This window comes from Manis pentadactyla, chromosome 4, assembly GCF_030020395.1.
Source record: "Manis pentadactyla isolate mManPen7 chromosome 4, mManPen7.hap1, whole genome shotgun sequence".
NCBI classification, from domain to species: domain Eukaryota; kingdom Metazoa; phylum Chordata; class Mammalia; order Pholidota; family Manidae; genus Manis; species Manis pentadactyla.
The window spans coordinates 37,070,165-37,205,474 of record NC_080022.1 but is presented as its reverse complement, the minus strand read 5'-3'; the positions used below and the strand labels follow the sequence as shown (position 1 = coordinate 37,205,474).

General features: G+C 46.0%; 4 protein-coding genes across 9 annotated transcripts in view; all 4 read left to right on the top strand.

Moving 5' to 3' along the window:
• Nucleotides 1-18,608: 18,608 nt before the first annotated feature.
• On the top strand, nucleotides 18,609-34,021 carry TAL1 (TAL bHLH transcription factor 1, erythroid differentiation factor). Of its 4 annotated transcripts, none has more exons than XM_057500185.1 (5): nucleotides 18,609-18,989; nucleotides 21,601-21,762; nucleotides 25,066-25,500; nucleotides 26,793-26,887; nucleotides 30,410-34,021. In XM_057500185.1, exons 3-5 carry the CDS (start codon nucleotides 25,067-25,069, stop codon nucleotides 30,862-30,864), a joined length of 984 nt encoding a protein of 327 aa, XP_057356168.1. In that variant the 5' UTR covers nucleotides 18,609-18,989; nucleotides 21,601-21,762; nucleotide 25,066; the 3' UTR covers nucleotides 30,865-34,021. The 4 variants fall into 4 exon arrangements, with proteins under 4 accessions (XP_057356168.1, XP_036748928.2, XP_057356167.1 ...); XM_036893033.2 differs by lacking the exon at nucleotides 18,609-18,989 and adding an exon at nucleotides 19,785-19,924; XM_057500184.1 differs by lacking the exon at nucleotides 18,609-18,989 and adding an exon at nucleotides 19,798-19,937.
• A 16,971-nt stretch (nucleotides 34,022-50,992) lies between these two features.
• PDZK1IP1 (PDZK1 interacting protein 1) lies at nucleotides 50,993-56,276 on the top strand. 2 transcript variants are annotated; one of them, XM_036893127.2, is made up of 5 exons: nucleotides 50,993-51,313; nucleotides 53,442-53,550; nucleotides 55,324-55,419; nucleotides 55,943-55,988; nucleotides 56,104-56,276. In XM_036893127.2, exons 1-5 carry the CDS (start codon nucleotides 50,995-50,997, stop codon nucleotides 56,158-56,160), a joined length of 627 nt encoding a protein of 208 aa, XP_036749022.1. In that variant the 5' UTR covers nucleotides 50,993-50,994; the 3' UTR covers nucleotides 56,161-56,276. The 2 variants fall into 2 exon arrangements, with proteins under 2 accessions (XP_036749022.1, XP_036749023.1); XM_036893128.2 differs by having other exon boundaries at nucleotides 51,029-51,313; nucleotides 55,943-56,276.
• A 14,990-nt stretch (nucleotides 56,277-71,266) lies between these two features.
• Nucleotides 71,267-117,358, top strand: LOC118916294 (cytochrome P450 4X1-like). 2 transcript variants are annotated; one of them, XM_036893161.2, is made up of 12 exons: nucleotides 71,296-71,691; nucleotides 87,911-88,052; nucleotides 89,212-89,256; nucleotides 90,660-90,787; nucleotides 92,743-92,870; nucleotides 92,955-93,109; nucleotides 109,008-109,117; nucleotides 109,680-109,870; nucleotides 112,860-112,993; nucleotides 114,272-114,336; nucleotides 115,733-115,815; nucleotides 116,605-117,358. In XM_036893161.2, the coding sequence occupies exons 1-12, from the start codon at nucleotides 71,518-71,520 to the stop codon at nucleotides 116,771-116,773; spliced, it is 1,524 nt and encodes a 507-aa protein (XP_036749056.2). In that variant the 5' UTR covers nucleotides 71,296-71,517; the 3' UTR covers nucleotides 116,774-117,358. The 2 variants fall into 2 exon arrangements, with proteins under 2 accessions (XP_036749057.2, XP_036749056.2); XM_036893162.2 differs by lacking the exon at nucleotides 115,733-115,815 and having other exon boundaries at nucleotides 71,267-71,691; nucleotides 116,605-116,780.
• A 14,352-nt stretch (nucleotides 117,359-131,710) lies between these two features.
• LOC118916219 (cytochrome P450 4A6-like) overlaps nucleotides 131,711-135,310 on the top strand; it is a 12,418-nt gene continuing 8,818 nt past the window's right edge. Inside the window, exon 1 of the mRNA XM_036892978.2 lies at nucleotides 131,711-131,960. Within this exon, the coding sequence (XP_036748873.2) occupies nucleotides 131,763-131,960 (198 nt within the window). The 5' untranslated portion in view covers nucleotides 131,711-131,762. The remainder of the gene's footprint in view (nucleotides 131,961-135,310) is intronic.

The window sequence follows — 135,310 nt, the reverse complement described above, 5'->3', positions numbered from 1 at the left end:
GTTTGCTTTTGTGTATATATCTATGAGACATTATCACTCACTACAGATTTGCATAAAAACGACCACCACAATCAACATGTGGAACTTCCATCACTACAGTGCCTTGCTTTTAAAATACCCCCTTCCTCCAGGCCTAACCTCTGTCAACCAATGGTCTGTTCTCCATCACGGAATTTGGTCATTTTGAGAATGTTAATGTAAATGAAATCATAGTATGAACTTTTTGGAATTGGTCATAATGAACTCAGCATAATGTCCTTGAGATCCACCGAAGCTGTTGATTGTATCAATAGTTGCTTCCTTTTCCCCCTCACCGTCTTAAAAATTAAGTTTTAAATCGTTATTCCTGAATATAAGTGAAAAAAGCCCTCATTCACTTGAGAGAGAAAACGCTTCTGCTGAGGCTAGACTAAGATAACATTTGCCTTATATCAAAGTTTGATATGTAAACTGGAAAGAAACTGACTTTGAATCTCTAAATGCTTTCCTTCCCAGTGGGGCCTCCTGAGGTAATAACCTGATAAAACCATTTATAGTAAGCAAGCCAAAGTGGCATGCTGGCTCTCTGGAGCCAGGACCGGTCTCTCACAGTGTTTCCTGTGCTGGTGTTTCCGGGGACCAGGGTTTCCCTGTGCTGGTGCTCTTTCAGGTTAAAGTTAAGATGCAGGAATGCAATGACAATGATTGTGCTTCCCTTTGTTCCCATAGACATCCTTTGGAGCTTTAGTTATTTTAATAAATAGCATAAAAATCCACTCATACATTTCACTGGAGTAAAATTTTTAGTAATGAAATTGTCAGTGCCACTTCAAGTGTGTTCTGTTGAACTTTAGCCCTTGGTGTTTCACCCAAAAAGCAACTGTGGGTACAATTTATATTGCACAGGATTGAAAAAACAGAATGCTTAGTGAATTAACTGACAGCCTCATTAACTATACTGTTATCACTGGGAACCCTGTAATTTTCACACCAAACGAGAAGCTCTCAATCTGAACAAAAGCAACAAAAAAAACCAAGCTGAGGCTTTTTAGGCAAAATCTAATTTCATCACTTCTAGCACATCTAATTTAAGGCCTCTGAGAAGACACACAGGCACAAGTTTTGGAGCCTGAATTTAAACTGCAGATTAATTCAGCAAAACATGTCTCTTTCTACTAAATAAGTGTCCAGAGGTGAGACCATTATTGAAGCCTCCTTTAGAAAGTTCTTGAAGAAGAGTGTTTTACTATGGGAAGTTCTTTGGCAAATTAATTGCTGTGATAGCTTTCAGGCATCTTTGGAAAAAGCATTAGTACTGGGAAGATTGGATTAAAAGACTTCAGAGATGAACACCTCTCAAGTGACATTTGTCTTAATTTTTTTCTTTCATCCAGTCCCACAACACACTGTTTATAGATATATGGGTATGACTTCAAATGGGATAAAGATACGATGGGGCTTCTATTATCCAGTTTCTGGGAAACAAACCCATTAGTCTGGATTCCAGCCAGTTGGCACCCCTCACCCCTTCACCAAACGTCTCCTCCCTCAACCTCTGAGCCCCATGCTGGGTAATTACCCTGCTCACTTGTCCTTTGCCTTCTCTGCCTGTGCTAAGCTCCATAGACGGGGATGCAGACATCTTAGACAAGCCTTGCTCTTTGCCAGCCAGCTTCAAAGACTTGGGAAAACAGACACACCCAGGACTATCATGCAACAGTATGAGACAGTGTACGATGAAAAGCCATAATGAGTGATCCAGGCTGTAGGGAGCCACATCAGTATAATCATGAGAGTTTCCCTCTTTCTAGGACTGACCACAGGGCACTGTGCAGAGCATTTTGCATGCACTAGTTCATTTAAGCCTGGCTGACCCCAGCTGGTGATTGTCATCCTCATAGTTGAGGGAACAGCCTTGGAGAAGTTAGTTACCCAAGTAAGTTGCTATCAGAGATTCAAGCTCAAGTATAACTCCAGAGTTCAAGCTCTTTTTAAGCCACTGAAAAATACTTCTCTGAGGCTGGAGGAATTCCAGGAGAGCCTCCTACAAGAAACATCTTGAGCTAAATAAATTACCTCAAATACTACAGTCATTGCTGTTTCAAATACATGTGCTCCAAGTTGCCCTGCCTAATTTTCCCACAAGGAGTCTGCTTGCCCTTAGGCCAAGGCCAGAAACTACTGTTTTTTACTCAAAAGTCCTAGAGTAGACACCCTCCGTTTCTGTTAATGTTAAAGAGTACAGTGGTTTTACCATGAAAACCTCCTACTGAGTGTAAGGGCTCCAGGAAAACAGTACAACAGATTTTTCTGTGCCCTTGTTTTCTAGACATTACTCATAAGGGCAGAACCTTTCCTAGCCCCCAAGATTGATGGAGAGGCCTTCATGAGTGCAAAATAAATTGGGTGATAATGCTTAGGTTTGCAGACTTCTTCACACTTTGATGTGCTTTCCTATGTGATTTCCTTCCTAAGTGTTTTCCTATCACCCTCACCACCAAAACCCCAGTGAGGTTCTGTATGGCAGCCATCATTAACCCCCTTTCACAGATGAGACAGACACTGGGCAAAACTGGGCCAAGGTCGCACATTTGTAGTTAACCACGACATCACCTTGTGTCCTTCCCTTATATCTAGCCCAGCGAAGCTTCTCACCTCATTCTTCCTCTCCCCTCCAGCACCTTCAGTTGTCATTCACTGTTGATCTGCTGGGCACTGAGCTACTTGCTGAGCATAAGGTGATGAACAAGACAAACTTGCCCCGAGAAATCTCAGTCTAATGGGGGAGAGACATGCAAACATGAGCAATACAGTGAGATCAGTGTTTATAATAAAACTATATAACATGTGAGAATATATTAAGAGAAGCTGAGAGGAGGGTTATTCTGAGAACATTTCTAGATTGTTTCCAGAATCTTGCAGGAACAATGGGGAAGAGGTGATACTTCTGATAGAGGGAGCAGTTTGTTGGAAAGCATGGAGATATGAACAGATACAGCTCTAGAGGACAGGATTGGGGGCAGGAAACCAAAGATAAGAAGGGGAGAAAATATATAGGGAGAGAGAACACCAAATTAGGAGCCAGCAACAATTGGGTTCCTCTGATTTCTCTGCCCCAGATTCTGTGACATTGGGCAAGTCACCTCATATAACTAGGCTTTAGTTTCCCAATTTTTGAGATGAAGGGGTTAGCCTGTGTATCTCTGACATTATGAAATGGTGATGCGGAGCTAGGGTATGAGAAGTGACTTACAAGTCTAGAATTCGGAAAGGCTTCTGCAAGAAATAGCACTGGAGTTGGGCCTTGAATGATTTAGAAGGAATTGCAGTCATAGATGAGGAAAAGGCTATTTCCCAACCTTTAAAAATGCTTAATATATTTCACATTTTAAAAAGAGAATTCCGTTTTCCCCACGAAAATGTTGAGTAATAATATCTGTTCAAAGGGATACCAACAGGTCTCTCTCCAGCTCTGAATTATACATTCCCTGTTTCTAAGGAGTTCAAAGTCCATTTTGGGAGAAAACATCAAACCCACAAAAAGGAGCTGTTGAGTTTTACACCTGGGTGATGTTCTCTATCTCCTCTCTGCTCCCCAAACCATAAACTCTGGGTCACAGAGAACATCCTCAGAGGAAATCCTGCTTCCCCACTTCCTGATCAGAAGCAGAACTCCAGGAAAAGGATGGATTTAGGGAAAGCCCTGTGTCCTGCCTCTTCACAGGAGGTCTGGGGCCAGGAGGACAGAGGGACTCATTAAAACTACAATGGGAGCGATGACATCAGGTATCCAGGGACTTCTGAGCTATAGAGCCCTCAGAAATCATCTGGTCCTCATTGTGCAAATGAGGACATGGGGGCCCGAAGAAGAGACTGGACCTGCTCAAGTTCACACAGTTTATTAAGCACAGAGCTGGGACTAGCACACACTTAGGACTCTAGCCTCCCAGACCACACCATCATTTGCCATGGTATTTGAGTTGGTAAATTAGGTATCAAGCAATCAAACTTAGGCCCTCTCTGTTCTCCTTTGTACCATAAAAGAAAGAAAAGGCAGTGCGCCCCTCCCCATCCTGCAGGAAACATTTCCAGAACTCTCTTGTGAAAGTGATATTTTTCTCCTTTGACTTTCCATAATCCTCTTTATGGTCCTCTTTTGTCCTTACAGATTTAATACAATCAACTTGTATGTTGGTTATATATGCCCATGACTGGGAGCTCTTCAAGAGCAGGGACCACATGTGATCCCTTTGTCCAGTGAAGAGTCACAGGCACAAGGTTTGCTAAATGTCCCTGCTATGTCTGGAGCCTTGTGCTAGTCTCTGGGGAGCATAACAAAGAAAGGAAAGGCACTCTTAGACCCTGCTGCTGTAAAAATTCATTTATACATGCATAGACACACATGCACTGAATCATTCACCTACATAGAACTGCTGACATTTACCAGTCTCATTCAGAATCTCTCCTAGACCTCCCAGTCACCCTGCGAAGTAATAGACGCAAACTTGCAGTTTCTCATGCAAACACTCAGACTTACTCACGGCCACAGAGAACTGAGACTAAAGCAGATGAAAAGACTGGCAACAACTGACAGGATCCTGGTTCAGCATGGTGGAATGAGGATGAGGTGGAAGATGGGCTTATTCTTAGCGGTCTTTTTTTGAGGATCAGAAACTACCTGTTATGGAGACAGTACTGCTTGCTTGTGTGTGAATCATTAGGGTCACTGGGAAAGCACCATTACATCTATTTTCCCCTCTAATCACCGTAACAACACAGTAGTAACAATAGCTAACATTTCCTAAACATACCGGCTATGATCTCAGCCTTTATGTTTGTTAACTTATTCATCACAACAACTGTACGAGGTAGATGCTTTTATTGTCCCACCATTTTATGGAGAAGATAGGAACAGAGTGGCTAAGTAATTTTCTCCCAGGTCACACAACCAATATGAAGAACCAGTATTCAAACCCTAGCAGTCTCGCTCCAGACTTACTATAACCTGAGCATCATGTCAGGATTATCCCTGCAAGGAGATGGAGACTCAGTGGTAAAGTGATGTGCCAAGCACACACAGACGAAGTCAGGATTTGAACTCAAGTCTGTCTGGTTCCAGAGCCCATGTTCCCTTCTCTTTTTCTCCTCCTTTCCTTAGGGGCAGAGTTTGAGGCAAGCATGGGTTTCAGTTCCCTAAAGCTCATGTTCCTACTTTGATAAGGTGATACGAGATCATAGACACTGGTTGGAAGCAGAGCAGAAACATGGACCATAGCTGAGCACTCCTGATGAGTGACTTGCTCCAAACCCCAGAATCACCCTAGAAGGGCCCTGGGCAGTGACCCTCCGAGCCCCCTGCCTGCAGTGCCCCCATCCCCATCATGGCCTGCATTTTCCGCTAGTGTAATCATGGAAGCATCTCTCTGCTATGCTACAAGGTCGTACAGGATGTACTTGCACTGTCTGTGTGGCTGGTTTCTAGGACCAGGAGGGCCGGTCAGTTCTACTTCTTTTAAGTTCATGGCCCAGGTCCCTGCTAGGTGGTGTCCCTTTCCCTCCATTTATTTCTGAAGCTCTGTCCTGTCCCTCTTAGTTCTTCAACATCATTTGCAGTGTTCTTACTCTGTCTCTGTGATATGCAGCAGCCCAGACAAACCAGACACGGTCTCTGTCTCCGAGGGGCTCAGTAGGGCACACAGACCCTCAGGTATATGTAGTTGGCACCATGTTGAAAGGACATTTAAGGGACACAGATGTTTAAGGGACACAGAAGAAGGAGCCAGAGGCAGGAACATCTGCTCTGCTGGAAGCCCCAGAGCAACCAAAGTCCCTAGCTTTCTCTGTCTGCCCTGAGGAGATTTACTTGGTGTTCACCATGCCCCCAGTACAGCAGGGCCCCTGTGCACAGTCCTGGGGGACAAGCCAGTGGTGGGACTAACCCAGGAGAAGCAAAGTCCCCAACTGCCGAAGGCCTGAGATCATGAACGTGAATGATTTCATTCAACACCTTTCCATTCTCCTAAGGTCATCCTAGCAGACAGGAGCCTGGGCTCCTTGAGAGCACCCTGGATAGGCTCTCAGTCCTCTCACATCCGCAGCAGCCAGCACAGAGCCCAGGAGTACTGCTCAAAGTGTTTGTTTAAAAGGAACAATTGAGCAGGGGCTATACCCACTGTACAAACGAGAAAACTGAGTTCCAGAGAGGGTGGATGATTTCTCTCCCACCACAGCCTTTAGTAATAGAATGAGAAAGAACCCAGATTTCTTCACCAAGTGCAAAGCATGCTATCCAAGAAACGGGAGCATGTCTTATTGGTCTCTGTCGCCCAGGTACCTCGGATATTGTCTGGCACAAGCTAGATGTTCAGCAAATGAATAAAATGAATGAAAAATGTTGGCTGGCTGGTGTTTCGAACAGCCCTGGCCCACCAGTCTCACTTCACTTACCACAAAGCCCTTCGTATAACTTGAGCCACAGTCACACTGAGCTTCTCACTGTCTCCACATGTGCCCTTCCTCAGTTCTCACTCAGGTCTTTGCACTTGCCACTTGCCATTACACTTCCCTGCCATCTGACCCTGTTACTCACAGTCCGAGATGGGTGGCACCAGTTTTGTAAAGTCTACTCTGATCCTTCCCAGCCATAACCGCAACCACATGTGCGCACACGCACGCGCGCGCGCACACACACACACACACACACACACACACACGTGCACTCTCTCCTGGGTTCCCAAAGCCTTTGCCTGCCCCTTTCTGGTAGACCATGTATGCAGCTTCACTGTACTTCTTGGCTCATGTTTATGTCCAAGAGATTTTTACCTATGTTTTTTTTCTAATATGGCTTCATGACTTACATTCAGGTCTTTGATTCATTTCAAATTTACTTTTGTGTATGGGGTTAGACAGTGATCCAGTTTCATTCTCTTACATATAGCTGTCCAGTTTTGCCAACACCGCCTGTTGAGGAGGCTGTCATTTCCCCATTGTATATCCATGGCTCCTTTATCGTATATTAATTGACCATATGTGTTTGGGTTAATATCTGGACTCTCTATTCTGTTCCACTGGTCTGTGGGTCTGTTCTTGTACCAGTACCAAATTATCTTGATTACTGTGGCTTTGTAGTAGAGCTTGAAGTTGGGAAGTGAGAACCCCCCTGCTTTATTCTTCCTTTTCAGGATTGCTTTGGCTATTCGGTGTCTTTTGTGGTTCCATAGGAATTTTAGAAGTATTTGTTCCAGTTCCTTGAAGAATGCTGTTGGTAATTTGATAGGGATTGCATTGAATCTGTAGATTGCTTTGGGCAGGATGGCCATTTTGACAATATTAATTCTTCCTAGCCAAGAGCATGGGATGAGTTTCCATTTGTTAGTGTCCTCTTTAATTTCTCTTAAGAGTATCTTGTAGTTTTCAGGGTATAGGTCTTTCACTTCCTTAGTTAGGTTTATTCCTAGGTATTTTATTCTTTTTGATGCAATTGTGAATGGAATTGTTTTCCTGATTGCTCTTTCTGCCAGTTCATCATTAGTGTATAAGAAAGCAATAGATTTCTGTGTATTAATTTTGTATCCTGCAACTTTTCTGAATGCAGATATTAGTTCTAGAAGTTTTAGAGTGGAGTCATCAGGGTTTTTTATGTACAATAACATGTCATCTGCAAATAGTGACAGTTTGACTTCCTCTTTACCAATCTGGATGCCTTTTATTTCTTTGTGTTGTCTGATTGCCGTGGCTAGGACCTCCAGTACTATGTTGAATAACAGTGGGGAGAGTGGGCATCCCTGTCTTGTTCCCAACCTTAGGTGAAAAGCTTTCAGCTTCTCACTGTTAAGTATGATGTTGGCTGTGGGTTTGTCATATATGGCCTTTATTATGTTGAGGTACTTGCCCTCTATACCCATTTTGTTAAGATTTTTTATCATGAATGGATGTTGAATATTGTTGAATGCTTTTTCAGCATCTATGGGGATGCTCATGTGGTTTTGTCCTTTTTGTTGATGTAGTGGATGATGTTGATGGATTTTCTAATGTACCATCCCAGCATCCCTGAGATGAATCCCACTTGATCATGGTGTATGATCCTCATTGATGTATTTCTGAATTCAGTTTGCTAATATTTTGTTGAGTATTTTTGCATCTATGTTCATCAAGGATATTGGTCTGTAATTTTCTTTTTTGGTGGGGTCTTTGCCTGATTTTGGTATTAGAGTGATGCTGGCTTCATAGAATGAGTTTGCAAGTATTCCATCCTCTTCAATTTTTTGGAAAACTTTAAGGAGAATGGGTATTATGTCTTCTCTGTATATCTGATAAAATTCCGAGGTAAATCCATCTGGCCCGGGTGTTTTGTTCTTGGGTAGTTGTTTGACTACCACTTCAATTTTTGTGCTGGTAATTGGTCTGTTTAGATTTTCTGTTTCTTTCTGGGTCAGTCTTGGAAGGTTTTATTTTTCTAGGAAGTTGTCCATTTCTTCTAGGTTTTCCTGCTTGTTAGCATAAAGGTTTTCATAGTGTTCTCTAATAATTTTTTGTATTTCTGTGGGGTCCATCATGATTTTTCCTTTCGCATTTCTGATTCTGTTGCTGTGTGTAGATTCTCTTTTTCTCCTAAGTCTGGCTAGGGGTTTATCTATTTTGTTTGTTTTCTCAAAGAACCAGATCTTGGTTTCATTGATTTTTTTCTATTGTTTTATTCTTCTCAATTTTATTTATTTCTTCTCTGATCTTTATTATGTCCCTCATTCTGCCGACTTTGGGCCTCATTTGTTCTCCTTTTTCCAGTTTCAATAACTGTGACTTTAGACTATTCATTTGGGATTGTTCTTCCTTCTTTAAATAGGCCTAGATTTCTATATACTTTCCTCTTAGAATTGCCTTTGCTGAATCCCACAGAAGTTGGGGCTTTGTGCTGTTGTTGTCATTTGTCTCCATATATTGCTTGATCTCTGTTTTAATTTGGTCATTGATCCATTGATTATTTAGGAGCATGTTGTTAAGCCTTCGTGTGTTTGTGAGCCTTTTTGTACCATTTATTTCTAGTTTTATACCTTTGTGATCTGAGAAGTTGGTTGGTAGAATTTCAATCTTTTTGAATTTACCGAGGCTCTTTTTGTGGCCTAGTATATGATCTATTCTTGAAAATGTTCCATGTGCACTTGAGAAGAATGTGTATCCTGCTGCTTTTGGGTATAGAGTTCTGTAGATGTCTGTTAGATCCATCTTTTCTAGTGTGTTGTTCAGTGCCTCTGTGTCCTTACTTATTTTCTGTTTGGTGAATCTGTCCTTTGGAGTGAGTGGTGTGTTAAAGTCTCCTAGAAAGAATGCATTGCATTCTATTTCCTCCTTTAATTCTGTTAGTATTAGTTTCACATATGTTGGTGCTCCTGTGTTGGGTGCATAGATATTTATAATGATTATATCCTTTTGTTGGACTGCCCCCTTTATCATTATGTAATGTCCTTCTTTATCTCTTACTTTCTTTGTTTTGAAGTCTATTTTGTCTGATACGAGTACTGTAACACCTGCTTTTTTCTCCCTATAGTTTGCATGAAATATCTTTTTCCATCCCTTCACTTTTAGTCTGTGTATCTTTGGGTTTGAGGTGAGTCTCTTGTAAGCAGCATATAGATGGGTCTTGCTTTTTTATCTGTTCTATTGCTCTATGTCTTTTGATTGGTGCATTCAGTCCATTTACATTTAGGGTGATTATTGATAGATATGTCCTTATTACCATTGCAGGCTTTGGATTCGTAGTTACCAAAGGTTCAAGGGTAGCTTCTTTACTATCTAACTGTCTAACTTTAATTCACTTACTACACTATTATAAACACAGTCTGATGATTCTTTATTTCTCTCCCTTCTTATTCTTCCTCCTCCATTCTTTATATTTTAGGTGTTTTATTCTTTACTTTTTTGTGTTTCCTTTGACTGCTTTTGTGTATAGTTGATTTTATTTTTTTGCCCTTAGTTAGTATTTGGTTGGTCTGCTTTCTTTGCTGTGATTTTATTTTCTCTGATAACATCTATTTAGCCATAGGAGTGCTTCCATCTAGAGCAGTCCCTTTAAAATATCCTGTAGAGGTGGTTTGTGGGAGGCAAATTCCCTCAACTTTTGCTTGTCTGGAAATTGTTTAATCCCTCCTTCAAATTTAAATGATAACCATGCTGGATACAGTATTCTTGGTTCAAGACCCTTCTGTTTCATTGCATTAAATATATCATGCCATTCTCTTCTGGCCTGTAAGGTTTCTGTTGAGAAGTCTGACGATGGCCTGAAGAGTTTTCCTTTGTAGGTGATATTTTTTTCTCTCTCTGGCTGCCTTTAATACTCTGTCCTTGTCTTTGATCTTTGCCATTTTAATTATTATATGTCTTGGTGTTGTCCTCCTTGGGTCCCTTGTGTTGGGAGATCTGTGGGCTTCCATGGTCTGAGAGACTATTTCCTTCCCCAGCTTGGGGAAGTTTTCAGCAATTATTTCTTCAAAGACACTTTCTGTCCCTTTTTCTTTCTTCTTCTGGTACTCCTATAATGCGAGTATTTTTCCATTTGGATTGGTCACACAGTTCTCTTAATATTCTTTCATTCCTAGAGATCCTTTTATCTCTCTCTGCTTCAGCTTCTCTGTATTCCTGTTCGCTGATTTCTATTCCATTAACAGTCTCTTGCACCTTGTCCAGTCTGCTCTTAAGACCTTCTATTGATTGTTTCATTTCTGTTATCTCTCTCCAGACTTCATCCCTCAGCTCTTGCATATTTCTCTGCAGGTCCATCAGCATGGTTATGACTTTTATTTTGAATTCTTTTTCAGGAAGATTGGTTATATCTATCTCACCAGGCCCTCCCTCTGGGGTTGTTTGAGTGATTTTTGACTGGGCCAGATTCTTCTGTCTCTTCATGGCAATAGAAGTGGTTGCAGGCAAGTGGTGTGTGTGTCAGCTGGGGGAACAAAGTCCCTTCCTGCTTGTTGGTCACCTTGCCCTTCTCTGCTGCCTGTGCCATCTACCTGTACACTGGGAGCAGTCTCTGGGATAATCCCCTGAGCTGCCATGGGTGGGGCAGCCCTCAGGATAGCCTAGCATACTGCGGGGGGTTGCAGCCACGTGGTGTGTTTTCCTACAAGAATGGCGCCCCTTCTTGATTTCTGGACCTTGCTCCAGCTTCCACTGCCTGTGCCGATTACCTGCACACCGGGGGCAGTCTCTGGGATAATATCCTGAGCTGCCATTGGTGGGGCAGCCCTCTGGATAGCCTGGTGCACTGCGGGGGGTGGCAGATGTGCCGGGAGTGTTCTCCTGTGAGAATGGCACCCCTTTGTGCCTTCCGGACCTTGCTCTGGCTTCCATTGTCTGTCCCGGTTAGCTGTGCACTGGGAGGAGACTCTGTGTGGTTGCTGTGGGTGAGGCTGTTCTCTGGCTGCTCCACAGCTGTGGTGGGTCAGCTGGTTTGCTTGCAGTGCCAGTGGGGACAGGGGGAAGAATGGCAGGCTGCTTATCACCACGAGGGGCTTCAGGGCTGCGTTACCCCCCATGGGGTTAGGGGGCCTGAAGTTCCTCAAGATTCCTAGCCTGTTGGGCTGAGTGTGCTGGGACAATTTTGTCCAGCTGGTGAGCCCTTGTCCTTTTAAGATTTTTTAAAAGTGCCCACTTTTCTTTTGTCCCAGGGGAGCTGGCTGTGGGGACCCACTCGCAGTCCCTGTCTCGGATTTTACTTTTCAATTTCTCTAATATCCAGTACACCATGCAATGTGTGTCTGTGCTCCCAATGCAGATTACTAGGGCTGGTTATTTAGTAGTCCTGTGCGTCCACTCCCTCCACACTTGGATTCTTTTCTGCCTGCTGGTGAGCTGGGGTGAGGGGAGTTCTTGGGTCCTGCTGGGTTGTGGCTTTGTAGCTTACCCTTTTCATGAGATGTTGAGTTCTCCCAGCAGTAGATGTAGCCTAGCTGTTGTACTGTATCTTCTGGTCTCTCTTTTAGTTGTATCTGTAGTATTTTCAAAAATATGTATGGTTTTGGGAGGAGATTTCCGCCACCCTACTCACACTGCCATCTTGAGCCAGTCTCTGTGAACCATGTTTTCTTTTACCCTATTGTAGAAATGAGGAAACTGAGGCACAGAAAAGTGATGACTTGCTTAGAGCCATCAGCTACTAGGTAGTTCAGGAGGAACTCTAGCCCAGCATGGCCTGACAATCAGTCATGTATTCTTAACCACACCGTTAAGACTCTGTCCCATGGAAGCTATTGTGGGCTAGACACACAGGACCTAGGCCATCCAGACAAGAGGGCCTCCTGCCATAGCAGGTGACTCAGAGCTACTGACAGAGCCAAGTAGGCCTGGGTACCTTGTTAATGGTGCCTTTAAGACTCTCTCCCTTCCCTTTCCACCCATTATCCCATCACCTCCTCGCCCCTGCCCCCTACAGCCAACAGACCAGCTTACAACTCCCTGTGAGGTATGACTTGTTAGAAATTTAACAAGAAAACTGGGATGCCTTGTTTCTGCAGGGGCCCTGGCTCTGCAGTGAGAACCAGGGTTCTCATTGAGGCCTGAGCAAGACCACAAAGAGGAAGGAGGCAAAAATGAGAGCCAGATTAAAGATACAGACTGAGAGACAGGGCCGGAGGCAGGAAAGAAGAGCAGACCGGAGAGAGTGCTAGAGAGTTAGAGATGGCAGAGATGAGAGGCAAAGTGAAAGAGATGATAAGAGATAAAAGGGAAAGAGAGATCCTGTGGTTCCCTCACCCCATCCCCATTACAGATGGGGAAACTGAGGGTCAGAGGAAGTCACCCTACTTCCTGGCAGATGTCTCTGTCACTTTTCCAAACACCATCAATTCAGCTCCTCTCGTGTCCCCAGATATCTGCTGATGCCCGTGGGCCTGGCCCCGAGCAGCATGAGTTAGACTGGGAGGTTCTGGGACGTTTTAATGAAGACAGCAATAGATGAGAGGAAATATCTATGCAGATTTATCAGGGAAGGGCTCCTGGACAAGATGAGATTAAAGCCAGGCCACAGAAAATCTTTGTGATCAACTTTATTGAGGCATGGCTTATATGTAATAAAATGTACCCATTTTAAGTGTACAGTTCATTGGCTTTTGACATGCAAACACTCGTATAACCACCACCACAATCAAGCTACAGAATTACCAAGTAGGTCCCCTGGTGCCTCTCTGCTCTCCTCTCTCCTCTGCCATTACCGCTGATCTGAACTCTGTCATCACAGATAAGCTTTGTCTTTTCTAGAGTTCCCTGTGAATGGAATCATACCCTAACATACTCCTTTGTGTCTGGCCTCTTTCGTTGAGCATAATGTTTTTGATTTATTTATAAAATTTTATTCCTTATTTCTTCATGTTCATGAGTAGTTTGGTTCTTTTGTATTGATGAGTAGTATTTTATTACATAAATGTACCACAACTTGTTTATCCATTCACATGTTAGTGGCATTTGGGTTGTTTCTGGAGTTTATGTGAATAAACCTATGAATATCAGTGTAAAGAGTTCTTGAGGATATGTATTTTTCAATTCTCTCAAGCAAGTGTATGTTTAGAAACTGTAGGTTTATAAGGAACTGCCAAAGAGTTCTTCAAAGTGGTTGAGTCATTTTTGCATCCCAATATACAATGTACGAGAATCACTCCACATCCTCACCAATACTTGGTATTGTCAGTTTTTAAAATTTAACCCATTTTAGAGCAGGTGTCATGGTATCTTGTTGCAGAGTTTTGATTTGTATTTCCCTAATGCAAGTCTGCACATTTTTTCATGAGATTTTTGGCTATTTGTTTATCTTCTTTAGGGTCACAAGGGATTTTAACTAGGACATATCACAGAGTCATCCAAGTGTCCAGAGATTTTGAAGTAGTTCTCCCAGTGTGGCAAATATTTCATGATTGCAAGCAGGAATGGAGAGGACATTGGGTCCAAGCCAATGTGGGTGCCAACCCGTGGAGTGACCTTGAGGGAATGACCTTTCATCATCTCTAAAGTTGGGTCGCACAAGCAGCCTAGCAGAGTTATTGTGGAGGATGAAATGACAACACAGAGGCAGAAGCGGGGCGGAAGCAGAGAGTGGTGCAGGCACACACCGCAGGTACTCAGTACACTTGGTCCCCGTCCACAATCCAGGGGTCCTGTCCACAGTATTTCCATGCTTACAAGGGCCAGGGCCCTGTCTGAATAACCATCATCAACTTTCTACTTGCCAGAAGGCTGATGGCCCCAAACATCTTCTATCCTTTTCTGCCAGTTCTGGGAGCAAAACCATCAATGACTGAGCTATCTGGAGTTCTCCGCTGAGGACGGAGCAGTTTACGCACTATTCATTCCATAAGCCTGGAGAGCAGGCTTTGGTCTTCTGTATGAAGACCTCTAAGAGGCATGGGTTAGGAAAAAGGAAATGGCTTTAAAACATTGGGAAGCACAGTGCTTTCTTAATATACTCAATTCATTCACATTGACCTTTGCTACAAATGAGGGTTCTAAACTAGAGCAGTGGTTCTCAGATTCTTGTGTGCATCAGAAATCACTTGGACATCCTGTGGAAACTCAGATTTCTGAGCCTCACTCCCAGAGTCAGATTTATCAGGCCTGGGGTGGGGCCTGAGCACGTGCTTTTCTAACAAGTTCCCCAGGTGATTTTGGCCCACTTTGAGAACTGTGATGGCAGTGCTGGACTTTGGAAGCACAGAGCACCCCCCACATTTCAAGTTTGGGATTTGGGGCTCAGGCCTGCTTACTGATGGGACAAGGGTTCTTCCAGGGCAAGGAAGGGGGACAAACATGGAGACGATGTTCTACGGCAGTGGAACGGGGAAATAATAACATCTCCTTGAGTTGGAGGAGTTTTACCATAAAAAATAATCCTAAAAACACTATGATACATGGGCAATTATCATGTCCCTTCTACAGACTGGGTAAGTGAAACTCAGAGATTAAGTAACTTTCCTAGAAACATACAGCTGGCAAGTAGGGAAGCAGGGAGGGGAACTCAGGGGACTGCCTGCTTATTGTACTCCTTGGGCTGCCCCTGGAAGCAGCATGGCCTGAAGCCAGACTGCCCTAGGCGTTAATTCTGGCTCCATCACTTACCAGCTGGGTATTCTCTGCAAATTGCTCAACTTCTCTGTGCCTCAGTAGGCTACCTACAAAATGGAGGTACTGGTAGTCCCTACCTCAGGGGGTTGTTATAAGGATTAACTTAATGAATATTTATGAAGTGCTTAGGACAGCTCCTGGCACATAGTACTGCCATATAAATATTTTTTTTGGAAGTGAATCTGACTACCCAGACCAGAGTGCACACACCTAGCGCCTCTCCAAGGAACGAGCTCAGGGGAGAAAAATCATCTAGTTCCCAGGGACAGGGTAGGCAGAAACACTTGAATAAAATTTTAAAGCCTCGATTTTGGGGTTTAGGGAGAACCCAGCCATGCAAGTGGCGATAAGAGTGGAGGGACAGGTGCCAGTGGTGAAGACAGCCTCAGGCCCAAAGCCTGACTAGACTGTTCTCTCCAGGCTGCTCGTCTCCAGAGCACACTGCAGACTGACGAGTCAGGGTCCCAACCTCCCCTCCCCCTCGACCCCCGCCCGGGCGCTCTGGGTTTCCTGCCGGCCCAAGGCCCCAGCTTGGGGCGGGCGGAGGAGGGGTGGCATTTCCTGGCGGGCCGCGGGCAGCGTCACTCGCTCCCGGACGCTGGACAGCGCGCTGACCGACAGGCACCAGATGCTATTTCGGGCGGCGCCCCGCTTGGTGCCGGCAGTTTCCGTTTTTCCACCGACAGTCGGAAACAGGGAAAGGGGGAGGGTGCATACGTCACGGAGCCCCCAGCCCCAGGCGCGGGCGGTGGGGGCTGGGGGACAGGTCAGGGACGGCTGACAGACTCTAGCAGAACCTGGAGCTGCGCGAATAGTGGGGGTGGTGAACGTCCCCTCCCCGCCCTGGCACAGATGCCTGGGTGCACTCTCTGTGGCAGGGCTGACAAAGCCTTGCGTTCTGCCTGCCCCTGCTCCTTTCCGACAGCCTTCGGGGTGCCGGCAGGGTCGTTTAATGCTCTGTAAAATAATCCAACATCCTGTAGGGACCTCCAAGGCACCTAAACCCGAGGAATTCAAAACCAAATGCAGAATCCCTCCGCATGCCCTTTGGCTTCCAGGACACCCCCTCCACCCTCACCCCCATCCAGGAATAAGGCCGTCATCCAGAAACCAAGAGGGTGTCTGCTCCTTCCACTCACTCCCCAAACCCGGTTCTTACAAATCCAGTTTTGTATCCTAAATACATGTCCTCTTCATCTGCCTCTTGCCATTTCTTCTGCCAGCACCCTAGTCCAGCTCCAACCCACTTCCCTGGACTACTGCACTGACCTCAGACCTGGTCTCCCCACATCCTTCCCACCTCCTTACACTCCTTCTGCACCTTGCAGCCAAAGAGCTTTCCAGAAAGGCAGTCCTAATCCTGTATAGGACACTGTACCCACCCTCAACCAAGTAAACAAAATGGTTCCACCCCAAATCCTTTAAATTGTCCGCAGGCTTGCTCCAGCCATACTGGACTCTTTTCTGTTCCATTCATGAGCCTAAAAGCCCTCTGTGTTAACCCTTGGCCCACCCAGCAGGCTCTCTATGGTCACTCTACCCATCCCTCAGATCCCACTCTTAGATCTCAGTCAGAATCATTTTCTCAGGGAGGCATTCCTGCCCGGGCTCTCTGATAGGAGAAGGGCCCAGCTCCTTTACGCAGGGGCTTGGAGACATGACAGGACTTGTCCAGGAGGGCCTCTGCCCTAAGGTGACAGAGATGCACTTTAAACTCAGAATTGTATGACTCCCACTCTTTCTATAAGAGATGCAGCCAAGCAATGGCAGTGGGGACCAAAGGAGGGAGAGATGGAGCCAACCCCCACAGCAGGGAGGCTTCAGGGAGGAAGTGGCAGAAAGGTTGAATCTTGAAGGATGGGTCTGAGAGGAGGGCAATATGGCAGAAGGACCAGCAGAACTCAGGCACAATGCAAGGAATTTGTTTTGGTAACAGTAGGTGAGGCAGGGCCACGGGGAGAGGATGAGAGATGAGGCTGAACAGACCACAGAGGCCCCTTCTCAGGCTCCCTGCCTAGCAATCAGCATGGCTGTTCTTGGCAAGTGCAGAAATTAGACTCTTTTTCTCAGGATATTGGTGGCCCTTCTCCCATGGAAGTCTATAAAAGTTACTATATCCATATGGCACCCTGACTTCCACCAGAGAGTAACAGGAGGAACAGAGGGGACAGACAGGTTGCTCTGAATTAACCATACCTTCACAAACAGTTGTCCTGAAGGCAAAGATTGGCCAGGACTCAGATGGAGGCCATACTCATAGGCTCAGTCCATGACTGGGACTCAGTCTGTGACCAGACAAGGGGCTTTTCCCTAGTTCTCACATTCCAAGAGGAGCTCAAAACCAGAGTTGCTGGAAGGACAAAGTAGTCTGGCATGGTGGGTAGACTTGTCTGCCTTAATTTCCTTCTCTATAACAATAACTAGAATTCCCATGAAAGTGCATATGATGTCCTGGGCTTTGGGCTGGGTGAGTTTCCATAGATTATCATCCTCACCACCTTTTACAGATCATTTAATTTACAGATCATTTAATTTAATTCACACTACAACTCTGTACGGTAGGTATTACTGCCCCATTTTACAGGTAAGGAAACTGAGATTAGAGCTAAGTGACTTGTAAGATTTGAATCTGTGCTATTTCCACTCCACAATGAAAGAATGAGCCTAGATTCCCTCCCTGGGATAAGCCTCAGTCTCCCACCCGTTGCAGAACCCGTATTTCTATCCCGCAGTATGTTCTTGTTCCCTGCAATGAGTTGAGCCCAGATCCTTCCTCCAACTAAACTCTAGTTGCCCTTCCTCATGAGCTGGGTTCCACAGTGGACTCTGATGCCAAATTTGCTTCAAACTCGGGCTCCACCACTCATTAGATATGCAACATTGGGGAAGTTACTTTTACTGTCTGTACCTCAGTTTTCTCATCTGTAAATTGAGGATAATAATAGCACCAACCTCTTAGGATTGTTTATGAGAACTAAATGAATTAATATTTGTAGAGGGCTAAATTTAAATGTCTAAAATATTATTGGGGGGAGGAATATTCCAGGCTCAGTTTGGAACTCAATAGAGCAGGCACTTTAATCTCTACGTTGACATCCTTTCTGCTTCCAGAGAGTCCCTAGGTGTGAGCTCTCTCCCTGACATTCTAGGCAAGCAACCTCCATTTTAACGCAGTAAAGAGCCAGGGGAGGCGGCTGGGGTTCAGGAGGAGCTTTCTGGGATAAGAGGAGTTGCCCATTGAAACCTGGGTGTCTAGGAAAGGGAATGCCGGGAAGGGTTCGGAGGGATGGTGTTGGCTGGCCTGGTGGTCTTCCGAGACAGGGACCGGGTGCTGGGATGAAAGTCACTGAAAAAAGGTGTCTGGAAGGCCGAGGGACTGAGGATGTGGGGAGCCCGGGTTCCCTCGAGGCCTCGGGATCAGAAATGCGTTTGGGCCCCCGGGTCCTAGACAGCGCACCCCGCTCTCTCGCCGCGCATTCCGGAGCCGGCCCAGTGCCGCGCAACCAGTCCCGCTCCCTCCGGTGAAACTGCCAAATTAAAATGAATCATTTGGCCCATAATGGCCGAGGCGCTTATCGGGGGCGAGCGGACCAGCAGCAGCGCCTTATCTCCGCGGCGCACGCGGCCCCGGCGCGCCTCGGCCCATGCTAACGAGGCCTGGGACGTGAGCGGGATTAGAGCCGCGGCGGAGCGGGCGCGCGGGCGGGGCCCGGCGGGGCGGGCTCGGCGCCGGGCCGGGCCTCAAAATGGCCACGCGCGTCCCCCCGAAGCGGCAGAACGTGAGCATCCCGGCCCTTTTCTAGGGGAAAGCAACCTGCGGCAGCCCTCCGGGGTCCCGACCACCACCTCCTCCTGGTCCGCACTCGCCGCGGAGGCCTTCGCTCCTCTTCCCACGGTTCCTTTCGGTGGGGCATCTTCCACGACGTCCTGGCGCTCGCCGCCGCCCCTCCCGCCTCCGAGTCTCTCTTCCTTCCTTCCCCTTTTTCCTTACGCAATATACAGAAATACGCGAGGCGGTGGTTGGTTTTCATTTCTTCTTCGTGGTTGTGTGCATGCGGTGGGATTGTGAGGGCGCGTGTGTGAGCTGTGGACAATGTTGGCTTCTCACGAGCGTGCCTCGGCGATAGGTTGTGTGTGCGAGTGTGATGGTGTCTGCGCTGCTTGGCTCTATAGATTTGGATTCCTCAAGGACCTTCTGCGTTTTCGTCGTTGTGCATAATTATGCTTGTTCGCCTTCTCGACCCGGGTCCGGTTCCGTGTGTTAGGTTGTGCGGACTTTGGGACTGTGTTTGGATTGTTATGTTGTTGTGTTGGACGTGTGTGACCCTCACGACGTTAGGTTGTGTGTCCATGAGCGATTGCGTTTGACTGATTTCGTTGTATCGTGTGGACCCAGGTCGGCTCGTGGGGCAGTGCTGGGTTGTGTTTACTTTGCTTCCCTTCTCTGGGGCTGGACCTTGTGTGGTCCTCCCTACAAGGCGTGTGGCGGTGCGCTTGTGTCCTTTAGAAGTGCATTTGCCCTCGTTGGGGGGTGGAGGGGAAGGCGAGCGGGAGATGGAGCAGCAAGTTGAGGAGGTAGCAAGGGGGCGGGGAGAGGGATTTCACATTTTATTCCAAATTATGATGTATTCAGAAGCCTGTGCTGGCCCGGTTGGGCGGACGGAGCCCGATCGGCGGCCACTCTGTCTGGAGGTCCGTCCGTGTCGCGGTGTTTGAGGGGTTTGTTAGTGAGCGGGAGGCCTTCCAGCTCGAAGCCGAGCGGCGCTCGCCGAGGCCCGCGCCTTCAAGCCGGTAGCCGCAGGCTTCAGCTCCCGCCGCACCCAGGCTTCGTCTATTTCTGGTCAGTTTCGCGGGTACGGCTGACGGGGTCTGCGGGAGAGCCAGGAAAAGACAATGGGCGCATTCTCCAGGCCTCGCGCCTCGGGTGGGGACCCTCGGGATCATTTCCAAGGAAGGGACATTTTCCCACTCCCTCCCCGTGGAAGAGACATTCCCGGAGGGGTCGAGTACCCGTCGCATCGGTGACCAGGGCCGGGCTCCGCTGAGGGACTAGGTCGGTGCTGCCCTACCTCCGGAAGAAAGGGTTTTGTTTTGGCAGTTATTGTGGTTGCTGATGTCGTCATCATCATTATCATTACTGTCCTATTTTAATTTAAAATAATCGTTCCAGAGTGAAGCGGCGTGTCCCTTTTAGCTTCATTGGAGTGATAACAAAGCAGCGCGGTTTCCCTCCAACAGCTCTGTTTTTTAAGTCGCTGGATCGGGGGTAGGGATAAAAAATGGAGAGAAGGACCCGCAAAGAGACTCAATCATAAAGCAAAATTAACCCCAACCTAAGACATTGGGAACCAGGGGATTCCCCCTTTTCCCACCCATCCCCCCATTTAGATTAGAAGAGGAGAAAGAAAATCTGCCGCATTGGATTGAAACTGCAGGGAAGAATTATTCCGATTATTTCCACCAAATCTGGGGTAAAAGAAGGAAGCCTTTGGAATTAATCCAAGACTTCGATGTGTGATCATAAACTGGCCGATTTAGGCAAAAGAAATTAAGCAAAACGCTCCAGGAAGGTGGGGGGGGGGGAAGCTACCTAAATCTCGCTACCTCTATACCCAGGGAAGCAGTATTAGATTTATTTTCGTTTTTACCCTCCTTCCCTTTGCTTTGTTTATTCTTGCAAGAAATTATTAGAATTCTTCCCTATCTCTGCTGATCTGAACACCGAATAATCGAAAATCGTTGTGTAGGGATGGTTAAGGGGAAGGGTTAGGATAGTTGAATTTTTCTTTTTCTGTCTGTCTTTCATTCATCTTTCCATCTTTTCCTCTTTTTTCCTTCTTAATCAGTAGGAAGAAAAGAAGGGAGGTAGACGTGTCAGCTATCCCGCCCCTTCCCCTATCCTCTCAGATCCGTACAGCTGTGACTCCATTCCTGCGGGAAAATAACCTTTGGAATTGGGTTCTGATTTTGCTTTGGAATGGAGGTGGGCAGGTGGAGGTCGTGGAGAGAATGGGAGCCTCGGAGGTTCCATACCACTGACCAGGGGCTGAAGACTGGATTCTCTTTTTCTGACACAACTCCCCACCCACCCTTGCGAGGCTGCTGCGGACCGCTCTGCTTTGCGGCCGCGGCTGCGGCTGCAGCTCGCGGGTTCCCGAGCAGACCGGGTAGACACTTCAGTACTTAGAAAACAAACTCGTCCACACTGAACCAGACATGCGGGTTGGAGGGTCCGAAAATGTTCCGGGCAGTCTGCGTGGGTGGTGGTTGTTTTTGGACTAAATAGTTATTCCTGATTGGTCAGGTGTACGGTTCTTTTTTAATGGGGTTAGGGAAGACTTCAAACACCTCCAGGTTGGGGGCGGAAAGCTGTTCTCAAGTCACTGGGCTGGTTGGCGAGGACATGAGGTAATTCCCAACCATTGACCCCCATTTCTCTCTCTCCCTCCCTCCCTCTCGCCCTCCCTCTTTCTCTCCACCCCCATCTTTCCTGGAAACTGGCTTTGGGCGCGGCAGACCGCCCCGGACCACACCGCGGCCTAACTGCTGGTCTCTCAGCGAGAAAGGGGGAAAGCAAAGACCCTCGGCCGCAACCTGGACCTCGGCTCCCGCCCTTCCTGGGCTGCAGAGGAGTGGAGATCCTATTCGGAGGGGCCGGTGTCTCTAAATATGCCCCAGGTGAGTTTTGGGGGGACAATATCGGTATCGGTGGAAAAGTGTCCAGGAAAGCCTTGGGTTTGGGTCCGGGGTGGGGGAGGCTCAGGACTGAGGACAGTCCAGTCTCACACTGGGGAGGAACAGAGGACTGGGAATCCAGGGTCTGACTCTGCCGCTGGCCGCCTGGTCTCTGTGGCTTCCAGCAGGGCCCTTTCCTTTTCTCACACTGGGTAAAAACAGCTAGTTGGACTGAGTCCCCCAGGCCTCCCCCATCCGGTGCTGTTTCTGTGGATGTTTCACAAGGTTAGTAACTTTGGGGCGGCTGTATCCTGGTGGTGCAGGCTGCGTGTGCCCCGGGCTCCGGCAGGAAGAAGGCCGCAGCCATCCTGGCTAGCGCAGCCCCAACTCGGGTGGGCCCTGACCAGGGCCTAAGGCCTAGGGCGGGGCCTCGCTGGAACACCCCTCCATTCCCTGAGCTGCAGGGGAAATGGTCCTGTTCACTCGGGATTTTGGTTCTTGTGCAGGGCGTGGAGCTCCCCAGGGAATCGTATGGGTGTGTGGGTGCAGTGTGAGGGACTGGAGGTGAAGTCTAAGGTGGTGGCTCTAGCCCAGGGGAACAGTGGAGGTTGTTTTCATATAAGAAATTCTCCCTACCAGGAATTGGGAGCCTCCTGAGATCCAGTTGGTGCCTACTCCCCAGGAGCTCCAGGGATCCCGTTTTGTTTGAGGCACTTCCGGAAATGTTCCTGTGGTCTGGGAATAGGAGATGGGGATACAGTGTTGGGGGCTACAAGTTGGGTCTTGGCCACACACTCTAGTGCGATTCAATTGGAAACCTCTCCCCCTTCTTCATCTTCCCCAAATAAATACAAACAGATAAATAGCACTCAGGCTTCCCTTTCAGTGATCTTAACCAAAGCCAAGTAATGGGGTTTAGACACTTACAACCAACAATCCATGTACTCGTGAATCCTCTGGTGGCTTCTCTGGTGTGTGGACCCTGGCTGGGTGATCCTGGTTGCAGAAGAGGCCTGCCGGGTTTTCCTGAGGTCCCGGAGGGGTGGAGTGAGGTCGGCCGCAGGCCCTGGGAACCAATCATAGGTTTTTCACGGGGAGCCTTGGAAATATAGATATTTATAGTCGTCTGGTGAGGGCACTTGAGGCCAGGGTCAACTCATCATAAATGTATACTCTTCTTGCTCCTCGGGCATCGGCTCCTACATGGAGCTGTGGAATTAATCAGAAGGTATAAATGTGTCATCATGAGAGCTTGAGCTCAGTCTGGTGATTGCAGTGCCTACCGTTTATCACTCGGTTAGAAGCTGGGGCTGAAGCACGTGTCACTGGGAGCACAGCTGTGCGTGGGGACAGTAAGGTAGGGAGCCAGCACCTTGGGACTTGTCTATTTCACCGAAGGATGGTACATTTCTCTGCTTTAAGGGAGGCCGGAGGACCCATTGGTATAACTCTGGTGCATTTCTTGTGGCTGCAGTGTCTTGGCGGTCCCACTCTGGCGATACAGCTCTATTGTTTCCGCCATAATTGTAAACTCGCTTCCAGTGAAGCATTGCGGACCCACTGCCTTTGCAGCTTATGCATCTTGGGTCTTGGGGAATTTTGTTGTTCTCAGGCTGAGCCGGTGGTGCTGGCAAACCCAGGGCAGGAGTGCATTCTGAATGGCAAGCCTCCATCCACTTATGTACCTGACAGCAACGGAGCTGAGCTCCTTTGGAGGTTTCAGAAAGTCCAGTCTCTGTTCTGCGGTGAGATGACGGTTCCCAGGCCAACTCTGGTGCAGTGGCAGAAGGGGAGCTCAATGGCCGCCACGAGTGATTAGATGGATTCTGCTTCGGGCTGACTTGGATATTTGTGTATTTATTTTCTGCTATAAAAGATCCCAATTATGTAATTTGGAGAGCAGAAACCTTACTTTGAACATCTTCTGAAGCCTGTTGAGTTTACTATATTTTTATTTTAAATTTAAACAATTCACAAGCATCCCTAAACCCTGGACCAGTCTCATAGTTTTTCTGTTTTCGTTCTTGGGGGGGCCTGGCTCCATCGGCATCAAAGTAGGGTGATGGAAGAACCCGAGTGAGCGCTAGTAGGAACAGGAGCCTCTGCGGAGAGGAGTGTCCTGGCTCAGGCGTATATATGCGAGGATAGTGCAGACAGAGCGATACCAGGGTTCTGGTCCCCTCTCTGTGGCACACAGGTGGGTGTGACCTTGGGGAAGGCGGTTCCCAGCCTCCGCATCACTAATAATGTTTATTTGAGCATTTGCACAGTGCTTCTAAATGCATAAATGAGGTATTCCTCCCATTGCCCAACGGAGAACGTGGAGGCGGGAGGGGGCGTGGGGGATTGCTGGAAGAGTTCAAGGGCCTTCATGATACCCCTTCCCACCGTCTATGGGAGCCCAGCCTTCAGTGGACTCATCTATTGAATGCTAGAGCTCTATATTGCCTCAGCCAGGCCTCCCTTCGGGATGCACCTCACTTCCAAGTCCACCTAGGCAGAAGGAATATTATCTTCTTCCCTTCTGGAGGTCTCCTGTCCAGTCTCAGTGGGAGTAAAGGGCCGCTGGGGTTTCCAGCGGCTGCACAGAATACTTGCTGGGTTTGCTTAGTGTAGACAGACACGCGGGCATGCGGGGTGAATATGTGTTGAAAGGGGAGCTGGTTCCTCCTGATAATTCTCTCCCAACTCTGGCGGAGTGGACCCCAGGCCCTGCGGCCACCATTCCCTAAATTCCCTACGCACACCCCAACCAGGTTTCTGGGTGTGTGTGGCGGTAGGCTGGGGGTGCGGATTGCTGAGAGGCAAGGGAGGTTGGAAAAGCAGCCCACCTCCTCTTTACAGATTCCCCGCCAAAACCAAAAGAGGGGCGGGAAGAACACGGTCAGGGATTTGTTCCCTCCTCTTCCCTTGCGGCCTGAGAAGGGAGACGGGTGATATTTCTTTTTCGCCTCTTTCTACATTTCCTTCCTCCTTTTCTCCCTTCTGTTTTTCTTTCGCAGCCTGTATTCCTTTTCCTCCAGTATCTCTGTCGTTTTTCTCTATTTCTGCTCTCTTGGCCCTCGGTCTCTGTGTCTCCCAGGTATCCTCCCCTCTTCCCCCAAGCCAGGGACCCCTTTGCATCCCACCCCAGCACCACCCCCGTCTTCAGGCCCGGAGGGCAGGCGTGTGCCCACGTGGCGCTAAGTTTGTCCGCTTTTTCTCACATCCTGTGCGTGAGTTTTTCTCTCTGTAGCCTACTCCGCGTCGCTGGGCTGCGGGCGGTTGTCAGAGCGGGCATCCGCTTGTCTGTCTGTCTGCCCGCAGGATGACGGAGCGGCCGCCAAGCGAGGGGGCACGCAGTGACCCCCCGCTAGAGGGACGGGACGCGGCCGAGGCCCGCATGGCCCCCCCGCACCTGGTCCTGCTGAACGGCGTCGCCAAGGAGACGAGCCGCGCGGCCCCGCCGGAGCCCCCAGTCATCGAGCTGGGCGCGCGCGGCGGCCCGGGGGGCGGCCCCGCCGGTGGGGGCGGTGCCGCGCGAGACTTAAAGGGCCGTGACGCGGCGGCGGCCGAAGTGCGCCATCGGGTGCCCACCACCGAGCTGTGCAGACCTCCGGGGCCAGCCCCCGCGCCGGCCCCCGCGGAGCTGCCCGGCGACGGCCGCATGGTGCAGCTGAGCCCGCCCGCGCTGGTCGCCCCCGCCGCCCAGGGCCGCGCGCTGCTCTACAGCCTCAGCCAGCCGCTGGCCTCGCTCGGCAGGTCAGGGGTGGGGCGGGGGGCAGGTGTGGGCAGGCGGCCGCGGGCACCCGGGGCTCCCCTTATGCACTTCGGGGGAACTGCCCTCCCGGGGGGGAGGGGGTCTAGGCTGCTGCAGCGCCGGAAGAGAGGCTAGTTTTAAACCCATGGGAGTCAAAGCCTAGCCCTGGGAGCCCCGTGCGCAAGTGAGAATGGAGTCCTGTGTGAGTGTGTGTGTGTGTGTGCGCTCGCGCGGGCGCGCTCGGGCAGATGTGGGGGTACCTTGTGACTGCAGCGTGCACCGGTGTGTATAAGCTTGGAGGGGCAGCGCCCGCCTTCGGGAGTGCAGGCATGAGGCTGGGTGCGCGCAGAAGCGGTTGTGCTGGTGCTGTGTGTGGCGTGGGCGGCGGGAGGAAGTCATGTGTGAGTACCAGGCAGGAGTGTGTCTGAATGCACTCCTCTTTGAAATGCTGGAAGCTACAGCCCTCAGTGGACAGGTAAGAGATTGGACTCAGGTGGTTCAGGTTTCCTCCTCTGAATCTCTGCGCCACCTGGGGAATGGATCCCTCCCTCTGCCCCTGAGTCCCTCTGCCCGAGTCCCTCTGGCCCTAAATGTGTTATCTGGAAGGGTCCTGTACTCCCCTTCATGTGATGTGTCCATTTCCCTGCTGGGGTTACTGAGATGGTGGAAAGATGGAGGCAGGACTGGGGTGGGGACAGGAAGATGGGGCAGGGATAGACATTATTGGGCAGTCAGTGAGTCTTCAGGAGACCAGGAGAAAGAAGCTATAGACATCCCAGAGTGGGTGATGGGGAGGCCTGTCAGTGGTGGTGAGTCAGGGTTTCCTGTCTGTTGTCTGTCCATGGGCTTGGGGTGAAGGTGGGTGAAGTTGTGGGGGAGGGGACCACATGCCCTTTTGTGGTGCTGGAGTTCCGCACCACCAGGTGTGAAGGCCATTCTGCCCATGGGAATACCTGTTTGGGAATGGAAGTCTCTGGATTGTGTGTTTATATTGGCGGGGGAAGTATGTCTGCCTGTGGTGTGTGTGTGTGTTTACATGGAGAGGTGCATGGGTATATGCCCTTCCTCCCCTTGCTTGTCTCACCACAGAGAGAGGGTGGGGGCATTCTGTGTGTGTGCGTTTGTGTGTGCATGTGTGTATGTTTCAGTTCTTTCTATCCCCGGTTGAGGTGTGAAGGCACCAGGGTTGCCCTTATTTTTCCAGGGTGGGGGCTGAAGAACATGTGGGAATGATTGCTAAGGAGCCTCTCTCTCCCCTCCACCCTGCATATGATCTGCCTGCTCCCTCCCACAGTGGTTTCTTTGGGGAGCCAGATGCTTTCCCTATGTTCACCACCAACAACCGAGTGAAGAGGAGACCTTCCCCTTATGAGATGGAGATTACTGAGGGTGAGTCTACCTGTATCTTCCTTTGTATTCACCCTTCACTCTGGTTAGAGCCCCAGAAGGAGGGGTCATCCGGGAGTACTCCAAAGGTGTCTCACATAGATGAGCTGGCTACCTTGGAGCCCCAAACTGGTAGAGTTCTCACCTTGCACCTGACCTGGCCCCAGGGCAAGTCATGGGTGGGGCTGGGGGAACCACATTCACAGTCCTAGGAAGAGGGGTCAAGGGGTGAGGACACATTGTGGAGTGGGGATTCCTTGCATCTCTTCCCAAGTTCTCCTTCACGTTTGGAGTCTGGTTCCTTTCTGGAATTGTACATTTAAGGGTCTCACCCCAGGCGCGTACAGTGTGGGGCCCTCTCGTCCCATTCCACACTTGGGGCTAAGACCGGGAGTTCCCTTTCTGACATCATAGATTTTACCCTGCCCACCCCTATGCCCAAGCCGCTTCCCCCAGGAGGGCCTCAGCGCTGCTATTGTAAATTACCTGAGTAGTCTCTGGCCCTGAACCTGGGGAGTGGCAAATTTGGAGTACCCTTTCCTTTTCCCAAGGCTGACCTGATGCAGTAGATGGGGCCCAGCACAAGGGGGCAGGAGAGCAGGCTCTTCATAGCTGAGGGACTTGGAGCAAATCTAGTACTTCAGCCTTGCTGAGGCCTGGGGTTTCTGTAGGAAGGGCATCCTCAGGACCTTGGAGCCAGACTGGAATTTATGCATGGGGCCAGTGGGAGGGATGTGTTCTGAGCTGGAGCTTATGGAAGGGATCCCTGTGTGGTGGTCTGGAGAGGAGGGGTCTAGAGCTTGACATGGAGCAGACCTCAAAGGGCCTGACCATGCTGGGTGTAGGGCCAAGAGGAGGAGTGATGGGGTGTCAGTGCTGCCAGGCCGGAGAGGGGAGGTGGGTGCACCCAACAGCAAACAGGCAGGACCAGCCCAGAAGTTCCCAGGGAGGAGACATTTTCTACAAAGGACAGAGGCAAGGAAGTTCAGGCACAGAGGAGAGGACGGAGGAGAGGGGACAAGGGGGAAATGGTTTGGCACGAGTACAGGAGTGGAGGGAAGCCATCAGCCATGAAAGTTACCAATATTCACTGGGCACCTGACTCAGTGCCTGGCCAGAAAGAGGCAGAGGATGTAGAGGGATGGACTGACTCAGGAAAGAGGAAGGTTGTAGAGAGGTGGCTAGTTCTGCAGGGAGGAGCCAGAGGAGAATAGGCAAAGAGGGAGGTCAGGGGGAGAGTGTGTGTGGTAGGGTGCAGGGAAGTCCTGGGGACTTTGAAATCAGAGATTTAACCAAAAAGAGTCCGTAGAAGTGAAACTAATGCAAGGCCTAAAGTCAGGATTTGGTGTGGATTCCTGTTGCCGAACTTTTCCGGTCCTCAGTTTCCTCATTTGTAAAGTAGAGAGGATAATAGCTTCCTCAAATATGGTTGAAAGAGCACAGTGGGGTAAAGCCTGTTAGAACCTGGCTCAGCATAGGAGCTCCTTTGGAGTCTGTCTAGCTCTAGCTATGGTAGCAGTTGTAATGCCTCCTCCCCACCTAGGAGTTCCTTCCAGATCATCAGCATTACCCATGAACAGGGATGATCCTCCCCAGGTCACAGCTGAGGGCCTCCCCGTTGTCTGGCCCAGAGGCCGAAGAGGAGCTTGTCACTTATTCTGAGGCGGCCCAGGGCAGGGCTGCACAGCAGGTGTGCTGTTTTTCCCAGCCTTGGTCCAGGTTTTGGCAGAGTCAGCTGGGCTGGGGCCTGTGGGGTTTGGAAAGACGGCCTCAGAGGCACTGTGTGCAGGGATGAGTGTTCTTCCCTGGGGAAATGTGGTGCGTGTGCACGCATGTATAGAAGAGGGAAGAGAGCCGATCAAGCAGAAAGTGTCAGCATGAATGAACCGGAGCACAGACTGAATTCAAGGGTAAGGTGTGCCCCTGTCTGGGTCTTAGGCTCCTTAACTGTGAAATGAGTGGTGGGACTTAGGTGATGCCTTGAGCCCCCTGCCCAAGTTTCCACTTTCTAAGGTCTGGTACCAAGGGTCTTCAGAAGAGGGCAAACAGATATCCCAGAGCTGGCAGTTCCTGCAGTGTGTAGAGCTTTCTGAGGCTGCCAGGAGCCCGGCTCTGCGCCTGCATTAGGGAGGGAAGTAGCCTCAGCTCAGGACCTCAGGAGACCAGCAGGGCCCTCCTGTCTTACCTGGCTTTGGAAATCTCAGGTCAGGCTTGGACATTTAGTGCCATGCTTTGCACACAATAAGTGCTCATACATGCATGCCCTGTCTGCCACTGCTCTGCAAGTTAGTACATGCACACTAGTGAATATTGGTCAAGTCTTGCATTGTAGACATGGAGAGACCGAGGCAGCCCTTGGACACCCACCAAGAGCCTAGGACTGTGCCTGGCTATAGCGTCTCTCTACTACCCTGCTGGGGGTGTGAGCCCCCAAAGTGGGTCCTTTTCCCTCTGGTTTCTGCTCTTTCCTCCATTCCCCCACATGCCAGCATAATCAGTCCCTACTCTGCTTTCCTTTACCCTTTAAATAAAATCTACACACCTTAGTGCAGGGCCTAAGGGATCTGGACTCATCCTATGCTGATCTCACTCACACTAATCTAGCCAGTACTGGCCACCTTTGCACATGCTGTACCTCTTCCCTTCCTGTGCTTGGCTGGCTCTGCTTCAGCCTTAGATTCTTACCTTATAGATGTCACTCCCTCCAAAAGGAGATCCCTGCATACCTCAGCTAAACACAGTAGCTCCTCTCCATCTTTTATTTACATTCGGCCTCCCATTTGTTTGTTTGCTACTTGTTCATCGTCTATCATCCCCTTTAAAATGTGGACTCCATGAGAGCAGCGACCCTGTCTGCTTTGTTCACCATTATTTCTTAGTGCCTAGCTCAGCACCTGGTTGTTGGATGTGTCTGATGAATGGATAATAATAGCTAACAGTTATTGAATGTTTTATCTGAATCAAGTATTGTCTTAAATACTGTACCAATGTTAGTTGATAAATCCATGTGACAAGAACTTATGACTTGAGTTACTCATATTATCTTCAATTTACAGATGATGAAGCAAAGGCACAGAGAGTTTAAGCAATGTTTAAGCAGTGTGCCCAGAGTCACTATCTAGTGAGTGATGGGAATTGAACCCTGAACTTCTGGCTTTTGCATTTGTCTTTCTGACTAATGTTCTCTGGCCTCTTGGCACAAGTGAATGAATGAATGAATGAATGATATATGGTCCTTATCCTTAAATGTCTCACAGCCCAGAGACAGAGACAAGTATAGAAACATACAGTAATGACCAAGAGCGATGAAACTCAAGGGCTTGTAGGGCATGGAAGTTGGTGAAATCTGTCTGGAGAGGCTGAGGGAGTCCTCTGAGAGGGGAAGCAGATGAACTAGGTTTTGATGGATGAGTAAGGGTTTTCTAAGTAAAAGAAATAAAGGATGGTTTCTCTCCTCACCCACAGGACAAGATGCCTTGGGGCACCCCCACCCATTTTTCTAACCCTCGTTCTCCTGCTTTCCAGGTCCCCACACCAAAGTTGTGCGGCGCATCTTCACCAACAGCCGGGAGCGATGGCGGCAGCAGAATGTGAATGGAGCCTTCGCTGAGCTCCGTAAGCTGATCCCCACGCATCCTCCTGACAAGAAGCTCAGCAAGAATGAGATCCTCCGCCTGGCCATGAAGTACATCAACTTCCTGGCCAAGCTGCTCAATGACCAGGAGGAGGAGGGCACCCAGCGGGTCAAGCCTGGCAAGGACCCTGTGGTGGGGTCTGGTGCAGTGGGTGGGGGGGGCGGGGGCGGCGCACCTCCAGACGACCTCCTGCAGGATGTACTCTCCCCCAACTCCAGTTGCGGCAGCTCCCTGGATGGGGCAGCCAGTCCAGACAGCTACACAGAAGAGCCAGTGCCCAAGCACACGGCCCGCAGCCTCCACCCTGCCATGCTGCCCACCACTGATGGAGCCGGCCCTCGGTGATGGGCCCAGGGCCACTCAGGACCAGCCAGGAGGGTGCCCTGCAGCCTCTGGGACCATGGGCTTCAGGGCAGGTGGGGTGGGAACTGGGCAGCTCTGCAGCAGGGCAATGGACTTGACGAGCTTTCCTTGATGTCTGAACTTTGGGAGGCCCCCACTGGCCCAGGGCTGACTTTCCTGCTTCCTGCCTCAGTAGGAGAACAGAAAATGGAGCAAAGTGGTAGGTACTTTTTATGAAGATGGCACGGTCTTCCTCCTCCCCCAACTCCCTAAGACTTTTCAAGAGGCCTGAGAGGCGCTGCTTTTGGCCCAGAGCTTGGAAGCCTAGTCCTTGCTGAGGCCTGGGATTGTCAGCTCTCACCTGAGGCATCCGGCAGCCTCTGCCTTGCCTTTAGCCCCTCCCAAGCTGGCTGGGGTGGCTCTTGTGGCCACTCTGTCCAAATGTGTAGGTACCCAAAAGCTTCCCATCTGTGGGTGAGCCCCATCTTCACCCAGGCCTGTGTTGGTCCACCCAGCTTGCCAGCTGCTGCAGAGAGTCACAAGCCTTGAGGTGCCTTCTTCAGGGCCTGGTTGAAGAAGATGGCCAGTGGACAGCCTGCTCTCGACTAGCTGGGCCAGAAGGTCAAAAAGCCCAGTAGCCCTTATTTCTTGCCCTGGGGATAAAAGCTCTGCTTTCTCCCCAACAAGTCTTGCCTCCCTAATCCTTGTGGCTTTGGGGACCAAGTCTGCAGCTGTGAGTGTCCCCTGTTGGGCCTTGTGTGAAGGCAGAGAACAGGAAAATGATTAGGGTAAAATTGAGCAAGAGCTGTTTGGGGCATGTGGGCTTCAAATGCTGGTGGTGTCTCAGAACTACCTGTGTGTATTCTCAGCTACACATGACTGTTCATGTGGTGAGCAAATGCCAGGATGCTGGTGGGCATATGTTGGTGCTCAGAGTATATGTGCAGCCCCATCTGTGCTTCTCATAGATGCTCAGAAACACTCCCTGCTGCAGGATGCCTGTTTGCTAATGGTCAGGTCTTTGTTCTGAACCAAACTGAGCACAAACACTGTCCTGTGAATTCCTGGCATTTGGGAGTTTTGCTTGACATCTGTTATTGGTGGGATCTTCAGGTCTTGATATGACCCAGGATCAGCCCCACTTGTAGGGCATGGGAAATCCAATTCAGAGACCAGGCCCTGGCTGAGACTGAAACACATGCCCATTCCCTTAGCAGAATCTTAAACACCCCTTGGTTGTGCAGCTTTCAGTAATCAAGAGTGTGTATGGGAGGCTGGCTTAAAGCAACAGGAGCACCTCCTCCAAAAGTTGTACATGAAGTTTTTGTAAATCAAATCCTTTCCCTTCATCTTTTAAAGGGATACTACTGCAAATCCTTTTGTAAAGCAAAGATCCTTTCGTAGAATGGACTGCTGCCCCCTGTTATGGTAGGATGTGGTTTTCTTAAGGCTAGGCTTGCCTGTAACTGCATCCCAAGTCCATGGAACAGACTGCACACAAGTCCAGCTCACCTGTCAGTTTACCCTCAAGTCGACCAGCCATCCCCCACTAGGCTGTGCTTCTGAGGCCAGAGGAAAAGCAATTCTAAATGGCCCTGCTCCTTTCAGAGTGATGCAGAAAAACCATTGCTGTGACTTTTGCTAAAGGCCCTCACGCATTTTGGGTTTCAGCCTGATGGCTTGCCCTCACGGTGGTGGAGCCTCAAGTACAGCCATCAGCAGGGAGGGAACAATCCCCCCGCCATCTTCCTTTTAAGTTGTGAGGTTCAGTCTATGACACTGGGGGCAACATGGTTAACATTTGTAGCCCTCTGACTCTCTGTCTCATTCTAGCCTCTCAACATTATATTTTTATAACACTGGGATTGATTCTGTTCCAATACTTGGAAGCTCCTGGGAAAAATCCCATCTCTCTAAAGATGGAGCATTTGTCCAAGGTCCTGTACCGCTCTGTTTGCTTCCAGTGGATTAATCTGACTTGGGAGTGTAAAGTGGTCCCTATGCGGATGGGTAGATAAGTTATAGGAGATGATCACACATTCTATCAGGAACGCAAGCTTCTGGCTCTCTTTCCTCAGACTTGCAGAGAGACCTGGATGAGTTCTCTCTCTGAATGTCCATTTCTCATAAACACCCTGGCTTGGCCTGTCTCCTAGGGCTGTGGTGTGAACTGAGAGGCATCATGAAAGTAGAAGCGTTTGAGATCAGAAAGAACTCTGTTGCCCTCAATAAAATATAATTCCCAGTGTGGTTTCCCACCCGAGTCCAGGTCCTGGACAGTGGGCCCATCTGCCTGACTGTACAGCCTTTGGGTAATTTAGGTTCTAAGCCACTTTCACCTAAGTTATCTAGATAGTACTCAATTCTCTAGATGGACTTCATTTTCATCTCATTCCAGGGCAAGGCATAGGAGTGAGACTAGCAAAGAGATACGGGACATGGGCAGAATATGTAAAATGTAATAAAGCTGCCCCAAGTGGGCCTGGGTAGGCATGGGCCATGCTTCATGTCTTAAGAACTAGAGTAGCTCCATAATTTTTATTTTCATTTCCGACACCTCCCCTCCTACCACACCCTTCTTTCTCTGCTTTTTCCCACTCATGAAGAAATGGCAGCATTCCAAGAATAGTACGTGTACAAAAGAGAAAACATAAAGGTAAAAAACATGAGAATAAAGATGACCATAATGACTGGAGGGAATCACATCTTTTAAGAAAAATTCACATCCTTTTATTTGTAGTGGCAAATGATGAGATGGTACAACCTTTATCCTTTTCCGAGAGCCAAGGGCACAGCATCTGTTGTCAGTCAGCAACTATCTCGGCCTTTGGGGGAGGCCTAGTCGTACTTGTGATTTCAATGGTACGTCGCCCCCTGCCGAAGGCTTGCCCCCTGCCCGTGTACATAGCGCATTGTTCCTGTGGGCGGGCCCAGCACTTTCCGTCAATGTTGTACTGTACGTGATAAATTGCGTTGGTCTCTGCATTTTTCTGCAGAAGAGGAGTAGCCGCTCCAGGTACCTTGACCTTTGTACAGCCCAGAGGCCAACACTGTGGGCGTGTGACTCTTTAGCAACAAAACTCCATGTGGTGATGATGTGTGTGTGTATATATATAAGGATCTATTGGGAAGATTTCTAAATAAAAGTTTTACAAAGGGGCCTGGACTCTACTATACTTGCATGCTGCACCCCTGGGCCTGAGAGTTGGAACACAAAAAGGAAAGTCATGGCAAGAACCTGTCCCTCCTGAAATGGGGGACCCTCCAAGGCTCAGCGGGTCTTTCAGGGTGGGATCCCACCCTCTACCCTGAGGCTTCCCCCTTAGGCTTTCCATTCTTTCCCTTCTGCCAGGCCTCACTGCAGGGGACCTCTTTCTTCTAAGCATTATGCACCCACACTTTTGGCTTGGGGCCACCCGTAGAGAGTCCTTTCTGTGTATTAGGTTCAGGTCCCATGGCTGGGGCAGTTTCTCTTATCATAGGTTCCAGACAGATAAAGTTCTCAGCTGAGGAGGGTCTCAGGTTCCCTGATGACTCAGTGGAGGCTGCAGCTCTGAGGCCTGGCACTTGAAGATTATGGGTGCAGGTCTCATGTGGGCCCAGGGACAGAGGCTGAGACTCTGGGAGTAGTGAGGGGAGGCTCAGGAATGGGGCTGCTGTTCAGAGGTAGGGACTCTGGGTTCTGGGGAGGCCTCTGCACATGGACTATTGAATCATCGGGGGCCTCAGTAGATCAGGTAGCCTTTCCAATGGAGTACTACTCCTTTGATTCATTTAACAAATATTTATTGAGCTGTACAATGGGTCAGGTATTATCCTAGGTACTAGGGATCCAGCAGTGAAGAAAAGGTCCCTGTTCTTGTGTTGCTTAAATTCTAGCAGGGAGACAGTAAACATAGAGACACATACAACCATCTTGATTGTAGTGTTGATACAGTTAATTAGAAGGTGATTAATATTAAGGAAAACAGATGTGCCAAGAAGGGAACTCAAGGGGCACACAGGTAAGTAGCTTCCTTGGGGTGAGCCTTGCTCATCCCAGCACACTCTGATCTTGGCTGCCTCCATCCTACAAAGCTTCCAACTGCAGCTGGGAGGGCAAAGGCATGACCACGCGTGGGGACCACACTCTGGCCTGGAGGGAAGCTCTTCAGCTCTTGGAAGACTCTACATGCGCCTCTCCCAGGCCCAGGACAAGGAGGTCCCTGGGCAGTGAGGGTGGCAAGACTGAGTCCTGAGGCAGGGTAGCAATTGTGGGGAGGCTGTGGTCCTGGGGGTCGTGGTGGACAGGCCCTAGGCCCCCTGCCTGGCCTGTGCTCGCAGGCCTGAGGAGCAGCATGATGAAGAGACCCAAGAGAGAGAGAGGCGAGGGAGGCTAAGCGCACTCAGAGGTAGGAGAGCAATTGGGAGAGGGGGATGTTTTAGAGACTAAGGCCAAGGGCTATTTGGAGTAGAGGAAATGGTTAGCCAAGCCTGACTCAGCTGAACCGGTAAGCAAGAGAAGGCCTGGAAGGGTTGCCTGGATTTGGCAACATGGAGGTCACGCTGACTTTGGTGAGGAAAACATGGGGGGGCGGAGGGGGGGAGTAGAGGCTGCAGCCTAACTGCCATGATGGAAGAATGGGAAGGGAGGAGCAGCCACCTCCAGAGGACTTTTGCCTGAAGAGGGCCAGGCAGTTCACATCCAGAGAGGTCACCAAGAGCCTGTCAGCAATGTGGCCACCGGGCAGAGGCTGTGAGGCTACTGACTGCCCAGGCGGACCACATGCTTGGAGATAGTCTACACTAGTGTCCCCATTTCCAAAAGTGGAGATTGAGGCCTAGGGAGGAAGAAGGCTTCCCAGGGCCACAAGCAGTGGACGCCTTGGCAGGGCAGGATCAGACCTGGCACAGGGCCCTTTCAACGTTTGCTGAACGAAGAGTGTCCCCTGTATGGAATCTTCTGGCTCGGAGTTGAGGCCAGCATGGAACAGAAGGGTGGAGGGGGTGGAGGGGTGGGAGTTTGGCTCATTCCTACAAAGGTGCCCTCTCCAATGCCCCCCACCTAAAATCACAGTCCTGGTTGGTCAGGGGCAGTGGGCTGGCAGAGGGCTGTGAGCTGCTCTTGTTAGCATGAGCTCTCTTGTGCTGAGCCCCAGCAACCTGGTAATCATACTGGACTTGGGTGTGGTAGGTGGGGGTGATGCAGATCAAGAGACTGTTTATCTGGTCTGCTCATAGCAGCCTTGACTCCTCGTGCTGCCCACACCCCCTGTCCTACTTGCAAAACAAGTAATGGTTCTCCAGGAGCTGGCATTCCCCACCAGCCCTGAGGCCCATGTGAGCCAGGCAAGCACCTCTGACCAGCCTATGGGGACAGGCCATGGTCCTGGATGCCGTGTCCAGCAATAGACGTTTGGCCATCATAAGTCATAGTAAAGAAAGGAATACTTCAAGCTCATAAAGGGCATCTCTCTGTTGTCCAGGAGAGGAAATGAGGCCTAGAGAGGGAATGGGACTTCACCAAGGTTACTCAGGATTTGAATTCAGGCCTGAGTCCAGAGCCAGTGCTCAATGCCTCTCAGGAGAGGAAGAAGAAATAGCCAATACGTAGTTGGTGTTCTTAGAACAAAGAGGCCTGTGCCAGGCCTGGAGCAGTAGCACTCTGCTTGTCCAGCAATCTGCCCAGGGCCTTGAGCAATCAGGGTGGGCACTGGAGAGCTTGCCAACAGCTACAGGCTTGGCTTAAGGACAGGCTTGTGGGCAGTGAGAGCAGTCACTGTGGTGTAAGCTCAGGAGGGAGTCACCAGGACATGGGTGGAAATGAGCAGGAAAGGTGGCTGGGCCACAGAAAGAGCTTGGCCTTTGGTGTCAGACTTAGGGTCTAAGTTCCAGGGCTGCCCCTTATTGTACCTGCTTTGTGACTTTGGGTAAATCACTTGACCTCTCTGAGCTTCAGTTTCCTCATCTGTTAAATGAAAATGTTAACATCCATCTCAGTGCTGTCATGGGATTTCAAAATAATATATGTAAAGTGCTTGTGTTTTATAGAAGAAGCCATTATTATTGCTAGAAATGGGGTTGGCATAGGGCTGTACTTGGGAATGGCAGAAGGTAAAGGGCAGAGAGGAAGTGGGGACAGTAATCTTTCATAGCAGCAGGAATTCCTCTGGACCTGTGCCATGCTGGGCAATACTGGGGAGCCAGCAAGGGACCTTCTCTGTCCCTGTACACAGGGGGCTCACAGGCTGGGTGGAACTGGGGTAAAGGGGAACAGACACAGCATTAAAATCCTGGAGGCAAGAGCTGAGAGAGAGAGGCCCAGTGGCTGTAGGAGACCTGGCTCTGGCAGTGAAGGCCCAGAGTAAATGTTTGCTAAATAGAAGGAGTTTGAGGAGGAGGTAGGGGAAGGCTTCCTGGGGGAGGAGCCATTTTCTTTTTTTCCAGGTGTCTTTGCAGGGAGGCACAGCCTGTCTGTCCTGAGCATTTTCTTTCAATGGCAATTCAAGCTGCTCCAAGGATGCCGGTCCTCCCTCCTGGGTGCCCTCCACCTGCCCAGGTCACCTGGGGTCTGGCAGGGCTGGGCTGCTGGAGCTACCGGCGCCCGACGCCCGCCAGGACATTCCCTCTGGTTCCGCCTTTCCCTCCCCACTGGCTTGGTCCAAGCCCTGCCTCCCACCCCAGCTCCTGGACCTCTTCGTCTACACAATAACAGGATGTGCTCCGTTCGGAGAGAGGAAGTGGGGAGGACGGCAGTGCTGATAGCACACTTCTGACTCTCCATGCCTCACGCCCCTTTTGGACCAGCCTCTGAGGCTGCCTCCTCCCCAAGGCCCTGTCCAGGGCTTCTCTCTGGGCTCAGAAGAGATGAGTTTGGGATCTTTAGGCTTCACTCGGCCTGTGTAAGCCCATGGAGAGACTTACACTGGCCCTCTGCACCTCCTGCCCTCCTGGCTCAGCTTTGCTGGCCTGGAGACAATTATCTGAGACACTGAGACTCAGGCAGGCTGGAAGCTTTGGTCTCCAGGTATTTTCTGAAATCGCTGGAGTTGGTGGACAGGCAGGTAGTCCTCAGCCTCCACATCAGCAGGGCTCCACCCACCCACCTGTCTCCACGTGGGCCTGATCCAAGACAGTGGGGCGATAGAATCAACCATAAGGTCCCCCTCATTAAACGCTGACTGTGCTCTGCCTTGCAGAGTGTGGGTTAGGCTGCACAGATGGGGAAACTGAGGCAAAGAGACTGGTCTAAACTCAGCATGAACTAGGAGCTAAGCTGAAGCTAAAACCCAAATCTCCTGACTCCCGGCCTGGAGCCCTCCCACATCTTTCTGTGGTGATGGAGATGTTCTCTGCTGGCCCTGGCCAATCTGGGTACCATGAAGCACATGTTGCTTTTGAGCACTTGAAATGTGGCTAGTGCAACTGAGTAACTGGGCATTCATTTTGTTTAACTTGAATTAAGGTAAATATAGACCTGTTAGAATGTTCACCCCCCAGGGAAGAGCAGGCTTTGGTAGAGGGAGGCTGAGAGCCCCCAGTCTAAGACCTGGGAAGCTCAGGACAGGATGTGGGTCACCAGAGGTTAGCCTCACCTGTGCTCAGTGTCTGCGGTTTACACCCAAGGGCGGTGTTTCCAGCTCTTCTGTCTCCTGGCTCAGCCCAAGAACCCAGGAGCAGTTGCTCCCATTTTACAGATGAGGAAACACTGAGGTCTGAGAGGTTAAGTAATGTGCCCAAGGTCAAGAGGCTAAGAGAGAAACCCAGTTGGGATTCTGACCCAGTCTGTTTGGGGAGCCAATTCCCTCACCCCACTGCAGGTGAACCCCCAAATACTGATGTGATCATGCAGAGAGGTGCCACTGAATCCCAGGCTGTTAGGACAGGACCACTGTGAGGGGAAATCAAGGAGGCTTCCCCCTCATACATTGTATGTGTGTGTGGGGGGGTTACATGTTACTGTGTGAGTTTCCCTGATATGGGGGGGATACCATTTCTCCTGACAATCTCAGTTATGCAGATGGTAATCTGAAGATAACAGTCCCACTCCTTTGCCATCCCATTACTATGCCCTCAAAAGACCCCTGTCTTTCTGAGACCCAGTGAAACTACGGGACCAGGGTGGAAATCTCTTTCCCACCCCATGCCCGGTGACAGCTCAGCCAGCTGAGACCCAGAAGTGCAGGGCCCTCAGCCCTTCCCAGCCCACCCTCTGCAGCCTGGGACCTGTGGTGCTACTGGGTCCCAGGCTCTGCAGGATCTCAGGGGGCTGGGCCTTCCGCCCTCCAGCCGTTCCCACACAGGCCGGCAGTGGTTCCTTCGCTCAGGGGGCTCCGCCCCGCTCCCCAGCAATCCCTCAGGAGCTGGAGTGTTCAATGGGCTATCAGGCTTCCCCATCACTCTCACGCCCCCTCTCCATTACCCTGAATAGGTGGGATCCAGACAGACACAGGCACTCCCAGCCCCAGGCCCCCAGGCAATCTCTTCCAGGACCACCTGGGACCTCAGAGCTCAATGCCCTGCTACCTGCCTTCCCATGCTCAACACTTAAAGTCCTGAGAGCCTGTTATTCTGTTTTTTGGCACGTTCTAGAGCAAAGGATATGCTAGGGGCCAACATGCTGTGATCGCCCTGGTTTATGGTGCTGAGAAGACTGCGAGTCTAATGACAGGTAAGAGGTGAGGTCTCTAAGATCCTGATTCTATCACCTAGGAGTCGTCATCCAGGGGCTGTAGCTGCTCTGCCTCCCTCTGGCTTTTTGGTAGCTGTAGCAGATTCTATGGGGCAGCGCAAGGAGAGGGAGGGCAGAACAGGGAGTAGGTGCCTGGCATGGTTATTTTTTGAGGGAGGAAGACAGTGTTGGCCACACGACCCTTTAGGGCCACATCTGCTCAGTTGGGACTCCGCCAAAACTGGGCTGGTGGGTCCAGTTGCCCAGTGTAGGCGGCTGCAGATGGGGGCCTGGCTGGCAGGTTTTCTGTGTGATGCTAATGAGGGAAACGGCAGGCGAGGGCGGGAGACAGAGCTTTTGTCCTGCGCTTGTCCTTGCTGGAGGGTCCTCAGAGAGAGACAAGGGGCCGTCTTCAGATGCAAGTGGCTGTGATTAGCCTGTCCGTCATTCACTTTGATGGCTCCTGGTGCTCTGAGGGTGTGGGCAGCATCTTGGGGAGGGAAGGGGGAGCAAACTCCATCCTCTGCCCCTCCCTGTTTTCCAGGGAGTGTCCAAAAAAATCATGCTTGTTCAAGGTCAGAGTGAAAACGCTGTTCCATTCTTTCTCTTACATCCTCTCTTAAAGGCCCGTTGAACCCCCCAGGTGATAACATCCATCAGCTCCTACTTGCCCCTCTAAGCCTTTGCATAGCTGAGATGCCCCTTCTGCAGACTCACCAGTAACAGCTCTGTGTGTTAAACATCATCTTAGGTGCTGCATCTGCTGGTTCCCCCTAAGAGCTGGGGTCGGTCCTACTTCTGAATTCACAAAGCCCCTCGAACCAAATCTGGGTGCTACTTGTCATCTGCCCATTTTGAGTCCTTGCATCATCGCCCTATTTGCCTGTGCGCTGGTGAGCTCTGGGTCAGTGTGTCTCCAGTCACTGGTGGCTCCATCAGGCCCAGGATGTGAGGAAGGACACATAGGTGTTCAGTAAATATTACTGAGTTGTTTCATCAGATTGTCACAGTGAGTGGGCACAAATGCATCATCACCTTAATTTTATTATGGACATTTCCAAATGCATGTGAAAATAGAGGATAATATGTTAAATGGCATGAATCCATCACCAACTTCAACAATCATCCACATGGGTAATGTCATTTCATCTATACCTCCCTCCCTTCCCCAAACTTCCTGTCCTCAAAATGGATTGTCATGGAGCAAATCCGAGACATCATGCTGTTTCATCTGTAAATTCAGTTGAAATCTTTATTAGTTGATTTAATTAAAACTATCTACTCAGCATCCACTCTGTCAGAGTATGTGCTTTGGATTCATGTGCATTTAGTCTTCACAACAATAGGAGATGGATGCTATATCCCCATTTTACTGACAAAAACACTGAGGGTCAGAAATATTAAACTAAGAGAGTAAGTGGATCCAGAGTTTGAATCCACATCTATTTGATTCCAAAGCTCTTAGGTATTACATTATACTTCCTCCTCACTTTAAAAAAAAATTACCAAAAAGCAATGAGTGCTGGCTGGTGGAAATGTAAATTAGTTCAACCATTGTGGAAAGCAGTATGGAGGTTCCTCAAAAAAATCAAAATAGAAATACCATTTGACCCAGGAATTCTACTCCTAGGAATTTATCCTAAGAATTCAGCAGCCCAGTTGGAAAAAGACAGATGCAGCCCTATGTTTATCACAGCACTATTTACAATAGCCAGGAGATGGAAGCAACCTAAGTGTCCATCAGTAGATGAATGGATAAAGAAGATATAGTATATATACACAATAGAATATTATTCAGCCATAAGAAGAAAACAAATCCTACCATTTGCAACAACATGGATGAAGCTAGAGGGTATTATGCCTACTGGTAAATTCCTACTCATCTTTCAAAGCTCAGTTAAGAAGTCACCTCTTCCCAGAAGTCTTCCCTGATCTTTGTTTTCCCCAGGGGAGTTTAATGGCTTCTTCCTTCGGGTTCCAAATGTAGCCCTCCTTCACAGCACTCATTGCTTTATTTTTTATTTTTTATTTTGGTATCATTAATCTACAATTACATGAGGAACATTATAGACTCCCCCCATCACCAAGTCCCCCCCAATACCCCATTACAGTCACTGTCCATCAGCACAGTAAGATGCTATAGAATCATTACTTGTCTTCTCTGTGTTGTACAACCCTCCCCATGCCCCCCCTGCATTATGTCTGCTAATAGTAATGCCTCCCCTTTTTTTACCCCTTATCCCTCCCTTCCCACCCATCCTCCCCATTCCCTCTCCCTTTGGTAACTGTTAGTCCATTCTTGGATTCTGTGAGTCTGCTGCTGTTTTGCTCCTTCAGTTTTTTCTTTGTTCTTATGCTCCACAGATGAGTGAAATAATTTGGTACTTGTCTTTCTCTGCCTGGCTTATTTCGCTGAGCATAATACCCTCTAGCTCCATCCATGTTGTTGCAAATGGTAGGATTTGTTTTCTTCTTATGGCTGAATAATATTCCATTGTGTATATGTACCACATCTTCTTTATCCATTCATCTACTGATGGACACTTAGGTTGCTTCCATTTCTTGGCTATTGTAAATAGTGCTGTGATAAACATAGGGGTGCATCTGTCTTTTTCCAACTGGGCTGCTGAATTCTTAGGATAAATTCCTAGGAGTAGAATTCCTGGGTCAAATGGTATTTCTATTTTGAGTTTTTTGAGGAACCTCCATACTGCTTTCCACAATGGTTGAACTAATTTACATTTCCACCAGCCAGCACTCATTGCTTTTTGGTAATTTTTTTTAAAGTGAGGAGGAAGTATAATGTAATACCTAAGAGCTTTGGAATCAAATAGATGTGGATTCAAACTCTGGATCCACTTACTCTCTTAGTTTAATATTTCTGACCCTCAGTGTTTTTATCAGTAAAATGGGGATATAGCATCCATCTCCTATTGTTGTGAAGACTAAATGCACATGAATCGAAAGTGCCTAGCACACAGCAAGAATTCCTTCAATAAGTGGTAGCCGTTATTTGTGTTAGAATCTCTGTCACCATGGATTGAGCTGGAGGGCAGGTCCCTGAGGCTTCCTATGTGTTTCCTGGCACCTGGGACAGGTAGAGGAATGTGGTGGGGCAGCCTCCATTTAGCCAGGGAAAAGGCAGACTGGGTTTTGTCATGGAGCCCTAGTGGCCCTGCCCAGCCAGGGACAAATTCTTTGGCAAAGAGAGGCTCTGGGTTAACTTGTGGGCTATTTAAGGGTGCTAGTAAAATTTGGGGAAAATTACTTGATTTTGTCTTCTAATGCATATTTATTTTGTTTATTTTTAAACTACAAATTCCCACTCAAATAAACATTTCTTATAGAAACTCTGGAAAGAACAGAAACAGAAAAAAAAGTCACAAACTCAGCACAGCTCACCAATAAATGTTTTGTTGTATTTCTTCCCCTTAAGAAAAGCGTTTTTTTTTTTCAACTGCGAAATTGTAATTGTGTTTCGTTTCACTTTTGCATGCAGCTCCCAGCCTTTTAAAGTCATATTCATTCCGAAAGTCAAAATCTGACCTTTTAGACAAAAGCTCCTGGCTTGGAATGGCTGCATGGTTTGGGTGTGGCTTCTTCTAGGCTGAGTTAGAGGTGGTGAGCAGAACGTGCCTGCAGTGCCACTCACTGCCCTGCTGGGGCGTTGGGCAGGGCCATACTGTTCAAACACCTGATGCCGGTTTAGATGTAAGTGCCCCTAATATCTACCAAATCTACCGCTACAAGGCGTTCAGATGCGTTATTCTCCACCCAGTGTGGTGCAACATTACTGGGAAACAGAGGCTCAGAGAAGTGAAGAGACACGCTCAGGTCACACAGCTAGTGGTGGGTGAGGGTCCTGAGCCCCAACTCACTCCTTCTGGTCCCAAGGGACTCCCACACTGAGTCGTTCACCCCTCTCCTGCCCCTGCTCTGCCTCCCCTCTGCAAGCTCACAGCTCCTCTTTGCACACTTGTAGTGAAAGGGAGCTCACCACCTTCAGGGCTGTCTCTGCTATCACTAGACTGCTCTTGAGACAGGACACTCTCTCACCGAGCCAAATCCAGTGTCTCTAAGACTCCTGCCATCACCCCCAGCTCCGTGCTTACAGGGCACAGAGCCAGTTTCTCTCTGACCTGGGACAGCCCTGCAGATATTTGGGGTCAGAGACCCTTGAGGCTGCTCCTTTTCAGGCTGAAAATCTCAGCTTCTCCAAATATTTAATAGATTAATGGCAAAATTAGAAACAGGGAAAGAAAACAGTTTTAGTTGGGATGAAATAAAATCAGTCACATGACTCCAAAGGCCCTGAAATGTGAGCCACACCTGAGGCTTGTAGTGTGATCACAAGTGTTACAAAGATGATGTGGGTTGCTTCTTTATTTTCCCTTCAGTTCATGTGAAGATCCACTCCTCACCCATTTAAGGAGGCATTTCTTAGGGCTTGGCCCTAGCCCAGCTTCTCACTCTCCCCCATCCCAGCAATATCATGCCTGCCTAAGGCCTCAGTCACCATCTGTAGATGCTGAATTCTAAGCCTCTGTTTCCAGCTCAGGTGTCTCCCAGGAACACCAGGCTAACACACGGAACTGCATCCTGAGATGTCCCCCAGGAACTGTGAACACAGCCTGGGTGCACTAGAACACAGCATTCGGCACATTGCCCATGGCTTGTCTCATCCACTCATGTGAGTTCCCCTGGGGCAGGGCTCTGTGGCTACAATGCCTAGAACAGTGCTTAACCCAGCACAGACCCTTGGGAGAGTTTTATTGAATGAATGAATATGTGTGCTCTTCTCAACTTCAACCTGCTGCTTCTACTAGTACTTTCTAGTTTGAAAAATAGCACGAACATGTTGTCCAAGACGAGGATGAGGTACTACTGTGACTCTACTCCCCTGAGTCTTTCACTCCCGGCAACCATGCAGTCACCTTAGCCTGCCAGATACCCCTTAAATTGCTCTTTGGTCCCCCCACTTGTCTCTACGCACTGTTCCAATCCAGCCACACATCCACCCAGCCCAGTGTTTGGAGAGATCTTCATGAAATTGCAAGATTGCCTGTATCACATCCTTGCCTAAAACCCTATAATGGCTTGGCATTATCTGTAGGGCAAAGACCAGACCTCTTAACAGGTCCTGCAAGGCCCTCAAGACCCCTCTCCTTACCATCTTCTGCTTTCCACACTGGCCCGTCTCCCATCAGCTCCTCCTGCCTGCATGCCCTTCCACCTGTTCTTCTCCAGCTGGGAAATGCTTTCCCCTAGATCAGCACTTCCCATCTCTCCTTGTGTCCCAGAAGAGCCCTCTATCTTGTCCAACATCTCCCAGATGTACATCTCCAGCCCTCGCCTTTTAACATCAGACTCACATATCCATCTCCAAACCAAACTTGTGATTCCTGCCTCTCCTCCACCCCCACCCGCCAGGCCTCCTGTGGATAAAATGAGAGTTCCTGTGGCCAGGATTCTCACCTGGCTGTGATTGACTAGCTCACTGCACACCTGTGGGCAATACATAGCTGTTGACTCTATAAAAAGAGCTCCACCCAGTGCTCTGGGCGTGACACAGTGGCAGGGCTGCAGGGCTGTAGGAGAGCAGAGCAGAGGCTAGAATAGTGGCAGCACCGAGGACAGAGGCCCAGAGGATGGCTGTGCAGGACGGCTGTGCAGGCAGAGAGGCCCAGAGGACCATTGTGCAGGATGGCTGTGCAGAGAAGCCCAGAGGACAGCTGTGTGGACAGAGGGGCCCAGAGGCAGAGACTGGCTTGCTGCATACAGACTTGCTCTGAGTGAATGGGATTCTAGTGACTGACCTGCCACCTGGAAATAATGTTGGGTATAACCCTTTCACCCCAAGAATGTTTTGCTTTGATCACACTGAATCCATAGCGAACTTACCTGGGGCTGAAACCCATTGGCAAGACACCTCCCCATCTCAGTCTATTGAAGCTGAATGAATAAATGGACTTAAGACTTAATATTACCTTTTCTCGACTTCCTAGAGGGCTTCCCCATTTATATACTTTTAGCACCCTCCTTTGAAATATTTGGTTCAACTGTAATTAGGTAATTATATAATGTAAGCTCTATCTTACTCAGTACTTACTGTATTTCCAGTCCCATAGTAGACACTAAATATAGGATGAATGAAAGCAGGCCAGGATGCTGTTTGGGAAGGTGACCATCAAGGAGGTGTTTGACAGAGAGACTCAGCCCTGGGTAGGACATAGGGGTGCCTAGAGTTTAGCCCTATCTTTCTTACTACCTTACTGTGGGACCTTCAGTTAGTGACTGTCTCTTTCTGGATCGCAGTTTCCCCAGCACCATTCAGGATGAATCTTTTGGCCAAGAGAAACTGATTCTAGAAGTCAGCACCCCAATGTGGATCCACTGCCAGCCTGCAGCCCTTGGGTGGGGAAACAGGGCTGTGGGGGAGCTACTGGGCAAGGATTTGGCCTTGGACCTCTGTTGGCAGGCTGGGCTCTTGGCAGAGGCCCAGGCCTTTAGCTTCTTGGTTGTGTGAGTAGGCAGCAAGAGGAGGTGATTGATCTTCCACACTGGGGTGTCCCAGCCATAAATCTCATTGGCCCAGTGGAGTCGCCTAGGACCCAGGAGTCACAGCCAGTACATTCCTTGGCTTGACGGGCTCTGGGCTGGTGCTGTCTGCCCGTTCCAGCTCCCAGGCACAGGGCCCTCTATAGGGACCCATCGATCTGACCATGGCCTCCATCACTGAGCCCAGAAAGCCTCTGTCCATAGAATGCCAATCTTTCTCCAGATATGACCTTGAGATCATGTGGCATGGCTTTAAGCAGACCTGCCCCAGGCTCCTTGAGGGTCAAGGCTTCTTAACCCTTTTTATGCAGTGGAACCCTTGGGCAGGCTGGTGAAGTCCTGGGCCTCATCTTAGAGTAATGTTTTTAAGTGCATAAAATGAAACGTGTGGCATTGCAAAGGAAACCAATTATACTGACATATAGCTACTAAAATATTAAAAAGATAAGTTTCTTATCTTATAAAAGATATGGTAACTTATGTGTACCATTGTAATGTATTAAATAACTAGTGGAAGTCTAGTCCTGATGACTGTTATACTTCCATAGTGATGACCGAAATATCCAGATATTTGCAAAACTCTATGGAGATATGAAAATGTCACAGAGGGGCTGTGGTTTGTTGCCTTTGCTCCTAAAGGAAGAAAATGGTAAATTTTAGCTAGTGGTTAGGGAAACAGAGATGTAATGTTTTCCCCCGTGCAAGCCCATGATCCTCTGTGCTCTGCCCATAGGCCCTTGTAAAGGGAATACGGAGTGAAGGGGAGCCAGCAAATGAAATGCTGAGTCCAAGAGGAGACCTACCATAGTCCTAACCAGCTCACTCCCTCAGAACCTGATTAAAATATGAAAACCTATCAAGTCTCTTAACAGAGTCACAGAGTCACGGACTTCCAGAGCTGGAAGGGCCAAAAACCCCTCTGCAGACACCCATGTTGGGTGACCTGGCTCTTGGCCTCTGCTTGCACACTTCACTTCAAGGGATGGGGAACTCACTCCCATCGCGCCGGACAGGTCCAGCCTCTCTGAGCTACAGTGACGCACAAAGATGAGTCAGACTCAGGCTCTCCCTTAACACCAGAGGACAGAAAGGCAAGGACCCAGCCAGAGCGAAATGTTTCTTCATTCAAGAATTGTTCTCCGAGCTTCTGCTTTCTGCCAGGCCAGAGGCCACCACTGAATATGCTGAGACTTACTTTCATAAAGCATTTGTTGGGTGTGTGCTCAGGTGCTGTGCTCAGTTCTTGTGTGCGGAGGTGGGGGGTGTGATACAGACATGACGCCTTCCCTCTGGGGAGACAGACAGTAAACACACAAATCAATATGTAATTGCAGTTTGTGATAATGACTGTGAAGAAATGAGCAGGGGAGACTCACAGGAGTGACTTCAGATCGGGGAGAAGGGAGGTCAAAGAAAGCCTTTTGGGGAAAATAACATTTAAGGCAAGACTTGGAGGCAAATAGGAGGGGAAGAGTGGTGCAGGCAGAGGGGAGGGCCAGCAAGGAGGAGGCCCTAACTTGAGAAAGCTCCTGGCTACTGTGTTAGCAAGTGACTGGAGGCCCTGGGGCAAGCTGGAGAGGAGGGTCAGGGCAGGTTCTGGGGTCTTCAGTCAGCTAAGAAGTTTGCATATTATCTTAAGAGCTGTTGGAAGCCCTTAAAGGGTTTAAATAGGGTCTGTGTAAATGAATAACACAAAGACTCTAGGAGTTCCCAGGCTTGCATCAAAGGCACTAAAGAGATGAAATATGAGTGAAAAAAAGCCTTTATTTATGTGCTCTGAACACCCTTCTTGAATGTGGTTTTCCTCAGGTTGAGCTCTGCCTGAATGCATTTCCAAAACTGTCTTTCTATTTGGTCCAATTAGGCTAACTTTTTTCCTAGCATCACCTCCTCCAGGATGGCTTCCTTAACAATTTAGTTGTTTGTGTTTCTCTGCAGCGCATCCTTGAGCATGCACTGCGTACAGCATCACTGCCTGTATACATGTGTCAGTGTCCACCTCCCTTCCTCCAAGGCACCCCTGGGAGGCGGTGGATGTGGGGGCCTGGAGGGAGGGGAAATTGCAGTATCTTCAGCTGCAAACTGGCCCCCTCTCCGTCCTGCCTGATGAGGCTTGGATTGGAGCTGGGCTCTGCCACCTGCTGGCAACAACTGGAATGGCAGGCAAGATGTGTAGGGAGAAAGGCGACCCCCCCTGGCAATTGTAGGTCCACTGTGGCTTTTCTGAAAGGTATTCATACAGGATCTAGCTAGACCTTGGGCCTATATAAGGGGGCCTGATGATTCAAGGTGGCAGAGCTGGCCTGGGAAAAGGAGGGAGGAACTGGGCATTAACGGAACAGCAGCTCAGAGATGGGGACACAGGGTCCAGCCCTGTGGGGCTGCTGAGGCCTGAGTCAAGATCTTGGGTCCAAGCCAGACCAGCAGGAGGCCCAACGTGTTACCATGGGGACGCACGGCTGTGTCCAGACAGCTGGGGAGATGACCCTCCCCCCCAGCTGGATGAGGACACCCAGAGAGCAGAGAACAGCCTCAAAGCCAAATGTCCACCCACACCCCCCTTTTCCGGAACAACTTGTTTTGCTCTAAAGCTTGGGACTTTGACCTGGGAGGTGTTTTCCTCCTGTTGGCCACCTGATGTTCTTCCTGCTCATCCCCCTCCCACCACCCCCAAGCATGGCCCAGGGAGTTCTTGCTCTTCCCTGGGTTCTTAGGGAAGGGGGATGCCAGGACGAAGTAGGCAGGACCTGGGACCTGGGGACTGGTGGGAGAGGCTGGCTTGCTCCTGGGGGCACTGGCCGGAGTCGGGGCCACAGCAGTGACTTCTCTGCCCATCTCTTCTTGGACCTCTCCTGGGCTTCTGGGACATCCCACTCTTCTGGGTCCTTCCTCCGGCTCCCTCCTGACTTCCCTTCCTCTGAAAGACCCGTGTGCGCTGGGGCTCTGTTCTGGTCCCTCACTTCCCTCCTCTCACAGCACACACCACACGAACATACCATACACACATAGATACATACCATACACCCCCATACACACTCACACACACACACACACACACACTCCCTGCAGAGACCGTGTGCTCTGTGTGTGCTTCATGCCAATGCTCTGCCACAGATGTAGCTCTCTACTCCAGACTCAGGATTCCTGCTGCCTTCTGGACATTTCCCTTTGGGGATCCACAGGAACAGTACAGCTAAGCTCACCATTCCTCCCCACCCCATGAAACTTGCTCCCGCCCCTTCTGAGGCACCACCATCTACCAGCTGACCAAGCCAGAAACCTGGGCGTCTCCCTCAGCAGCTCTCTCTCCCTCACCACGCACTCCCAGCTAGTCGCTGTGCTCTAGCAACCACGTCCTGTCTATTCTGCCTCCTGAACAGAGGTAGAATAGCTTGCTCCAGTCCCACTGCCATCCCCTGGCACAGGCCTGGTGCCGGCTAGGTGGCTATTGTAGCAGCCTCCTCGTGACCTCCCTTCCTCCAGCCTCGACACTCTTCTTTTGTTCTCCACTCTGTCCAGAGGTGTTTTCTCAAATGCATATCTGACCATGTGACTTTCCTGCTCAAAACTCTCAGAAAAGGCACCAGTGGGTGTTGATTAAATCCAACCCTGTTCCTTGCATTCCAATCAGTGATTCCCTGGCTGTTCATTAACATGCATAATGCCTACTCTAGTCAAACTTTGTGCCAGAAAACTGTGAGGACACCATGCTGGGGTTGGGAGGGAGAACAGGGCGTACATGTATGGAGGCATCATTCAAGCCAGGTTCCCCTAGATCACCCTGAGACACCCCATCTTTGGATGGTAATGGGGCCCACTGTGCCTGCCTGCATGCACACACACATGTCCACACACATATGGGAAGAAGAGATGGGGCGTGATGTTGGAGTCCTGCAGAGCCATCCTGCAATAGAAAGGGTGCACAGGAGGTCCTGTGAGCAGCAATTTGGTGGCTTCTGGGCAGGGAGGCTGTGAAGGGGCTTCCAGCTCACACCCTGGCTACTAGGGACCCTCCATCTCTGAGGCTGCTGGATCCTTCCTTCTTGATGTCTGTGGAGCCCGACTCTCAGCATGTCTGGCTTCCTGTACTTCTGGTGTGGGGTGAGGCAAGGAGACAGCATGACCCTTGACCCTGAGACAGGTACTCTGGTCATTTGCAGTCCTGAGGTGGAGGGCCTGATGGACTCCATGTGATCCTGGGATTTGAGGGCCAGGGGTACAGAGCCCCAGATTGGACCCTGGCATCTTGGGGTGTCTTTCCTTTGCCCTCCACAGCAAGCTGTGTTCACCCACTTCTCTCCCTGTGATGGGTGGAGATGGGTCAGAGGTATGTGTCAAGGCCTCTGACCAAGCCCAGATCTTGTCCCAGGGAGGCTCCGCCCAGCTTCCAGGGACCACATTGGGGGCCAAGAGGAAGAGCTAAACTCTGCCAGGTTGCTGGGCTGGCAGGGAAAGCTGGGGACTGGGACCCTCAGGCCCCCTGTCATGGTCCCCATGGGAGAGGGTGGGTTTAGAGAGCTATGGAGATAGGCGGAGGGTGGAGGGACAGAAACCAGGGCTGTGTCCCAGGGTCTGGCTGGACTGAGCAGGGACTGGTGAAGGGAGAACAAGAACTAGGCTAGGCTCTGGGGAGGGGGACAGCTCCGACCTTTCCCTAGCCTCTGGGGTTTTCCCGCACTCCCTTCTCCTGAGCCAGCCAGTAAATTTCTTAATCCCTCTGTCAGCCTTCCAAGAGGCCCTGCCCTCTGGGCTATAGGAGCAATAATGTGTCATTCTTTTCCTTGGGGCCCAGCCCCACTGCGAGGAAGGGGGAGCTGACGCCCCAACTCTGGGGAGGTCTGGGGCTTGGAGGTGAGGTCCAGACTCTCCCCACTCCCCTGTCCTCACACCCACATCCGTAACCAGCCTCTGAAAGATGACCTCTAATGCCAGCTCCAGCGGGCTGGGCACCGGCCAGGGGAAGCCAGGGCTGGCAGCTCATTACCATGGGAGGGAGGGCAGTTTCTCTCCGCCTTCCCTCCTCCTTCCTCCCTCGCCTTCTTTCTCACCAGCTACACTTCTCCAAGCCTGAGCTGAGCCCAGGCTGGTCTCAGGCAGACACCGACAGACTTCACAGAAGCCCCAGCGGCTGCTCAGATACCAGCGGCAGGAGGAAGGCCCAGAAGCTGTGTGCAGCCATGTCTGCCCCGGGCCTGGTCATTCTGGGTCTGCTCACGGCAGTGCCACCTGCCAGCTGTCAACAAGGTAGCACAGAACTGGGCCTACCTGGTGGCTGTGGTGAGGAGAGGGCTGGGCTGGGTGCTAGCAACCCAGGGGTGCATGGGGTAGTCTTTGGCCTCCCTCACCATCCTTGACACCTACAACTTGAAGGGGGAGCAGCGACTGGGCTCCCTGGAGGAATCTCCAAAGACAGAGACCTCTGAGCCAGGCTTCTGTCTGTGCCCTGTTTTCCATGAATGAAAAATGTGGGCATCAGGGGAAATGTTGGGTCTGGGACTGGGGAGAAAAACTGAAAACCAAGCTCTTGGAGTGGAATTGCTTGGGAGATGGCTGGGTCCTGAGGACAGGGGCTCGGGGGCTACAAGGAGGCTGGGAATGGGGTCTGAGCCACCCTGCAAGGAGGCTTGTTTCAGGGGAGGGGCAGTGTCCCCAGGGGTTTGCCTGTTTGGGCCCAAGTCCACCTTGTTTCAGCTTCCTGGGCTAGGGTAGGGGACAGTGCCTCTGTGCCCCCAGCCACATACCCAAGCTCTTCATCGAGCTCTGCCTCTGTCTTGTTGTGTGGCCTTAAGCAAATCACTGTTCCTCTCTGAGACTCAGTTTTCTCACCCATAAAATAAGGACAATGAACCTGTCCTGTCCACTTCCTGGGGCTGCTGCCAGCTCAAGGGTTCTTGGGAACTGAAGATCAGAGGGGTTGAGTAACTTGTGTAGGTCACACAACAGAATAAGAAGGGACAGCTCAGATCACCTCTCCTGCCCCAGCCCAGGCTCTGCCCCTTGCACTATATGCTCAACCCAGAGCCACCCGAAAGGAGGAGCAGGGGACTGGGTCTTGGGTGCATCTGGAGGCAGTTGGCTGCAGGGTCAGGGGCCTCGCAGGGCTTGAGCCCTAACCTCCAATCCCTGAGCACCACTGACCTGAGGAAACAATGGGCCTGAACCATCATTTCTTGGAGCAACAATGAATCTAAAACACTGCTTTTCGACAAGTATGGAACTCAGCGTAACCACACTGTGTATCTTCTGTTACCCAAGGCCTGGCCTAGTCACAGGCCAGAGTTCCCAGACTCCTGCCTGCTTCCCAGTACCTGCTAGGCTCAGAGAGAGCTCAGAGAAGAGGCAGGGCTTTCACTACAGCAGCAGAGCTTTAAGGTAGATTCAGGGAAGAACTTTGGAGCAGAAAGGAGGCAGAATGAGGATTTTGATGCCCAACCTGAGCCCCTCAAATATAGCATAGCAGTAGGGATTTAAGTGTTTTGGCCTAGAGGCAGGACCCCTCAGAAAACTCCTGCTGGCCTCTGTCCCCTCCTGAGACCTCTACCTGCTGTTGTGTGTCTGGCCTCTGCAGGGCTGAACTCCTTCTGGCTTGTGAGCTCAGTGATGCCTGGGGTAGAGGAGAGCCCTTTGGGGCTACCAGTGGCTGACAGCAGAGACTTCTGGGACAACTTGAAGGTTAGACACCTCAAAGGTCAAAGGTCAAAGTCAGAGACACTACATAGATGGAGCCTCACCTGGTCTCTGGCCTAGTCCCCTGGGCACCCAGTTGGATGAGCCAAAAGGGGCTCAGGTTTTGAAGCCCTTTTCTTGGCTCCCAAGCGCCAGAGGGGAGCTCATCCTTCTATATTGCCTTTCTAAAGACATTCTGTCCTGCCCTTCTCTCTGGCACCTCTGGCAGCCTGGCCTGTGCGGCACTCCCACGCCCTACCTAGCATCAGAGAAACCTTGTTCCAGAACAGGATCTTCCAGATGCCAGCCCCATCCTATCAGCTCTGGGCTGCTGGAGGCCAGGGAAAAGGAGAGCCACCCTCATCTGGCAAGACCTAGGCTGGCTGTCCAGAGGGCTGCCCTTTGGTCTCTGGGGCCCAGGTGCTCCCTGGGGGGCCCTGCATGTGACCCATGGCAGGGAGCTGAGGCCGTAATCTCTCTGGATCTCCTTGGCTTCTCATTCCTTCTTTGAACTCCTGTCTTCTTCCAAGCCACCATGCCTTGCATCACCTCAGGAGGGGGTCAGATGGTTCTTCCCTCTCAGAATGTCTCCTTTGCTCCTGGCAGTCTGCTAATGGCCCAGCACTTGGAGCACAAGGCTACTCCCTCCTCTGTTCTGTATTTGGCAGCCCCCACTGTGGCCCAACCCCTGCTACCCTCTTTCCAGGCCTGGGGAACCTGCAGCCCTGGATGCAGGGCCTTATTGCTGTGGCTGTGTTCCTGGTCCTCGTTGCAATCGCCTTTGCTGTCAACCACTTCTGGTGCCAGGAAGAGCCGTGAGTGCTGCCCAGGGGCTCCAGGGTGTGGGCCGGTGCCAGCAGGGGGCCCCCAGAATTACTGCTACTGCCCTGGTAGCTATGAGAAGGGCCTCAGAAACCCTGAGGCCAGTCCTCTCACTGTGCAGAAAGGACCTGAGGCCCAAGCACTTCGTGATTAGCACTCAGGCTTGCTGGCTCCTAGACCTGGTTCTGCCAGTCCCCACAGCTCTGGTGCTCACTTACTGTAAGCTGTGGGGAAATGTCTCCTCTGCTTGGAGTCTCAAGGTTTCTATCTGTGTAATGGGGACAGTGGCCTGGCCTGTGATGGGGGTTGTGGAAACCTTTGAAAGGAAGGTTTCATCCTTCAAGGTCAGCTGTGGCGATAGAGAGGGGCAATGGGACAGACATATCCCTGTGCTCCCAGGTTCCCAAAACAGGAAGGCAGGCAGGCATGGAAGGGGTCATCACAAGCACAACTACTGGGGCTAGAGGACAGAGTGAGCACGGGGCCCGACCGCACCTGCGTGCACTCCAAGAAGGCTTCCCAGTGCCCGTTTATCCTGACACCTGGAGACTCAGCGGGTGCCATTCTCAGGATCGAGCGGCGTGGGAAGAACACTGCAGTCAAAGGAAGAGTGTGCCTGTGGCCCTGTGCCAGGGCGCCGACCCTGGGCAAGGCTACACCTGCCCCCAGCTCTCACAGAGGCAGCCTAGGGCCTGCCTGCCGGCAGGAGCCTGCCTGCCCATTGAGGAGACACAGCATCTCATGGGTGGAGAGAGGGCCTGAGCAGCCTGAGATAAGCTGGAGAGGTGGGCAGGACCCAGGCCGAGCAGACCCTGTACACCAGCGCCCTGGACTCTGGGCTTTATCCTCCATGCAGCAGGAACCCAGTGAAAGCTTGTAAGCTGGTCTTGGGTGAGATGTGGCCTGAGCAGAGGCACTCTGGCCCCCATGGCAGATGCATGGGGCAGGGACCGGTTTACAGGGAAGGGGAGTGATGAGGAGGCTGGGCTCAGGCAGCAGGACTGCAGAGGCAGCAGAGGGGACAGGGCTAGGAGCCGTCTGGGAGGCAGACCCCTGGGAGTTGGTAGGGCGGACAGCAGAGGGCAGGAGGGAGAAAGGACAGGGATGACGTCCAGGCTGCTGAAGGGAACCCTCACTGAGACAGAGAACACAGGAGGCAGATCTGGGCAACTGCTGAGTTTAATTTGGGACACACTGAGTCTGAGGTACCTGTGGGGTATCCAGGGACAGAGGAGCAGTGGTAAGGGTCCCTGTGAGAGCAGTTTCCAGGCAGGTGGCAATGGGGGCCACACTCAGTGGGTTTAAACTTGAAAAACAGGCCAGGAGCTTTTCACTGGAAATGCTTCCATTTTCAACAGGCTCGCCTGTGGTGGCTGTAGGCCAGGCCTGCTCCTGCTGCTTGGGGAAAGCCCTGGGGAATTCTCGAGCAGACAGAGTCCTGCTGGCTCTGCTCTAGAGGCTGAGCTGAGGCTGGAAGGAAAACGGCAGAATGTGAAGCGGCAGTACAAGGCCTTGCACAAACCTGAAAATCTCAGGCTGGACCTGAAGCCCCCACCATGCAGCATGGAGCGGGGTGTGGGGGCCTGTGGAGTGGGGTCAGGACCAGGCCACTGACAGGGGCCCTGCTGGAGAGGGGGCTTCTCCCCAGGGGGCCTCTCCCCTTGGACTTGTGAGAACCAGAGCCTAGGGCCTGACTGGATGAAGGGAGGAAGGTGAACAAAGACAGAGGGGACCTGGGGAGCCCTACTGATGAGCCTCATTCCCAGGGAGCCCACAGACATGGTCATGATGGCTGGAAACAAGGCAGAAGGCATCCTGGTAGGCATGGATGGAAAGTACTCCTCGATGGCGGCCAACTTCAGGTGAGGTGCTGGTGCAGGGCTGACTGCCCTGTGCTCTGGGGTCCCCTGGGTCCAGGTGCTTCTGGGTGTTCAGTGAGGGATGGGGGCTTTGTGAGGACTACAGGGCTCCATGGGGCCACAAAACCTCAGTTATGGGGGAAGGACTAGTAAGGGGGTGGGGGCTTGGTGCAGGAAGGGGCTGGGAGGGGGATTGGGACTCATTGGGAGGTGCGCAGTGGGGAAAAAGGGGGAAGGGGAGAAGGTGACTCAGGATGGATGAATAGGGGTACTCAATGTAGGGAGAGGGATCAGTAGGGGAGGGAGCTCAGTGCACAAAGGGCCCAGTGGAGAACCGAGATGGGGTTCAGGGAGGTCATACTGAGAGGCCACTGGTCTCAGGTGCACCAGGCCAGAGGTGAGCAAGGGAACTCCCTTCTGGGACCCGACCATTTATTCTGGAAGATACTACCCTCATAAGTGCACAGCAGAGCAGGGAGAAGGGGATGGGATGGAAGGTGTCATGACCCCTGTCATCCTCTTTCAGGTCCAGTGAACATGAGAATGCCTATGAGAACATCCCTGAGGAGGAGGTCAGGGTCCAGGTCACCCCCATGTAAACCCCGCCTGCCTGTGGCCCGAGGCCTGGTCCCAGGGGTCTGTGACTGATGCTCAGCTCACCACCCATGTTACCCCTCCTCCTCACAGGAACCCACAGTAAGGGCCCGATTCCTCCAACTGCACACTGGCCCCACCCTCCCTTGAATTGTACCAGCCAAGGTGGGAGTTCAGGCTGGCACCACCTGTCTGCTGCATCTCTCTGCCCCGAACCGTGAAAATGGCCCTTATTTCTGTGAAATAAAGATATTTTGTACCTCTGGGCCTGATGTTCCAGGGCTCAGAAACAGCCCATCAGGCTTCCAGCCAGGCCCCATCTTGCTTTCTGAATCATAACAATCACCTTCCCAAGCCCCTGTCAGGGTGGCTTTGGAGAATTACCCAGGAAGGCCTCTCTGGGGAGTCCCATAGACCCAGGAAGCTCACTCACTGTACCCTTCATTCCAGGCAGAGGGCCCCTGGAAAGTCCATCTCCCCTGACCTGCCCTTCCTGACTGATTCTGGCCCAGTGCCCCCACGGCCAGCGGCCTGCGTGCCTCCTGCGGGTTCACTCCTCTCTCAGCCGTCCAGCTCTGTCCTTCCCCCCATAGCCGCGCTTGGGCTCATAGTCAGCAATGCCCAGGACTCGGGGAGCCCAGGCTGGAGTCTGAAGTCCCTGCGACTGGCTGTGTGACTTCGGGGCAGTCACTGTCCTCCCTGAGCTCTGTTCCCCCCTGCGGGAGGTTTGGCCAGTCTCCCCCAGAGCTGCAGTCGGGGTATCCTTGCCAGTGCCGCAGTTCCCACTCCCGAGTGGGGGTGGCCAGGGAACTGGGTCCCAGGAGAAGGATGGAGAGAGAGGGGAGAGGAGGCATGACTCAGTGGGCTGGCTGACCCTAGAGGCCCCGCACCCCTGTGACTGTCATTCTTATAGGAGCAGCCTCCACATCAGGTTGTCACCCCAGGAGCACTCCCAGATCCAGGAAAGTGGGGCCAGAGAGCAGGAGGCGGTCCCCCGTGTCTCCAAGCTCCCCCTCTGCCACCTGTCCTAACCTGTCCCAGCCCCTCACTTCACCATTACAGCCATGCCTTTGCTGTTCCAAGGCTTCACCCAAATATCCCTGGGGGGCCCATCTGAAATCTGAACAATCCCTTCTCACCTCACTGGGGTCTAGTTTGCAGCCTGCCGCAGAGGGAAGAGGCTTGAGCAGAGGGATGGCAGGTCTTTGCCCCATGCTTATCCATGCCCTGCTGTGTGACTGGAGACAAGTGTCTTCCCCTCTCTGGGCTTCAGCTCAGTGAACTGTGGCTACAGCTCTTATGAGTACCACTCTAGGCCTTTGTTCATGTGGACAGATGCCTTCTCACCCACCTCTACAAGTTTAAACTCTGCATATTCCTTCTTGGCCCTGCCAAGGTTCCTCTTTGTCTAGGAAGTATTCCTCTACCGGATTAGAGGGCAGAGCCAGGGTGGGGTTGGTAGGGGAGGCCTGTCACTGAAGGAGAGACAGCAGTTCCTAGAGGGCCTCTGCTAAGGCAAAAACAACCCCTTCTTCCCTTCCAGGCTCCTGGATCTGATTCCCCCTCATGAAGCTATACTCCTTCCCGCTGTTGCCCCAGTTGTCCCTGAGCGGTAGGGGTGGGTTCCAGTCTGATGGCCCACCAGCCTGCCAGGGTCCAGAGCAGAGCTACCACCCCTCCGTCTCCCTGCAGCAAGCGAAGCCCGGCCCCTCTGACCTGCGAGTGTCCCCAGCAGGAGCTGGGGGAGCTGCTGTCCAGTCTGGTCTGTTGGGCAGAACTCCTGCACCCTGCCCGGGCCTCTCTAGGAACCTCCTCAGCCCCCTCCCCATGCTGGCAGGACCAGGATATTGGGAAATCTTGGGGGGCCTTGCAGGTGCTGGGCTAGCCCTGACCTTCCTGAAACTCCGTGTTCCTGCCCTGGCTGGGGGCAGGGGGCATGAAGCTACAGGCCCCAGAGCCCCTAATCCTTATCGCTGGTTCCCACCTGCCAGCCTGGCCAGATGAAGGAGGGAAAGGAGGCTGGGCCCAGGCCAGGGCGGCGCTTAATGACCCTCTGGGGCCTAATCTCAGGCTGGCAGCCGCAGAGTAGCTCAGGCTCGCTCCTGGAGGAGGCTGATAACACACCAGCTGGGCCCCCCACCATCTATCGGGGCTGCACAGCCAGTCCTGAGGGGCGGCGCTCAGGGGGCCTGGGGAGGGAGCCTCTGAGCAGGGCGGGACAGAAGCAAGCTCTCTGTCCCTCCCCGTCTCCCGGGTCCCTGCCCTGGGGGAAGGGAATTGAGCTCCTTGACTGACAGTTAAGGGGGCGGGACTTGGCCTGCTGAACCCGAGCGGTGCTGGGCCTGCAGGCGGGACCACCTCAAAGGTCCAGCGCACCTTCACTTCCTGCTCCCTACCCGCCCTTTTCTCCCCAGGTAGGACCTCTCCCACTCAGTCTTGGTCGCCTCCTTAGATCTCCCACCTTTTATGGATCTGTCTCTCTGCCTCTGCCTCTTTTTGAAGGTGTCTCGTGTCCTCTGCCTTTATCTCCATCTTTTTGTCTCTCTGTCCAGTCTCCCCCTTCTCCTTCCCTCCACTTGAGCCCAGTGCCCACCAGCCTCTCTGTCCCCTTGCATTCTTTTTGGATTTCCAGCTGGTTCATTCTATGCCCCTTCCCCAGCTATCCCCACCTGCCCAAGCCGCCCTGATGCCACCCCTTGGCAGGTGAGTCCTGTGCCCTCACGGGGGTTTCACTTTGTGTAGCGGCATCTCCCCATGACCCTCCACCTGTCCTCTGGGTGGAAGGCTCAGGTTGCCCAGGCCCTGGCTCTAGGACTGGGAGGCTCTAGGCCCTGGAGATTCTCTGACTGCTCTAAGACATTCTTGCTCCTCCTGTGTCCTCGAAAAGGGCCGCCTATTTCTTTTTCCTTTCTGCCTAAAACATGTGAATTCCACAGGGTTATATTATAGGTCACACCCAAGCTCAGGCATGAAAGGCTCCACCCAGGAACTGCAGAGTTGAAGATAGATTGCAATACTGCTTATTACAGTTAGACTTGAAGAGGAACTTCCAGCCTGGAGTTGGTTTTGGGAATGGCTGTGGAGTTCTGTCTCTGTCTGTATCTATCTCGAGTGTCACCTGTTAAAGGACAGAGTACCAGGTGGTCAGGATAATTTTCAAGTTTACTTCCCTCATGCTCAGAGTAGCATGGGCAGAAATACTGCTTACTTTTTGGGCTTCAAGGAGCCATCAGACTGGAACTACTACTGGGCAGAGTCTTCTCCCCCAGCTCAGGGAAGAGGTAGTGTTGGGACGTGCAGAGTGTCACTCCAGGGGTGACCCAAGTCACACACACTCTGCCCTGCCCCTTGGACCACAGATGAGTCAGATGCCTGCAGCTGTCAGAACTTGCTCTGGGGCTAGGGTGGGAGGCATCTGCCTCCTCTCCAGGTCTGGTCCAGGGCTCGGAACCCCTGGCTTGGCTCTCCTTCCAGTTTTCAGTCCCCAGAAGTACACACAGTGGCCAAGAGCTTGAGAATTGTGCAGTCTCTGGTTCAAATTCCAGCTCTCTTCCTCACTGCCTGTGGGACCATCTAGCCTTTCAGCTGCTCCATTCACTTGCCAGTAAACTTGGTTCTGTCATGTCTTCCCTGTAGGGCTGCTGGTTATTATACGTGCTATGTTATTATAGCACCTAAGACTTGCCAGAAAGCCCTCTAGGTGCACTGAGATGCCGCTTCTGGGAAGCTCCTCCCCTGCCCCTGGGTTAGGGGCTTCCTCTGGGTGGCTCCAGCCATCTCTGCACTCACCCCCCTGCTTTATCTGGTTAATTGTCTGTGTCTAACTCAAGCTCCAGATCTGGGGAGCTTCTCAAGGGCAGAAATGGGGTCACTTACCTCTCTGTGTCACCCAGGACAGGGCTGGGCTCCTGGGAAGGGAAGCCCTAGGGGTGGTAAAGAGACTTGAAGGGACTAAACCCTAGTTGTCTGTCCAACCATGCGTCTGTCCATACCCCTTAGCCCACACAGGCACAAACACACATGCATGGACTCTCTCAAGCTCTCTCTGGTTAAAGGTCCTGCGGTCAGTGACCAGCCCTCCTGAACAGTGATGCTCCATCTGGCCTTCAGTTTGGGGAAAGGGCAAGGGCTGTTCTCCCTCTGTCTAGCCTCGGCTGCCATCTGGTGGCTGTATGTTCAATAGGTAAGGGCGGATTCAGCAGAGCCTTTGAACTTGCACTTCAGGTGGAGCTCTTCCCCCTTAAGTGCTGGGATAGGAGGCCTTCCCATGGCAAGGAAGACCAGTACCTTCCTTAGTCTCCCTGTGGGCTTCAAGGGCAGCTGGGCCTTCAGTGCCCCTCTTTGTCCATAAATAGTTCCATGTGCTACTGCTGGAGGCCAGGCTCTTGGGGGCTTAGCCATCCTAGTCCTGATGATGCACCTCCCTTTCTTGTCGAAATGGTCTGGGAGCCCAGTGGCTCTGCCATAGGGCATTGCTCCAGAGCACAGGGGATGACAACATTTCTGAGACCATGTTCCCTGGAGACACTGACCCCCTGGAGAAGCGGAACAGAGAGAGCTGGATATGAGAGAGAGAGAGGGCAAGCATCAGTCCCTGTATCAACCTAAGCAAGGTGGAATATACTGGAGCCAGGGACACAGCACTGGGCTGTGTGCCCTCCGCCCCCAGCAAGCTGGTTTGGGCCTGCGTCTGCCTGTTGGGAGGGAGCCTTTTTTCTGATTCTCACAATGGCAGCATATAGGCTAGCAAATCGCACTGAAAATGCAGGTGCCAGGGACACAGGACTGTGTGCGGGGAGAAGATGCATTTATGGACGTGAGGAGTTTAAGAACCTGTTGGACATCCACAGGGGATGGACTGGAGCATGGTTGGGGGAAAGGTTTATGTCTGAAGCTCTGGCAAGGGGTTAGTACTTGAACTAGAGATTTTTGTCTTTGAGTTGGACCCATTGGGAGGTTATAAGCCCGGATCTGAGCCAGGCAGCCTGGGCACAGCCCTGGGTCTGACACTTAACACTGTGTGAGCTTGGATAAATTGACTTAACTTGCCAAGCTACAGTTTACTTATCTGTAAACTGGGGGCAGTAAATGGCATCTATCTAATAAGAGATGTGAAGATTAAAATAAATAATGTAAACAAAACACATAGAATGCTAGGCATACAGTTAGTGCACAATGAGTGTTAGCTATTTTTTAAATCTCTATTATTATTACAGAATGAACTGAATTGGATGCAAGACTCCAGTGTGTCAAAACTAGCAAAATCCTTAGAATCGTTAAGCTCAATTTACTAATATTGCTTGTGGAATCTTGAGCCCAAGGAAGGGATGGCATCTGCCAAGGTCATATATCAAGTTGGGGTGAAAGGTAGGCTAGAGGCTCTGCATGGCTGGTGGGTACAGAACATGCTTGGCTAGGCTGTTCACCCGGACCTCTGGAGGACAAAATAATGGAGCTGGTTACATGGGTTAGTTTTGCATTGCTGAGGCTGGTACAATTCTGCACACGGACTTTGCAAATGAATAACCAGGCTCTTGCCCAGTTCTGGCTGTGAGCTTGGAGTGTGGGATGGAAGTGGTGAGAACAGGTGCTGACAAAGTGGGAAAAGGGTCAGGGAGGAGAAGAAGCCTCAGTAAGTAGAGGAGAGAGAGGGGTGGGGAGCAGCTGGTGGAAGATCTAACTAGGGAACGAGAGACTGGGAAGAGCCCTTCCTCCAGCCCCAAAATTAGTGATGGTGGGTGTGGTGATTTTTTTCATTGAAGTTGAGGGCTACTACATGGTATGTAGGGTGCTTTTTGAATGGATCCTCATTCTGATCCTACAACGAGAGTATAACTGGGTCCATTTTCTTGAGGAGAAAATGCAGACTCAGAGTTAGAGGTGACTTGCTTGAGGCTGCACAGCAACTTAGTGGCATTGAACCCTGGCCTTTGACTTTAAACCCATTGCTAGTCCTACCCCAGCACAGGGTTCTGTGTGGTGTGTGTGTGTGTGTGTGTGTGTGTGTGTGTGTGTGTGTGTGTGTGTGAAATGGGCAGCTGAAGAATATTTGCCATTGAAGCGCTTACAGTCCATTTGGAAAGCTGCGTTTGGGAAACTGGAGAGGGTCCCTTCAGATAGCTGAGAGGAGTGGTAGATTTTTCTCTTTGTGCCTCCATTCTTCCCTCTCGCTCTTCAATTCTTTAGCCTTGATTCCATCCCAATACTCAGCAGAGACTGTTCTCATCAAGGGCGCTATAGTCCTGCCTTCTTGTTGCAAGATAAGATGGTCTGGCTGATTCTTCTGTTCTCAGTATATGATGATAGCCATTTTCTCTGGGGAGCTGTCCCTGACCATCTGCCTCCAGCTCACCAGGCTCCCTCAGGCCTGTGTGCGCACATTGCTCAGAGTGTTGCCCTCTGAACTCTGTTCTGTGAACCCTGAACTCTGTGAGGTGGAGACTACATTGTCTTATCGTAGTATCCAAGTGTCCAGCACAGGCCCAGAATACAGGAGGTCCCCAGTAAATATTTGTTGAAGGAGTGACCTGGGGACCTTATCCACTCCATTCCTTCATATTACTTCTCATGAAGTATCACCTTCGAAGTCAGCACCTTCTTCCCCTTCATCCAGCACCTCCTGTACCCAGGTGCCTCCTGCACCACTCCTCAGGAACCTCGGGTCCAAAATGGAATTCCTGATCTTCCACCACACTGAGCCCCTGTTTCTGGCACTACCACTCAACCACCCAGGCCAGAAATGGGCTTCACACCAAATCCCACCAACCCTGCTTCTGGTCTCCAGCTTGCCTGGATGTGGGCACAGCCTCTCCACTCTTCCTGTTTGCACTTTTACTGCACGCTCAAACCATGCTCCACACTGCCTCCAGAGAGATCTCTCCCAAACACAGAGCCACCCGGGACCCAGGACTGCACACTGCGAGATGAACCCCTCTCCTTGAGGCAGGGCAGCTCAGTGGCTGAGGGCATGGGCTTGAAGCCAGACTTCCTGGGCAAACCCCTCCTTGCCAATTTTATATCAGTGTGATGTTGGGCAAGCTAGTAGCAAAGGTGCCTCAGCCCTTGAATATGAAAATTAGGAGTGAAATGATGCCTATCTTATAGGGTTGTGGTGAAGAGTGACCGAGTTAATATATGTGCAGGAAGCATATAGTGAATGCTCAGTGAGTGTTAGCAGTAGCCACTGTAGTATTTTGTTTTGCATGCAATACCGGAGGAACCACTAGATGGCGAAGCTGGAGGTCTTACATGACTGCTCCTTCCACCTTTCCAGCCTCCATTCCATCTGCCCTTTGCCACGCTTCACACTTCCTGAAGTTCTCTAGCCTCCACTCTCCTCCCCTCCAATACTGTTTCACATCTCAGTCCCTATGTTGTTCATGTGCCAGGCTCATGATTTTCCTCCTGCCAGCCTCACCTCTTTTGGATGGCTGTCTGACACCTCTTTCCCTCCCCATGCCCATAGCATGCTCACAAGAGGGCTTTTCTCTATGCCTGTGAGCTCCTGGAGGGCAGGTAATCCCTGGGACATCGGGCATGGTCTCTGCACAGAGCGCGTGCTTAGTGTTCATTGAATAGATGAATATGTGTCAGCCAGTTCCAGCTTAGCCAGTTAAATCAGTTATGTGACCTTGGGCAAATCACTTAATCCTCTCTAGATCTCAGTTTTCTTTTCCTTAAATGGATGTTAAAAAGAGGATCTACTTCAAATTTGTGGTGAGAGTCCAGTGTGAAGCCATAGCGTAAGACGGCATGCTGCAGACCCAGGGCCATCATGCACAGCCACCTGCCTACCAACACAGCCCTTTCCATTGCCCACCAGCTATAGTCCACTCCTGTCATTTGGCCCCAGTTGAAAGTGTTAAAAGTGGTTTTACCTCTTCCCAAAGGTCCTTCTTTATCAAGTAGGGTCTGGAAACAATGTGCAGGCTGACTGGGCTAGGTGGACCTAGGCTGGGTTGACAGATCATCTGAGTCCAGGGGAGAAAACACAGCCTTGGCCTCCCAGTCCCGAAGCCCCATCATGCCCCCTGATGACTGCACTCCCAGGCCTCTTTTTCTCCATCCAATCCCATTCCTGATGTCCTTGCTCAGTCTGGGCTGGGGCTGAAGTTCTGGTTCCTGGGCACTCCCCAAGGATCTCTGCACTCTGACAGTGCCTCTTTCTGGATGACCTTAGTCATTGTGCCTCTCCCGTCAAAGCCCTGAGGCAATGACTTTCCTTAAGACCATCTTCCAGGAGTGGAAGGACTCCATCAAAGAATAGGAGCATTTCTGAGGCTTTTGTAAGGCACACGCTTTCTATTGATTTCCTTAAGGGCTGAATTCCTTTACACTTAATCAGTGCCACCGCAGTGTAAGCAGTAAGGGGAAAAGGAGGAGCTCAATTTGCTTTGAGGCTGAACACTTGCTAAAAGCTCATTCACAAGTACAGTGCTGTCTTTTTGCAAATGTCTGTTCCAGTTCTTTATCCTCTCCCTATGGCTTGCAATATCTTAAATAGTCACCAGATGGCAGAACTTCCACAGTCCCTGGGAAGAACAACGCCTGGCCAGCAACTTCTTTCCCTTGTAGAGAGAGGAGTCTGTCTGCCCAGGCCGGGGGTCTGAGTGGAGTGGCCATTGGTGGGAACTCCGGTGAGATGTAGGGGTGGCTCTAGTGTGTTAGAGACCTGGCTAGAAGTCAGGAGTTTGGGATTGTAGAATTCGCCCTGCCCTGACTCAAGAGTAGCTACCATTTATTTTTTGAGGGCTACCTAAATGCTACATTGTCCAGTTACTACAGCGGAAACATCCATCACAAGGGTTTGTGCTGGTTATTTTATGGAGGTCTCTGGCAATGCAAAGCTCAAGGCAAATCTGTGTGCTCACAGGCCACTGTGGGTAAAATTGCAATATTTTCAGAATCTCTTGCCTGGCCTTAGTTCATCTCAATATCAATAGGTGTTTCCAAGGGGTGGAGAGAAGTAGCATCTCCATATCAATAGGTGATTACATGGGGGAGAGAGAGCATATCTGGACCAGAGAGGGTGGGTGGGGTCCTTTTTCTGCAGCCCCATTGGGAGAGACACAGGCAAGCTGAAGTGGACTGCCTGTAAGCAATAAACGTGTTTCTCCCACTTTATTTCTCCCTTTGACTGATTTCTGTTTCAAAGGTAACTTGCCCCCGGCTGGGAGACAGATCTTCCCCCCAGAGTTACACCTGGTGGTAGTTGACAGAACCTCTGAACCTGAAATCTGCCTTCATGGGTGCAATGCTTGGGCAAGGTGCCCCTGTGGATGATGGGAAGGCCCCAGTGGCTGCTGTGGTGGGGGCTGATGACTCTTACCTCTGGCAACAGTGGAGGGTGTGGCTTCACCCAGGAGCCCCCTATCTGTGGGCTTTCTCTTGGGGAGCCCTTAGTGGGAAATTGGCCTAGGGTAAAGCACCTCTTAGAGGGGTGGGGCCTTTCCCATGGGAAGGGTGGAGACACCAGAGGCTGTGGAATTAGCCCTCTGTGAGATAGAAGACTGCTTAGAGGCCCTGAGTGGCCATGTAGCAGCCAGGATTGTGGGATGTTTGCTTCTTGAGATAGTGGAAAGGGTTACTGAGGAGAGAGACACACTTCAGCATCACTTGGAGGAGCTGGGCAATGACCTACGGGATGCCCTTAAGGAAGACAGACAGTTATTGAGAAGACAGGTCACGCTCAGGGAAGATATGTTAGCAGCGAGGGAGGAGGCAGCAGGAGAATCTGCACTGCAGGAGGCGGTGGGGGAGGGGGAGGAAAGGGTGGTGCCTTCAGTGCAGAGATAGTACAGGAGATGTCAGGGGAGGATGAGGGCAGAACTGTTGCAGAGGCCACTGCCCAAGGCACCAGCCTCTCCCTTATTAAAGGCCTACCTGGTTATAATTAAGAAAATAAAAACACAACAACTGCGGGCTCCTCAGGGGGAGGAGCTTCCCCCTTCCCAGGTTGTGGAGCACTCTATACTCCACCCCTATACCCAGGATGAGCTAGTGGACATGAGTATCCAATTTTGGCAGGAGCCATCAAAACCTCTGCCTACATGGCTTTTGCATCTCTGGGATATGGGAGTGGAAAACATTGTTATGTGGGATCTGAAATGGGTAGACTGGCTTCCCTGATGACTCACCCTTCTCTCCGTCATAGTTGCAAAGTGCCCCTCACGGGTGCAAAGTACCCGTCACGCCTCAGGGAATCAGGTGCTTCTGGATTGGCTGACAGCAGCTACCAGGGCAGTTTGGCCTAATCAGGGTGATTTACCATTATTACCCACTAGCTGGAAAATGTATGCAGAGCTCCAGCAGGTGTTACAGGAGTTGGGTATGAAAAATATCATCTATAATATGAACCTCTAGGGCCCCAATGAGGAGTTGTTCACCATAGGAATGAGAAGTCTGGTGCTCCATACAGCTCCCCATCTCTCTAAGGATCTCTGGTGACTATTCTTGCCCCCCACATAAAGCAACCCATAAGTGAGGCTACTCATACTTTAGCAGGTCTGGTAGGGGTTGAAACAATAAGGGCACAGAAGGAAGTACAGTCTATGACTGAAAGGAGAGGTGCAAAGGGCCCCGTGAGGGTCTCGAGGACCCAGATGTGGGTTGATTCGATAAAGGCTGGGATAGTGAAAGAAAAACTTGATGGGGAGCCCGATAGGGTTTTGTTAGAACTGTGGCACCAATTAAAGCCAGAGCAGCAGTTCCAGCTCTTACACAACAGTGTAAGTACTCAGGGACTTACACGGAGTACTGCAGCAACATGGGACATGGGAGCCATAGGCAAAGCCCCATGTCTGGCCTGTATCCCTGCAAGACTTCTTGGGGGACAGTACTCAAGCTCCACCTGGGCCCTCACCCCCACAGGAGGATGATTGGGCATCACAGTTTGACTGAGGTGGGGGTCAAGGCCCTCACCTTGGGGGATGTGGTGGGGACGGGAGGTCACATGTAGAATTAGCAATTCATCGATCTGCCATGAATATACAATGTGTTCGGGCACTGGTGGACACAGGAGCTGGTGTTCTCTGATTTATGGCAACCTGAGCATTTTCCTGGGACCCCTGCTGTGATAAATGGCTATAGGGGTAAGGTAATTAGAGTGAAGAAAGCCCAAATCCCATTGGGGATAGGGCATTTACCCCCAAAGGAGTATACTGTGTACATTTCTCCCATCCCTGAATATATTTTGAGGGTAGATATCCTGCAGGGCCTGTGGTTACAGACCACTGTAGGTGAGTTCAGACTGAGGATATGTATGGTAAAGACAGTTCTGAGGGGACATGCTCAGGACTCACCTGTAGCTCTGCCTGGACCTTGGCAATGACAAATTCTAAGCAGTATAAATTGCCTGGGGGCACAATGAAATTGGAGAAACTGCAGGAGTTGGAGAAAGTAGGTATAAAGCCCACTCAGAGTCCTTTTAATTCCCTGGTGTGGCCAGTGAAAGAGCTGGATGGCTCCTGGTGTATCACTGTGGATTATAGGGAATTGAATAAAGTCACACTCCTTTTGCATGCTGCTGTCCCCTCTATAGCAGCCCTTGTGGACACTCATACATGAACTAGGGATGTATCATTATGTTGTGGACCTTGCTAATGCTTTCTTCTCTATTGACATAGCACAGGAAAGTCAGGAACAGTTTGCATTCACATGGGAAGGCCGGCAATGGACATTCACTGTCCTTCCACAGGGATACCTCCACAGTCCCACCATTTGTCACAGACCTATAGCCCAGGACTTGGCCATATGGAAGAGACCACAAACGGTGCAGCTCTACCACTACATTGATGATATTATGCTCATGTCTGATTCTCCTGCAGATTTAGAAGGGCCAGTTCCTAGACTGCTGTATCTATAGGAGAAAAGATGGGCTGTGAACAGCGCTAAGGTTAAAGACCTGGTTTGTCAGTAAAGTTCTCGGGGGTTGTCTGGTTAGGTAAACTAAAGTTCTCCCAGAAGCAGTCATAGACAACGTCCAGTATTTCCCTACTCCTACCACTGTGGCAGTATTACAAGATTTCTTGGGTCTTTTGGGCCACTGGAGAGTGTTTATCCCACACTTGGCACAAATTCTGAAGCCCTTATACTGGTTGGTATGATAGGCCATCAGGTGGGACTGGGATGAAACATGTGCAGCTGCTTTTACTGCTGCTAAGCGAGCAGTCAAGGCTGTGCAGGCCTTGAGTGTAATGGACTCATCAAGGCCCTGTGAGCTGGATGTTCATGTAACCAAAGATGGTATGCATGGGGCCTTTGGCAGTGGCTTGTATGAACACATCAACTTATTGGGGTCTGGTCACAACTATGGAAAAGAACAGAGGTCTGGGACACCTTGATAGAGAAGCAACTGGCTGCTGTGTACCATGCCTTGTTGGCTATGGAGCCCATCACCGGAACAGCTCCAACCAAGGTAATAATCACCTATCCCATCATGGGGTGGGTGTAAGACTGGACCCAAAGGCCACAGAGTGGTGTGGCACAGACACCTACACTGGCCAAATGGGGTACATACTTATAGCAGCAGAGTGCCCTGTCTACTAGCCCCTTAAGTGGAGAAATGCAACACTTATTGGGGCCAATGATGTATATCAGTGGAAAGCAGGAAGAACTTTCTTTTGAGCCATTGGTAGCCAAGAGTCCTTATTAGGAGGGAAAAGCCCCTATACCTGAAGATGCTTGGGATACAGACAGCTCCAGTCATGGGCAGCCCCCAAAGTGGAGGGCTGTGGCTTTCCATTCTAAGACTGAGACAGTATGGATGGAGGATGGAGAGGGGAAGAGCAGTCAATGGGCCGAGTTGCAGGCAGTATGGCTTGTGATCAGCAAGGAGCCCTCTCCTATAGTTGTCTGTGCTGACAGCTGGGCCATCTATTGGGGCTTGGCCCTGTGGCTACTGACATGGTATCATGCCAACTGGATGGTTGGCAATGGGCCCCTTTGGGGGCAAGAGTTGTGGCAAGACCTATGGACCCCTGGTCAGACTAAGACAGTGACCGCAGATCACGTGACTGGCCACTTTCCTTTGGCATCCCCAGGGAATGATGAAGCAGACACATTGACCCAGGTGTGCTGGCTAGAAGGAAAGCCCATCGGTGGGGCTTGCCGTTGACCTTTGAAGAAGTGAGCAGAGCCCAGAAGGAGTGCCTTGTGTGCTCTAAGAGGGACTTACAATGAGTACCGCAGCAACATGGGACAATAATAAAGGATCCAATACCCCTTTTCAGGTGGAAGATATTGGGCCTCTACCTATATCAGAAGGATTTCAGTATGCCTGACTTGTGTGGACACAGAAACTGTACTGTTGGTTACTTTTCCTGCACATTATACAGATTAGCAAATGACCACAATGGCTGAGAGTGTCTCTTTGTAGCCCATGGATGGCTGTAGTTGATTGAGAGCAATCAAGGCACCCACTTTACTGGATATGCGTTACAAGAATGGGTGTAGCAATTAGGAATAAAGTGGAAGTTTCATGTACCATGTAACCCTACTGGAGCAGGCATGAAAGAGAGGTACAATGATTTGTTGAAATCTGGCCTGAAGTCAGACACCAATAGTCTATGGGGCTGCTCAGTTCGCTTATGGACAAGTGCTATGGCATTTGAATGAGAAGCTCCGAAAATGAGCCCTGTGAATATGCTAACACACCTTGCTGCCTCTCCTAAACAACTGTATGTGCAAACCAAAGAGGAGTTACTGAAGCCAGGATATGGCCAGCAGTGCAACATCCTGCTGCCAGCCCCAGCTGTGGTAAACCCTGGAGACTCTGTTGAGTGGATGTGGCCCTGGACATTTTGACACATGGACCAGCGATGGCTGGCCCTTCTGGCACCTTGGGGAAAAGGCCTGGAATTTGGCCTCCTGTGTGTTCCTGGAGTAACAGCAGTGTGGCCCCCAAAGATCATGGTAGTGCACCCAAAGCTTCCAGGAGGTAAGGGCATCTTACAGGGAAGTTTTGTTTTATCTTTACGGCCAGTGCATGTACCTCCCATAGCCCTATATATTGACCCATCTGTAACTCCCACAGGGATGAGGGTGAAAGTCTGGAGTACTAGACCAGGATGAGATCCCATTCCTGCCACTGTCCTGTCACAGGACCACTCTCTTGCATGCATCCTACCTGATGAACAAGACTTGCCTATGCTGGTGTCATTAAAACATGTGTCTTATCATCCTTAAGTTTATTTTCTTCTACAGTCCGTGTCACCTGGACCTGCTCCCTGGCTGCAGCTGCTGTGTGATGATTGCTCTGAACTCCCTACCTGTTCAGCAACTGACTGCTTGTGGAATGGGCGAGCTATGGCTTTAATCTGCATAGGACTTTGAAACTAGCTGGGTCCTCAGGCTTGAGGATTATCACGATTTATTGCTGTTGTTATTGTATGTTATAAGTTCGGTTATAGTGCTCCAGTTTTCTCGCACAAGGGCCATTGTGGAAGATGGGGAGCAAGTAGATTGTGAGTTGAGATTTCTGAGGGGTGGGCCGTGGGTGAAATTGCAATATTTCCAGAATCTCTCACCTGGCATTAGTGCATCTCCATATCAGTACTTTATCCAAGGGGTGGAGAATAGTCCATCTCCATAACAATAGGTGATTACAAGGGGAAGGGAGACACATATCAGGACCTGAGAGGTTGGGTGAGGGCCCTTTTTGCAGCCAGGTTGTGACAGACACTGGTGAGCAGAAGTGGACAACTGCTTGTAAGCATAAATGAGTTTCTCCCACCTTATTTCTCCTTTTTACTGATTTCAGTTTCAAAGGTAATTTGCCCTGGGCTGGGAAAAATATTTTCCCCAGGAGTTACAATAGTTCAAAAATAAATTCCAGTTTATTCCTTTGTGTGCCTCCAATGTAATCTTTTCTGTTCATCTTACATTCCACTCATAGATTAGTTCTTGTGAGAAAAGAACTATAATCTTGGTAACTTGAAATAGGACGTGGTGGGCATTGGCGAATGCTGGAAGTAAAACTGGGAACCAGTTGTGAAACATTTACTAGCACACCACTGGAAAGGCCACACTGTATAAATATAATGATCATATACACCCACCATCAGCTCCCAGGCCCCTGTGGGTTTTGATGGGATTTCAGGGTGGGAAAGAAGGTCGATTAGCAGAGCATTTTACCTATTTATTTGTGGCAAAGAAGAAAAACGATGTCCTCAGCCTTTGCATTACTTCAAAACCTAAATTCATATATCCTGTGATTAGAAAACTGTCACATATGAAGTAGAACATCCAGAAGGGTATGAAAAGTCGTCCTGAATTAGGGTTTGTATCAGTGTAATTTATTAGAGATCCGGGAACTCGCGCCTGCCTCTTCTGGCCAAGCGCAAGCTGCTCCTCCCACCGCTCTTTCTCCTTCCCCGGGATGCAGAGAGCTTCCTCCCCAAGCGCACAGAGACCGGTGGGCTGGGTGATCCTGTCCAAGCGCGAGGCTCGAGAAAGCTCACCTTCTCCCTGGCTCCCAGAGCCTGCCAGCAACCCGCGTGGCGCAGAGGGATGGAGTCCTGGCTGGAGACGCGCTGGACGAGGCCCTTTTACCTGGCTTTTGTGTTCTGCCTGGCCCTGGGGCTCCTGCAGGCCATTAAGCTCTATCTGCGGAGGCAGCGGCTGCTGCGAGACCTGCGCGCCTTCCCCGCGCCCCCCACCCACTGGTTCTACGGGCACCAGAAGGTAAGTGAAAGGGAGGCGCGGAGGAGGATGCCGAAGAAGCGATGCAAGCAGAGAGGCGCTGCTTGCTTCCCTTCCTCCCATCGCTGCGTCCTCACAGGGCTCTCTGGCCCAGCCTGGGGCTCTGGGCGCTCTTCACTACTCCAGACTTGCTCCTCACAGCTCTAGAGGGAAAGGGAAACACCCTACAGCCACTAGAGAGGAAGCTTTTGGGGCTGGGAAGGGGCTAAGGAGAATAAACACGCTCAGGTCTAATTGCTTCACCAATCTCTTGCATTTATATACTGCCTTTAAGAAAGCCTTCCACATGTATTGTTTTTAAAAAACTGTGTTATCCTAAATAATACTTACCAATTGCAGAAAATATGCAAAATTGGGCACGGTAATTGCCACCCCTAGTCCATTCCAACCAGAGAAAATGAACTTTGTTTTCCTAAGATTCTTGTGAAGTAGAGAGCAGCCCTAGCCCACCCAAAATATACAGACTAATGGAAATTTGTAGAGGAAGACCGTTGCCTTTAGTCTCTCCTGTTCTCTAAATCCATTCTCACCCCTGATTATTTTATTCATTCAGTTAACTTTGAGTGGCAGTTGTGTGAGAAGTGCTAGGATTACAAAGAGAAGACAGGTTCCTGCCCTTAAGGGTCCTAAGTCAGGTACATACTTAGATCATAGAGAGAAAATGAAAATGTAGGGTTATGAGTGCTTTGATAGAAGCCTGGGGACAAGGAAATCTTGGAGGCAAATACATGAGTCCTCCAGCTTTGTTCTTCTTATTGAATATTGAGGGGTCTCTTGATATTCCCTTTGAATTTTAGGATGGATTTTTTTATTTCTGCAAAAAACATCATTGGAATTTTCATAGGGGTTACACTGAACCTCTAAATTGCATTGGGTAATACTGAGATTGTAACAATATTGTCTTCCAATCCATAAATATAGTATGTATTTCCATTTATATATTTTAAAAATGTCTTTCAACAGTGTCTTATGGTTTTTACTGTACAAATCTTTCACCTTATTGGTTGAAAATGCTTGGTTTTCCAATACTTGGTTTCACCTCTTAAGTATTTTATTCTTTTTGATGCTATTGTAATTGGATTTCTTTTTGTAATTTTCTTTTCAGATTATTTATTGTTAATATATAGAAATACAACTAGTTTTTGTGTAGAAACTGCAGGTTTTCTACATTTAAACACAGACATGCAACTGACTTTGTATCTTTCTACTTTACTGAATTCATTTAATAATTTTAACAGGGATTTTTGTGGAATTTAGGTTTTTATGCATATAAGAGCCTATCATCTGCAAATGGAGATTTTTTTTTTTACTTCTTCCTTCCAATTTGGATGTCTTCTATTTCTTTTTCTTGCCTAATTGCTCTGGTTACAACTTCTAGTACTATGTTGAACAGAAGTGGCACAACTGTGCATCCCTTGACTTGGGCCTGGTTTTAGAGGAAATTGTTTCAGTCTTTCACCATTGAATATGATGTTCACTGTGGGTTTTTTATATATGACTTTTATTATGTTGAAGTAGTTTCCTTCTATGATACCTGTTTTTTTTAATCTATTGAAACTTAATTTGTGGTCTAACATATGGTTTATCCCAGAAAACGTCCCCTGAGCATGCTGCTGCTGTTGGGTAGAGTGTTCTGCATTTGTCTGTTGATCTAATTGGTTTATTATTGTTTACGCCCTCTATTTCCTTACTTAACTTCTGTGTGATTGTTTATCTATTATTGAAAGTGGGGTATTGAAGTCTCCAACCATTATTATAGAACTATTTCCTCTTCAATTCTGTCAGTTTTTGCTTCATGTATTTTGATGGTCTGTCATTAGCTGTATAAATGTTTATAATTGTTCTATCTTCTTGTATTTAAACTTTACTAGTATATAGTATCTTTTTGTCTCTGTAAAGATTTTTATTTAAAGTCTATTTTGTCCAATGTTAATGTAGCCACCCCACTCTCTTTTAGTTACTGTTCACATTTTTTCTCATCTTTCGCCTTCAGTCTATTTGTCTTTGGGTCCCAAGTGAGTCAGCATATACTTCAATCAGGTTTTTAAAGAATATACATTATGTCAATCTCTGTGTTTTTATTGGAGAGTTTAATCCATTTACATTTAAAGTAATTACTGATAAGGAGGGACTTTATCATTTTGCTATTTGTTTTCTACATGCCTTATAGCTTTTTTATCTCTCATTTCCCACACGGCCTTCTTTTGGGTTTAGTTGATTTTTTTTTGTAGTGAAATACATAAATTCCTTTCTGGTTTCTTTTTATGTATATTTTATACCTATTTTCTTGGTGGTTACTACAAGGATTACATTTAACACTTTAAAATATAACACTCTAATTAACACTGCCTCTTTACAATTCTGTCTCCACTTATTTCAGTTGATGTCACAAAATTACATCTCTATACATTGTGTGCTCCAAAACATAAACTAATAATTATTTTAACTATATTATTCTCTAACACCATACAGAAAACAAAAAGTGGAGTTACAAACCATTGTTACAATAATATTAACATTTACAATTGCCCATACATTTACCTTTTTTGAGATCTTTATTTCTTCATACAGCTTTGAGTTACTGTCTAGTGTCCTTTCATTTCATCCTATAGAATTTCTTAGAGCGTTTCTTGCAGGGCAAGAATGGTAATAACTCTAGTGGTAATAAACTCCCTCAGCTTTTGTCTGTCTGGGAATAACTTCTCCCTCACTTTTGAAGGACATAGGACATGGATATAGGACTTTTGGTGGACAGGTTGGTTTTTTTTGTTTTATTTTTTAGCACTTTGAGTTTATCAGTCTACTGTCTTCTTCTTCCCTTCAAAGTTTCCTGTGAGAAATCTGATAATCTTATTGAGGATCCCTTATATGTAATAAGTTACTTTTCTCTTGTTGCTTTTGAGAGTCTCTTTTTGTCTTTGTCTTTAAAAAGTTTGATTAAAATGTACCTCAGCATGGGTCTCTGAGTTCATCTTACTTGGAGTTCTAGTGCTGGTTATGGTATGCATTAAAATGGTAAGGATAAAGAGTTAGGGACAGGACAGTAACAGTAAATACTATGATTTATTTGATACTTCCCCCTCCCCCCAATTTCTCTCTTCTTTCTTTCTGGAACTCTTGTGGTTTGAATATAGACTTACTGGATTGAGCCTCTATTTTTAAAAATCTTTGCTTCTTAGCTTAGTCTTCCTAGAATTTCTACTAAAAATATATTTTTTTAATTTGGCTATCATAGCATCTTACTATGCTGATAGACAGTGACTGCAGTGGGTGGGGGATGAGGGCTTGATAATATGGGTGAATGTTGAAACTACAGTGTTATTCATATGAAACCTTCATAAGATTGTATATCAATATTTTAATGAAAAAAATTTAGCTATCAAAATTTAATTTCCAAGAACTCTGTCTTGTTCTCCATTTATTCATACATGAATTGCCTTATAATGCATTTTAAAAAAACGCCCTAAAACTTAGTGACTTAAGACAACAAAGAAGTCCGATTTGTCTGGTTTTGTTGTGCTTTTGGTGTCATATCTAAGAAACCATTGCCAAATCCAATGTTAGATCCTTATGTTTTCTTTTTTTTTTTTTTTTTTTTATTAATAATTATTTTTTATTGAAGGGTAGTTGACACACAGTATTACATTACATGAGTTTCAAGTGTACAACACAGTGGTAGAACATTTATATACATAATTCTAGGTTCCAGCTATCACCCTACCAGGCTGTTACAATATCTTGACTATATTCCTTATGCTATACATTACATCCCGGTTACTAATTTATTTTACCATTGGAAGTCTGTCCTTCTTTTTTTTTTTTTTTTTGTGAGGGCATCTCTCATATTTATTGATCAAATGGTTGTTAACGACAATAAAATTCTGTATAGGGGAGTCAATGCTCAATGCACAATCATTATTCCACCCCAAGCCTAATTTTTGTCAGTCTCCAATCTTCTGAGGCATAACAAACAAGTTTTTACATGTAGAACAAATTCTTACATAATGAATAAGTTACATAGTGAACAGTACAAGGGCAGTCATCACAGAAACTTTCGGTTTTGCTCATGCATTATGAACTATAAACAGTCAGTTCAAATATGAATACTCATTTGGTTTTTATACTTGATTTATATGTGGATACCACATTTCTCTCTTTATTATTATTATTTTTAATAAAATGCTGAAGTGGTAGGTAGATACAAGATAAAGGTAGAAAACATAGTTTAGTGTTGTAAGAGAGCACATGTAGATGATCAGGTGTGTGCCTGTAGACTATGTGTTAATCCAAGCTAGACCAGGGCAATAAAACATCCACGTATGCAGAAGATTTCTCTCAGAACGGGGGGGTGAGGTTCTAAGCCTCACCTCTGTTGATCCCCAATTTCTCACCTGATGGCCCCCCTGCGACTGTGCCTGTCTTAGGTTGTTCCTCCCTTGAGGAATCTTACCCGTCTCTGGCTAACCAGTCATCTTCCGGGGCCATACAGGGAAATGTGAAGTTGGTAAGTGAGAGAGAAGCCTTATTGTTTGAAAAAGTTAGCTTTTTACTTCTTTGCATATTTATGCCCTGTGGCTTCTATGCCCAGCATTTGTCTTGAGGTATCTTTACCACTTGGAAGAATTATGATACTCGGTAAATTTGATATGAGGCACGAATTCTATTTAAGGGTTGTAATTAGGAAGGAAGAAGAAAAGCTATAGAAGTAGCAGGCGGAAGAAAACATGGGAAGATTGATTATTTCTTTGACATATCTTCTTGTAGAGTAACTTCAGCATGTATAGGTTTTAAGCTACTACTTAAATTGCACACACACATTAACATAATAGGAGTATAGTTACATAACCAAAGCATATCTGTAATTACCAGCCATCTGCAGTGAAACCAAGAAAACCAGTTAGGCACCTTAGGCATTTGTGAAAACTTATCTATGATATGGTGGATATTGTCCAACTGAACTTGAACAGTCTGAGAGAAATCAGACAAATTAAAACAACCCATTCCTGGGGACTGTTCACATGCCATATGTTCTTTTAACAGTAAATAGTTTGTAGTTGTAAGACTTTGGAGTGCTACAATTTGCACTTCTCCAAATTCTTGGTTGAGTTCCAACAGTATAGATCCAGTCCAATTTTGTTGTTTTACTGTATGCACAGGCCAGCTTAGATATCTCCTTCCTCATTCCCATGGCAAGTCCAGGAACTGGTGGGATGAGTGCATCTACAGCTGTAGCAGTGCGTGGATCTTTGTTGGGGTTTTTTGATGATCATTTTCTGGCATGAGTCTTCCAGAGAGTGCAGATGTTGGAAGTTCTTTTTCATATCGTATCTTAGTTCATTTTCGGGGTAGCCCAATTAGGCTTTGATCCTCTGTATAAACACAAACAGACCCTTTGCCTACACTTTTATATGCCCTTTATACCCTTGTGTAGAACTCATTGGAGGTTACCACACAGGAACTGCCCTTTTTTTTTTTTTTTTTTTTTTTTTGCTATCACTAATCTACACTTACATGACGAATATTATGTTTACTAGGCTCCCCCTATACCAGGTCTCCCCTATAAACCCCTTTACAGTCACTGTCCATCAGCATAGCAAAATGTTGTAGAATCACTACTTGCCTTCTCTGTGTTGTACAGCCCTCCCTTTTCTCCTACCCCCCCATGCATGTTAATCTTAATACCCCCTTACTTCTCCCCCCCTTATCCCTCCCTACCCACCCATCCTCCCCAGTCCCTTTCCCTTTGGTACCTGTTCCATTCTTGAGTTCTGTGATTCTGCTGCTGTTTTGTTCCTTCAGTTTTTCCTTTGTTCTTATATTCCACAGATAAGTGAAATCATTTGGTATTTCTCTTTCTCCGCTTGGCTTGTTTCACTGAGCATAATACCCTCCAGCTCCATCCATGTTGCTGCAAATGATTGGATTTGCCCTTTTCTTATAGCTGAGTAGTATTCCATTGTGTATATGTACCACATCTTCTTTATCCATTCATCTATTGATGGACATTTAGGTTGCTTCCAATTCTTGGCTATTGTAAATAGTGCTGCAATAAACATAGGAGTGCATCTGTCTTTCTCAAACTTGATTGCTGCGTTCTTAGGGTAAATTCCTAGGAGTGGAATTCCTGGGTCAAATGGTAAGTCTGTTTTGAGCATTTTGATGTACCTCCATACTGCTTTCCACAATGGTTGAACTAACTTACATTCCCACCAGCAGTGTAGGAGGGTTCCCCTTTCTCCACAGCCTCGCCAACATTTGTTGTTGTTTGTCTTTTGGATGGCAGCCATCCTTACTGGTGTGAGGTGATACCTCATTGTAGTTTTAATTTGCATTTCTCTGATAATTAGCGATGTGGAGCATCTTTTCATATGTCTGTTGGCCATCTGTATTTCTTTTTTGGAGAACTGTCTGTTCAGTTCCTCTGCCCATTTTTTAATTGGGTTATTTGTTTTTTGTTTGTTGAGGCGTGAGAGCTCCTTATATATTCTGGACGTCAAGCCTTTATCGGATGTGTCATTTTCAAATATATTCTCCCATACTGTAGGGATCCTTCTTGTTCTATTGATGGTGTCTTTTGCTGTACAGAAGCTTTTCAGCTTAATATAGTCCCACTTACTCATTTTTGCTGTTGTTTTCCTTGCCCGGGGAGATATGTTCAAGAAGAGGTCACTCATGTTTATGTCTAAGAGGTTTGTGCCTATGTTTTCTTCCAAGAGTTTAATGGTTTCATGGCTTACATTCAGGTCTTTGATCCATTTTGAGTTTACTTTTGTATATGGGGTTAGACAATGGTCCAGTTTCATTCTCCTACATGTAGCTGTCCAGTTTTGCCAGCACCACCTGTTGAAGAGACTGTCATTTCGCCATTGTATGTCCATGGCTCCTTTATCAAATATTAATTGACCATATATGTCTGGGTTAATGTCTGGATTCTCTAGTCTGTTCCATTGGTCTGTGGCTCTGCTCTTGTGCCAGTACCAAATTGTCTTGATTACTATGGCTTTATAGTAGAGCTTGAAGTTGGGGAGTGAGATCCCCCCTACTTTATTCTTCTTTCTCAGGATTGCTTTGGCTATTCGGGGTCTTTGGTGTTTCCATATGAATTTTTGAATTATTTGTTCCAGTTCATTGAAGAATGTTGCTGGTAGTTTCATAGGGATTGCATCAAATCTGTATATTGCTTTGGGCAGGATGGCCATTTTGACGATATTAATTCTTCCTAGCCACGAGCATGGGATGAGTTTCCATCTGTTAGTGTCCCCTTTAATTTCTCTTAAGAGTGACTTGTAGTTTTCAGAGTATAAGTCTTTCACTTCTTTGGTTAGGTTTATTCCTAGGTATTTTATTTTTTTGGATGCAATTGTGAATGGAGTCGTTTTCCTGATTTCTCTTTCTGTTGGTTCATTGTTAGTATATAGGAAAGCCACAGATTTCTGTGTGTTGATTTTGTATCCTGCAACTTTGCTGTATTCCGATATCAGTTCTAGTAGTTTTGGGGTGGAGTCTTTAGGGTTTTTTATGTACAGTATCATGTCATCTGCAAATAGTGACAGTTTAACTTCTTCTTTACCAATCTGGATTCCTTGTATTTCTTTATTTTGTCTGATTGCCGTGGCTAGGACCTCCAGTACTATGTTAAATAACAGTGGAGAGAGTGGGCATCCCTGTCTAGTTCCCGATCTCAGAGGAAATGCTTTCAGCTTCTCGCTGTTCAATATAATGTTGGCTGTGGGTTTATCATAGATGGCCTTTATTATGTTGAGGTACTTGCCCTCTATTCCCATTTTGCTGAGAGTTTTTAACATGAATGGATGTTGAACTTTGTCAAATGCTTTTTCAGCATCTATGGAGATGATCATGTGGTTTTTGTCTTTCTTTTTGTTGATGTGGTGGATGATGTTGATGGACTTTCGAATGTTGTACCATCCTTGCATCCCTGGGATGAATCCCACTTGGTCATGGTGTATGATCCTTTTGATGTATTTTTGAAATCGGTTTGCTAATATTTTGTTGAGTATTTTTGCATCTACGTTCATCAGGGATATTGGTCTGTAGTTTTCTTTTTTGGTGGGGTCTTTGCCTGGTTTTGGTATTAGGGTGATGTTAGCTTCATAGAATGAGTTTGGGAGTATCCCCTCCTCCTCTATTTTTTGGAAAACTTTAAAGAGAATGGGTATTATGTCTTCCCTGTATGTCTGATAAAATTCCGAGGTAAATCCATCTGGCCCGGGGGTTTTGTTCTTTGGTAGTTTTTTGATTACCTCTTCAATTTCGTTGCTGGTAATTGGTCTGTTTAGATTTTCTGTTTCTTCCTGGGTCAATCTTGGAAGGTTATATTTTTCTAGGAAGTTGTCCATTTCTCCTAGGTTTCCCAGCTTGTTAGCATATAGGTTTTCATAGTATTCTCCAATAATTCTTTGCATTTCCGTGGGGTCCGTCGTGATTTTTCCTTTCTCGTTTCTGATACTGTTGATTTGTGTTGACTCTCTTTTCTTCTTAATAAGTCTGGCTAGAGGCTTATCTATTTTGTTTATTTTCTCGAAGAACCAGCTCTTGGTTTCATTGATTTTTGCTATTGTTTTATTCTTCTCAATTTTATTTATTTCTTCTCTGATCTTTATTATGTCCCTCCTTCTGCTGACCTTAGGCCTCATCTGTTCTTCTTTTTCCAATTTCGATAATTGTGACATTAGACCATTCATTTGGGATTGCTCTTCCTTTTTTAAATATGCTTGGATTGCTATATACTTTCCTCTTAAGACTGCTTTTGCTGTGTCCCACAGAAGTTGGGGCTTAGTGTTGTTGTTGTCATTTGTTTCCATATATTGCTGGATCTCCATTTTGATTTGGTCATTGATCCATTGATTATTTAGGAGCGTGTTGTTAAGCCTCCATGTGTTTGTGAGCCTCTTTGCTTTCTTTGTACAGTTTATTTCTAGTTTTATGCCTTTGTGGTCTGAAAAGTTGGTTGGTAGGATTTCAATCTTTTGGAATTTTCTGAGGCTCTTTTTGTGGCCTAGTATGTGGTCTATTCTGGAGAATGTTCCATGTGCACTTGAGAAGAATGTATATCCCGCTGCTTTTGGATGTAGAGTTCTATAGATGTCTATTAGGTCCATCTGCTCTACTGTGTTGTTCAGTGCTTCCGTGTCCTTACTTATTTTCTGCCCAGTGGATCTATCCTTTGGGGTGAGTGGTGTGTTGAAGTCTCCTAGAATGAATGCATTGCAGTCTATATCCCCCTTTAGTTCTGTTAGTATTTGTTTCACATATGCTGGTGCTCCTGTGTTGGGTGCATATATATTTAGAATGGTTATATCCTCTTGTTTGACTGAGCCCTTTATCATTATGTAGTGTCCTTCTTTATCTCTTGTTACTTTCTTTGTTTTGAAGTCTATTTTGTCTGATATTAGTACTGCAACCCCTGCTTTCTTCTCACTGTTGTTTGCTTGAAATATGTTTTTCCATCCCTTGACTTTTAGTCTGTACATGTCTTTGGGTTTGAGGTGAGTTTCTTGTAAGCAGCATATAGATGGGTCTTGCTTTTTTATCCATTCTGTTACTCTGTGTCTTTTGATTGGTGCATTCAACCCATTAACATTTAGGGTGACTATTGAAAGATATGTACTTATTGCCATTGCAGGCTTTAAATTCGTGGTTACCAAAGGTTCAAGGTTAGCCTCTTTAGTATCTTACTGCCTAACTTAGCTCGCTTATTGAGCTGTTATATACACTGTCTTTGGGTTTGAGGTGAGTTTCTTGTAAGCAGCATATAGATGGGTCTTGCTTTTTTATCCATTCTGTTACTCTGTGTCTTTTGATTGGTGCATTCAACCCATTAACATTTAGGGTGACTATTGAAAGATATGTACTTATTGCCATTGCAGGCTTTAAATTCGTGGTTACCAAAGGTTCAAGGTTAGCCTCTTTAGTATCTTACTGCCTAACTTAGCTCGCTTATTGAGCTGTTATATACACTGTCTGGAGATTCTTTTCTTCTCTCCCTTCTTGTTCCTCCTCCTCGATTCTTCATATGTTGGGTGTTTTGTGCTGTGCCCTTTCTAGGAGTGCTCCCATCTAGAGCAGTCCCTGTAAGATGTTCTGTAGAGGTGGTTTGTGGAAAGCAAATTCCCTCAGCTTTTGTTTGTCTGGGAATTGTTTAATCCCACCGTCATATTTGAATGATAGTCGTGCTGGATACAGTATCCTTGGTTCAAGGCCCTTCTGTTTCATTGTATTAAATATATCATGCCATTCTCTTCTGGCCTGTAGGGTTTCTGTTGAGAAATCTGACGTTAGCCTGATGGGTTTCCCTTTATAGGTGACCTTTTTCTCTCTAGCTGCCTTTATAATTCTTTCCTTGTCCTTGATCTTTGCCATTTTAATTATTATGTGTCTTGGTGTTGCCCTTCTTGGATCCTTTCTGTTGGGGGTTCTGTGTATTTCCGTGGTCTGTTTGATTACTTCCTCCCCCAGTGTGGGGAAGTTTTCAGCAAGTATTTCTTCTAAGATACTTTCCATCTCTTTGCCTCTCTCTTCTTCTTCTGGGACCCCTATAATACGGATATTGTTCCTTTTAGATTGGTCACACAGTTCTCTTAATATTGTTTCATTCCTGGAGATCCTTTTGTCTCTCTCTATGTCAGCTTCTATGCGTTCCTGTTCTCTGATTTCAATTCCATCAATGGCCTCTTGCATTCTATCCATTCTGCTTATAAACCCTTCCAGAGTTTGTTTTATTTCTGCGATCTCCTTTCTGGCATCTGTGATCTCTTTCCGGACTTCATCCCATTTTTCTTGCGTATTTCTCTGCATCTCTGTCAGCATGTTTATGATTCTTATTTTGAATTCTTTGTCAGGAAGACTGGTTAGGTCTGTCTCCTTCTCTGGTGTTGTCTCTGTGATCTTTGTCGGCCTGTAGCTTTGCCTTTTCATGGTGATAGGAATAGTCTGCAGAACTGGGACGAGTGACGGCTGGAAGGACTTCCTTTCTTGTTGGTTTGTGGCCCTCCTCTCCTGGGAGAACAGCGACCTCTAGTGGCTTGTGCTGCGCAGCTGCGCGCAGACAGGGTTTCTGCTTCCTGCCCGGCTGCTATGGAGTTAATCTCCGCTGTTGCTGTGGGCGTGGCCTGGCTCAGGCAGCTACTCCAAAATGGTGGAGTCGCGTTGGAGCAGGAGCTGCTGGGAGGCTATTTATCTCCGTAAGGGGCCTCCCTGCTCCCTGCAGCCCAGGGGTTAGGGTACCCAGAGATCCCGGATTCCCTACCTCTGGATTAAGTGACCCGCCCTGCCCCTTTAACACTTCCAAAAAGCACCCGCCAAAACAAAACAACGACCACAAAAAAAAAACAAAAAAAATTTTTTTAATTAAAAAAAAAAAAATTTTTTTAATTAAAAAAAAAAAGGTGGTCGTTCGTTTTTCTTTATTCTCCGGTGCCAGCCTCAGGCCTCTGCTCACCGGTCTTTCTGCCCTGTTTCCCTAGTATTGGGGTCCCTGTCCCTTTAAGACTTCCAAAAAGCGCTCGCCAAAACAAAACAGCAAAAAAGCAAAAAAAAATGGTCGCGCGCTTTTCTTATGCCCTCTGTCGCCCAGCCTCCAGTGCCTGCTCACTGTTCTTGCTGCCCTGTTTTCCCAGTATCGAGGGCCCTGCACTCTGGCCCGGATGGCTGGGGCTGGGTGTTCGGCAGCCCTGGGCTCCGTCTCCCTCCCGCTCTGCCTGCTCTTCTCCCGCCGGGAGCTGGGGGGAGGGGCGCTCGGCTCCCGCGGGGCCGGGGCTTGTATCTTACCCCCTTCGCGAGGCGCTGGGTTCTCTCAGGTGCGGATGTGGTCTGGATATTGTCCTGTGTCCTCTGGTCTTTATTCTAGGAAGGGTTGTCTTTGTTATATTTTCATAGATATATGTTGTTTTGGGAGGAGATTTCCGCTGCTCTACTCACGCCGCCATCTTCCGCCCCTCACCTCAGATCCTTATGTTTTCTTCTAAGAGCTTTATAGTTTTAGCTCTTTCATTTAAATCTTTGGTCCGTTCTGAGTTAACTTTTGTATATTGGTTAAGGTATGAGTCCAACTTCATTCTTTTGTATGTGGGTATTCAGTTATCCCAGCACCATTTATTAAAAAGAGTATTATTTCCCACATTGAATTGCTTTGGCACCTGAATAGGAAAAACCCAATTCTCCTCCTGTGTTTCTCCTTTACTCTTGTAGTACTACCACACTCACAACACTTCTGATGCCAGATGTGTGGCAGCTTTCCCTCCACCAAGCAATTCTGTGACAACCAGATGGGTGTCCTACAATTTAACTTAATTCTAACACTATCTACCTGGATATAGAATGAGATCCCACGGATTAAGAGTTCAGCCCCACAAGCCTACCCCCATACCTAACTTCTTATGTCAATTGCAAGTCCAAGTTGTTACCCGTGCTTCTGACTGATGAGCTATAAGCTTCTGACTGATGAGCTATAATGAAAGTTCCCATGTTCTCCTCATCAGGTTAGATTAATTTGCTAATTGGCTCACAGAACTCAGGAAAACAGTTTACTTACTATTTACCCTTTTATTATAAAAGAAGGTGACAAAGGATACAGATGTACATCCCCAGGGAAGTGATGCACAGGGCAGGGGCATGGGAAGGGACCCAAGCTTCCATGCCGTCCCAAGGGACACCACTGTCCCAGCACCTCCACAGGTTCACCAACTTAGAAGGTATCCCAAAAGCCTATACTTGGAATTCTTATGGAGGCTTCATCATGTAGGCGTGATTGATCATTATTTCCATTTCCAGCCCCTTTCTGCTCTCCAGAGAATGTGGGGGTGGGGCTGAAAATTCCACACTTGTAATTATGGCTTGGTTTTTCTGGTGACCAGCCCCTGTCCAAGAGTTACCTCATTAGAAAGAAAGACACTGCTATTCCAGGAAATTCCTAGTGCTCTTAACACTTAGGAAATTGCAAGGGTTTTAGGAACTTGATGCTAGGATCTGGGGGCAGAGGTCAATATATATATTTTTTCAACTATCTCATAGCACCCCTGTCAAAAATCAATTAACTGTAAGCATGGTTTATTTCTGGGCTCTGAATTCTATTCTATTTGATCTATATGTCTATACTGATGCCAATACCACAGTCTTAATTGCAGTTGCTTTGTAGTACTACAAAGTTTTGAAACCAGGGAGCTTGAGTTCTCCTAATTTTGTTCTTTTTCAAGATTATTTAGGCTATCTGGATGCCTCCAGTTTCCATATAAATTTTAGGTTCAGCTTGTCAATTTCTACAAAGAAGCCAACTGTGATTCTGACAGGGATTGCATTGAATCTGTAGATCAATTTGGGAAGTAATGACATCCTAAGGTTAAATCTTCTGATCCATAAACATAGATGTCTTTCTATGTATTTAAGTCTTTTTAAGTTTCTTTCAACAACATTTTGTAGTGATACTGTTGTAAATGGAATAGTTTTATTTTCATCTGGATTATTTATTACATTCATAGTGTTTTAAAGTCCATGCCCTCTTGACTGTCACTAAACTATTTTTTGTTTTAGATGCCTCTATCAGAGTTTTGCATATTAGAAATAACTGATCTGTCAAGCTTATATTGCCAACCTTATCTATTTACTTTCTTACCCTTTATGCTCCCTTTGATGATTCATCACTCAGATAGTCACAAGGAAAGGATAGAACTATTTTACATAGACAGTAATATTTGAAGTGTACTCATAAGGTTCTGGAAGGAAAATGTGTGTGTAGGAAAATTCCCAACAAGACAAATTTCATTCCTTGCTCTGTTCCAGTATACTGCTCTTTTTGCTATTCCTCAAATATGCTAAGAAAATTCTTCCCTCAGGGCTTTGAATATACTCTTCTGTCATTGGAATTCTTTCTCTACATTTTGTCCAGGCCTTTGAACAGATATCACCTCCTCAGAGAGGCCTGCCCTTGACCACTCAAGCGAAACAGGGCCTCTAGTACTCTCCCCTAATTCTATTTTTATTATCTTGGCACTTATAACTCTCTTGACACCATAGTATATATTCCTTTGCTATATACTTCCCTTCCCTCCACCAGAATATAAAATCTGTGAGAGGAAGGTCTTTGTTCACCACTATCAACCCAGTGGTTGGCTCATAGTAGGTGCTTAATAACTACTTTGTTGAATGCACACATATATTAGGTGCTAAATAAATTCATTCATTCAAAGATCTATTGATTGCAAAGAATAGACCAGGTAGATTGACATTTATTCAGTAGGCCAATGAATCCCAGCCAGTGTGTGGGACCTAGTCTGCATATTCAGGTGTGTGTGTGTGTGTGCAATTCAGAGAAAGTTCCATATAGTTAAGTAGCAGAGCACTTGGTCTCCACAGTTCAACCTAAATAAATTCATTCATTCAAAGATCTATTGATTGCAAAGAATAGACCAGGTAGATTGACATTTATTCAGTAGGCCAATGACTCCCAGCCAGTATATGGGACCTAGTCTGCATATTCAGGGGTGTGTGTGTGTGTGTGTGTGTGTGTGTGTGTGTGTGTGTGCAATTCAGAGAAAGTTCCATATAGTTAAGTAGCAGAGCACTTGGTCTCCACAGTTCAACCTGGGTTTGAATCAACTACTAGTTGACAGCTGTATGAGCTTGGACAGATTACCTAACCTTTTCAAGGTTCAGTTTCCTCTGTAAAATGTAAAATTCAATCTGTAAAATGGAGAATGTAATTGTATCTGCTTCATAGGGTTAATGACATAAAGATTAAGGAATATAAAGCATGGAAAGCACTTGGTGGCACCTAGCTCATAGGTATAATGTTAGCTATTGATAAATGTTAGCTATTACTATTTCCTCTGGGACTAAATATTGTCTGAATATTTATGAACAATGTTTCCTAAATATGTATGATACATATTTTCAAATGTGTTTAGACCCTGCTGTGGATGAAGAAATATAAATTCATATATTAGAGGATTCACAATACCTTTCTGTCCTTTTTGTCTAGATAGGAGTTACTAAAAGTATAACCAAATGCTCATGGTTAAGGGAGTCAATGACAATTTCTTACCTAAAGAAATAATCCTCATATTAAGCTATAACTTCCATGAGGCCAAAGACCTTGCCTGTCTTACATTTCTATTGCCTAGTACATAAAGTAGGCACTTAACAAATACTCATCCGTTTATTGTTTGCAAATGAATAAATACATAAATATTCACATTATTGGGAAACACCACTTACATGTGGCTTGACTGTTAGCAAAAGAGAGTCTGCAGTATTTTCAGAACTAGATTTCAAGTGTCTCAACCTTTTAGGGGCCCTCAACTATCCAGGGAATATACTTCATGGGTTAGAAGTGTTGGTCACTAACAGAGGAAATTGGGAGCCAAAGTGTTCCACCACTTCTGTGATTACTTGTGTTTGTTCCACAATTTCTGTGTGATTGATCGCACGGGGAGAACTTGCCAGGTTCCAGTTTTCTTTGTATCTAAGAAGTGGATATAAATGTATCTTACTATCAGTGTCAACTATTTAAATGAGCCATTAATAATCTGCTTATCAAGACAAAAAGTTCATCTCTAATGGGAATGTGTGTACTCTGACTTATAAATGTTGGAAGCTGAGAGCTTTGTGTTTGGATTTATTTGCTTACACCTGTGTGAAAGCCTTCTACCATTGTAAGGTAAAAGAGATTTTCTTTGTAGATGGCACTGGCAGGTTTTTAGAGAGAAGCATTTACTAATAAGCCATGAGAAAGAATCTCTCATTGATAATGGAGAGAGGAAAACGGAGAGGGTACCATGAGTCAAGTTCAACCTACTAACAGTTCACTTCCCGCATAGGACAAGTCCTTTTTTGGCTCCTAGACTCCACTTGTATCTAATTGTGTGACTTGGCAGGTGATGTACACTGTGTGAGGTGGCTCACTCACCCTCTCAATTGGGAAAGTGGCTCACAGTAAATGTCATTTGACAGTGATTTGGTCTGGGAATGCAATATATATAAATTGAGAAGGTATGTACACTACCCTTGTTTAGATATTATAGCCCAACATAGAAATCCCAAGGAAAGCCTATGCACTCACTTCCAGAAAAAGGTTCAGGCCCCCCTGCCTGTGTGACCTTATTGAGGCCCTGAACTCAGCTGTGTCTGTGAGAGAGGATGAACCCAGACTGGCTGGCTTCTCTAATTTCCTTCACTATTTTCTCTGCAGTTACTTCAGGATGGTAAAATGGAGAGACTTGAGAAGCTTGTCGAAAAATACCCTTGTGCCTTTCCTTGCTGGGTTGGGCCCTTTCAGGCATTTATCTATATCTATGACCCAGACTATGCAATGACATTTCTGAGCAGAACAGGTAAGAAAAGGGATGAATCTCAGGAACCTAATCCTTCTAGGAGTGACATACACAACCAAAGGCAGCATTCTAAAGGAACTCTGAGGCCCAGATTAGCACTGGGCCTTTGAGAGAACCTGGAGAAAGTGTGGAGAGGATTCCCACCAATCCCGAAGGGGATGCCCACGTCCTGCCAGCCCCTTCTCTAGTCCAGGCTCCCTGGGCCCCTTTAGGCCAGTGTATCTGAAAGCGCACCAGGCTCCACCAGCCCACCAGGGGCCTCTTTTGCCTTTCTTGGTTTTGCGACTTCAGGATCAGCCACACTCCTACCCCCAGCTCCCTTCTTGAGCATAAGTCTTCAGGGGAATTCAGAAGTAGCTCTGCCTCGGCTGGTTCAGTATGTAAACCTAAAGGTTAGATCATTAATTTACCAGTCCAACCTCTTGATTGTGGTCTACATTTTGTATTTGTTTTCTGCATATTTCTCAACTGTGTTCCCTTTTGGGGCATGAGTCATCTAACTCCCCCATCCAGTTCTTTTTCAAGGCTTCTACAGTGGATTACATCACGCATAAAATTAAAATATCCAATTTTACCCCATCATCCTTGTAAAACTAAGGTCTATTATTCTTATCCTTTTTCCCTGCACCATTGTCTCCATTATTCTTAGTAAAACCTAATAGAAGAAAACGGCCTTCCCCTGAAGTCCCATGTTTCCCTGCCCCCAGCTCTGATTCATCTCAGTGCTCACCCTGGAAGGGACAAGAGCTGAAAAGCACCTCTGCACTAGAGTCATGGGAACGGCGAGAGGCATTTGTACCTCACTCCCTGGTGTCTGCAGCCCCTGCTCTAATAGCTGATTTGCTTTCCGTAAAGGATGGATATGATATGTTGTCCCAACTCCTGTCTGGAAATTTTGTAACCCTCGGGCAATCTCTGTTTGTATTGGAGGAGGTTAAATGAGGGAAGAATCTGGGTTTGTGTACATGTCTGCCTCAAGGGATTTACTGTTTTCTGGTTCCTGAACTAAGACATCTGACTTTCTAGGCCTGCAAAGGGCTGCAGGGAGCGAGCCCCTTTTGCTTACTATTTGTGGTTAGCATGGGCAAATGAAGAGAACCTTTACCCACTTTGGTGATTTTCCCTAATGATGTTTTTTGTTTCCTCTGCTTGACTGCAGATCCCAAGTCCAAGTGCCTGTACAAGTTCTTGACTCCATGTCTTGGTATGTATATGCAAATGAGAGGGGTATGTATGTGCAAATGAGGGACCTACTTTCTAGCTTGGAGTCCCCTTTCTGTAGCAGAGCATCGTGGAGAAACTCACATTGGAATTCAAAAGCATCAAGAATATGGTAGAGCAATACTGCAAGTTATCTAGGGGAAGATCAAGAGGGAAAGCTAAGGTCGACACAGCACAACTTCCCAGGAGCCCTCGTCCATTTCTCTCCCCAGTCTCATTCTCAAGGCAGCCCAAGTGTCAGTCAGGCCCTTTGCTGTCTAAAACTGCAGCCTCACCATCTGTGTTCTTTATTTCATCCTTCCTTCTCTCTTGTTTTCTTGGATTTTTCCATTTCTTTTTGGAGTTCCTCTATTTCTCTTTGCACACCAGTAAACATTTTCTCCGGAGTACAGTTTGGTAATATTCTATGAGCAGATAAGCCTTTTAGTCTTCTAGTTGGTATTTATGTTAGACAAGGAGGGAATTAAATGAAAGAACGTAGGTTTTAGATTCAGAGCTGCTTGGATTTGAATTCTGCCACCCACTGATGAGTTAAGTGTGATTTGGGGGGAATTTTCTAATGAGAATCACCTCTCTGGGCTATATGAAGAGGAAATGAAACACATTTTCAGCACTTAGTGTAATGGCTGGCACTGTACCTGTGCTGGACCACGTACTGCAAGCCTGCTGTGCTGTAAGCACTCAATGACTGATGGCAGTTACATACTGATAAACTTCGAGATCCTTTTAAAACCAAATCTTTAATGACCTCCCTGGTCACAGAAGATTGTCAGTCATTAGCCTTGACAAGTGTTTCCACTTGTATCATTTACAGGTATGAAGCATAGATTAGGCCTCAAGGAGGGGGCTATCTAGGAATAGAGGGGGCCTTCATGTCTAGTTCCTGGTGAATTTTATGTTTACAGTAGAGTTTATTGCTTAGTACAGTTATAGCTGACTAGTCTGGAGTGGAGAGGAGATGACTGTTTGTTGTGTTTCCACTGTGAGCTAGAGACAAGACTAGTTGCTTCATGCATATACCTTTAATCTGCACTACAAGTGAGGCGGATATTAATTTTCACATTTTATTGTTGAAAAAAAAACCAAGCCTCAGGAATGCCAAGGGACTCAGTGACTAACTACACAGGCAGTAACTGGTGACTTCAGGATTAGCACTCTCATGTGACTTCAAAACTTGGGGTCTTTCTCACAATGTGAAACACATCTATCCTAGGTGTAAGCATCAAAACTCACGTCAAGCATAACATAAGAGGCACTACTTTGATTTCCATGATGTCATGACTCCCTGCGTGTCACGGTCACTCCACAGTGTCTGTGTTCCTCACCTCTTCTTCCTCATCTCATCTAATGAAATGGCATGGGGTTTTGCACCTTTTATTTCTCAAGGAAAAGGACTAGCGAGTCTAAATGGACCCGAGTGGTTCCAGCACCGTCGCCTGCTGACTCCCGGATTCAATTTTAACATCTTGAAATCGTATGTCGAGGTGATGGCCCACTGTGCGAACACAATGCTGGTAAGTGAAGGAACAAAAGTGCTCTGGTATTGCAAAATGCTGCCAACAGGGAATGTATGAGACGTGTTTAGTGTGTAGTGAAAGTCAAGGGGGATAATTTCTAGAAATTAACCAATGTACAAATATTTAGTGAACAATAGGTATCTATGTAGGCCTTTGCTATGGATCTTTGGGTGATAAAGAAAAAGGTGAAGATCTGGGTGTCTGTCTTAGATGTGCTTTGATATCCTATGGCAGTAAACAAAGTACCAACTAGTAGGATTTAGATGGCAAAAGCTGTAGGTGACAGGTAAGGAAACTAGGAGCAGCTCAGCGTTACCAGGAAATATGGACTGGACTTGAATACGTGGGTAATATGGATGAGCAAATTCTTGGCAGAGTGAGTTAGCATGAACAAAGGTTTGGAGGTTGAAATGAACTTGCCTGATGGCCATAAAGGATCTTGCAAAATATAAATGTCTACCTTAAAGTCACAGATGATGTGAGTTTCCCCTTGTACGGGTTGGAGGATCTTTAGCTGACTGTGCCCTTCCCAAGGGGCAGGAGGACGTTGCCAAGGACTATCCCTATGGGGGGGTCCCTGATTTATAAATGAGTTCTATTCCAAAACTCCACTTGTACATGGTATGCTTTAATTTTTAAATTGTGCTTATTTAAAAATCAGACAAGCAGTTCATTAATAGTTTTATCATAAATACTTCAAACACCACAAACAAAGCTAAAATTTCCATCCACCTTCACCTGGAAACCCATCTCTTTCTAAGAGAACCACTGTTACCAGCTGCTTGGCTGGGTTCTCCACCAAGTGCATGGGTCAGATTTGACCTGAATGGTCTTCCAGGATTGTGCTGAAAACACCCATATGAGTCCTTGAGGTAGAGAGCTGCAGGACAGGCCAGAAAGGTACATTCTTGTGGTTCTGGTGCTGTACAGCTTTGTGCACAGTTGAAAATTAGCCAGTGGCAGTATTGAGTTTACCTCCCTTTGGATAAACCATTCTGTCTCCCTGTCTTTGCAGTCCCACACTACCCTGAGATTTCTCTCTGAATTGGGCCCATGTGCTGCCAGCTTTGAATGTCCCCTTCACTGTCATTTCTTCTAAACTCACTTTCTTTTCTCAGTAAAACTTACATAATTTAGGATGGAAGCAACTGACTAAACAATTGACACTCGGGTAAAACCTTGTAAAAAAGTCTCTTTGCCGTTTTTTCCATGGCCTCCAAATCCTCAGTTCCTGACTATAGGCATAGGTGCTAACAAATACAGGTTGATCTGAATGTAAATATTTAGACATACTTGTATTTTTACACGAAGAATGCTTATTAGGACAAATGTCTTTTCAACAGGGAACTTTGCAGCAGTTTAAGCTATAAAATATTTCAGGGAGTGGGAGTAGGGCATTTGCTGATGGGCAGGAAAGTGGATACAGGCACTCTTGGCTGGGAGCCAGCTCCCCACGGCAGCTCCTATTCACTCATGGATTCTCTCTGTCCTCCACTTCTGAATTGAAAAAAAACACACTTTTTTAATGTGCCAGGTTTATTTTAAGTGGGGTTATGGTGGGTGAGAGTAGTGATGGGGTGGGGTGTCTAGACATTTGGGGACTGAGGATGGAGGAAGCCCTGGGGAGACCCCTTCTACTTACAGTCTTGTATCAGAGATTGTCTGTTTTACTGGAACTCTAATCTGTTTTAAAGCAGAGTTGTGGGAATACTTGAAAGGCCAGAGATGCTTAATGCAGCCATTTAGCAGATACCTGGTTTGCTCCATGCTCTTTTTTCACCCAGCTATGTGCATTTTCCCCTTTCTCATGCCAAATAAGCACTTGGCTTATTGTACGATCTTTGGCTCCTGCTAGGCCAGGGGATTCTCCCTTCTATCAGAAAGCAGGCTCAGGGGGAGCCTTCAGATGAAGGCAGTTTGATGCTGATGTTGACCTGGACCTCCTGTGCCAGGGTAAGTGGGAGAAGATTTGCGGCACTCAGGACACAGTTGTGGAGGTCTTTGAGCACATCAGCTTGATGACCCTGGACATACTCATGAGATGTGCCTTCAGCCAGGACACCAACTGCCAGATAAACAGGTCAGTGACAGGAGAGCAAAAAAGACACTTGCCTGCCATTACCTAAGTCATTTGTTGACTTATTATCTCCACTTTCTCTTTTAGCACCCAAGATCTTTATGTAAAATCAATATTTGAAGCCAGCAACATCACCTTGTACCCTTTGTACAGTTTCTTACATCACCATGACATAATTTTCAAATACAGCCCTGAGGGCCAGCGCTTACAGGAATTAAGCAAAATGCTGCATCAGTACACAGGTATGTCTTAGGTTTGGGTGGCCCAGGTCCTTAGTTGACTGATGTCTGTCTAGAGGGCTAGGCCTTAATGTAAAAACATAACTCTTGTTCTTATTGGAGTTTTTATTTGGATGCTGCGCAAATGAAATACAGGTTCTTTAAAAGAGTTTGCTGCATTCATAGCAGTAGTCTTATCAGAAGTTTTCTATATATTATACAATTTTTCCATTTATTCATATAAAATTTTTTTATACAGTCTTAAATTTTTTTCTATTTTTATATTGAGGTACATACTATAAAATGCACAAATCAGTATTCCGCTTGATGAATTTTGACATGTGTATACACTCATGTAACCTTTTTTTGTTATGTACAATTTTTGTTAATACAAATAAAACATAACATGGGCATATTATATTTCAAACACACATGGCTTATGGCTTTTTGCAGTGCTTTTAGTAATAATGACAAGCTAAAAACATTCATTCAACATAGGAATGAATAGGGGAACTGCATAAAAAGGGACGGACATTCAAAAGAAGGGGGAAATGGGGAGTTCAATGAATACAATGTTTTGGTTTTGCAAGATGAGTAAGTTCTAGATATCTGCTGTACAAAACAGTGTCTGTAGTTAACAATAGTGTATTGTGCACTTAAAATTTTGTTAAGTGGGTAGATCTCAGGTTAAGTGTTCTTACCACAATAAAAAATTAAAAGGAGTTCGGTTCAAAAATAGCTTTAGCAAAACAAACATGAAAGTTGAAATAGTTTAAGCTTTTTAAGCAATTCAACATTACTTGTCATGAACTTCACAAGAGAGAATATTTATCAAGCAGTTAATTAATCCTTCTTCAGTTCCACCTCTTCCTGGTAGAGTAACCTTGGGCATGTTTTGTCTGTCTGTCATCTGTGAAGTGGGGATAAGAAAGAACCTATCCCATAGGTGTGGTGATGGTTAAATATGTTTCTATATGTAAAACAATTGTAAAGGACTGTGCCTAGCCCTGAATAAATGTGAACAATAAAATATAGTTACTATATCAAATATAAGTGCCCCCAGGACACTTGCAAGACACACCTCCATGTGCACACACACACGAATGTAGATATTATAAAGAGGGACCCTCAAAGAAGTAGGTTAGAAACAATTTAAGACAGAAGTGGGCATGATAGATAGCAGTAGTTCTCAAACCTGTTCATAACATGACTCACCCAGAAAACGTTAATGAATATTTGTATGGCTCATTGGAGTGAACAGGAAGGCATACATAGGACTTGTGAAAGAATGCTTTACTATTTCTTTGTATTACATAATTATGATGAAGAAAGGAATTCAAAGTATCTGGGAAAAGATTTAATGTTAAATTTGTTCAAAATAAAACCTTTTCAAAAGTTTTTATTTTTATTTAGTAGAATTTATCAATATTTTCTTTCACTGCATCTGGATTTTGAGTAATAGTCAAAAGCCTTCCCCTGTTCCAGAGTATTTCAACAACGGCACTGATGACATTTTGGGTTAGATAATTCTTGGTTGGAGGGATTTGTCCTGTGCAGTGTAGAATGTTTAGCTGAATCCTGAACATCTTTCGACTTGATACCAGTAGAACTCTGACAGTTAGAGCCAAATATATCCCTAGATATTGAAGAACACTGCTGAACACCTTCCGGGTGCCAAAATTGTCCCCAGCTGAGAACCACTGCCAGATGTACCCAGAATTTAGAGAGATCTCTGACCCATTTAGAGTTTATTCTGATGTATGGTGTGAGGTGTTGATCTTATTTTTCCAAATGGTTATCCAGTTATCCCATCACCATTTATTAATTAGTCCCATCTTTTCCAGTGATTTGAGATAACCACCTTTATCATATTCTAAACTGACATACACATTGGCACCTATTTCTGGACTGTCTTTTCTAGTCCATTGGTCTGTCTACCCATGTGCTAGAATAATGCTGATTTATTTAAAAAGACTTTATATTTCTTAAATTAATAAACTATTTCATAGAGAGTTTTAGGGTTTACAGAAAAATTGAGCATATTTCATCACCCCCCCACAGTTTCCTCTATTATTAACATCTTGCATTAATGTGGTGTATTTGTTACAATTGATGAGCCAATATTGACATATTACTAACTAAAATCCATAGTTTAGGCTCACTCTATGTTGTACACTCCATGGCTTTTGACAAATTTATAATGATATGTATCCACTATGACAATGTCATACAGAATAGTTTCCCTGCCCCCAAAACTCCCCTCTGCTCACCTACTTATCCTTCCCTCCCTCCCTCACCCTGAACCCCTGGCAACAACTAATTGTTTTTAATGTCTCTACTACCTTTTCCATGTCATTAGTTGGAAACCTACTGTATGTAACTTTTAAAGGTTGGTTTCTTTCACTTAACAATATGCATTTAAAGTTCCTCCATGTATTTTCATGTCTTGATAGCTCATTTATTTTTGTTGCTAAATAACATTCTGTCATCTGGATGCACCAGTTTGCTTGCCCATTCAGTTCCTGAAGGGTATCTTGATTGCTCCCAAGTTTTGGCAGTTTTGAATAAAGCTGTTATAAACATTTGTTTATGGGTTTTTATATGGGCATAAGTTTTTGACTCCTTTGGGTAAATACTGAAGAGCATGATTGCTGGATGGTATGATAAGAACATGTTTCATTTTGTAAGAATCCACCAAATTGTCTTCTAAAGTAGCTGTACCATTTTGCATTCCCATGAGAAGTGAATGAGAATTCTTATTATTCCACATCCTTGTCAGGATTTGGTGTTGTCAGTGCTCTGGGCTTTTGCCATCCTAGTAGATTTGTAATGGTATCTCATTGTTTTAATTTGCATTTCTCCAATGGCATATGATGTGGAGCATCTTTTCATATGTACGTTTGTTAACTGCGTATCTCCATTGGAGAGGAGTATGTTAGTCTTTGGCCCATTTTTTAATCAGGTTGTGTTTTGGTTTTTTTTTTCTTCTTGAATTTTAAGAGTTCTTTGTATGTTTTGAACATATTAAGCAGGCCCTATAAGTTAAGCATTAAGTCCTGATATAACAGTCCTTTATCAGAATTGTCTTTTGCAAATAGCATCTCCCATTAAATGCCTTGTCTTTTTATTTTCTTAACTTAATCTTTGGCTGAACAGTTTTTAATTTTAAGGAAATCCAGCTTATCAATTTTTTTCTCTCCTGGATCATGCTTTTGGTGTTCTAGCTAAAAAGTCAATGTCAAACCCAGAGTCACATAGATTTTCTCCCACATTATTTTTTAGGAGTTTTATGGTTTAACATTTTACACTTAGGTCTATGGTTCATTTTAAGATATTCTTGGTGAAAGGTGTAAGATCTATGCCTAGATTCTTTTTTTGCATGTGGATGTCCAGTTGTTCCACCATCATTTGTTGAAAAGACTATCCTTTCTCCATTCAATTGCCTTTGCTCTTTTGTCAGAGATCAGTTTGGCTGCATTTGAGTGGGTCTATGTTGGAGCTTCCTATCTTTTTCCATTAATCTATTTGTCTCTTTTTTCACCAATCCAAGACTATCTTGATTACTGTCGTTTCTGAGTAAGTCTTGAAGTCAGGTAGTGTCAGTACTCTGACTTTATTGTGTCCTTTAGTACTGTGTGGCTATTCTGGTCTTTCCACATAAACTTTAAATTAGTTTGCTGATATCCACGAAATAACTCCGGTTTTTTTATTGTGATTGCATTGAATCTATAGATGAACTTAGGAAGAACACAATATTTATTCCTATTTGTGTACATGGAATATCTCTCAATTTATTTAAAAATTTTGTTATTTCTTTCATCAGAGTTTTGTAGTTTTCTTCATATAGGTCTTATACTATTTTGTTATATTTATACCTAAGTGCTTCATTTATTTGGTGCTGATTAAATGGTATTGTGTCTTTAATTTCAAATTATAGTCTTACCTCCTACATTTGGGTCTCTGATCCATTTTGAGTTAATTTTTCTATATGGTATTAGGTAAGAGTCTAACTTAATTCTTTTGCATGTGGATGTCCAGTTTTCCCAACACCATTTATTGAAAAGACTGTACTTTCCCCATTGAATGGTCATGATACTCTTGACTGTTATGTGAGTATTTATTTCTGGGCCTTCTGTTCTATTCATATATTTATTCATATATGGTATAGGTCTGTCTCTATGCCAATACCACACTGTTTTGATTACTGTAACTTTGTTGTAAGTTTTGAAATCAGGAAGTGTGAATCCTCCAGTTTTGTTCTGGGCTATTTGGGATCTGTTAATCTTTTAAAGATTGTTTTGGTTATTTGGGATCTCCAGGGATTCCATGTGAATTTTCAGACAGATTTTTCTATTTCTTATTAATATATGTTTTAAAGATTATGAATTTCTCTTTGTTCACTAACTATATCCGATTTTGATAAATAATGTTTTCATTGTCATTACTTTTTCAGAAATTCTGTAATTTCTGTCTGTATTTCCTTGCACCCAAAGGGTGTTTAATAGACAGTTTGTAATTTATGGGTGGAATGTCTTTCATTTTTTGATTTTTAAAAATTTCTAGTTTTATTGTATTATAATTAGAGAGTATTGCTTGTAATATTTCTGATTTATGAGACCTAATAATATTTTTTTGATTTAATATAGGATCAAATTTTGTAAATAGTCCATGCATTCTTGAGAGGAAATATATTTTCTATTATTAGGTATGGTGCTTGATATTTCTGTGCATATGTTCTGCCTTAGTATTTTGCTTAGATCTTCTATATATTATTTTTGTCCACTTGACCTGCCCTGTGCTGAGGGTGGTATGTTAAAGACTACTGTTACTAGTGCAATTCTGCCTATTTTTACTTGCATCTCTTATAGTTTCTGCTTTAAATGGGTACTTCTGTGTTATTTGGTTTGTGTGTTTTCATAACTGTTACATCTTGTGACAACATGACTCTTAGGTTTAATGAGTTTTTTGCTCAAATTCTACTTTGTCTGCTCTCAGTTACAATCCCTACTTTCCTCTCATTTCCATGTGTCTAGTATATTTTCCACCACTTTATTTTTAGCCATTTTGAATTACTTTGTTTCATATATTTTTCTTATATGCAGTACATTTCTGGGTTTTGCTTCATGAGCCAATTTGAAAATCTTTTTATATTAGTAAACAAGCCATTCCCATTCTTATCTATTGAAATGACTGTTAAATTTGGTTTCAACACTGTCATACTATTATGTTTTACTATGTGTACTAAGTTATAATTACTGTATGTATTAGTTTCCTAAGTCCATTATAATAACCACAGACTGGGTGACTTGAAACAACAGAAATTTATTCTCTCACAGTTGTGGAGGCTACAAGTCCAAAGTCAAGGTGTTGGCAGGCCCACGATGCCTCTGGAAGGCCCTTGGGAAGAATCCTTCCTTGCCTCTCTCTGCCTTCCAGTGGTCGCCAGCCATCCTCGGCATTCCTTGGCTCGCAGCTGTATCACTCTAACTCTTGCCTCCATCTTCACATGGTCATCTTCTTTCTATGTGTCTATTGTGGTCCATTCAGGTTGCTCTAATGGAATACCATAGACTTTGTGGCTTATAAACAGCAGACATTATTTCTCACAGTTTGGAGGCTGCGAAGTCCAAGATCCAGTTACCAGTAGATTGAGCGTCTGATGAGGGCCTGTTTCCAGTGCACAGAAGGCTGTCTTCCCACTGTGTGCTCACGTGGCAGAAGGGGTGAGGGAGCTCTCTGGGGTCCCCTAAAGGCACTAATCCCATTCATGAAGGCTGCATCCTCATGACCTAATCACCTGCCAAACACTCCACCTCCAAATACCATTATATTTGGTATTAGGTTTCACATAGGAATTTTGCAGGTACACAAGCATTCAGTCTATGGCTGTGTCCGTCCAAAATTTCCCTCTTCTTATAAGGATACTAATCTTTGAATCAGAACCACCCTAATCCAGTATGACATTTTCTTAACTTGATTACATGTGTAAAGACTATTTCTAAATAAAGCTACATTTACCAGTTCTAGGTGGACTTGAATTTTGGGGAGACATTATTCAACCCAGTACACTGTTTCTTTCTCTATGTGGTATGTCTTCTTTGCTCCTTTTAAATGCAATATCTTTTGCTATTTAAGAAGGTTTATATTTTTGTTCTATGGCTCCCACAGAAATTAGTCCTTTCACAGATCCTTAATCTGCCTTTCCCTTATTTAAACTTTTGTTATCTGGTTTGTCATTATTTTTCATTGTGGTTAACTATATGTTACCTAACATTTACCACTGTAACTTTTCTCACCTTGCAGAACTGAAACCTCATCCATGTTAAACAATAACTCTTCATTCCCCTCCCCCACAGTCCCTAGCAACTACCATCCTATTTTCTGTCTCTGTGAATTTGACTAAGTACTCTGGGTATGTCATATATGTGGAATCATACGGTTTTTGTCCTTTGTGACTGGTTATTTGATAGTTTGTCAGTTTTTAGTAATATCCTTTGATTTTCATTTATTGCCTATGTAAGGATTAGTGATCTTATTCTACTTTCTTTTCTGCTTCCCTCTTCCTCCTATTTTTAGTAGAATGTTTTTGCCTTTAATGCTTATGTACTATTCTTTTGCCCATGTCCTTATCCTAACTTTATTTTATTTTATTTTATTTTATTTTTATTTTTATTTTTTTCAATGCACAATCATTATTCCACCCCAAGCCTAATTTTTGTCAGTCTCCAATCTTCTGAGGCATAACAAACAAGTTTTTACATGTAGAACAAATTCTTACATAATGAATAAGTTACATAGTGAACAGTACAAGGGCAGTCATCACAGAAACTTTCGGTTTTGCTCATGCATTATGAACTATAAACAGTCAGTTCAAATATGAATACTCATTTGGTTTTTATACTTGATTTATATGTGGATACCACATTTCTCTCTTTATTATTATTATTTTTAATAAAATGCTGAAGTGGTAGGTAGATACAAGATAAAGGTAGAAAACATAGTTTAGTGTTGTAAGAGAGCACATGTAGATGATCAGGTGTGTGCCTGTAGACTATGTGTTAATCCAAGCTAGACAAGGGCAATAAAACATCCACGTATGCAGAAGATTTCTCTCAGAACGGGGGGGTGAGGTTCTAAGCCTCACCTCTGTTGATCCCCAATTTCTCACCTGATGGCCCCCCTGCGACTGTGTCTGTCTTAGGTTGTTCCTCCCTTGAGGAATCTTACCCGTCTCTGGCTAACCAGTCATCTTCCGGGGCCATACAGGGAAATGTGAAGTTGGTAAGTGAGAGAGAAGCCTTATTGTTTGAAAAAGTTAGCTTTTTACTTCTTTGCATATTTATGCCCTGTGGCTTCTATGCCCAGCATTTGTCTTGAGGTATCTTTACCACTTGGAAGAATTATGATACTCGGTAAATTTGATATGAGGCACGAATTCTATTTAAGGGTTGTAATTAGGAAGGAAGAAGAAAAGCTATAGAAGTAGCAGGCGGAAGAAAACATGGGAAGATTGATTATTTCTTTGATATATCTTCTTGTAGAGTAACTTCAGCATGTACAGGTTTTAAGCTACTACTTAAATTGCACACACACATTAACATAATAGGAGTATAGTTACATAACCAAAGCATATCTGTAATTACCAGCCATCTGCAGTGAAACCAAGAAAACCAGTTAGGCACCTTAGGCATTTGTGAAAACTTATCTATGATATGGTGGATATTGTCCAAATGAACTTGAACAGTCTGAGAGAAATCAGACAAATTAAAACAACCCATTCCTGGGGACTGTTCACATGCTATATGTTCTTTTAACAATAAATAGTTTGTAGTTGTAAGACTTTGGAGCGCTACAATTTGCACTTCTCCAAATTCTTGGTTGAGTTCCAACAGTATAGATCCAGTCCAATTTTGTTGTTTTACTGTATGCACAGGCCAGCTTAGATATCTCCTTCCTCATTCCCATGGCAGGTCCAGGAACTGGTGGGATGAGTGCATCTACAGCTGTAGCAGTGCGTGGATCTTTGTTGGGGTTTTTTGATGATCATCTTCTGGCATGAGTCTTCCAGAGGGTGCAGATGTTGGAAGTTCTTTTTCATATCGTATCTTAGTTCATTTTCGGGGTAGCCCAATTAGGCTTTGATCCTCTGTATAAACACAAACAGACCCTTTGCCTACACTTTTATATGCCCTTTATACCCTTGTGTAGAACTCGTTGGAGGTTACCACACAGGAACTGCCCTTTTTTTTTTTTTTTTTTTTTGCTATCACTAATCTACACTTACATGACGAATATTATGTTTACTAGGCTCTCCCCTATACCAGGTCTCCCCTATAAACCCCTTTACAGTCACTGTCCATCAGCATAGCAAAATGTTGTAGAATCACTACTTGCCTTCTCTGTGTTGTACAGCCCTCCCTTTTCTCCTACCCCCCATGCATGTTAATCTTAATACCCCCCTACTTCTCCCCCCCTTATCCCTCCCTACCCACCCATCCTCCCCAGTCCCTTTCCCTTTGGTACCTGTTAGTCCATTCTTGAGTTCTGTGATTCTGCTGCTGTTTTGTTCCTTCAGTTTTTCCTTTGTTCTTATATTCCACAGATAAGTGAAATCATTTGGTATTTCTCTTTCTCCGCTTGGCTTGTTTCACTGAGCATAATACCCTCCAGCTCCATCCATGTTGCTGCAAATGATTGGATTTGCCCTTTTCTTATAGCTGAGTAGTATTCCATTGTGTATATGTACCACATCTTCTTTATCCATTCATCTATTGATGGACATTTAGGTTGCTTCCAATTCTTGGCTATTGTAAATAGTGCTGCAATAAACATAGGGGTGCATCTGTCTTTCTCAAACTTGATTGCTGCATTCTTAGGGTAAATTCCTAGGAGTGGAATTCCTGGGTCAAATGGTAAGTCTGTTTTGAGCATTTTGATGTACCTCCATACTGCTTTCCACAATGGTTGAACTAACTTACATTCCCACCAGCAGTGTAGGAGGGTTCCCCTTTCTCCACAGCCTCGCCAACATTTGTTGTTGTTTGTCTTTTGGATGGCAGCCATCCTTACTGGTGTGAGGTGATACCTCATTGTAGTTTTAATTTGCATTTCTCTGATAATTAGCGATGTGGAGCATCTTTTCATGTGTCTGTTGGCCATCTGTATTTCTTTTTTGGAGAACTGTCTGTTCAGTTCCTCTGCCCATTTTTTAATTGGGTTATTTGTTTTTTGTTTGTTGAGGCGTGAGAGCTCCTTATATATTCTGGACGTCAAGCCTTTATCGGATGTGTCATTTTCAAATATATTCTCCCATACTGTAGGGATCCTTCTTGTTCTATTGATGGTGTCTTTTGCTGTACAGAAGCTTTTCAGCTTAATATAGTCCCACTTACTCATTTTTGCTGTTGTTTTCCTTGCCCGGGGAGATATGTTCAAGAAGAGGTCACTCATGTTTATGTCCAAGAGGTTTTCGCCTATGTTTTCTTCCAGGAGTTTAATGGTTTCATGGCTTACATTCAGGTCTTTGATCCATTTTGAGTTTACTTTTGTATATGGGGTTAGACAATGGTCCAGTTTCATTCTCCTACATGTAGCTGTCCAGTTTTGCCAGCACCACCTGTTGAAGAGACTGTCATTTCGCCATTGTATGTCCATGGCTCCTTTATCAAATATTAATTGACCATATATGTCTGGGTTAATGTCTGGATTCTCTAGTCTGTTCCATTGGTCTGTGGCTCTGTTCTTGTGCCAGTACCAAATTGTCTTGATTACTATGGCTTTATAGTAGAGCTTGAAGTTGGGGAGTGAGATCCCCCCTACTTTATTCTTCTTTCTCAGGATTGCTTTGGCTATTCGGGGTCTTTGGTGTTTCCATATGAATTTTTGAATTATTTGTTCCAGTTCATTGAAGAATGTTGCTGGTAGTTTCATAGGGATTGCATCAAATCTGTATATTGCTTTGGGCAGGATGGCCATTTTGACGATATTAATTCTTCCTAGCCACGAGCATGGGATGAGTTTCCATCTGTTAGTGTCCCCTTTAATTTCTCTTAAGAGTGACTTGTAGTTTTCAGAGTATAAGTCTTTCACTTCTTTGGTTAGGTTTATTCCTAGGTATTTTATTTTTTTGGATGCAATTGTGAATGGAGTTGTTTTCCTGATTTCTCTCTCTGTTGGTTCATTGTTAGTATATAGGAAAGCCACAGATTTCTGTGTGTTGATTTTGTATCCTGCAACTTTGCTGTATTCCGATATCAGTTCTAGTAGTTTTGGGGTGGAGTCTTTAGGGTTTTTTATGTACAGTATCATGTCATCTGCAAATAGTGACAGTTTAACTTCTTCTTTACCAATCTGGATTCCTTGTATTTCTTTATTTTGTCTGATTGCCGTGGCTAGGACCTCCAGTACTATGTTAAATAACAGTGGAGAGAGTGGGCATCCCTGTCTAGTTCCCGATCTCAGAGGAAATGCTTTCAGCTTCTCGCTGTTCAATATAATGTTGGCTGTGGGTTTATCATAGATGGCCTTTATTATGTTGAGGTACTTGCCCTCTATTCCCATTTTGCTGAGAGTTTTTAACATGAATGGATGTTGAACTTTGTCAAATGCTTTTTCAGCATCTATGGAGATGATCATGTGGTTTTTGTCTTTCTTTTTGTTGATGTGGTGGATGATGTTGATGGACTTTCGAATGTTGTACCATCCTTGCATCCCTGGAATGAATCCCACTTGGTCATGGTATATGATCCTTTTGATGTATTTTTGAATTCGGTTTGCTAATATTTTGTTGAGTATTTTTGCATCTACGTTCATCAGGGATATTGGTCTGTAGTTTTCTTTTTTGGTGGGGTCTTTGCCTGGTTTTGGTATTAGGGTGATGTTAGCTTCATAGAATGAGTTTGGGAGTATCCCCTCCTCCTCTATTTTTTGGAAGACTTTAAGGAGAATGGGTATTATGTCTTCCCTGTATGTCTGATAAAATTCCGAGGTAAATCCATCTGGCCCGGGGGTTTTGTTCTTTGGTAGTTTTTTGATTACCTCTTCAATTTCGTTGCTGGTAATTGGTCTGTTTAGATTTTCTGTTTCTTCCTGGGTCAATCTTGGAAGGTTATATTTTTCTAGGAAGTTGTCCATTTCTCCTAGGTTTCCCAGCTTGTTAGCATATAGGTTTTCATAGTATTCTCCAATAATTCTTTGCATTTCCGTGGGGTCCGTCGTGATTTTTCCTTTCTCGTTTCTGATACTGTTGATTTGTGTTGACTCTCTTTTCTTCTTAATAAGTCTGGCTAGAGGCTTATCTATTTTGTTTATTTTCTCGAAGAACCAGCTCTTGGTTTCATTGATTTTTGCTATTGTTTTATTCTTCTCAATTTTATTCATTTCTTCTCTGATCTTTATTATGTCCCTCCTTCTGCTGACCTTAGGCCTCATCTGTTCTTCTTTTTCCAATTTCGATAATTGTGACATTAGACCATTTATTTGGGATTGCTCTTCCTTTTTTAAATATGCTTGGATTGCTATATACTTTCCTCTTAAGACTGCTTTTGCTGTGTCCCACAGAAGTTGGGGCTTAGTGTTGTTGTTGTCATTTGTTTCCATATATTGCTGGATCTCCATTTTGATTTGGTCATTGATCCATTGATTATTTAGGAGCGTGTTGTTAAGCCTCCATGTGTTCATGAGCCTCTTTGCTTTCTTTGTACAGTTTATTTCTAGTTTTATGCCTTTGTGGTCTGAAAAGTTGGTTGGTAGGATTTCAATCTTTTGGAATTTTCTGAGGCTCTTTTTGTGGCCTAGTATGTGGTCTATTCTGGAGAATGTTCCATGTGCACTTGAGAAGAATGTATATCCCGCTGCTTTTGGATGTAGAGTTCTATAGATGTCTATTAGGTCCATCTGCTCTACTGTGTTGTTCAGTGCTTCCGTGTCCTTACTTATTTTCTGCCCAGTGGATCTATCCTTTGGGGTGAGTGGTGTGTTGAAGTCTCCTAGAATGAATGCATTGCAGTCTATATCCCCCTTTAGTTCTGTTAGTATTTGTTTCACATATGCTGGTGCTCCTGTGTTGGGTGCATATATATTTAGAATGGTTATATCCTCTTGTTTGACTGAGCCCTTTATCATTATGTAGTGTCCTTCTTTATCTCTTGTTACTTTCTTTGTTTTGAAGTCTATTTTGTCTGATATTAGTACTGCAACCCCTGCTTTCTTCTCACTGTTGTTTGCTTGAAATATGTTTTTCCATCCCTTGACTTTTAGTCTGTACATGTCTTTGGGTTTGAGGTGAGTTTCTTGTAAGCAGCATATAGATGGGTCTTGCTTTTTTATCCATTCTGTTACTCTGTGTCTTTTGATTGGTGCATTCAACCCATTAACATTTAGGGTGACTATTGAAAGATATGTACTTATTGCCATTGCAGGCTTTAAATTCGTGGTTACCAAAGGTTCAAGGTTAGCCTCTTTAGTATCTTACTGCCTAACTTAGCTCGCTTATTGAGCTGTTATATACACTGTCTGGAGATTCTTTTCTTCTCTCCCTTCTTGTTCCTCCTCCTCGATTCTTCATATGTTGGGTGTTTTGTGCTGTGCTCTTTCTAGGAGTGCTCCCATCTAGAGCAGTCCCTGTAAGATGTTCTGTAGAGGTGGTTTGTGGAAAGCAAATTCCCTCAGCTTTTGTTTGTCTGGGAATTGTTTAATCCCACCGTCATATTTGAATGATAGTCGTGCTGGATACAGTATCCTTGGTTCAAGGCCCTTCTGTTTCATTGTATTAAATATATCATGCCATTCTCTTCTGGCCTGTAGGGTTTCTGTTGAGAAATCTGACGTTAGCCTGATGGGTTTCCCTTTATAGGTGACCTTTTTCTCTCTAGCTGCCTTTAACACTCTTTCCTTGTCCTTGATCTTTGCCATTTTAATTATTATGTGTCTTGGTGTTGCCCTTCTTGGATCCTTTCTGTTGGGGGTTCTGTGTATTTCCGTGGTCTGTTTGATTACTTCCTCCCCCAGTGTGGGGAAGTTTTCAGCAATTATTTCTTCTAAGATACTTTCCATCTCTTTGCCTCTCTCTTCTTCTTCTGGGACCCCTATAATACGGATATTGCTCCTTTTAGATTGGTCACACAGTTCTCTTAATATTGTTTCATTCCTGGAGATCCTTTTGTCTCTCTCTATGTCAGCTTCCATGCGTTCCTGTTCTCTGATTTCAATTCCATCAATGGCCTCTTGCATTCTATCCATTCTGGTTATAAACCCTTCCAGAGTTTGTTTCATTTCTGCGATCTCCTTTCTGGCATCTGTGATCTCTTTCCGGACTTCATCCCATTTTTCTTGCGTATTTCTCTGCATCTCTGTCAGCATGTTTATGATTCTTATTTTGAATTCTTTGTCAGGAAGACTGGTTAGGTCTGTCTCCTTCTCTGGTGTTGTCTCTGTGATCTTTGTCGGCCTGTAGCTTTGCCTTTTCATGGTGATAGGAATAGTCTGCAGAACTGGGACGAGTGACGGCTGGAAGGACTTCCTTTCTTGTTGGTTTGTGGCCCTCCTCTCCTGGGAGAACAGCGGCCTCTAGTGGCTTGTGCTGCGCAGCTGCGCGCAGACAGGGTTTCTGCTTCCTGCCCGGCTGCTGTGGAGTTAATCTCCGCTGTTGCTGTGGGCGTGGCCTGGCTCGGGCAGCTACTCCAAAATGGTGGAGTCGCGTTGGAGCAGGAGCTGCTGGGAGGCTATTTATCTCCGTAAGGGCCTCCCTGCTCCCTGCAGCCCAGTGGTTAGGGTGCCCAGAGGTCCCGGATTCCCTACCTCTGGATTAAGTGGCCCGCCCTGCCCCTTTAAGACTTCCAAAAAGCACCCGCCAAAACAAAACAACGACCACAAAAAAAAAACAAGAAAAAAAATTTTTTTAATTAAAAAAAAAAAAATTTTTAATTAAAAAAAAAAAGGTGGTCGTTCGTTTTTCTTTATTCTCCGGTGCCAGCCTCAGGCCTCTGCTCACCGGTCTTTCTGCCCTGTTTCCCTAATATTGGGGTCCCTGTCCCTTTAAGACTTCCAAACAGCGCTCGCCAAAACAAAGCAGCAAAAAAGCAAAAAAAAAAAAATGGTCGCGCGCTTTTCTTATGTCCTCTGTCGCCCAGCCTCCAGTGCCTGCTCACTGTTCTTGCTGCCCTGTTTTCCCAGTATCGAGGGCCCTGCACTCTGGCCCGGATGGCTGGGGCTGGGTGTTCGGCAGCCCTGGGCTCCGTCTCCCTCCCGCTCTGCCTGCTCTTCTCCCGCCGGGAGCTGGGGGGAGGGGCGCTCGGCTCCCGCGGGGCCGGGGCTTGTATCTTACCCCCTTCGCGAGGCGCTGGGTTCTCTCAGGTGTGGATGTGGTCTGGATATTGTCCTGTGTCCTCTGGTCTTTATTCTAGGAAGGGTTGTCTTTGTTATATTTTCATAGATATATGTTGTTTTGGGAGGAGATTTCCACTGCTCTACTCACGCCGCCATCTTCCGCCCCCTCCTAACTTTATTTTAAACTGAGATATCAATTAAATCTGTGAAATGCCCACCTCAGCTCCTACTATCGATTCCTCAGGATGGGCTCATGAGCACCGTATTTTCTGAATTCATGCAAATTTACAACTGCTGTTGGTAGACTTGATACTTGAAAGACAATTTTGCTAAATATAAACTACTTTTCTCACACTTTGTTTACTTGAGTTTCTTAAAAATGCTCTAACCTTGACTTGATTTCTTTACTGTTCTTGAGAAGTATGATGCTAGTCTAGTTTTCTTACCCTTTAAAGTCATTTGCTCTTTCTGTCTAGCATCTCAAGGATTTTTTGTGTCTTTAATGTCAAACACTCTTACTAGGATATATATTGGGATTGGTTATTCTATTCCAGTTTTTTCCAGGCATAGGGTAGTGTGAAATAAATGGAAGTTTTCAACTGGCCTTGATAGTTATATGCATATAAGGGCCTGTTTGCACATATAACACAACAGTGTGATGTTTACCATGGCAGAGCCACAATCTGTTGTGGGATTGCTGGTCTGGGGTAAAGGGTGGAGAATAGGAGCCATTCTCTCCTCCCCTCCATTCCTGGTACATAACTGATCAGGTGCCCACCAGTCACAAGGGACCCGCCCACAGAGTTCCTCCTGGAAGAGGCGGAAGGAAGTGGAGCCTGCTCCATGGCCAGAGAGAGAGAGCCTGGAAGTGGAGCCCAGCAAGAGGGTACAGAGCATGCAGAGAGAGAGAGAGCCCAACAGCTGGGGTTGCGAGCAGAGAACTGCTGGGGCGGAGAAAGACTGAGCCATGAGAATAAAAAATATCTTTAATCCCCAACCTACCCTTGGCCTTGTCTTCCTTTGGTCTTATCAAATTCATAAGGAACTTGCCCCAACTGGGGAACCCCCTTCCTCCCAGAGCCACAGTCGGGCTATTTAACATGCACATTTTAATTTTCTCTTATTTCCAGGGATTTTTCCTGGAGTATGGTTTTAAATATTCTGTTCCTATTTTTGTTTATTCTTGTAGCCCCTTAAGGTACACATATGCTGGCATTTCTTTGCCAGTCTTCCATTTCACTCCATTTCATTTGATAACGTTTCCATGAAAATGAGATATTTGACTAAGGAAAAAGAAAATGATTGTTCACTTGCACCTAAATTGGAAATCATCTTAATTATATTACCTGCCTAGTTATAGAAGTTATATTTTTCGTCTGTTGAGTTTGTCTTTGGAGCTGTGATCAAAGGTTGTCATTTGATGAGAAAATAAATGTCTGCAAAATTTAAATCTATTTCAATATAATATATCCACTGTCACCTCAAGAAATTAGGCAAGATTTGAAGCTGTTGTGGGCCGTGACTTGCTCTGTCATTCATTTTACTGTGATTGACTTAACTGTCACTTTAATAATGGGAAATTATTTTCCTACTCCAGAAAAGGTAATCCAGGACAGAAGGGAATCCCTCAAGGATAAGAAGAAGCAGCAGGATAACACTCAGAAGAGGAAGTACCAGGATTTCCTGGATATTGTCCTTTCTGTCCAGGTAAATATTTCAAATTTCTGAGCCTTTGCATGTATCTAGTGAATTGTGTGGGTAGGTGGATAAGTTGGGAGGCAGGGAGACAAAACAAAATCGATGGATGAATTTTAACAGTACTTTTGAATTGATATGTTGGTTCCATACAGTTTGAGGTAGAGAGAATTCCACAACTCTGTCACTAGAATAGTCAGATGAGACTACAGTTTTTACTTATTTGACAGTATTTGGTGATTTTCTTAAAGGCACACGGTAGTTCAGGAAAATATAGGTAAATGGATCACAAAATAAGTGAGCAAAGTGATGATCAGGAGATGCTGGGAAAGTCAAATAAATCTGGCAGGATGATTGGAGGAACCCTTTGCAAGGCCTGTTTACCTCACATAACTTTGGTTCTCCTTTATGCTCTTGGCAAATTGTGGGCTCATAGTATATACTTGTTGAACTGAATTAAAATTGAAATTCTCATTTGAAATTCTAATTTTTTCCCTAAAACCATTATTTTGATTGGGGCTCCAAACAGCTACAAACTGACATCACATATAAATATCTCTACTGTACTTTCTAGGCTGAAAATTCTAACAGCTTCTCCAATACTGACCTACAGTCCGAGGTGAACACGTTCGTGTTGTCAGGGCATGACACCATGGCAGGGGGCATTTCCTGGCTCCTCTACCACCTGGCTTTGCACCCTGAGCATCAGGAGAGATGCCGGGAGGAGATCAGGGGCATCCTAGGGGACACGTCTTCCATCACCTGGTGAGATCTGCATCTGTAAACATTTCATCCTGTTCTCCTGGGGTTTTGTTTTATCTTTTCCTCTGGTACCTTGGTGACCACAGTTCAAGATATATGTATGTGGAAGCAAAAGAGGCAGGCTACTGTTCTGCTCTTTTTCTAGAGGGCCCCAAATGGTCCCTTTGTCTTTTGCAGGACATGCATAAGTTACCTATTTCATTGTTTTTCTAATGAGTGGTGTGTGATATGTCTTATTTCTTTCTTTCACTCAGGCTCTGGTGCACTGGGAATAGGACCTGGTCCCTAGACTTGCATTTAGAGCTTGAATGGGCTCAAGTAGTGCTCCTGTCCTGAGATCCCCGAGTGAGCATCTGAACCATTTAAGCCTCATTGCAAACATTCTCTCCCGCCCTTTGTCTGCACCTCAGGATTGGCTCTGAACTCTGAACATAGCACTAAATGATACACACTGTAGTTGAGTTTAGCAAACATGGACTGAGGCCATTATAAGTACTGAGGCATTTAAAACACATGCTAGATTTGGTATGGGTCCTGCCCTCAACAAGCTCACACTTCACTGTAAGGGACAGGCAATACAGATATTTGCAGTATAGCATGGTTAAGGGGGCAAGAGAGGTAAGTGCTGGTTGCCACTGGGACTAGAAGACAGGCACTCGAACTGGCATGAGGAGATCAAGGAGACTTCCTGGGAGATCTGACCCTTAGGCTGCTTATTATAGGAGGGTAAGAGTTAGCCAGGTGGGAAACCTCAACTCCATTTTGCTAGATTTTGAGCATATTTGCTGTTAATGAGGCCCAGGTTATGGATTTGTCCCTCCAACATGTTGTTGGCAAAGAGAACACATGTCCTTGATATAAACCATACTCTACTTGCTATCTAGATATTTCACATACGTGTTTTGCTGGTCAAAGGGGCAATAGGAATGCTAAGAGCAACCCAGCCCATGACTAGGAGGAAAATGTGTATTTCAAATGTGGAGATCAGCTCAATTAGAACATTTGTAAAGGAAAATTTGAATTTATATAAGTATAGTAGAGGCCTCACTTTTTATAAGGAAATAATAGTCATTTCCTACCATAAATTAAATGTCTAATCTGTATAGCACAAAATGCAGTGTCGATTGGTCATTTTTTATTCACTCATTGAATTTGGAAATACTGTATACCACCTTCCAACATTAATTAGATATTTTAACCTTGATTAGGGTAGATATAAATACAACTCAAATATTGGCCTTTCTCATTCTTGTTTGGCTTACGTGAAATGTGAAAAAAATAAAGAAATCTTTGCCAGATGAGAAACAAAATCCAGTGGACCTGTTAACTACCATTTATCTTAATGAGAGAAATGGTAATAATATCATATAAATGAAATATGTTTTTATTCTACAATTTGGCCTTATAGTTACAGTTGATGAAATTTGTACATAACATTCTGAGAGTTTATAATTCTTTCAAAAAGATAATAAAACAACACTGCAAAGAGCAGTTTATGGAAAAGCTGGGAAGTTGTTCAGCATCTCCATTTGACTCCTTGTCAGCCTTTTTCTACATTGGGTTCAAATTACTCTCTTATTTTTGCACCAGGACTGAGGTGGACAGCATGTTTTTCTTTAATATGCAAAGTGCCAGGCAAAGCAGAATCACTCTTGTTATTCGGGGCTCAAGGAAGAAAGAGTTCAAAATTAAAATTTCACATTACCAAATGGCCAAAGCCTGTATTCAAAATTAGTAATCAGGAAAGCAAACAAATACAGTAAGGCAAGAGACTGAGTAAATGCAGTCATTTTGTTGAACCAGTCTGACTAGCTAGGATGCAAATAAAAAACTTTATTTTGCTCACACCGACACTTCACACTTGCTGTGTGGAGCAAGGTATTGTCATCTCCAGGGAAAAATCTTGAGTGAATCTCAGAGTTCCATCCATTTAAATCACAAGAGCAGTCTCATTTCGGTAGCCGTCTGGCCCAGTGTAATAATAAAAACTTCAGGTTCTCGTCCACGTTAGCATCTCTGTCCATCCCAGCCCAGTACTCTGGGTCTGGAGCTAGTGGTGGGCGAAGGGCTGGCTGGCTGCTTCTTACTGACCAGCTCCTCTCCCATGAGTAGCTGTTGTTTCTGACCCTCCCAGAAATGGTCCCAGGAGGGAGAGAAGAATAGGAGAAAGGGGCTGGTGCTGTGATTTTGTCCTCTGAGCTTGAAGGATATTCATGACTTCCTTTTACTCTCAGTGGGTGCATCTATGGCTTTCTTGGAGATTCCCTCACTGGAGCTTTGCAGTGGTGATTGATGGGGTAGGGAGTTCTTGTCCTTAACTTGAGCTCCTTTCAAGCTGGTTCCAAGCCCCCCTCTTGCTGGTTCCCTGGCCCATGGGATACCCTGGAGCCTTCTTGCCTCGTCCCTGTTGCTCTCCCCTGCTTCTCTGCCTGTTCTGAGTCACAGCCTTTCCTGTGAGTCCTGTGCTTCCCAAACTCCAGGGAGCACATGTCAGATCATGCAAGCTATGCTGTTGAAGCCCTGCTATGTGTAACCTGGCGGGGGAAGCATCCTCATCTCTTCTCCACGGCACTCCTACATTCTGACAATTCTCTTTAAAGGACTTTTTTTCCTCTCAAAACTCTTAAGCTTCCTCTCTGCAGTCCTTAGCCATTCCTTATACATTCTAGTACATTGTTTATGTGATGAGCTAAGGGTTACAAAACTGGTTTTCAGAAATCTCCTTAGCAAATCCTTTACCAGTACTTTAGCACCTCACTTCATAATGAGGATATGCAGCACCTGTTTGATTTCTCTCCCTCTGGGACCACAGCTGATCCTGAGGTGGAGAGAGTCCCACTATCAACATTGTGTTGCATAGACCATTTGGCAAAATAGCTTTAACCTGAAGATGATATTTACCAGGAACAAATATCATATAGGAAAAAACATCAATATTTACAAACTGGATATGTTATCTGAGTTCCCTTCCCTCCCTCCCTTGCACTCACAGGGACCAGCTGGGCGAGATGGCATACACCACAATGTGCATCAAGGAGTCGCTCCGATTGGCCCCTCCAATCCCATCCATTTCCAGAGAACTCAGCAAGCCCATTACCTTCCCAGATGGACGATCTTTGCCTGCAGGTCTTTGCATTCTTTTCCTACGCAGTTCCTAGAGACCATGGGATCCTGGGGACACAGTGAAAAGACCAGAGGGTTTCTCAACTCTTGGAGGACTCAAAAGACAATCTGAAGGACAATTAGCTTCAGGCTGGGGACCTATTAAGAGCTCAGTGGGTAAAGTTTTGATCAGATGTGGGGTTTTTCCCAAGGGCATGTAGCCATTTGCAGTGAAGCTCACAACCTATGCCACCAGAATCCCAACCCAGGGTTTCTTCCATCACAGGACAGTGTTTCTAAGACAGGTTTGGCTGAGTTTGAGATCCAGGTGAGACTTGATGGGGAAGACCCGAAGGGCATCTTCGGCTTCCTCATCATGATACTATCACTCTTGTAAGTGTGCAGCACTTACTAGTTTACATAGAGTCTTCAAACAAATTACTCATTGTTTTCCCTTGGAAAATGATCTTAGCAGACACTTAACACTGTGCTTTGCAGTTTATGAAGCACTTTCAAATAAAACTTTTGGTGTAGCCAAAAACCCAGTGGGGGTCCCCAGTGTGCAAGTGAACAGAGCTAGAACTCACATGAAGGTCCCACACCCAGAGCTCAGTACTACTCAGGACAACTGGGTTTCTGAGCAGGTCGGGTGGGAAGCCAAGGGGTCGTGTGAGAAGTCTTTCATTTGTCTGCTTCAGTGTCCTGTTAATTTTTGCCTTTGGAAACAAGCCGACAGGATTGCTTGGAGCAAACACCAACAGTTGTCACTTACTGTGACTGTACTGACACATCCAGAATTGATTTACCAGAATTATTCCTGGTAATCATTTAATTCTCAAATTCTCACTTCTGTGTCTTTTTTTAAAATCCTCAAAACACATGGATATTAGCCAAAATTCCCACACCTTCTGCATATGAGCCACACCAACACAAACTTGTTATTGGATCTGCATGGTGGACTTCTTATGCACCCAGACTATCTCCAGTGGGTGCTTTGTAGTCCACTAACAGATAGAGAAGTTACTTCCAGAGGGAGCAGAAAACATGAACACGGGTTATCATTTTGACATGATACTAGTAAGTCCTTAAGACAGAATCATGCATTAAATAAGTCTTTCCTTTGAAGACTAAGGTGCTTCAGCTTCCCGTGGGTCCTTCACTGCTGGTATCACCTACAGCACCTGGACCTCTGCCAGGAGGTAGCTCTTTCCATTCAAGAAAAGTCTGACTGAGAAGCAGTATAACAGTAGCCCACTACTAGCTCTTCCTCCTGCAATCTCTTTTATTTCCTTCCTTTCTCAGGAATAACCGTAGTTCTCAGTATTTGGGGTCTTCACCACAGCCCTGCCATCTGGGAAAACCCAAAGGTATGACTGTCTTACGGTAAATACTTGAAAGAACTCACATTGTTCAGTTCACTTTTTGTTAGTTATGCATGAAACTGGCAAATGACACAATGCAAACAAAAAAGAAGCATAAAAACCAAAAACGTAAAACTTTTCCCTACAGGAAAACTGTCCTCTACCCCTATTTCTACTTTATTTTTCCTGAGTAATGCCACACAATCTGCTGTAAATTGCCACGTCTGTACTTCATCATTTACTTAACGAGCTATACCAAGCTTTTACTTAGATATTGACAAGGGTGTAGACTGTCAATGTAGTCTGCAACTCCAACTCTCTTTTGCTGGGTGTAACTATTAGGATTCTGGCAGGAAATCAGTGACACACTCAGGTTGGACAATTTGAGGAGTGTTTCATAAGGAACTATTCACAAAGATATGGAAAGGGTTTAGGAAAAGTCAAATGGACCAAATAACTGCTGAAGTGCTTACCACTTCCAGGCGTGATGGGAGACGGAGAGAGGGCTGCAAACCTAGAGAGAGATGGCTTCTGAGAAAGGCCTTGAGACGGTTGTAGACCACACAGCCAACCGGAGGCGGCCTGGTGGGGTGGGTCTCAGGGAATAAGTAGCCTGAAAGCGTTCTCTTCCCACCCTCCAGATCACCTATCAATGTCTTTTACTGACCAAACTCAATAGGAAACCATGTGGGTCAGCTTCTTGAAGCTCAGGGCAGGGTGGGAAAGGAAGGAGAGAGGAACTGGAGAGGCAAAAAGAAGATGTATGGCTGCCCCGAGTTCCTTGATTCGATGTTCTTGAAACTCGAAACACTCACAACATGTACAGACACTTCCTTTAACAAAACTCCTAGGATTTAAGATCCGTTGTGTATGATGGAAGTTGGACTACACGTCTCAGAAACAAGTGATCATAATCATTTTGGCTTGGCTTCTAAGAGGGTGCATTCTTACCTCCAAAGGGAAAATAATACCACTGGCTCTAGTATTTCTGCTTTCATCCTACTTAGTCTGGGTAGCATGCTGGTCAACTGGGAGGCTAGACAAGGTCTGCAGGTCTGGAGTGTGGTAGCCATTAGCCACATGTGTGGATATTAAACACTGGAAATGTGGCTGGTTGGAAATGAGATATACTGGAAATGTAAAATATACACTTGATTTTGAAGACTAGTACAAAAACTGTGAAAAACTTCCTTAATAATTATTTATATTGAGTATGTTGGAATGATAATATTTTTAATTCTATCATTAAAATCAATTGCAACTTTAAAAAAATGTGGCTACCAGAATGTTTGAAATTATATATGTGGCTCACAGTATCTTTCTGTTAAACAGTGCTAAGGAGTGGCTAAGAAATGTGTTAATTATGTGTTGGGGATGGTGGTGGGTTGCCCTGTTGTTTCAGGTCTTTGACCCCCTGAGATTCTCTCAGGAGAATTCTGATCAGAGACACCCCCACTCCTTCTTACCATTTTCAGCTGGACCAAGGTGAGGACAATTTGAAGATGTTGAAAATACACAAAAAAATGTTTCCTTAGGAATGACTTTCTCTCTTTAGCCCCTCAGTCTTATAAATTACTCCGTGGAACCCCATCATCTCACCAGACTGCAAGGTAGATTTTGGTGCCTATTTGAGCTCCTGAAAGGGTCCGTTAGTTTGACAAAGGACAGGGTCCTTCTCTGTCCCATTCTGTACAGCCGTGCCTCAGGAGGCTATCCCATGAGGCAAGCTGTTGCTCATACACTTAATGTAGCCCGCCCTCAATGCAGGAGAAATGTTCTTTTTTTAAATTTTGGATTTATTGAAGTTGACATATGAAATCATAAGATCTTGAAGCTGTGCATCATGATGATTTGATATAACTTATTCATTGTGAAAGGATTCCTCCCCATCTAGTTAATTAACACATTCTTCACCTATTTATTTGCGTATGTGTGTGAAAACATTTAAGTTCTACTCTCCTAGCAAATTTCAATTGTGCAATACAGTGTTATCAACTCTAGTCACCATGTTTTACATTAGATCCTCACAGGAGAAATAATTCTATGAGCAAGTCCAAGTGCACCTTGTTTAGGGAGGGCATCATGTCGCAGCCTCCCAGTTCACATTCTTACAGGCGACAATGTAAGTCTGCAGTCCAAAAGTTCCTATGGCATTTGGTGTGAAAATGTTGCTTTATTGTGAACATCAGACTTGTTATGCTACTATCTTATTTAAAGAGTCAGAAACAACTGCCATTTCTTCAAGTGTCTCTTTTCGTCCCCTGGTGTCTGCAGGAACTGCATCGGGCAGCATTTCGCCATGGCTGAGTTAAAGGTGGCCATTGCCTTGATTCTGCTCCACTTCAAGGTGACTCCAGACCCCACCAGACCTCTTGTCTTCTTGCCCCAGATTGTCCTCAAACCCAAGAATGGGGTCCACTTGCACCTGAAGAAACTACCCTAATGTTAGAGCCTAGGGTACAGTGCTTATATGTATTTTGTTTTAAAGTTAAATTACAGTTAATCATCCAAGAAAATGGGAAGAAATTCAAAGTATGGTGGGAGGGTCAGAGATAGGTGGGGTAGAGGGTCTCTATGGAACTGCACATTATCCAAAATCCTTTTCTGTTTAACTTGGGAGGTTTTCAGATCTTTCCTGTTTGATTCTGCCTACTATTAATGCTATATACCAAGAATTTTTGCTAGGCAGCTTCCATATATTTTCTGTTGTTTTTAAAAATAATTTTCAGGAGTAGTAAGTGAATGTATTCAAGATATTACTGCTCCCAGTAAAAGATTTCCAACATTAGAAAAGCATCTAGAGTAAAAATTAAAAATTCCATTTCACATACCCTACACCTCCCTTCCCTGATGAATATTACTGCTTTTCCTAAAAACAGAATAGTTTGGTGTGCATTCTCTCAGACTTTTTCCTGTACATTTTATATGTACTGTATTTCACATGCAGCTGTATGTATATGTTACTATACATGGGATCATGTCCATACATATGTTTTTTTCACTTAATAAAAATATATCTTATTCTTAATCATGGCTTCTTGATATTCTACAGTATAGATATACTGCAATTTATTTAACTGTTTTTCTATTATTGGATATTTAAGCTATTTTTAGTTTTAAAACATGCTTATTGGCCATTTGTGTTTACCTTTATTTTGTTCTCTGTGATTTGTATATCATCTACTTTTATTTTCCTATGGAATTGTCTGTATTTTTCTTATTGATTCATATGAGTTCTTTACATATTGTGGGTAATAATCCTTAATGTTAACTTTTTTGTAGTTTTTCCCACCCTTTTACTTTTTAAAAACTGTATTTATAGTGTCTGTTACCATATGCAACTTCTAGATTTTCATGAAGATATGTATACTTTTTTTTTAGGTTCTGGGTTTTGACTCATGGATAAGAAAGCTTTCATTTGAAATATTATCAAGATATTCTATATATTTTCCTGGTGCTAACAACTCTCATGAAGCCTGAACAGGAATTTCTTAATTTTTTGCACATTTCACTTATTTGATGTTTAAGTGCCTACTGTATGTCAGATATTGTGATAAGCATTAGGACTCTAGTGAATTAATAACGTGGTCCCTGCCCTCATGGAGCTTATATTCTAAGATGAAAAATGGAAAACAAACAGATAATTACAAATTATACTAAGTGCCATGCAGGAAATGAGTGGGATGAACTAGACAGTAAGCAAGAGGAATTAGATTGGGTTGTCTAGAAATCTCTTTAAGAAGGTGACATATAAGTTGAGGCCTGAAAAATGGTAATGGAAGCCACCCCTACTTTTTCTAATGTGCCTCCTAGCAGGAAAATTATGGCAAATAGCTGGACAACTTAAATTGCCCTGAAACAGACAGTAGGAGTTTTGTCCCTGCCAAGTAAAAGTAAACTGGTCTTGACTACCTGGTTGGATAGGAAATGGAAAAGAAAGCACTGGCCCATCCATAGCAGCTTACTATAACAAACAGATGCCCAAACAGAGGAGATGAAAAAGATAAAATTTTCTTTCCCTCTCACATTAAAATCTTGAGGAAGTAAGTGGTCCACAGCTGGGAGGGTAGTTTGCTCTACAAGGTTATCTGGCATCCAGTCTCCTTCTATCTTGTTCTCCATCTTCAACACATGGCTTTCAATTAATGATCTAAGATAGCTGCTAGCTCCTGCCACCACATCTCCCTTCAAGCAAGTGAGAGGAGATAAAAGGGAATAGGAAGGCATGCACCTTTCCTTTAGAAGGTATTATCTGGCAGTTGTACACATCATTTCTGCTCACAGCTCCACCCAGAACCTAGTCACAAAAACCTAATCCCTCCTTCAGCTGAGACAGAAACTGGAAATGTGGTCTTTCACTAGCAATCATGTGCTCAGCTAAAGTTTCTGTTTCTATAGGAGTGGAGAATGGTTGCTGAAGAGTGAGTCTCTCTGCCACCAACAAGGTTATCATTCAGAATTGTAGGAGAGATAAAGAGCTTCACAGATAAACATAAGTTAAAAGAGTTCACCACTACTAAACCAACCTTAAAAGAAACATTAAAGGGACTTCTTTAAGAGGAAAATAAAAGGAATAATTTAATAAAAAGGTGTAAAAGAAGGTATTATACACATAAACATGGAGGAAGGGGAGTGAGAGATATAGTTCTGTTAGAGTGTGTTTGAACTTAAGTATCAGTGTATTATAGTGTTGTGTTCATAGGATGTCCTATAAGAACCCCCTGGTAACCACAAACCAAAAACTTCTAGTAGATACACAACTGAAGAAGACACAAATAAATGGAAATCTATCCCATGCTCATTGATAGGAATAATTAATATTGTCAAGATGGCCATCCTCCCCAAAGCAATTTACACATTCAATGCAATCCCTATCAATATGCCAATTGCCTTTTTCAATGAAGTAGAGCAAATAATCCTACAGTTCACATGGAACCACAAAAGACCCCAAATATCCAAAGCAATTTTAAGAAGAGCAAAGCTGGGGGTATCATGCTCCCTGATTTCAGGCTCTACTACAAAGCTACAGTGATTAAAACAGTATGGCACTGGCATAAGAACAGACCCATAGATCAACAGGAACAGAATAGAGAGCCCAGAAATAAACCCACACATGTATGGTAGGTTTATGGGTTTATCAGGGAAATGCAAATCAAAATCACAATGATTGGTGATACCACTTTACTCCAGTCAGAATGGCTACTATCCAAAAGACAAGAAATAACAAATGTTGGCAAAGATGTGAAGAAAAGGGAATCCTCCCACACTATTGGTGGGAATGTAAATTGGTCCAGCCACTGTGGAAAATAATGTGAAGGTTCCTCAAAAAATTAAAAATAGAACTACCATACAACCCAGCCATTCCACTTCTGGGAATTTACCCAAAGAAAACAAAACCACTAATTCAAAAACATATGCACACCTATGTTCATTACAGCTTTATTTACAACAGCCAAGATATGGAAGCAACCCAAATGCCCACTTTAAATGAATGGATAAAGATGTGGTATGTATACACAATGGAATATTACTCAGCCATAAAAAAGAAGGACCTCTTGCCATCTGCAATAACATGGATGGACCTAGAGGGTATCATGCTAAGTGAAATAAGCCAGGTGGAGAAAGACAAATACCATATGATTTTACTTATGTGAAGAATCCAAAAAGCAAAACAAGCAGAAAAGAAATAGAGCCATAAATATTGGCAACAGACTGTTGGTTATCATAGGGAGGGGGATAAGGGGAGTGAAACAGGTGAAGGTGAAACTGGAAATTGTAGAATAAGCTAGGCATAGGAATGGAAGTACAATATAGAGAATATAACCAACAGTATCATAATGTCTTGGTATGGTAACGGGGAACTACACTTACTAATGGCAAGCATCTAATAATGTACATGATTATTGAGTCACTATGTTGTACATCTGAAACCAATACAATATTATTTATAAACTTTCTTCCAATAAAAAATATAAAAACTAAACAAATAAAATTGGACATTTTAAGTTTTACATGAGAAAATGAAGAAGAGAAAGTAAAAGAAAAAAAGGGAAAATACTCTCCAAGTCTTTGCAGGTTAGCTTTGTATTAAGCACACCTTTAGTGTTAGGCCATTTACAACCTTGCATTTGGCATAAGGACTAGTCAAAGTTGAATGCTTATGGTCTTTCTCAGGTCTCCCAGGTCCTCTCTGTCAGGCATCCTGCCCTGGGCATTGTAGGTTCCCTATTATACATGAGACCTTTTCAAAGCCGCAATTTCCCCCAAAATTGTCAACCCAAGATTTTGTGATGTCTACTCCTGTCTCAAATGTTCTTTTCTGCCCCAGGAAGCAGTGCTAGTTCTTTTGTCTACCCATGTTTTCTGCCCTGAGAGAGTTCCAGGTTAAGCAAAACATAGGCAGGCCCCAGTCCTTCAGAGCACCCACGTAGAGGTCAAAGCAGACAAACTTAAGTCCTTGAGAACAAGGCCCACTCTGTTTTTTCCAGGACCTAGTACCCACCGAAAATGCCAGCTACTATATTCCAGATTGCCATAGCACCGGAAAAGAGTGTGGAGCAAGGCTAAGTTAAAATGCCTCAAAGTCTTCTTAGCCTGTTTCAGTGGCCATTCTCGTTTTGTGCTCTAAACAATTGCCTATCTTCCAGAGTTCTGACAAAATGTATTATGACCATTTTTGCCGAAATTTTTGTTGCTTTGGTGTGGGATAGCCCTGGATAGTTCCTACTCCATCATTTTCATCGACATCACTTCTAGACATTATCCTCCTACAATGTCTCTAAGAAGAAGAGGAAGATTCTTGCTTTTTTAGCCTAGAATATAAGCGTCTATGCTCTCTGTCAATGCAGTTTTGCAAACATCCTTGAATAAAGCTGTCAACCCCCTTTATTTAGAAGATGTGCAGAAGTGCCAGAACTAGCTCTCAACAAGTGCATATTAGAGACGAGGGAGAAGTAAAGAAGAGGCCCAAATTTTTGGTAGGAAAAGTAGAGAATATAGTTATGCTTTTAAGTGAAAGGGGGGCTATCTGATAGGGAGGGGATAGATTCGGTTTGGATATGCTGAGGTTGAAGTGCCTGTGAGATCAACAAAGGGAGCTGTCCAGAGGCAGTGGATTTGTATTGCTGTATATGTATTTATATGCACACACACACACACAAAGGGAGGGAGACAGAGAGTTCACAGGAGAATGGAAGAATGAATGCCCTTAAGATCTCTTCTTACTCTCCAACTGTATGATCCTGAACCCCAGGGTATTACAAATTCATTTCCCCTGGGCTTTTGTAGGAAGTGTATCTTATGCCAATAGCCCTCCTTTCCTAGATACTCATGTTTCCTCCCGAGTTTTCACTATTCTATATTTATCCTACATAAAGACTTTGATGGAATGAATGAGGGACACTGGTTCTTGTTTTCCCAGATCTACAAAACCAAGGGCACATCTCTTAACCTTTCCTTCTGATTCATTTCGCTCCATCTTTCTCAAACTCAACAAAGGTAAAAATCTACAGAACATCGAAAAGCTTGTTTCCTGATCTAGTTTTACATACTTATTGAAAAAGGAACTGGAGCCTAAAAATGTCACTACAGAGCCCCACCACACACACACACACACACACACACACACACACACACACACACACACACACACATCCCAAATTTTGTTCTTTCAACTTTTATTTTCTGGGATCACTTCAGATTTCCACAAAGGGAATCATACTCTGTTTCCTACTGTTATTCCCAGTAATCTTGTAGCTCCAAGTACTGTGGTTAAACAAAGGGTAAGTGAGTTCCCTCATTCTAAAGTTGTGGCTTCCATGGATTTCCCTGGGACTCCAGGCACAGAGGACTAATCTCCAACCTCCTTGCCCTCTGCCTGTTGTCTTGTCTCTGAGGCACAGAAAGACATACAGAAGTTCTCTCTCATTTTATCTGGTGACTTTTACTTAATGCTGTATTGTTGTCTCCTTTGTTCTGCTTTACAGATCCCCAAACCACTTTTGGCCACACAAGCTCATTGAATCCTTCGTTGGTATGTGAATCTTCTGATCCATTCCCATCTTAAGCCAAGGAGAGGAGACCTCCCTGCTACTTGCTTCAGAAGCCCAAGCTGAATTTTGCATTGTCCTGCATGGCTTCTCCTCTTATTCAGTTTATTTGGGAATGGCTCTTTATTGTTAGGGCAACTAGGAGTAGATGTGGAAATACAGGAGGTGGCTGGGGGTGTATTCTCTGTCAATTTCCTCCCTCCTCATACTAACTGATGTTGCTACCCCCATGCAGTCCTCACTTGAAGATCCTGGAAAAAGAAGGAGGCTCCCTCAGCCTGTTGACATGGACCTCATGGGGAATGGTGCCCTGGAAGAGGCTGCCCTTGTGACAGTTGCTTAAGTTTTCTCTGTCCACTTTCCCCACCCTGCCTCTTCTCCCTTTCTTGGACTGCATGCCTTTGCAACTGAGTCAGCTCACACCACAGGCTCCAGAACCTAGGTACCACCCCAGATCCCTGGATCAGATGTGCACTGGCACCTACTCTCCCCCTCCCTCTCTCTGGATTTTCAAAAAGCACCCACCACAAATTTCACTTTCAGTTTTCCACAACCCCACTTTCCTTGGAAGATCCTGCTTGTGAGTATCCATTTGAAAGAACCCAATCTCTCCTAAACTAAGCTCTTTTAGTTCAGTTGAGATCTTGGACCCACTTGTCCAGCAGGGATGAGAAAGAAAAGCCCCCTTAGCCCTTTACCATTGATCCCCAGCCTGAAGAGAACCCTGAAGGCAGTGGAAAGAGAGCAGCGCCTCTGCTTCAGTCTAGGACTTTCTGTCAATCTCAGGCAGTATTTCTAAAGGTGTGGACCACAACTAGCCAGGATCCTTGTTAAAACTTGATTCTTTGCTTCTACCCCCAATCCTAGGAATTAGTGATTCTGAGGGGTTGGGAACAGGAATCTGCCTTTAGTAAGTACCTCGGGTAATTCTTATTCACCCTAAATTTGAATTCTACTCATCTAGAGGGTGATAAATCTGATCACCAGACAAGATGGGATGGAATTTCTTTTCAAATTCCATTGTACAAACTAATTTTCTGGTTTGGCCTTAATTCCCAAAGTATTAGGTCTACACATGCTTATTTGCTCTTTCAGAGCTCTGTCCACTCTGACTTGTGTCCAGTAGCAGAGAAAGAGGATTGCTGCCTGCTCTCCCAGTATGTCCTTATTTCCCCAGCCTGCAATATGAATATTCACTCTTATTTCATAAGGTCAAGGGCTGGTGACCCTGAATGGTTCTGAGTGGCTCCAGCACTGCCAGGTTGTGAAACCTTGCTTCACAAACATTTTCATCATCATGACGTCTGAGGATGTACAGGTGTTGCTGGTAAGAGAAGGGGAGAGCATTCCTACCAGGCCTACAAAGCAATATGGTGCAGGAGACTCTGAAGTCCCTGGGAACTATGTTCAGAGCCATTTGCATGGGATTATGTAACTTTGGGCCACAAGCACCATGAAGGCAGGGGCCCTGTCTTAGCTATGTTTAGATACCCAGCTTCTATCACAGAGGTGGACTCAGGGTAGGTGCTCAGTGAGTGACTTGAATGAATGAGTTACTGAAACCAGTATATTCACCACATTTGTAGAAAACAAGGCAGAAAAGCAAAGCATGATGTCCTGTGGCTCAGGCAACAGGAGCAGGAATGCCAATATGAGGAGAGTCCCAAGCCAGGAGCAATCAGAAGGACTTCCTAAGGAAAGTGACTGGAACTAGGGCTTGGAGAATGGGCAGGATTTATAGATATGGGGGGTCAGAAGACAGCCCTGTGATCAGGATGGAATGGGAGCTTTAGCTTCAGCTGAGGCAGAGGAACAGTTCAGTGGCTTTCACAAGACCACGTATTTCAACTTCCAAACCTTTCCTGTTTCAGAGGTTCTCAACAAGGGGCCTGTGAGAACTTAAAACCTAGGTGCATTTACAAACTATAAGTGTCTCAGGTGGCCCAGAGAAGCAACCAAAACTCCTTCACTCCCAGGGAAGGAAAGATCTTGTGATTTCAGAAGACTGACCTCTGTGACCTGTACACAGGGTCCAGTGAATCCCTGATGGAGAGAGCTTTCATGTGATTTGGCACAACTTACAGGGTGCAAACACTGAGAAAACAACTATAGTGATCTCTATTGGTCACCCATGGGATGCCAGGCACCAGGTGACCCAAGCCCATCTATAGGATCTCAGCTCTTACCACAAAGACTTATGAAACAGGCGCTCAGAGACATGAGGTCTCCCAAATAAGTCACCTTTCATTACATGACAAAACTTAAATTAAGCCAGTTTCGACTGGCCCCATACTTTCCAGTGGATCATACTGCTATCATTCCTTATACTTGTCACCATGGCCACCTCCTATTCTAGTTTAAAATTTTAAATCAGAGCAGTATATGCAGTTACAGTGCTAGCAAATACCTTATTAAGCATTTACAAGTGTCAAGTTTATGTTATCCTGTCATACTACTACAGTCTTACAACTTTGGTATTATTATCCCATTTTACTGGCAAGGACACTGGGATTTAAAGATTAAGCTGTTTGTTTAAGGTCACAAAGAAGATTAAAGGCAGAGCTGGGTTCAAACTCAAATCTGCATGACTTGAAAGAGCATATCCTGAACCAAAAGACAACAAAAAACTTAGAAATTAGGAATAGATGGATATATGCATAATTATGATCTTTATCTCCCACTCCAGGACAAATGGGAGGAACTCATCACCCAGGACCCACATCTGGAGATCTTTGAACACATCTCCTTGATGGTCCTGGACAGCATCATGAAGTGCACCTTCAGCCACCTGGGCACTGTCCAGACAGACAAGTCAATGACCAAAGGAAAATGCGTGCTCACCAATAACCATGAAATCCACTGACATGCTGTCCTAAGTCTCCTCTTCTAGGACTTTCAACTTTTACTAGGAAGCAGTGTCCGACCTTAGCAAACTCACCTAACACAAAAATTTTCTGCTTCACAATGACCTGGCTTTCAAGTTCAGATCTTAAAGCCAATTTTTAAAAAAATCTAACCAAGTGGTCCACTGTACACAAGTTAGTCCAGGGCTTTGCACTGCCTGAGTCCTGTGGGAGACATTCCATTGTCTGAGACACAGACCCAGGTTATGGCTGCTTCTGCCATGGACATATGGATGGCCATCATTCAAAATTATTTGCAACATTTGAATAAACGTGCTACATAAATTGTAGGTAGCAAGGATTGTGTTATTGAGTATGTATCTGCATGATAATGTGTAGAGTTGGAACTAATACAAAAGCAAACATATTTTGCTCCATTTGTTATGCAGTAGCTTCACCTTTGAATAAAAGCAAAAGTGAAAGGGAACCAATTTCTGAAAGACAAAGCAGGACATCTGAACAAATCTGGAGCATGCCTGCATGGTGCATACCAGGCAGAGTTTACCAAAGAACAGCACACCACTATGTATTCCTTGTGCATAGGATTTGGTACTTAGGACATAGATAACTGGGGGGGGATCATAAATCTGCCTACTGCAAAACCCATTTTGAATTGTTATAGATTCCTGATATACCATGTTATCATGGTGAACTTGGCTCTTCTCTAATAATACTTCTAGTCTTAAAACTTATTTTATCTCATACTAATATAATAAGCCCTGCTTTCTTTTGCTTAGTATTTTTAATAGGATGTCTTTATATCCTATTATGTTACTTTTTATGCCCTTGTGTTTATATGCAGCATCTATTAAGGTTTTGTTTTCAATCCACTCTGAAAGTCTTGTGTATTATTTGGTATACATAAATATGATGTGTATAACGGAGTGCCTCCTCCTCTACTCACCAGCCATAAATGTGTCCTAGTTGCTCAAAAAACCATTACCTTTCCAGATGGATGCTACTTACCTGCAGGTCTTGAAACTTCACAACACACTCATATGTCCAACTGATATTTGTTCTTAGAATCTGCAGTGCTTAGGACCATCTGAGTTCTTACTTCTCAGAGAGAAAGAGGAGAGAGATCCTGGGATGGCCCCAGACAGTTAGAGGATTGTCAAGGTGTAAAGGTGCAGAATCCTTATTCATGGAGATCTCCGCTATCATCTAATATGGATCACATGGCCTGAGGTTTGGGCCAAGAGTCTTAATGAAGCATGGCTTTAGAGCTAGACCTTGAAAGACTAGATTTATATCAACAAAGATGAGAAAGGAGGCATTGCAGGCAGATGGAAGAATGGCTACAAAGCAGCAGGCAGCCTGCCTTCTCCCCTCCCTTACATGTACCAACAAGGCTTGCCACTGGAGTATTTCCTGCAGTCCACAAGGTTCTAGGATTCCCAGAGGGGAGCTGAGAGATTACACCTGGAGCCATGGTGCAGACAGACTGTAGAGCTCTCTGAAAGTCAAATGCAAGTATTCAGCCTTTCTTGATCAAGCAGGAAACTGATCTTTAAAATGTCTGGGTTGGTTGAGGAAACTGAACACTGAATGGTGAAGAGATATGAAATAGCATGTCATTGTATAGTATTTCCTCTGCACAATCAGGGCCCAGTACATAATTTGTGGATCCCAGTGCAAGATGAAAATGTTGGGGGCCCCTTGTTAAAAATATATTAACAATTTCAGCAATGTTAACAATTTCAGTAATGTTAACAATATTAACAATGACAGCAGAGCATTAAACCAAGCACACACCCTTCTGAATGCAGGGCCCTGTGTCACTGCTTGGGTCCAATACCCAGGAAGCCAGCCCTGCGTACAAGAGACATAAATAACCTCAAAAGCATAGATAATAGTAAAATGGAGTAAAACAATAAGAAACTAATGTGTTTTTACTGTTTATTATCTATGAGGTGATGAACTAGGACCCAGCAGGCCTGACTTCCCAAGCTGCTGCCCCAGCAGCTAGCCTTCTGTATAGGCATTCCCACCATTCACTCTTCGCTTACTTATTTGTACTCAGACAGACACATGTGGGGAACTGGATTTACAGCCCTGAACAATAAACCTAATCTTTGCAACAACTCCCTACTCTCTTCCCTGGCACTACCCTTACTCCTTAAGCTCCCACCCTAGTCCCAGAAGCCAGGTTTTATTTGGTAAGTTAAAGGTTAAGACAGACTTCAGTGGAATGATCCTGTTGTAGGAGAGGTGGGGTGGACATGGCAAAGCTCATGTGCCCCAATTAGGAATACTGTTTATGCACTGGGAACCAGAACGTTCATGTGACTAGCTTTGTTATGGTATTTGCTTTATGGTGGTGGTCTGGAGTTCAGCCCACAGTACCTGCAAGGTCTGCCTGCATTACCATTATTCCCATTTTACATATGTAGAAACTGAGATGCAGAGAGATTATACAGTTTGCCCAAGGACATCAGAGGGTAAGTAATGGGATCAGGATTTAAATCCAGGCAGATTTGAGAATCCAGGTTCCAGGATCTCAACATATATGGGAACAAATTGTGTGTGTGTGTGTGTATGTGTGTAGGCAGTGTAAGACTGGGACTAGGAGAACCATTCTAATGCTATCACACATTCGTATAATATGTGATGGTGGCATGGACTGCAAGAGTATGAGAGGCAGAACGACTGGGAGAAATATTGGAGTGTGTTTTTGATGGGAGTTGGTAACTGACTGGATGTGGAAGTAAGAGAGAAGAAATCTAGGATGATCCCTATGTTTCCATGCATTGGGATAGAAAAAGCAAGAAAAATCAGTCTTCTCCTATCTCCCCTTGGCCCTTCTACCACTAACTCAAAAACTAATAATTTTATTTCTGCATCAGTTAAGTAACATAACTATAGGGCATAACAGCCTCTCAAGCTAGACTCTCATTTGGAATAATATTACCACAATAACATTGAACCCATACTGTGTGCCAGGCACCTTACATGTACTATCTCCATTCTCCCAGATAGGCCTTCCCATCTCCACTTTAGAGATAAGCAAACAGAAGCCCTGAGTAGCTAAGTAATTTGACCTAGGTCTGTCCTCTGTATCATCATACAGTTCCTGCAAAATGTCATAAGACCTCTACCAAGCCAGTTCTTCTCACCACACAAACACATACATTAGTCATATATTTACCAAAGTTTTTGAATATTTCCAATATTGACCTGCATTCATTGATATGATATGTGATACGGTTCTCACACTCCATGCTTCTACTCCTGACTCAAGATAGAGGACTTGGGGAGCAATTCCATCCTCAACGTCACATCAACTTGAATATTCTCCACACTTCATACAATGTGTGGAAAATTCCTTTGTGTCAAATGCAAACTATTTACATACCAGTTAATATAGCAATGACCCAATACATGGAATCTTTTCCACAACAAGATGGTGGCCTCTGTTGTGGCTTCAGGAATTTAGATCTAAAGTTATAGTGCTTGACACTTGATGTCCTGGCTCTCTCTGCAGGTGTTTGGCCCTCTCTGGTTTGCCCTGGGTTCTGTTCGACACAGCCATGCTTTCCTGCCCTTCTCAGGAGGACCAAGGTGAGGCATCCTGGGCTGGGGGGAGTGGAGAGTGTCACTGGTACAAACCTAAAGTGTCTGACCTTCGTTCATCTGTGGTGTGTGCAGTTATGCCTTTGTATGGTGGTGTGTTGGAAAGGCAACGTGTGTCTCTGTGTGCATAGGAAGGTGGCATGTCAGGACACAAAATGGAGACTTTGACCCACTGCTCTTACTCAATGGCCAGCCACAACTCAGTGTTAATGGTTGTTTCAAAGTTCAGTGTATTCTGGTGTTTTCCTTTACTTTAGGAACATGACATTTCAGAATTAGAATTCCTCATGCATGTTACATTTCAACTGCTCTGCATTTCAAATATCAGGAGTTTAAAGGTACATTTATTTCTTACACATACTCAATCCAAGCTTTGCTACCTAATCCTGCCATTTTGCCATCTCACTGCATCATTGAATATTTTGCACGTTTCCATTTTCAGCTATCTTGCATACTCAACTGTTTAAATCATATTAGGGAAAGGTTATGGTAACAGTTTTGAATAATTTGTGTGTGATCACTGTATTTGCATCTGTCAAAAATTATTTTTGACTCTATGGTAATTTTCACATGTACTTGACAGTTTTCACTATTGCCAAAACTTCTTAAATGATCTGGGATCTTTTTACCATGATATTACACTTACAGTCCAATAGACCAAGCAGACCAAAATCATAAAAATGAGGGCAATGGCAAGGGTCCCTGGTGTGCAAAATACAAAGCTCACTTGAAATACCTGTTGAGCTGGTCAAGGGCACTGCAGAACCACTGAGGCAGTCCTCGAAGGCTGCTGAAATATCCTGTGAAGAAGTGATTTGCAAACTTTGTAATTACTAGGCACAAGTGTTTTCTGAATCCAAAAGTATGGAATTTTTTTTGGGGGGTGGGAATAGAATCAACTTTCACAAAATGGGCTTTCAGCAAATTGTTCTAGAAATTGGCTCCAGACTTGGTTTCTCCCAGGGCTGAGTCCTTCCTCTTAGACACTGTCTGCGAGTCACGTGGCTGCCCCTAGGCGGCAGGAGAGCACAGGGCAGCTCAATTCCCAGGTCACACTCATATTTCCTTTCATTTTTTTGCATTCCTGTTCTTTTTCAAATCAGTTCAGTTCATTCAATCACAAACCATTTATTTAGCTGTCTCTGTGTGCCAGGTTCTGGGCGGGATGGGAACCCACACATGAAACATTCTGTCCCTGCCTCCAAGAATTCACTGACAGTGCAAAGTCAGTGCGTGATGTTCACTCTTCTCTCTGATGTCCTGTGACTTAAATGCTGTGAAATGAGTTAACTATTACTAATAATACCTGCTATGTTGGATGTGAAGGGGATAAGAGAAATAAGAGAAAAATCTGATACACAAACACATGCTGGCACCATGATCATATTCATAACATGATAAGGAAGAAATACTCATAACAATTATAGTCCTTGATTCTGCACCTGATCGTGGTCATAGCTGGGTCATGCAAACCCAGGCTCTCTGATTCCCAAGCTCTCTCTGCTACTGCCCTTGTGCTGTGGGTGAAAAGCTGAGCTCAGCCAAATAAGAGATGAGTCAGGGTCCAAGGGTCCCTGAGGCTGGGAGCATAGCAGGATGGAAAGTGTCCAGAGAACAAGGAGAATGGTTGGGAGGAATGCACTGAGTGTTTACATGCCCTTGGGTCTGGACATGAGCCCAGGATTTAGGGGACAAAAAATAAACTTTAACCTCATTGGTTATATGATGTCCACCTGCCATGATGTAGGGCCAAGGAGGAAGAAGACCAGGGTAAAAGTTTGGATAGGTGAGGAAACAGGTAATACAACCTGGGCTTCCTGGATGGCTGCCTTAGAATAGTTCTTCATGGAATATCTTTGGGTCATTGGATTTGACACTGGGGGTAGAATCTTGAAAAAAGTGAGTGTAATGGGTGAACTTACCCCATTCGTAGCTCTTTTATACATGATCTCCGTGACTTTCTTAGTGCCCACACTTCCATCTAGCACTGTCCACCTGATGAATACTATGCATGCTTAAAACCCCATTCTCTTCATTTATTTTCTCCTTCATGGGTGGACACAGCCAACTAATTCCTCTGGGACAGGTCTTATCAAATTTTACTGTACTAAGTTAGTTCTCTCCCTTTACCACTTAGACTATGAGATCAAGAAATATTTTCTGAATGAATGAATGAATGAGCATTCCTAGGAGGTACTTAGAAAAGACGTTATGAACCCCACCCTGCAAAAAGAGAAACTGAGGCTCAGAGAGTATTAGTTGCTGGCTTCATATGTAGTGAACCGGACCTGGGGCTTCACCTTGTGATTCCAAGGCCAGGACTCCAATCACAGGCAGTCACCCAGATCACTAGAAATGGTGGCCTGTGACAAGCTCTGGGGAACATCTCTGAGGTGCTGAGGCAGGAAATTTGGAGTCCAACAGACATAGGATTCCAGTCCCAACTGGGACTCTCAGGAGCTATTTGACTCACATTGCTTTATCTCTCTGTAATGGTTTTCACCTCCAAAATGAGTATACTAAAACCATGCACACCTAGTGACCATTTGGTAAACTGGACTGAATTTCGTGGAGGGAGGCTTCAGGTCTTCTCTGCCTGCAGCTGTGCCCTGGCACCTAGCACACTGGGGAATGCGTAGTAGGCGGTCTTTCCCTGATTGGTGAGGGATGTGCAGAAGGTAGGTGGGAGTGTGCACGGCCATTGCCACTTCAGCTGAGAAGCTTTCTCCCACTGTTTCCCAAGGTGGATCCCCCAGAGCTGATTGGGTCTGGTGGCCCAGGTCTAGAACAGCCCTCACCTTTTAACCTGCCTCAGGTGGGCGGGGCAATCCTCCCCTGCCTGGACTACAGTGCTCACAGGAGGTCAGCCACAGTCCGGGACACTCAGCGATCCAGAAGCCGCGGCACCATGAGCTTCTCCTTGCTGAGCCTCACCAGGCCCCTGGGCAGGATCCCTGGGCTCCTGCAGGTGGCCTCCCTGCTGGTCCTTGTACTGCTGCTGCTGCTCAAGGCAGCGCAGCTTTACCTGCACAGGCAGAGGCTGCTGAAAGCCCTCCAGCACTTCCCGTGCCCTCCATCCCACTGGCTGTTCGGGCACAGATGGGAGGTAGGTGGGAGAGGGTTGGGGGCATAGAGGGAGGGAAAGGCTGGGGTTCTCAGATCATGGTCATGGTCAGCAAGCCCACTGTACAAAGCCTGGCTGTGTGAGGAGCACATGGCCCCAGGGGAAACCCAGCTTACGTCCCAGGTCTTGGCTCCTCATCCTAGTTGGGAGGTTTCTCCCTCCCAGAAAGCCTGGGCTGGTCCTCTCAGGTCTGTAGACCCTGCTTCCTCTGCTGAATCTGCAGACTGTCCTGGCAGCCCTGCACTCTGAGGCAATGGCTCCACCTTCCTGGGTCTCACCCCTGCAGGCTGAGCTACATACAACTATGTAAAGGTCCAAACATCGTAGGCCCTTGGGGCTTACTCCAACCAATTGCTGATGCAGTAAAACTATTCACCAAAGAACCCCTACGACCTTTAACGTCTTCAATCACAATATTTATTATAGCACCTATTCTAGCACTGGCACTCGCTCTAACCATGTGAGTCCCACTACCAATACCGTACCCACTATGCAGGCTGAGCAGCCACAGCTCTTCTCACTGAACAAGCTTCTACATGCTTCCCTGCTCGGTCTCTCGATCCCATCCTTTCTGCCTGGGTCTGAGCCAGCCTGGCAAGCCAGATGTCAGTCTATGGATGGATCCCATCACCATCTGTAGGACCTTTATATGGGAATCTAGAAAGGTGTCAGTTCACATGAAAAGATGCTCACCTGCTGGGGGAGGACAGCTGGGGCACAGTGTCAGTTGCAGAAGACCTACCCTCTCGGTTTCCTGACTCTATTGGATTTTCCAGACTGGTGATTTCAGTGCTAAAACCCTGACAAGTGTCTGGCACACATGAGCAAGAGGGTTTCCAGGCCAGCCCCAGGGAAGGAGTACTGACACCATTCATCAGGACCTGTGTACCTCCCAGCTCCCATTCCCCAAACTCTGGGACTCCGAGCTCCTTAGAACTGAGAACATTGTCCACTTTGCTGTACCCCAGTACTCAGCACAGGGCCTGGCAGAGAGGGATGCTTGCCCGAGGTGTGTGGAGTGACAGAGGAAGGAGCAGCTTGCAGCCTTGGCAGGAGACAGTGCCTACCAGCCCGCTCTGCTAGCGGGCACAGAATAGGTGAGGGGACCCCATGGAGAAGAGCTCATTGGTAGTGTGTGGACTGAACCAGCCTTACGAACCAGGGTGTGGCAGTAAGCTGAGGCCTCTTTTCTCAGAGAAGAAGGTCAAGTGATTATCTGCACTGTGGAGCCAAAGAGAGGAACTGTTGTGATCAGCCACAGAGAGACAGCCAAAGTCCAGTGTGTTCATGCAAGTTGCTGTACTGATGACCTCCAGATTCTTTGTTCTTTTGGAGAAATTGTAACCTTTTTTTTTCATGCAGTTGCCACATTTCTGAGCTCTTATTTGACCTGAGGAACAATTAAAATTTCCTCCAGAGATTTTCCATTACACTGATGGCCATTAGATGATATATAGACCTACTAAGTAGACACATTCTATTTACATAACTAGTTTTACTCACGATGGTGAATCATCTCTCAACTTCTGCCGGCCAACAGATACTTCAGTCCCATTTTTCTTGCTGTTAGAATACTGTCTGAGATTTCCATTTACTCAGTACTTCTGTTATGGCCTAAGCATTAGAACGCCACATGCCATTAGGTTGAAGCTCATCTTTCAGGCCAGATGACAAGAGACAAGGTGGGGTGTCAAGCAAATGGGCTCCATTGCCAAGCTACCTGGATTCACATCCCAGCTCTGCCACATACGTTAGATATCTGCTCTAGGCCTCGGCTTCTTCGTCTGTATTGGGGGATGGCAATGACAATCACAGCCTTGAGTGGGTTGTTTCAACTAAAATGTTGCATGGCACAGGCCAAGGGCCATAGTTACATTCCCTATAATTTCATCATTTTCAAATAATCTTCATTCCTGTGAGGAAAATTGTAGTGTGGGTTAACATCTCACTGAATCCAATAGGGGGAGTCCAAAGGGACTATGGACACAGAAACACTACTTCGGATTCCAGTCATCCCCTCTTTCCCCATGTTCTCCCTCCTATCTCAGCCTGGCATACCACACCTGACGATTGTCAGTACGGCCCCATTACTACCCATCCACCTGCTCTGCTTGGGTCTCCCTTTGGGGAGATGTCTGTGAGGCTGCAGTACAAGGAGCAGCCAGGTGAGCACACCTCGTGGAGCCCTGCTTGCTCTGGGTGCCTGCAGCCTGAGACCATGAGCACAGGGTATTTGCCTACAGGGTTACCACCACTGACACCACAGGCTCCATCTCCTCTACAAGAGTCTCTGTGGTCTCTGGCCAGACCTGTTCTGGAACAGACAGCAGCCCGAGCGGGTTTCACTGGAGGGTTAGAAAGAGCAGTGGGCACCAGAATGGCCCAGAGAGGAGAACCCAATTTGTCTCCTTGGGTCCTTGAAGGGATCTCCCAACATGCCCAGGAGTGGGATTTTGGGGAAGCTGACTTGGCTTGGGCACTTAGCAATCTGAAAGGAGGCATGCCATTGTGCTGCAACAGGGTGCTCCAAGCCCTACTGGGTCGGCATGAGAGGATCCTCAAAGACCTGGTAACATATCTGGGTGAGAAGAGGTTCCACTGGTCAGCCTCTGCACATCAATGGAGAAGGGCAGTCCCAATGATGAACATGGCCTGGGAGCACAGACCAGCCTCCTTAAGAATTTTAAGCAGGACACACCTCAGTACAGGGCAGGACTGCCTGTCCCACCAGCACTCCACCAGAATATAGGCTCCATGAGAGCAGGGACTGCCATTGTTCACTGCTGAGTCTCTAGTCCTAGGGAGACAATCAATCCAAAGCATGTACTCAATACAGAATCATCAAGGAAGTGAATGACTGAATCCATGTACTCACCTACTCATTCATATGTTGGCCCATTCGCGGTAGTGGAAACATGTTGGGATGTCTGCTTAGCTCACCTGCTCTGAGGTCTCTTCCCCCACAAAGGGTGGGAGCCCTATTCAACCCATGCTACAGTTGATTGTAGCAGGGGGAAAGCTTAGCCATAATATAACAATCATATTCTTGGAACAGAATTTAACAGTGCCTCTCAGACATGACTTGTGGTAGAATGGGAAGGTTTCAACCCAGGCAGGGTAGAATTGCCCTTCTCCACCATGTGGACCCAGTTTCATTCGGGTGGTGAAGTTGGTTTGTTCATGGTTGTATTGCCTGCTTCTGTCAGTAGAAAATTGTCTGGTACAAGGTAGAGCCTCAGTAAACACTTGTTGAGAGAATGAATCCATGTATACAGAGAGAGAAAGAATGAGAGACTTAATCCTGGCAGCTCCCCAGTCCCTGGTTCTGCACA

Excerpts from the sequence above, each read along its gene's own strand:
- LOC118916294 (XM_036893161.2), top strand. The coding sequence starts at position 71,518 with ATGGAGTCCTGGCTGGAGACGCGCTGGACGAGGCCCTTTTACCTGGCT. Across the intron at positions 109,118-109,679 it reads ATATTGTCCTTTCTGTCCAG|GCTGAAAATTCTAACAGCTT; the intron begins GTAAATATTTCA and ends TGTACTTTCTAG. Across the intron at positions 109,871-112,859 it reads GACACGTCTTCCATCACCTG|GGACCAGCTGGGCGAGATGG; the intron begins GTGAGATCTGCA and ends TTGCACTCACAG.
- TAL1 (XM_057500185.1), top strand. The coding sequence starts at position 25,067 with ATGACGGAGCGGCCGCCAAGCGAGGGGGCACGCAGTGACCCCCCGCTA. Across the intron at positions 25,501-26,792 it reads CCGCTGGCCTCGCTCGGCAG|TGGTTTCTTTGGGGAGCCAG; the intron begins GTCAGGGGTGGG and ends TCCCTCCCACAG. Across the intron at positions 26,888-30,409 it reads TGAGATGGAGATTACTGAGG|GTCCCCACACCAAAGTTGTG; the intron begins GTGAGTCTACCT and ends CCTGCTTTCCAG.
- PDZK1IP1 (XM_036893127.2), top strand. The coding sequence starts at position 50,995 with ATGCCAGCTCCAGCGGGCTGGGCACCGGCCAGGGGAAGCCAGGGCTGG. Across the intron at positions 53,551-55,323 it reads TTCTGGTGCCAGGAAGAGCC|GGAGCCCACAGACATGGTCA; the intron begins GTGAGTGCTGCC and ends CCTCATTCCCAG. Across the intron at positions 55,420-55,942 it reads TCGATGGCGGCCAACTTCAG|GTCCAGTGAACATGAGAATG; the intron begins GTGAGGTGCTGG and ends ATCCTCTTTCAG.